This window comes from Puccinia triticina, chromosome 6A, assembly GCF_026914185.1.
Source record: "Puccinia triticina chromosome 6A, complete sequence".
NCBI classification, from domain to species: domain Eukaryota; kingdom Fungi; phylum Basidiomycota; class Pucciniomycetes; order Pucciniales; family Pucciniaceae; genus Puccinia; species Puccinia triticina.
In genome coordinates, this window is record NC_070563.1 from 7,602,852 (window position 1) to 7,706,577 (window position 103,726).

Below are 103,726 nucleotides of genomic sequence, written 5' to 3' on the forward strand. Positions count from 1 at the left end.
GTACACTTGGGGCAGACCTTGGAAGAGCCTAGAGGCTGGGGGAGGATCTACAAAAAATATAGAAAAACCTCCCAGCCAAATGAACTTTCTTCTCCCATGTAAAATTTGTGATAATATACAAGTCCTTCCAAGTCCTTCCCTGTGGGAGGGGCGGCTTTGCCGCCAGCAACAGCAGTCTCCCACCAGGGGGGACTTGTGCTAAGCTGGGAGTTTTTCTGGCAGGCAAATGTTTTTCCTCCCATTTTCCCCAACTTCCTGGAGGAAATCCGTTCAGCCAAAATTCCTGATTTTTCTCAATCTTTTGGTTCTACACACGTAATCTAATGCATCTCTAACAATCTTCAAAAAATATCAATGTTTTGATTTTTCCCTCATAATTTTGAAAGGATCCCAGGCTTGTTTCAAACCATTAACAATGATCACCTCTGTATAGCTCTAAATGCTCAACTTTTGTAAAGCATGATATGAGGAATGCAACACATTACAGATCTACATTTCCAGATGATCACTAACATCCAAGAAAAGTAATGTTGTTTGCACAAAAACGGCAAAAAAATGTTGTGGAACCAAAGCCAAGATTGTTTGCTATATGTGAAAGTTTACGGCATGTCAAATGGCCTGATTTCATGGGAGTTTCAAGCAGATGAGCTTCAAAAAGGCCTAAAAAGTCACAGCTCTCAGGCCACAGCTGGGGTTGACTTGGCTCACGCGCCCCTCTCTCAGAGGCTTCCTTTGCAAGGCGCCTTTGGTGCGCTGGGTTCCCCGGCCCCTGAAACAAGGGGATTGTGCTAAGCTAGCCTGTCACAAGGGTCGTAGGTATTTGTGCCTGTCAGGACAGGCCAGCCGGTTTGTCTCTATAGCCCCAGATGTATTGGGCAGATCTTATACCCGGAAGGGCTATTTGTGATGGTATTGATAGCTGGCCAGCATGATAGTTCAGTGCCAAAACCTGCCAATTTGCTAGAAAACTGGCCAGCTTGGCTGTGCAACGGCGGAAACTCATTTTTCCCGCAAGATGTATGTACAGCACAGACGGAGGAAGTCCAATTTGGATAACACAGAAGGAGGAAACATGCAGTTTCCGATTTTAGGATGTTGAAATGCATCTGTATTCTCCAGCCACGACTCCGGAGTCCTAACACCACCCTGTTTGCATTCGGCAGGCCTTCGACAAATTGAAGCCTTCCCGGGACGGCCAATTACTAAATAAGCCAAGCCTTATTGAGGTGCACATTCCGGACTTTAAATAAACCATCTGCAACAGCTGGAACTTGTGGTAAGTCTCATTCATATACATTTGCTTAAATATTTGGGTACTTGTGCATGCAGACTGTCTATTGCCTTTGCCTCCTTGTTGATTCATCTGCTTTGAATGCAACCCTTAATTTTGTACAAGCTGACATTGCTTCTTCAACATCCGCAATAGCACACTATGGACTCCCCACAAGAATTTTTTTTTTGATTCTGATCTGGAAGAATCTAACATATCCCTGGAACCCAATGAAATCGTTGCCGACACTCCTTCTAGCACCAAACTGGATGGTCAGATGAAACGGTGCCTTACTGCGCGTCATGTTTCCATGATAGCCATTGGTGGTTTGTTCTTGACCAATGTGAATTATGAAATTCACTAAGACCCAGCTGAAGAAAATATTGAGGCATATAGAGCCAGGCAATATACTCTCATGCGCCGTGCTGCGGAGTTAGGCTGACTAGGGGTGAACCTAGTTGATGAGACTTGGCATAACCTAATATAGATGTATTAGTTCAACCGTTTCTTGTCCAGTTTTTTCTCTTCATCTCATTCAACTTGTTTCATCAATTCATTCAACACCTCTTCTCACTCGGTTCTTTAGGTATGCCTTCGTTTCTCTCATCATTGTGATATCTTTCTCTCTCACTCATCCTCTTGTCTCAGGCACTGAAAGAAAAACTCTAGAAACTGCCAGCAGTTGACATGTGGCATACTCCAGGGTAACTGCCATTGTAACTCCACATAATTACATCATATCCTTTCATGCACAGTCACTGTGCACGTTGCACAGTGACTGTGCATTCACCCTTGGTTGAAATAAACTTTGAGAAAGGCTTGAGTATCACCTCAAGCTTCCTTTGAGCTTCTGCATCTCAACTGCTAGCAGTTTCCAGAGTTTTTCTTGCAGTGAGGTGTGCCTCCACCCTCTTCCGGTGTTCTTAGCGTGTTGTCTCACTCACAGCATCATGCTGCTATAGGTTGGTTATTGTCCAGTTGTTTCTCTTCATCTCATTCAACTTGTTTCATCAATTCATTCAACACCTCTTCTCACTCGGTTCTTTAGGTGTGCCTCCACCCTCTTCTGGTGTTCTTAGCGTGTCGTCTCACTCACAGCATCCTGCTTCTATAGACTCCCCTTTGTTATCCATTAGAAAAACCACTGCTCAATCCACCTGCAATAGGTACTATTGGCACTGGTTTGTTTGTTGGTTTGGGAAAAGCATTGCATAAAGGCGGCCCCGTTGCCCTTCTTCTCGGGTACGCAATTATGGGTGAGTCAAGTTGGCACTTTCAATCCCATCCCAATCCTTGTTTTTGACCAACTTCTGACAATCATTATTGATCATCAGGGGCAACTGACTATAGCATGATGGTGGCGTTGGTCTGTCCGGGTTTTCTGTGTCGCTGGATTTTGTCAAATGCTTGGCTAATTCACCTATTAATTTTTTTACACGCAATCAAAATTTCAGGGTGAAATGGTCACAATGTTCCCAGTGCGTGTTTTGGTGCATGGTTTTTGTACCGTTCCCCAAATTCAATTTTGCAACCATAACAATGCATGTTATCCTTATCCTGCCTTTTCTTGCAAACGCCAGGTTACCGGGGCTTTCATACACTACACCACTCGCTTTGTCGACCCGGCATTGGGTTTTGCAAGTCAGGTTTTTTCAATCTTGACTATTTTTGTGTCATGCCATGTTGGGTGCAACATGTTGAGCAACATTTTACACTCTATGCATGAATTTTGCGCAACTTTTTCTGGCGGCTCCATTTAAACAAAACAGTTGGTTGGAACTATTGGTAAGCATCTAGCTAGTGTTCGCAATGTAAGGCTCTTTTTTGGTGGCCTAATTCAAGTCCATTCCAGGTACTCATTCGCGGTCACTCTACCAACTGAGATCACTGTGGTGGGCATTGTGGTATGCAACTCCAGAGTCCATACCTTAAGCCCATAATATCCCCCTCAATTATAAACATGCAGTTATTGTATTTGATTTGCAGATCAGGTATTGGACTCAAGATGTTAATCTTGCCATGTCTATTACGATTGTGAGTTTCTGGATGTTAAATCCATTTATTAAACCCTGATTTGATTTTGAAAGGTTCTCAATTCCTTGCTTTAAATTTGCAACCTAACCTTTTCAGTTACTAGTTGCTACAATGACTGTCAACTTGTTTGGCGTGAAATGGTATGGCAAAGTGAGTTGCCTTCTTCCAAATCTGGAGCCAAAAAACCCGTTTTGCACTTTGTCAAGTTGCCATCTTGACAAAGATTTTTGCATCCTCTGCAAAGGCAGAATTTGTTTTCTGTGGATATTTTTTGATGTATCTCTATCAGATTGGTGGTTTGATATTGATTTGTGTGTGTTTAAAACAGCTGCTGTCAAAGTCATTTCTATAGTAGGATTGATTATCCTTGGTATCATTCTTGATTTGGGTAAGTCTCAAGCAATATCAACCGTCAATTGAAAATTTTTCCTAAGTCTCTGGTACATCTCATAGGCAGTGGTCCAAATTGTGATCTAATTGGATTTAGGTATATTGCGTTAAACGATTCTCCAAGCTACACACCAATTTCAGACAAACTGATTCTTCAACTTTCAATTCAATAAAAGATACTGGTGTTCACCGGGTCCATTCAACCAATTGAATGAGATCCCTGGATCCACTGGTAGATTTCTAGCCTTCTGGTCAGTCTTGGCTCAAGCGGTGTTTTCATATCAAGGTATGCAAGATTTTCCAAAAGTAAAAAGAGTAGACTGTTTACTTACACTAGCTAAATGAACATACACATTGAAGGTACCAAGATCGTAGCTTTGGTGGCGGGTGAAGCTGAAAATCCGCGGAAAAATGTCCCCAAGGCCATCAACAAAGTTTTCTCTTGTACATTGATATTTTATATTGGTAGCATGATAGTCATTTGATTTTTGGTCCCCTATAACTCCCCAGACCTACTGGGTGGTAGTGGTGATGCAACTTCATCACCATTCGTTATTGCAATTAAATCAGCAGGTATCTCGACATTACCAGATATTGTGAACGTAGTCATTCTAACGGCAATATTTTCAGCAGCAAATTCAGAGCTATGTAAGCTTTTCCCATAGTCAATCTGGTCCTTAAGGCATAAGAGAGGCTTCTTAATGGCACCAATGATCCATTTTCTGAATCAGGAGAAATTTTTGTTCTCATATCCTAACATGCTACTTAAATTATTATCCGCAGATGCTGGTTCCAGAATTTTGTTTGGTTTATCTTCTGATTGTATGGCTCCCTGGATATTTTCTCACTGCACAAGTAATGGTATTCCGCTTGCTGGTATAGCCCTAACAGCGGCATTTGGACTATTGGCCTACATGAATGTTGCTTCTTCTGGAGCAACTGTTTTTGCATGGTTTTCAAATATCTCATCCATCTCTGGGCTGGTGACTTGGTGGTCAATCCTACTTGTTAGTTTGCGTGTTTCCCTCAGTCACCTATGAGGCATACTAACCTTATGGTGTTTCACTTGCATAGGCTTATATCTGATTTTATCACTGATTGAAATGCAGGGGAGTTGATTGCAATACGCTTGCCTACCAGGCACCTTATCAGCCATGGCTATCTTATTTTGGATTTGCCATGTGCACTGCAATCATCATCTTCAATGGTTTTGAGTTATTCTCAAGTGGCAAGTGGTAAGGGTGCTAACTTTACTCATTGTGTTACTCCTCTCAGTAGCATTCTCCCTAATAATAAAAAATCACCATCTTTAACTTTTCATTTGCAGGTCGATATCCAAATTTGTATCAGTGTACATCTCCCTTCCAATATTTGGCGTGTTTTTTCTTGGATGGAAGACATTCCACAAAACAGCATTTGTCAGACTTGATCAAATGGATTTTGACACAGGCAGGCGTTGTAAGACTCAAAAGCAGTTGTGAAACCCTTTTGCTGAATGGAGAAGGGGATGATGGAGGTGCAAAATCTGCCCTTCTATACTATCAGATAACAAGACCCACCAAGCTAAGCTTGGCAAGTTTTAATCAAGTGATAGGTCTGGTCTAGTTCCAGATGAAGTTGTTTGATGACAGGTATGCAAGAGTTGAGAGGGTTTATGATGATGGAAAGGGTGAAAGTTGACTTGATGTTTCCGGTGGGGGTTGAACACAGGTCTTCAAGAGGGTGGTATAGAAAGTTGAGAAGAGTGTCTGGACTGAGAAGGGTATATGTCTTAGTCAGGAGTTGAACCAGGAACCAGGTAACTTGTGACAGGTGCGTGATATGCAACCAGTGATATGAGAGTATGAGAATACAGTCAAACCTGTGAAACCGCATACTTGTATAAGGGCATAACCTCCCAAACCACATACTGATTTGGGTCCACCAAAATTTAATTTTGGCCTGCAGCTAACCCTTGTAACCACATAACCTGCCAAACCACATAGCAAATTCTGTCCACCAAGGGGTATGCGGTTTCAAGGGTTTGACTGTATGAGAGTGAGCTCAGTGGTTATTGCAGATAAGAGGGATGATATGGTATGTTATAAAAGTGTAAGGGTGATGATAATGGCTAATGGGTGATATCTGTATAACTGGTGGGTACTGAACTGAGGGAAAAACAACTGGGGGGAGAGAGCTCCTTATATAGACAAATGTGAGGGATTTTAGCTACAAGGGGGACTCTGGATGAGGGATTTTAGCTGGTGGGCTGCGTACAAGTGGTGTCAGAAGATACTAAATACAGGCAAAAAGTGGGGTGAGAAATGAAAGATGATGTCATACTAATGCAAGGAGTGCATAAACAAAGCAGGGAAATGTCAAATACAGGGGTACCTCATGCAAGGGGTGCATGAGTGGTGTCAGACTAATGCAAGGAGTGCAGAAATGAAGTCAGAAGACTGCATGCAGCTGCAAAGGGTGCATAAATGAGGCGGGGACATGTCAAATACAGAAGAAATGGGGTTAGTCCCCTGCATAAGCAATGGAGATAAGAGGAATAGAAAAGAGTATGTGTTTGGTTGGGGCTGAGTATGCATATACTTGGGAAAGGTGACTTGAGGGGTGTGACAGGTTGATGACTGGGACTGGCCGTGTCCATGAGGGTCCAAGAGGGTGTAACTTCCATTCCAGCGGGGTTCCAGTGACACTTCCAGTGGTGACTAAGGGTAAAATTGACCGTAGAATCCATTTCTGAAGTCCATTTGGTGGTATCTTGAGGCCTAGTGTGAGTAAATATATGTATGAGAAAAAACTTTTGATTTTTCACTTTTCCGTCTACCACAGCGTGAACTAGACCTCATAGACGCCATGGAGAAAGAGAAGGAAGTTGAGCCAGTTGGCAAAGTCAACAAATTCCTGAATTGGGTTTGTTTGTGTTCCTGTATGATTTTTCCTCACATTTTTTTGATGAACACTGATATCTATTCCTTCCCATCTTTCTTTGAGAACAGTTGATGTGAAATTATGAGAAAAACTTACAATGGAGCAACAGTGGGTCAGCTACGCTAATCATAGCTGTTAGTGTAGCGTAGCGCAGCGCAAATGCACTGGTTTTTAGCTTAGTGTTAGCGCAATTGCGCACATCTGCGCTAACACTACGCGGACAGGGTGCAAAGCTATTTTAGCTTTTAGCGTAGCGTTAGCGCAGATTTGCGCAATGGCACTAACGCTAAGCACGCAGGGCGCAAAAGAGCGTTTGCTACGCTGCGCTACAGCGCTTTTTGAGGCAAAAAAGGCCTTTTTTCCGCTAAAAGCGCCTTAGCGCAACGTAGTGCAGCGTAGCGGCTGTAGTGTAGCGCTAACGCTAAACAAAAATTGGTGTGCTGTTAGCGTAGCGTAGCGGCGCTAAGAGCGCACTAACACTATTCAAAAAAGGCCAGCACTTTTTGCTGCTAGGCTAAACGTCAGGGCTAAAATAGCGTAGTTTAGCGTAGCGGCCCATTGTTGAATGGAGGGTGAAAATTGGGATAAATTTCATGAATTCATAAATTATCTTGCGGATCTTACTTGAAATTGAACTTTTCCTTTGGCATCAGGATTGAGGTTCCATCTTTTAGAAAGACACATGAAATTAACACATGGACCCCAAAAATGGGGTTCAAGAAGTCCTTTGGCCGCTAGAGCCATGAAGCCAAAGATGACTGCATAAAGTGTACAAAGTCTCAAGTGCCGCAGCCATCCAGCAGCGTTTTTTTTTCCTTTTTTCATTGCTGGAGGCGCGGTATGACGGATAAGTAGTAAGGTTGCAATCCGCACCCTGATGATCCGGCAGTAACCCATTGGATACTGGGTTGGTTTGGTGTGGTAACCCTGTTCCTGTTCATACTATCACCCTCATATCACCTAAGCCCTTCATAAATACTTCATATTCAGATTCTACACCCCATTTTACCCCTAGTCACCCACTCATTTCACCTAGGATTTCCAAATGGATCAGCAGTTATTGGCATGTATAGTTTTGGCAGGTATTTTCTTCATACATATCCTTAGCATTATTGCATAAATCATTCCTTAGTATCATAGCTACATATGAATGCAGATCTTACATAACTTCATTACTCATTTTCCCCTTCATATGAATCAGCAGTACATTCCTTCATAGCTCTTGTAGTTATTACCAAATGCTCATCATTATTTCATCTTCTACATAGTTACCTTTCATGTACACTCCTTGGTCATTGCACCTTCATCATCATTGCACATCTTCAGATATTGTTACTATGTGCTCATCATGTATCACCTCCCTGTAGTACTTCTCACATATATAAACACCTCTCTAGATGTTGTATCCCCATCATGCAATTTCTACTACATCCCCTCTGTAGCACCTTTTACACCCCCCTTATACGCACTTTCAGCTTCTACACTTTGTATGCACCTTCCCCCACATACACTCAGTAGTACCTTTACACACCTCACTTAGATAACATTTCACCCCTCAGAAATATATCCCCAGCATATATCTCATTACACATCTCAGAGTGACTCCCCAAGAGCTTCTGCTTTTCCCCTTCTCACTTCTACTCTCTCACTCAGTAGGATTTATACACCTCAAACTCATAGAGTGTTAAAGCCATCTAAGTCAAAGAGAATCATCAGCCACACCCTTTTCTTTTTCTTAGTGTAACCCTCTCTCCATCAGCATTAGTCAACAGGGCAGCCTCACCAGCACCTGTAGCCTCTTCTACATTATTAGTAGTGTAGTTTACTATTTCCCCTCACAGCTCTTTCCTGATCTTTTAGGAGTTCCACATTGGGTCACTGATGCGCTTTCCGCAACCTAGTATCCAATTCCTATTGGATACCTGGGTATGAAGCCGGAGGTATGAGATAGAGAAAAAAGAGAGAACAATAGTTTTTTCTTGCATTTGAAGTAGATATGATGGTGTAGCATACAAAGAAAAAAGGACTGGGTTATTCTGAGGAGATTTTGATGACATCTGAAGGAGCCAGCTTTTCAATCAAATTAATTCCTTGAAGGTGGTGGCATTGAGTTGATTCCGTGTATAGTATTGAATGTAGCTAGAGATGGCATCAGGTACCCGTTTCCGGGTACTTGGTACCTGTTTCCGGGTACTTGGTACCTGTTTCCGGGTACCTCCTTTGGGAGGCGGGTGCCGGGTGCGGGAGTGGGTGTCCAATATCAGTGAAATTTCAGGCAGGTACCCACACCCGCCACAGGTACCTGCGCAGAAAGTGCCGTCCTACAGGGTAGGGATGGCGCTGGTTACCATTTTGCAGGTACCTGTCGCCTGTAGGCGGGTACCTGTCTGGCGTGGCAGGTACCCGCCAGCGGGTGCCGGGTGCGGGTGCGGGTGTCCAAATTTTGTGAAAATTTGGACAGGTACCCGGGTGTGAAGTGCCATCTTTAAATGTAGCAACCTGAAGAGGAGGCTTGCTGGGTGGGAGTACTCAAAGCGGGTACTGAAAGGTAGGTCTTTGCCATGTTTGCAAGGGTCAGTAACTGTTCATGATTGGAGGACTTCCTGTCAATCTGGAAATCCAGATCTGAGCTGACAGATTTCAGATTTTGCAGTGAAATTTTGGTCCCCACAGATCCCCAAAGTGATCCAGAGTTCCAGATTCCAGATCCCCCTGCAAAATCTGGAATTCCAGATTTATTCAAAGTCAATGGTAAATCCTCCATTAGCTTCCCAATATTTGTAGGGATCACATGATTTGTCCTCACATTCCAAGTTGAGATAGAATTCAATCTCTTCATTGAGTGTTTCTTTTTGGTTCATGCTTTACGCACCACCAAAAAGTGGTGTACTCCAAGAAATCTTGGAGTGCACAGTGCTCCACTCCAAATCTGAGAAATCCAAAAACCAATATTCTTGGAGTGCACTACTTTTTGGTAGTGCCAACAGTGGGCCACTTAGCATTAGCGTAGCGGTGCTAACAGAGGCCTTGTTTTCCTGAAGTGTTAGCAGGATTTAACGCCACAGCTAACACCAAGCTGTTAGTGGATTAAAAAAATCTGATATGTTAACAGTCAGCAGAGTGCAATGGCCTGCAACCAGTTGTCCCAGACTATCACAGATCTTTCACAATGTTCCAAATAGTGGACTGTCCAAACCAAGCCGGGTTGATTTGGCCTGCCAGGTAGTGAAACCGGCAACAAGTGCTCATCTGCCAACCCAAAAAAGCAAATCTTCCATCAAAATGGATCCAATTGAGTACCTGGATTGGATCAAGGATGAAACCAAGAACTAGCTGCACTACAGACAACATTCCTATTCTTCATTCAACAAAAAAAGAGTTGGAGGAGTTGTGTTGTACATGTTGCAATGTGTAGAGGTGCTGTGTGGTGATGTCAGCCTTGAGCGCATGAAGAAGATGCTTCAATGCGCCAAAAGGCTACTTCACTAACCCCCGCGCAGAAGGTAACCACCTTACTGCGCCATAAAGAGCGCCACAAAGAGAGCAAACTAGAACAAGAGCGCGAACCAGAACGCGAAACAGAGCGCGAGCAAAGACGCGCTTGAAGAAAGTGAAACTAACCCTTAAAACGGGTTGAGAGACCAGAAAGTCCGCGATGATTCACGGATCCTCAACTCAAACCAGGACACTATTCCCTAAAAAGGGATTTATACCCGTAAAACCCATACCAACTAGTATCTACGGCCATTATTGTCAATGCGCGTAGTACGCAAAACTAAGAAGATAAAACCCAAGGGATCTCACTACGAAGAGATCCCCAGATTATTTGATAGATTAGATTTCTAAAAATCACTGATCCATTCGCCTACCAAGCCCAAGCAATTACGACTACAGGTCGTGATTGGGGCTTTTATATCCTTTCTCTCTATCTCATCGTCTCTTCATTCCTCTCAACAATTCCTATTCTTCAAGCAACTCTCCAATCATCCCTTTTCCCACCTTCTCCTTGTCTGTTGTTCGACCCTTCAGTAGTTAGATTCCTTTAGATATCTCCTATTATTGTGTTCAGTTCTATTCATTGGCGTGTCACTCTAGAGACGCCCGCTGACAGGTGAATTGCTGAAGAGGGGCGGAGGGGGATGTCTCAGGAGGGATATATTGGGGAAATTGAACCAATGGTGGGCTGCCCCAAGCTGCCAAAATAGGCGGCCTCTGGCGGGTTTCATCCACCCCAACAATCTTTGGCAGCCCTTTTGCCAGCCTGCTGGAGGCCAAAAATGCCTTGCGGCCTGCCAAAGTTGGACTCAGGTTGCGCAAAAGCGGCTCTGAGCCTCCGTTGGAGATTCTTGTAGTTTTGCAAGCACAAAACTGGGCTTTTTCTGCCCTGTTTTGTGCCCAGGAGGTGTTTGCATAGACAAAAGCTACGCTAACAGTTAGTCTAGCTTTATTCTACACTAATGCTACCCATAAAAATTGTAGAATTGTCAGCTGTTGTAAAACCAACTGCTAACACTAACCTAGCGCTGTTTTTCTTTTTGAGTAGTGTTAGTGGGCAATTCTGGCCGCTAACAATAGCGTGGGTGTAGCATAGCTTAAAAAAGCTAAAAATATGCTAAGCCAGCACTAAAGCTGTGTAGCTAGCCCACTGTTGATTATGTTGAAAGAGCATTCCTGAGAATCCCTCTTAATGAAAAACTCCAAGTGATTCCTCATGTTTGTGTTCCCAAGAAATATTAGGCCCCAATTATAAACAAATTTTTGAGTTTTAATTTGAAAGTATTTGAAAATATTTCAAAACAAAAATTAAATCAAAATGAAATAATTTTGATTTCAAAATTCTCTCGGAAAAGCTTCAAACAACAGGGTGCACATATAAAGATTTGTGCATCCCTGAGCAAGTAGCCTGCCGGAGTGGGCAGGCAAGGGGCAGGATGTCTGTGACACAGGAAAGCTGGATAGAATACAGCTTGCCTGAATGATGTGACATTTCCTGCGCGGCCGCCTCAATGGACATTTGGATCATCAGCGCTGAGATTGAAGCCGTATTGACAAGCTTTTTTTTCTTGTGCCTCCACTACCAAGGTCTGGATCATATTGCCCCTGGTGGTCCTGGGTTTTGTGCGGAATTTGGTTTTCCTGAAGTTGTTTGCAATGGTAGGCCATCGGGATTTTTGTAGTGACTGTGATCCAATCGTGGAATGTTGAGGCAATTGGGACCTCAATTTGTGTATATCGGCACTGCAGCAGTAATTTTTTTCATGTGCCAGCCAAACTCCGCCGACCAATACAGCCATTATTTGGGGGGGGGGGGGGGGTCTGAGGCACCAGTTGCCTGGCAACCATACAGGCATACTGCCTGTTCAAAATTTTGATTTCAGAAATTTGGCTTTCTGAAATCTCAAACCCCCCTCCTGGGTGTGTTTGAAGAGTTTTGAGATTATTTTGAAATGAAAAGAAGTCAAAACAAAGTTGGTTTTGATTTCAAAACAATTTCAAAATAATCTCAAAATAGTGTTTATAATTGGGGCCTTACTCAACTCAAGGCTGGCACACACAAGTTTAGTATTCATTACCTGGTGATGTATTCCAATTATTCTAAAAGTAACCAAAGCATGAATGGGTTTGGAAATTTAGTGAAAATAAATTCAAGTTTTTTGGACCAATCTCTTCAACCATCTCCATCAAGTCATGACCAACCCAGGATGAAGAAAAGGGTTACTGGCACAGATGTATCATCTGGGGGCATATGATGAAAACTCTGATATGATATAAAAAATACTTCATCCATTCATAAGTCTTCCTATAATCAAATCTGCACTTTAAAAAAAAAGTCTTCCTAGAATTGTTTCATTTATAGTGTCTAAACACTGATCTTTTTGTCAGATTGTGGTTCTGCTACTAGTTTTATCACACCTGCTTGGGTCACTCATTCATGACCTGTCAATTCAAGTTCTTACCCTCAATTAGGGTACTCCATGTGACACCAGTGGATTTTCATTGACCCACCTGCAGTCATTCATATTCAAGTGTCCTTAGTGCAACTACGTGACTGGTTAGTACACTTGACATGGGTACAGTGACCCCGCCATGTAAGCATAAGGATGGTGGACAAAAATCCTATGCTTACATCGCAGTATGCTTCTTATTGAGGTAAAATCCCAGCAAAACCAAGAGAATGGTCGCGGGAAATCTAGATTTATGCTATGCTTACATCGTGATTATGCTTAAATCGTGAATGCTTACATGGCGGGGTCACTGTATATTTAAGAGGGGGGTTCACGTAAGGCTGATTTCGAAAATCAGCCACCAAAACCAGCCAATGCAGCTTTTGAAAATCCTGAGAAAGCAAAAAGGTTTGGCTGGGCAGCTCCCCTTTGGAAGCAATCTGCTATGCATAAACCTTACTCACAGGTGCATGAGCAGACAAAACAGCACTGCTTTTTTTGCAATGTGAGCCCCCCTAAGAGATGTCCGTTACACTGCCACAGGACACATAATACTTTATGAAGTTTCACACTTTTTTATACACATTTCGATGATTCTCCCTTTTATGTATCTTCAGCTAACCATTGACTTTTGAGCATGATTTTTTACAGTACTAGCCTAACATCTCGCTAATTCGCGTAACTTGACTTGAAAATCACAATAGGTAACGTCTAAGGAAATCTACGGCTGTATTCTTTTCAAATAGCCCTGGTTCACATAATCTATTATATTCTGCGAAAATTTAAACTGAGTTCCCATACCAGGTTGTCCAAACCATGGAGCGATAGGTCCAGCTAGAACCGGAATTCTTTTTTTCACCTCATAAAGGTGGTAATTGAAAGGATGTTTTCCGGCTTTACCGTTCTGGTCTGCAGGCGTATTCAAGTTGGAAGGTGGTAAAGAACGTTCGGCGTAGGGGGCCCGAGCCGGGTGAGCGATTGTTCCGAATTCCGAACCAAATCGATCAATTTTCCTTCCAACTTCGAGCGAAACGTTTCCGAATATTGCCACGTTGTGGATGTTCGCGAGAAACCCATCATTTGGGGGAAACTCGTAAGAGCCATGTGCCGTCCACCTTTTTAGGAATGTCTCCGGACAGACACCACCAAAGCGATCGTAGGAGGCCGTGACTGAATTCAGAGGTGCGTGGGTAGGTAGTTGAGCCGGCCCCAAGCGTGGATCACCGCAGACGTAAGCAGCTGAATTCGGGTGGGATTGCGAAGTGCAAGGATTACGACATTGCCCTGCCTGAGGCCCCGGTGCTTGAACCTGATCAGAGCGCGTCACACCCTTGCCAGCCAGTCAAAAAATGAAGACTGACAAAATCAGCAGGTGCGTCGATTTTGATTTCAAAAATTCAGAGGTAAAGGAATATGTAACACTCACCGCTGCGCCACTTTTGCCGTGGATTCGCTGGAGTGGCGCGACATCGCTCAGCTGAGTGAGAACGATATCGAATAGCCAAGGGAGCAGTATGAAGTTTTTCATGTCTGCAATCAATATCTCAGGAGCGCTCTATCTAACTCAAGGCTTCGATTGAAGTGCTGAGGTTCAAATGAAAACCGTTAGTTGCCTGAGAAATCTGATCGGAATGGCAGATTAGCACTGCTTTTTAAATCCAAGGCCAGCCCAGACTATCTGGAACGAATATCAGCTTATTTGGGGACCGTGACCACATTACCCGCCTTGAGTCTCCTAAAGTTTCGTCTCCTCTTCAACTTGTTTTCATGGCGATCTGTGTGATTGCTTAGTTGTTTGTTAACCGATTCGACTGAGTGTATCAAAAGTTACCACTTGATCATGTTGGCGGAGAGTTTGTCTCGAACAGCAAGACAGCAGCGTGACGGAAGTAATTTTCTGTGCAGAGGACAGTGACACTGGGCAAGAATTGTGCGAGTTTGACATGATTATCTGTGTGAACAGAGAGCATTCCTGGCCGAGGGCCTCTCAACTTCAACAGGATCTCCACAGGGGTTCTTCCTGGAGCCGCGGGCCGGTGACGAACTGAACACCGAATCTCCGGGATCGAGGCTTGCTTTGTATGTATCAAGTTCACCCCTAAGATTGTTTGGCAATTGTGTCACACTGGAATGGCCCCCACTGCAGGGTGACGCAAACTTAACCAGATTCTCCGGGAGGCCTCTTCGCGCCTCTCCCCTCTTGACTTATTTGGCTAAGCTCGATGGTGACAGTGTTTCCAGAAGCTCGGGCTCGGAGGATCCTGCTCCGCCCTGGAATGATTGTGAGTCGAGTCGTCGACGGCTCAGGAAAGTTATCCTAACTTGATAGACACTTCAGACTTCTTTGGACTGGGCAGCAGGGGCTGGATCGAGTTAGAAAGTCGCCACTGCAAGGAGCTTAGCCAGGTTCGAAATCCAGGACCTCGGTCGAGAAGGACAATTGGAAGATACAAGACACACACCAGCACGGACAATCATATGTCATGTCATGGTAATGCTGCAAGATCATAACACCTTGTTGGGACCGAGGTCCCGACAAGGTGTTTGAGACTCGAATAGGGGTGTTCTTTCAGGATCACATCAAGGAACCGTGGTGTCACGGTGAGAAGCGACCACACAATGACATGTAAATATTTACGTGGTATTTTTCCGCCGAGATGATTTTCATTCTTACTTCGAAGGTTGTTTCAAGCCCGTATGGTGATGAAGTTCGGCACTAGGAGTGCTTGTAGGACAGCCGAAATATATTACAGCTCCATGTGTTTAGGAGTCCCTTTTGTAATGGTACTTCTCGTAGGCTCGTACATCCTACAGTTTGATTCACCTGCCCACTCGTTTCACCGGCACCGACATGGGCAGACTGCTGAGAAGGGTCTCATTCGTAGTCTCAGAGCAAGCTGGCAGGTGGCTCATGAGAGGCATGCTGGGGATTTACTGAGGGAATGGCTGTGAATCGGGTTTTCATGAGGAAACTAAACTTTAGGTTCTTGCTCTGTTAAAGGATGTAAGGTGGGAACATTGACGCTGGGTCTGACTTGAGATTAGATATGCCTGTGTCCGAGGAGATGAGGGATATTTCCAGCGAGCGATCCAAGTGCACGCACCTCCTGTCCGAGGATTTTATACAGCTTATCATTTCTCTTTTTGCGGGCTTCTCCCTCAATTTGGTAGCAGCATTAAAACCTCACAATTCTTCTCTGTCGCTCTTGTTTCTCGCACCACTTCGAATTCATATCTAGCGTGTTTTCATCACCGTGACACTCACCAAACCTTTGTGCCGGGTTTGTAATAGACTTCAAGAAGTTTGAGATGGTTGCTGTATTTCTTTCCCTCCTGCTCCTGTTAATAATCAGAGCGACATCAATCATTTCCAGTTCGGTGATCTCAGCTGCCCGCACAATCCGTAAAACAGAAGGGTTTCCATTCATCGAACCTTCTCATGCTCTCACAAAGAGAGCTTATCCCAAGCATCAATTAGAAGTTGAACCAGGCCTGAATTGGAAGGTTCCAAGCATAAATTTGGAGGTCGAGTCATATCGTGAAGGTGGCCCTCATGGTTTTCGTGACAAGAGACTGGTTAAAAAGATCCAAAAATACAAGATACGGATCCCTATACGAGATGAAGGACTGAAAGTTGAACAACATCAACATCTTCGGCTTATTCATGACACCTTTGCTATCCTAGAAAGCAAGGAGCGTTTTGCACCTTCAAACATTGAAATTCTAATTCGAAATCTCAAAGAATTAGGCACCGGGCCACAGCTTTCAGACCTTGTGCCTGAAGGTGTAAAAGGCGGTGCCTCAAGGTTTGAAATACGTTTATTTGATGTTCTAATAAGATGCTTTGACGAGGAGAAATTGCAGTGGTGGTGCCAACTATATGATTCTTGGCACTCACTGAATACAAGCTTTTTGGACGAGGTCAGCATAATCCTTCAAATGAAAGATCTCAGAAAAGCCTTGCACGAATTAAGGGTGAAAGCCCAGATGGCAAACTCGATTTCAAAAAACCGGCCAAATTCAAAGTCATCGCCCGTTGAATCCCAGACCGGGACGGTTGATCGTGATGATCGGTCATATTTGTACAGAAAAATTGACTTGATCTCCCCTGGAATCTGGAAATTTTGCCTACCGATGAAAAATAACAAGTTAGATTTAACATTCTTGCGAAGCAACCCGATCGCTCGCTTGAGTTGGTTTTTGGATGGCTTGGATCCGGCTGAAATGATTGCATACGCCCAAGCGCTTCATAACCCTCGGCTGCTCTCCCTGCCAGAACTGATGAGAAGACAGCTTGTACTCGAGCAGGCTTACAAGGCCGAACCAAGCCAAAAATTTGCAGAAGCCAGTTGGTTTGTACAACGCATAGGTTGGGATCAATTTCAAAGAATCATACTGGAATTCGAGAGATTACCACAACACAATCGCAAGCTTAAGGTAGGAGGGCCCTCAAGCCGCGGGACTAGAGACATATTCAGTACAGGAAAAAATTTGCCACATTGCTTGAGCGATCTATCGGAGAAAAAAAAAACTGATATTTCGAAGAAAGCGTTGAATCTTTCCCAGAAAGGGCTGAATGATCTTTCGAAGAAAGAGTTGAACGATATTTTGGAGAAGAACAAATTTCCTACGATTAGCCCGGAGGACAACCTCTCGTCGAACATGATGGATTGGCTGAGAAACTTGTGCGTGCGCCCTTCATATAATCAAACAAACCCAAGGTTACACATCTTGAACGCTTACTTTCTATTTTCCATCTTTGTTATGCTAGCTTGAGCTGGTTAAACGACTCCAAAGTTGGAGTGAGCCGGTTTCCAGATTGGGAAATGTCTTCATGAGCAAGCTGTTATTTTGCCGCCAGTGTTCAAAATTCTAGTCACTTTCAAGTTTTATTATACCATGTGTTTAATTTTCATGGATTTTCTTCAATAACTGGAGGACTTCCTGTAAATCTGGGAACTCAGATTTTTCCAGATTTTGCGGGGAAATCTGGGCTTGATTGTCCCAAATCCCAGATCTGCCTAGATTTACCTGCAAAATCTGGGAAAATCTGGGTTTCCAGATTGGCCGGAAGTCCTCCACTAACAGTCTAATAGGGGGGTTCATGTTGCAAAAAAAGCAATGCTGATTTTGTCTGCTCATGCACCTGTGAGTAAGGTTTATGCATGGCAGATTGCTTCCAAAGGGGAGCTGCCCAGCCAAACCTTTTTGCTTTCTCAGGATTTTCAAAAGCTGCATCTGCTGGTTTTGGTTGCTGATTTTTGAAATCAGCCTTATGTGAACCCCTTTGCAGAATGCTTGGATCATTCTCCAAAATTTCTGGTTTTGTTGACCGGGAGCAACTACATACTTCTTTTTATCTTTTCCGCATGGTGCACCTGACAGATGTCAGATGAGGCACAAGGCCAAATCCACCCCCGGAGTCAACATCCTCCGGTAGATTGTCTTGGAGTTGGGTTAGAGACAAACCGAGTTGGCGCTTTACATCACCACCAACCCCGCCATGTTCCCCAACAAACATTCCATGATCATGTTCTTGTCTGCTGTCCCGCCTCCGCTCAACACCACCATCCCATTGAGTTGGCGGATCTGGTCCTCCATTGTGGCAATTCTGGCCATTCCACATCTTTTTCCCTTCTTGGTTGGACACTTGCAAGAGATGTGGCCCTGGGCTCCACAGCGGAAGCAGAGGCGCTCCCACACATATGCACAGTAGCACACCCCATTCCTTGTTTTCAGGGATTCTATGTGCACTGTAAAACTTTGGGACCCTTTGGGGCACTGTGGCTAAGATTTTGGTGGTGCTCCTTAGTAGGACACCTGCCAAAATGGTAGCACAGTAGCACACCCCATTCCTGGGGTGAGATAATGCCATGCAGTTCACCATGTGCGCTTGAGAGGGGTTTCTGCCCTCTGTAAAATTTTGGTGGGCCTTGGGCGCCGCAGTAGGAGTGGCTGTTTTGCAAAAAATGAATTTCCGACTCCCAAACAGTATTTTATAAATTTGACTTCCAACTCCCAAAATGCGCCCGGGTCCTTTAATTATCATTGAAGTGATTTTTTTATCCTGCATGCATCAATTGTGTCTTGCCAAAAAGTTTGAAAGTCCATCCTGACACCAAAGGAAAAGCTCAAGATCCAGCAAAACCCAAAAGATTATGCGTCATGCAAATTATTCCGATCCGATTAGTCTCTCCTCCAGATTTGGACCTGTCGCTGCAAGCTTTTCAGATTAATTCACATCAACTATGCATAGAAAAAGGGGAAAATCTATAAGTATCAGTGTTTTTGAAACAAAATGTAACCATCACTCATAGAGGAAACCAAACGAACCCAATGCAAGAATTTCTTGACCTTGCCAACTGGCTCAACTTCCTTCTCTTTCTCCATGGAGTCCATGAGGTCTAGTTCACGCCTGCCTGGGTCAAAGTCCATTTGATCAAGTCTGACAAATGCTGTTTTGTGAAATGTCTTCCATCCGAGAAAAAACACGACAAATATCGGAAGGGAGATGTACGCTGATACGAATTTGGATATCGACCTACGAATGAGAAGTGAAAGATGACGATGTTTTGTATCAGAGAGAATGCTGCTGAGAAAGAGTAAAACTTGACTAAGGTGTGATCCGCTTACCACTTGCCGCTCAAGAAGACCCCGAAACCGTTGAAGATAATAATCAAAGTACACATGACAATTCCGAAATAGGATAACCATGGCTGATAAGGTGCCTGGTAGGCAAGGGTATTGCGATCAACTCCCCTGTATTTTAATCCGTGATAAAATCGGATATAAGCCTATGCAAGTGAAATGTCATAAGGTTAGTATGCCTCATAGGTGACTGAGGCAAACACGCAAACACACAAGCAGGATTGACCACCAGGTCACCATCCCGGAGATGGATGCTATATTCGAAAACCATCCAAAAACTGTTCCTCCAGAATTAGCAACATTCATGTAGGCCAATAGTCCGAATGCCGCCGTGAGTGCTATGCCAGCAACCGGAATGCCATGGCTTGTGCAGTGCGAAAATATTTTTGGAGCCATACGATCAGAAGATAAGCCAAACAAAATTCTGGAGCCAGCATCTGCGGACAAGAATTCAAGAAGCATGTTAGGATATGAGAACAGAAATTCTTCCCGATTCAGAAAATAAACCATTGGTGCCATTCTGAAGCCTCTCTTAAGCCTCAAGGAACACATTGATGGTGGTAAAGCTTACATAGATCTGAATTTGACGCTGAAAATACTGATGTGAGAATGACCACGTTCACAATGTCTGGTAATGTCGAGATACCTGCTGATTTGATTGCAATGACAAATGGCGATGAAGTAGCATCGCCACTACCACCCAGTAGGTCTGGGGAATTATAGGGCACTAACAATCCAACGACTGTCATGCCACCAATGTAAAATATCAAGATACGATAAAAAACTTTGTTGATGGCCTTGGGGACATTCCTTCGCGGGTTTTCGGCTTCCCCGGCCGCCAGAGCTACGATCTCGGTACCTTGAGTGGGTTTGTTTAATTAGCTAGTGCAAATAAAAATGTATCTCTTTCTTTGGGACAATCTCGCATACCTTGATATGAAAAAGCGGCTTGAACCAAGACAGACCAAAAGGCTAGAAATCTACCAGTGGACCCAGGGATCTCATTCAATTGGTTGAATGGACCTGGTGAAAGCCAGTATCTTTCATTGATTTAAAAGGAGAGGTATCAGTTGGCCTGAGCTTTGTGTTTTAGCTTAGAGAATCCTTTAATGTAATATACCTAAACCCAATTCGATCATGATTTGGACCGCCGCCTAATTAAGGAGATGTACAAGAGGCTTAGGAAAAAGGTTGACTTGACGCTTGATATGGACTCTTGAGACTTACCCAAATCAAGAATGATGCCGAGGAGAATCAATCCTACTATGGCTATAACTTTGACAGCAGCTGTTTTAAACACACACAAATCAGTATAAAACCCCCGAGCTGGTAGAGATACATCAGAAATTACCCACAGCAAAACAATTCTGCCTTCCCAGAGGATGCAAAAACCGTGTCAAGATCGCGATTGTGACGAAGCGTAAAATGTTTTTTCGACTTCATATTTGGAAGAAGGTAACTCACTTCACCATACCATTTGACGCCAAACAAGTTGACAGTCGTCGTCGCAACTAGGAACTAAAGAGGTTAGGTCGCCCGAAATTAAAAACAAATCGGAGTTGAGAAGCTTTCAAAATCAAATCAAGGTTTGGGTAAATTTATCAATAAGAAAATCACAATCGTAATCCACACGGCAACATTAACGTCTTTAGTCCAATACTTAATCTGGAAATTGAATACAAAAATACATGTTTACAATTATATGACGAGTTCATGAGTTCAAGGTATGGGGCCTCGAGTTGCGTACCACGATTCCCGCCGCAGTAATCTCGGTTGGTAGAGTGACCGCGAATGAGTACCTAGAATCAACGTGAATTAGGCCGTTGAAAAAGGCCTTATGTTGAGAACCCTAGTTAGATGCTTACCAATAGTTCCAGCCAACTGTTTTGTCCAAATAAAGCCACATTTGTGCAGAGGGTAAGAGTTTATCATAAAAATTCCGCGGTACTTTGTGTGCGACATAGCAGAGTAGAAAAAGATTGAAGAGAAAACAAAAAACTTACTTGCAAAGCCCAAAGCTGGGTCGACAAAGCGAGTGGTGTAGTGTATGAAAGCACCGGTAACCTGTGTTTTGCAAGAAAGGGCACCAAGATAAGCATAACTCGACATAGTAGATAGTTGGAAAGTTGAATTCGGGGAACCGGAACGGTACATAGAGCATGCACGGAAACACTCACTGGGAACATTGTAACCATTTCACCCTGAATTCCAATTGCGTGTAAGAAGAAATTGAATAGGTGAATCAGCGCCCAAGCATTTGATAGACTCCAGCCATGTAGCAAAACCGGACAGACCAACGCCACCATCATACTATAGACAGTCGACCCTGGTGAGCAATAATGAGTGTCAGAATTGAGTCAAAAGCAGGGATGTATTAAAAGCACCAACTTGACTAACCCATGATGGCGTACCCGAGAAGAAGGGCGACGGGGCCACCTTTATGCAACGCTTCTCCCGACCCAACAAACAAACCAGTTCCAATCGTACCTTTGGCAGGTGAATTAGGCAGTTTTTTTTTTCTCAGCTGGGTCTTAGGGAATATAACAATAAGTCACGGTGGTCATGAACTAACCGCCAATAGCTATCATGGAAACATGACGCGCTTTGAGACGCCGGTGCATCTGGCCACCCGGTTCATTGCTAGAAAGATCGAAGTTGGGTTCCAAAGATGTGTTCGACTTTTCCAGATCAGAATCACGCTTCTTGTCGGGTGGCGAGTTCATAGTGTGCTATTGCGGATGTCGAATACGGGGTATCGGCTTATACGAAATGAGCGGGGTAGGCAACGGCGTCAGTTTCTGCAAGTACAAGTGCCCAAACAATTGTAAACAACTCAATATCAGTGAGACCTACCCCAAGTTCCGGCTGTCCCAAAAGGAGTATCTCAAGTCCGGGCTGTGCACCTCAAGTGAAGAAGGCCTGGCCGCTTAATCTGTCGCTGGTCGTTCCGAGAAGGCTGGTCCCAATTTGAAGGTCTGCCGAAGGCAAAGAGGGAGAAACCAGACGTTCGGAGTCTTGGCCGGAGTCAGCTGGGGGTCCCACCGAGCGTCGCGACTCGCATGTTCTGATGTATTGAGGGCCAGATGACTGTTCGGCCATCATCACCCTCGTGGTTGTGAAACGAAAGCAGCTTGTATGCGTATGCTTGTTGTCTCCGGGTGCCACGAGATCGGGCGGAGCAAAATATCTAGCTTCCATCAAATGACCGGGTTTCAAAATTGACCCAGGAAGTCTTCCAGGTCCGAAAACCAGGGAAAAAAATTACCCCACTGACACTTTAACTCGTCCTCGATCATACCCGGACCACCGCCAACTTTTTCTCTTCCGGTCTCACACTCCCCTCACAGCTCGATGGCCGGCGGTCGGCACCTACCCGGTCATTGAGGGTGGCTCTCGAGTGAGTACATGCGCACACTCAATGACCGGTACAGGCCGACCATCTCTTTGCCGGTCATCAAGTGAGTACGCACACAACTTGATGGCCGGCACAGGATATTTTTTATTGGAGCGGTGGTGCATCGGCCACTTGGCAGATCACGGGGAGGGGGAAATTTTTGAAGATCACTTTCCAAAGGAGTTCAGGATGCAAGACTTGTTTTGGAATCAGGCTTGATCTTGATAGCTCAACTTGCAACTTGCTCTATTGCCTATTTGACAAAGATTGCAACAGGCAATCCCAATTGGTGGTGATACCAAAAATACACTCAATCGACACACTTAGAAGCATAGAAAACAGGCGATGCACTGACATGGGACCTCAGAGAGATGACTGACATGGCAAGGCATAGTGAGTATGTGTTAGGCATGATGCTACCAAGAATTGAAGGCAAAAGAAGGAACCAAAATGCTGGATATGATGGGAAAGAAATAAATAAAGTGAAAAGCAAGGAACGTTATACTGATAGAAAGGACCATGATCCAAGGAAGGGAAAAAAGCAACAAAACAATCAATATGGATTGCAAAGGTATGTAAGGCCAATCGGTTGAAGAACAAAGGACTGATGCAACGCGGTATCCCTGAATTCAGGAGTTGGGGCATCTACTTGGTGCTGCCATCCTTCGCGGCAACGTCCCCATTCTTCAGTTCCTCTTCGCCGGTTATATGATCCGCGCCCTTTCCCCAAATGGCGTCACGGTAATACCTTGCAAGGTCAGTCCAGGACCATGGCTCGCCATCAGACGCTGAGGCGGGCGATGAGTGGAGGTCAGAGTGTGGATCTTCAGCCATCATGAACGAATTTCTTTCGAGCGAATGGCTAAAGTAATCTACGTCCTGGGCGCCGAGCCGTATAGCAGGTCGGGCCGCCGAGGAATCCAGGCTAATTAGGATGACAACCAACTGGACAGAGAGAGATCCAGAGGATAATCAGTCAATTTGGGTTGCCTCCTCGAAGCACTTGGGACTATTTGACTCAACTAGACTCGTGAAGAAGATGCAATTCATGGCTGGCCGAAAAGACGAAAAAGGCCTGATGGGATTCGCTGAGCACGTTAGAATAGACTATGATCTCTAAAATTCTTTGTATTTAATGTGCTCAGGAAAGTCGACCAAGGCGTAGGATCTCGATTAGGTAAATCCCCGTTTCAATGCGAAAAGAGCGTGAAAAGAGCGTGAAAAAATGTGGCAAAGGTGTACGTAAAATGGGATGTTGCAAGCCAATGAGCCGGGCGGATAGGGATTATTTATAGTGTCCAGGAGACATGGGTGGTGCCATGGGTGGTGAGAGGAACCCCAGCTTGAGCTTGATCCAGCTCGCTCATTCATCCCACCACCAGAAGTATTGCGGGGCGCGAAACATAATTTGAGTGTGACTTCGCCTCCACTGCAGAATGAATCTGAAGCGTGAGCTTGCTGAGACAAAGAGATCCTTGCAAGGTTGAGAGCCATCCTCGGTCGATCATCCCGTCAGCTTAAGTTTAACGGCTTCAAAGATCTCTCGCTTATCAATGTCATCACATCCGTCGGCCAAACTCCAGAACAATTTTTCTTATGAATGAATTGTGGATCGCACTGAGGCGACGTGTTCTGCTTGGCTCTTCGATCCGGCAGCTGATGATCAAGACGAAGTGCATGCCATTACCCAGCGCTCCTCGAACATTGTTTGGTTTTAATTCTCGCTCGAACCCCAGAAACATGAAGCGAATGTCCCGGTTGACTGTAATCCAGGAAAAGGGCCCGAGGAGGCCAGGGGGGAGAATGATGAGACAGTTATGGCCGGAGGAGATGTCTTGGATAAAGTTCATGCTACAGTGGATGTGTTGGCTGACCCAACAACTTGAATGGTCCATCCGTTTCAAAGCAGAGGTGTGGCGGCAGGCCGGCAAAACGGTCTTCCACGGAATCTCGGCTTGACATTTAACCCAAACCTTGGTAGATCAATCCCTCTCCAGCATGATCGATTAGAAAGAAAGAAAGAAAAAAACCTGGCCCAGATTCGAAAGTCCAGAACTCCACGAGGTGGAAAAGTGGGGCAGTCTGAAGGAATCCCCAGGCCGCGAAATGGCAATCTCACACCCCCAACAAAGGGCCTTCTTCCACCGAGAAACATAAGTCGAGTGTTGAGCTGACTCATGATCTGCAAACAATGTATACGATGAACCAAAAGATCTTTTTTTACTCTTTGTTACTCGAACTCACACTCACTCAACGCCACAAACCAAATAATAAAACAAACCACTACACAAAGGAACGTCTATATAGATAAGAGAGGAAGAGAGAGAGAGGGAGAGAGAGAGAGAGGAACAGATAAATAGTGATAAATATTGTTTGTATACGTATGTGGGTCGGGGCACCCGTGAGATGCAAGTACTTGGAGAGAGATAGGCCGGCCCCCACTCGAGAGACGACAGTAATCAACCGTACAACCTTGGGTTCTGCAGAATATGTGATTGAGAAAGAGAGAAAGAGATGTGTACGGGGCGGCTGGGACGGAGCTAGAGAGAAGAGAATCGAGAAGAAAGAAGAAAGAGACGCGGGGGAGATGTGGGGAAGGGAGGAGCCTAAAATAACAACCAAGACACCGCACTTCAGACACACAAAGAGAGAGGAGGCAGAGAAAACTGGAGCCAGCAAAAAAGTGTAAGATGAGGAAGGTGGGAGGAGATCAGGGGCTCAGGGGCCGGCTCTGACGGGCAAAGATTGTCTCGCCATAGGGTTCGGATGGTGGCCCGTAGTATTGCGCGAAGAGTGGTTGGCGCCACTCGCGAGAGCATTGTTCCCGGGGACGGCGGCGGCAGAGGATGCGGAAGGAGAGCGGCGATGGGAGAGGGCCTGAGGGTCGTCGTGCGTCGAGGACGACGCCTGGTGATGATGGGCGGCGGGTTTGGCGGCTTTAGACAATGTGTTTGACGACGACGAGGAGGAGGAGGGGAGGACAGTCGACGAAGAAGGTTGGTGGTGGTGGACGGCTTTAAGCGACTGTCTGGCGGAAGACGACTGGGTTCTGTTCCGATACCCGACGCTATTCCTTCCCGGCCCAGTCGCACCACCACCAGCAGCAGTGGAGGTAGTAGTGGAGGTGGAGGTTGCCGGGTTGGAGGGGTTGCCGAGCGGGAGCTGGGAGATGTTGGGTGCGGAGACGCCGATGTGGGTGGACGAGGCGGAGGCGAGATGGACCTGTTTGCGGCGAGGGGACGAGATATGAAGAGAGCCTGATCCGGAGTTGAAGCGACCATGGACGAGTCTGGCGCTTGCTGCTGCGGAGGCGCCCTGCTGTTGTTGTTGCTGGAGGAGGGTGCTAGTGCTAGTGGCGAGCGGGGCGACGACGGGGCGGGCCCGGCCGGCGAGGATCCAGGGATGGCGCATGGCCGGGTCGGGCTTGAGCCGGCGCTCCGGGTCCCAGGCGAGACACTTCCCAATGAAGTCCACAAACAGCTCGTCCTCCGTCTTCAGCACCGACTGCAGCGTCTTCGAGCCCACCCGGCGCCGCCGGCCCTTCGAATTCACCACCGGCCGCGGCGCACCCGTCGAGTCGAAAAACAACTTCCGCCGCGAACTCCGGTCCACTAGATACTTGTCAGGCATCCCGAGCACTTCCATGATACATGCTAGCTGCTCCGACTCTGTCTCTCCCGGACTGTGTGTCATTTATCAGTTTACCGTGTTCTCTCTCTTTCTTCTCTCAATCGAAAGATGGGCACTTACAAGATCGGATAACCGGTATAGAGTTCTGCCAAAATACAACCTAAACTCCACATATCGATAGCCATATGATAATTCATACCCAAGATAACCCTACACAAGGAAAACCCAAATTCAGTACCATGCTGATTTATGAGGTAGAGACTTGGAGGGCATACTCAGGCGAGCGATAAAAGCGACTCTGGATGTACGTATACACCTTCTCGTTCTCGAAGCAAGAAGAGCCGAAGTCGATCGTTTTGATCGCTGATTTCTGGGGATGTTTGAGGAGGATATTCTCGGGTTTGAGGTCGCAGTGGACGACGCGATGGTGTCTGAGGAGGGAGAGGGAGGTGAGGATCTGGATGGTGAAGCGGCGGATGAGCGTCGTCGAGAATCCGTTGAAGGAGTTGTTCCGGATCAGCTCGTATAGGTTGATGCTCAGGAGCTCGTTCACGATACACAAGTGGCCGCGGAAGGTGAAATGATCCGTCATCTTCAACACACAATGTTTATCTTCTGGGTCCTACAAAGAAAAGAGAAAAAAAAAAACCCCTACTCAGCTTTGTGGGGTGATTTCCATTACACAGTTTCGCAACTTACCCAGCTTAGTAAGTTTTCAAGCACCCGGATTTCCACCAAGGCTTGATGATGAAACCTGCGTTTATTACGGATGATTTTGATGGCGACCATTTCGCCGGTGCGATGATCGCGACACTGCAAGACCTGACCGAAGGAGCCTTTGCCGAGGACGTCGACGATTTCGTACCGATAGATGAGGTGATCGTTCTTGATGATCTGGTAGTCGCCCCGCTCGTCGTCGTAGCCGTAGTTCTGCGCGGGCTTGTCCTCGCTCGCCATCTTTTTGGTGCTCTCCGAGCCCACGTAGTAGATCTTCTCGTAGCCCAAGATCTCGCCCTTCTCGTAATCCGAGAGGTAGTTCTTGTACAACCTTAGGGCCTCTTGGGTCGTCATCGGTTTCGTGGGCTCGATCGGCTTGGGGAACTCGAACAGTTTGGCCACTTCGGCAGGCGTCATCCCGCTCATCAATTTCTTGCTCCGCTGCCGAGCCACGTATTGGGCCATCTCTTCATCTCCCTTGACTTCCTCCTCCCCGACGGTCGGACTCATGTTCCCCTTCGAATCCGTCGCCCTTCCCCTGAGACTGTGTCCGGGTGAGGCGCGTGAGCTCTGTCCGACGGCTTCGGAGGCACTGAGCATCGATGGCGTCGTAGACGAGCGGGACATCCGCGATGGAATCGTGAGCTTACTGGCAATCGTTCTCGATGAGCGGGACGAGGTCAAGACCGTGCTGGAGGCTGATGCTCCAAACTCTGAGACCGTCGACTGATCTGCTGAGGCATGGGTGGTCGAGAGTCTTCTCGAGGCCACCCTGGCCGCCTGCACTTCTTGTGACTTGGCCACCGTTCTCCTTGCAGCGGCTAGCCTGGCCGCAGCCGAAGTATCCTGTTGAGCATTCGCCGACTCTTCATTTGCTGGCTCGTTAGTATTGGCTTGACTGGTTGTCGATGGTTTGGTCGAAGCACTGTTGGATTCAGCCTTGAGATCGTTGTTGGATACTCTGTCGAGTGTTTTACTCGCGTTGGATGCTCCAGAGCGCGATCTGGGTATTAAGGATCCTTGGATAGCCGAGGCTCGTTTGCTGTTGAGAGTGACCGGTGGGTGACCAGTCAGGATACCAAACTCGTTGGGATGGTCTTGGTTTTCTGAACCGCTAGATTCTGGGACACGCTTGGGGCTCCCTAGTGAATCAATGTTGTTCGAATATTCGTCGGATCGAATCTTCGGCAAGGGACTCATGGAGTTTTTCTGAGAGCGGAAGACGGCGCGGGGGATTTTAGTAGGGGTTAAAGAAACGGAAGCATTAGAAGATTGAGAGCGAGAAGGGTTGGGAGAAACGAGTGGTTTCTGAATTGGATGATCATGATGATGATGATGATCATTGATATTTTCTTTACTAACTTGCTGTCGGACTGGTACAGTCTGTTGGCGGACGGCCGCTTTCGATCCGTCCTCACTCAGCTCATCGTCTATCCGTAGTGGCGAGGCATCGATCGTCGGCAATCCTTTTCTGAGAGAGGTCGTAGATTCCTTGAGGGTGCGTACTCTCGGGGCTCGAGAGGACAAGGAGGAGGAGGAAGGATAATCAATACTGCGGCGTTTGGTGGCCATCGACGAGAAGCTGATGTTAGGGGAGGTGATCGAAGCGACTCGGTTGGAGGTAGCAGAATGGATTGCGGACATTTGTAGGGGTGGCAGAGGTGGTGGCAGATTGGGTTTCTCCTTGGATGAACCGGCAACAGATACAGTCTGTTCACCGAGGGAGGATGAGTAAAAAAATCAGTATATGCTCAGGTACTGAAACGATGCTGCACATTACTTACCTTGCCTCGTCTCCTACCAATCAGGTTGGAGGCCTTTGAGCCCAGGGTTGATTTCTTTGGGGATGAAGCCTCGTTGAGGCTGAGATGGGACTCGGGCGTCTCGCTACTAACCCCGTTGAGGATACTGATCGAAAGCTTCTTGGGTGCGGCTTGGGAGGCATGATGGGATTCCCTGATCGGTGAAGATTTGGCCGGCATGGATTTCAAGGAATGACGGACGGAGGCAGACTTGGGGGCCTCGATCGAAGAGCTTAGATGAGAAGCCGATGATGATGAAATCTTGGAGCTCGATAGGGTCGGCCGTCGTTGGACGCTATTCCTGATAAACACGTTCAATGACATCATCGATTTGCGGCCCGGAAGCTCGCCCTCGGCGTTGCTTGTCTTCTCGAGCGCGTTGTTGGTCGCCGCCTTGCTCTTGCCTCCGCCGGTCGAGCTATCGTGACTGACGGTAGACTCTGTTAGATTAGTGGTTGACCTGTCGGAGTGGTTGATAGACTGGTTTCCGGATGTCTTGCGTGAGAAGAAAGGGATGCCAGACGGTGTACGACGAGAGCTCAGGCCACCGCCGATAGATGGCTTGAGCGCTGGGGCAGCCAGCCCAGCGGCGGTGGTCGTGGTATCAGTAGTGAGGATACTACTACTACTCTCCTTCCGATTCCGACTCGAGTCATTCTGGTCGGAGTGGTAAAAGGATGGCTCAGGGCGGGTCTGAGGCGATTCGGGGACAAGATGATGAGTTGGGCCGAGCCATGAGGCGCGCTTGGTGTGAGTAGCTAGACCGCCCATGGCTTCTCTGGATTCAGAATATGAGGCTTGGTGATGAGAGGTGGCGGGAGAGATGATCGGGTGGGCGAGATGATCGTCATGGACAGCGCTGTCCTTGGACGAGTGGCCGGTCTTGTTCATGCCCAATGCGGCCGATAAGCTCCATTTCTTGGTCTGTTTGAGATGAGAGGTGTGATGGGTGGGGTCCTCTGAGCTCTTCTGAGAGGTCAAGGAGTGCAGGAATCTTGAGGTAGCTGAAGCGCTACTAGCAGGACTGTTGACTGGCAGGAGTGAGTCGATGGTAGCGGTCGAGGGACTGAATGGCTCGTGCTGGTCGTGCGAAGAAGATGCAGCACTTTCGGGGTGAGCGGATCTGATGGGAAGCTGGAGAGAGTCTGTTTGATGGGTTTTCGCGTTGTTGGGCGGCAGTTGGATGGACGAATGAGATGGGCGTCGGCTCTGTGGTTGGGCTTTGAAGGTTTCGTAGTCCTTGGGCAGAGGTGGGACGGGTGGGATGCTGCTCAGATTTTCGCCAGCCTCATTGGATGAACTTGACCGTTCCAGATGACGCCCGGCCTCGGTTCCAGGAGCGGTGTTGCTGAATACCGAGCTAGCTTCACTTCCAACACTGCTGCGACTCTTGGTCGGGGAGGAGCGACTGGGGGCAGTAGTATGAGATTGTGAGTGACGATGATGATGCTGCTGCTGCTGCTGCTGATGATGATGATGATGATGATGAGGGGGGAAGGATGGAGAGGAGACTGAGGTAGCCAGGGTGCTCTCTCTAGACTCGGCAGTGGTGGTGGTAGCGCCAGTGGTATAGCTAGTCGAAGATGATGAAGCGCGTTTGGAGTTGGTCTGGATGGCGGACGAGCATATGCCAATCTTTGGGGAGGAAGGGATCAGGTCGAATTCAGGATGAGTAGATTTGGTAGGAGGTGCTCTGCCGCCAGCCCCGGAACCGATGGGATGAAAGAGCTGACGAGGACTACTGGAGGCTGATGAGGGCCCGTCGATGGTCGATTTGGTGGTTTGGGGTGTAGGCTTGAAGGCGGTGCGTTGGATGGAGGGTGAGAGGGGATGGTCTGAGTGGAGGAGGAGGTTGTAGGAGTCGTCGGTGGATGTTGTTAGGGGCGAGTCCTTGTTGCTCGCGAGCGAGCGGGTGCGTGTCTTTTTGGCTGTTGTTGTCTCTTCGGATGGCTTGGATGCTGAACGCTCCTTGGTGGATCGATCCTTGACGCTCGCGGCTGACGGGGAGCTGGGCCGCGAGTTGGAGCGGTTGGTGAGTGAGCGGCGACGGGGTCCGGTTGAGGTGGGCCGACTGTTTGGCTGGTCTTTGAAGGACTGCCTGGTGGCCCGTGGGGAGGAGAGGCCGTCGAGCTTGCGCAGTGCTTCTGCGGTGTGGTCGTTCTGGGCAGCGACCTGTTGGATGTCCATCTCTTCCAGGTCTTTGGAGACCAGACCGGAGGAGGCTGTTCTGAGGATCGAGTGGGCGATGGTTGAGGGTGAGGAGTGGTGGTGTGAGAAGGATGAGAGTGGGTGGTGAGTGGGTTTGTTAGGGCTGGTGGGGTTATGGCGAGAGTGTTTGTCTGGTTGAGGGGGGTGGTTTAGGTGGTGGTTTAGGTGGTGGTGGTGGTGGTTCGGCTGGCTGGTGGATGATGACTCGCTGGGGAGTCGATCGTGGTGCTTTTTGGCGGCAGAGCCTTTGAAGATGTTCTGTAGAAGGGGGTGTTTAGTGTGTCAGTGGTTAGGATAGGATGGGCTGGGTGTGTGGTTGGGCTACTGACCATTGAGGATTTGAAGTCTTTGAATGATTCGATTGATTTCATGACCGAGAGCTTCCTGTTGTGTGGCTTGCTGGCTTGGTCATTATTGAGATGGGTGGATGCTGGTGAGGATGATGAGGATGATGAGTCTGGGTGTTGCTGTTGCTGTTGCTGCTGCTGCTGCTGTTGCTGTTCGTTCTGGACGCGTAGTCGCTGTTGGAAGTGGTTGAGTGGTGTTGTTGTTGTTGTTGTTGGGCTGGTGAGCTGGTCGGTGGTGTTGGCGTGTTCGTTCTGTTTTGTCCATCGGGGGGTTGCCAGTTCTGCCAGTCCGACGAGGATCGATCTGTCCTGAGCGTATGGGCTGCTCGTTATCTCGAGGTTGTTTGGTCGTCGCTGCTGCTGCTGCTGCTGCTGCTGTTGCTGTTGCTGGGTGCTTGTGCGTGAGTTTTTGATGATGTGGCTGTATTCTGCCATCGTTGGGGAGTCGATCGATGGCTTGTCTGGTGGCTGGCCGGAGGGGGACATCGTGGCTGGAGGGTGGGCGGAGGTCAACAAGGAGCGGAAGGAAGGATGCTGTCACTGGACACACCGACTGTCCAAACTTAACACTCGCCCCAACTTAACTTAACACTAAAATCACCAGCTGCCAAAGATCATTTGCAATTTAATTTCAAAAACTCATCAAATCTCGATCACAAACATTATTAATACAACTATCTACATAATACCCCACTTCAAGCCCCTCACAATCACCCTGCTTGCGTGCATCCAACTGTTCCCCTCCTTAATCCATCTACACACATCCTTCAACGTATTGTTGAATGGATCGCACCATCAAACCGCAAGATGTGGCATTGCTGGGAACGAGGATAAATGTTTTGGGCAGAAAACGATAAACATGCTCACCAAACATCCTGGGAGCTGCAGTCCTTGTTGCTGTTAATTTTTTTATGGAAAAAAGAAAAAAAAGGGAACAAGGAAACACACACATAGATCCAGACCATCCCTCACTCTTTCCTGCCCCCAACTTCCCGAGCATCACATGGGAGGGGAGGGGGAAGCCTTTGGAGGAACAACCAGAGCCAACATGAAAAAAAAGGAAAGAAACGGACATGAAAACTGGACGATCCACATCGCCGGATTAGACATATGCAGGGGAAATTCATCAGGGCCTCCTTCCTCATGCGCACCTCTCTCAGAGACTCACTCCGCCCAGAACGCCCATCTGTGGTGATAAACCAACGATCGTCACACACAAACTACCCAACAACAGATGAAGAGCTGACCCCAGCCTCAGCAGCCCGGAGCTCAAACACGAGCATCCTCCCTGCCGCACCCCCACACCACACCGCAACACAACCCCAATCAGCACTCCTTCTCCTCTCTTGCTTTACAAAAAAAAAAAAAAAAATCTTCCATCATCATCACTCACAAAACTTGAGCGTGAATTCCTCGGCCTCCTCGGCCAGCACCGGCTCGAGCTCCTCGACCAATCCCTGCGCGTCTTTCCTCGCCCGGATATGGTCGATGATCGCCACCACCAGCTCGTCCTCTTGGATGCCCAAGTACTCGACAATCTTCTTGTTCGCAAACGGCTTGAGCTTGTCATTGATCATCGGCTGCAGGACGCCGGCCGGCCGGCCAAACGATCATCAACAGCTGCATCGGCCCTAACAATCAAAGCCACTTACTTCGCTCAGCCACTCCCACTTCATCTCCACGCCCCATAGTCCGTCCTTATCGCTCGGCACCGACGCGACGATCTCCTTCATCTTCAGCTTCTTCTTCTCCTCAGACTGCCCAGCCCCTTCCTTGAGCTGGCCCTTCCCGAACCGGATATTGATCTTAGCCGCCGCCGCGTTCTCAGCCTTGCTGTCCTCGTCGTCGTACGTCAGCGGGATCAGGGCCCGTTTCTTCTTGAACCCGTCGTCGTCGTCGTCCCCGTTGCCCAACAAGCCTCCGGCCAGCTTACTCTCCTTCTTCAACGAGATCGGCTGCATATGAGTTCCTCCACCGCCACCGCCACCGCCACCACCACCACCTCCTCCTCCTCCTCCTGGATGCCCTGGTTTGCCTGCCCCACTCGGGTTGGCCCCAAAGCCGCCGAACGAGAGCTGGATCGGCTTCCCCCCCTCGTCCAGCTGTAACAAGCCGGCCTTGCGGTTCTCGTCCTGCATCTTCGCAATCATCTCCGCCTGTCTGTTCAGGAAGTCCTCGGATTCCTTGCGGATCGCCTCCAGCTGTTCCTTCTCAAGCTCCTCATCGATCCGGTCCGATTTTTCTTCGCGCTGTCTGAACGTCCGGCGCACGTTGCGCCACTTCAGTCGGTTCGAATAGAACAGCTCCTTGCCCCGATCCATCTCGATCTCATCATCCCAATTAGCCAGCCGGGTCTTCGTTTGGTGGCGCAGCCGAGATTCTTCCTCCTTGATGGCCTTCTCCCGCTGCTGTTCGCGTTGATTAGTTTGGGCACGGTTACGCTCTCGAGTTTCCCATCGTCGCTCACGATCTTTAAACTCCAGATGGTTCATTCGCTTCCGTCTATCCTCGCGCATCCTCTCTTCTTCCTCATCTGTCAGCGGCACCGCACCATCTGGCCCCGGATTGGCTGTGCCCAGGGCACTCTGTTTGGCAGCCGCCATCTGACCGGCACGGACGAATCCCATGGGCCGATTGGAGGAGGACTGTGGATCATGAGCGGCCATCGAGCCGCCACCGGATCCGCTCGGAGTCCCACGGGGACCCATGGGGGTATTATTCGAGGAGCCGTAACCAGCCTTGCCGTTGGTGGCGTTATATCCCCGGGGCCCAGCGGGTGAGCCAGACCCAGAATCACGGTGGCCCCGCTCGCGCTCCTTGGCAGCTTTCTCCGCTTCGCCTCGCTTACTGATCGCTCGTTCTCGGAAGAATTGGATCTCTCGGGTGATCGTCCCTCTGGATTCCTCGGGCAGGTCCTCAGGAGCCAAGTCTTGTAAGTGAGCTGCCGAGTTTCTCTTGGCATTGGCACTAGCACTGTTGGAAGCAGCGTTGGGATCCGATGCAGTGGCGGCCACAACATCGGGATCTTTCATCTGTGAGATAAGGCCTTCGAGACGTTCGATCGCCTGGGTGTCTAAATCAGCATCTTGCTTTTTTTAAAAATAAATAAAAAAGCGGCACGTCAGTCTCCAAAGGTTATCAGTGGCCAGCAGGCTGATCCGCTCACATCGGTCTTGATTCTGTTGGCCTCATAAGCTTCCAATCTAGCCTTAGTCTTATCGTCAGGCTTGACCAGTAATGCTTTTTCGCCGGCTCGGCCGCCGTCGATAGGAAGCTTGCGGCCATTGACCACTTTCAAGCACCTCAAAACGCTTTCGGCATCGCCATACTCCGCAAAGCCGAACGGTTTCGGTTTGCCGTTGGGGTCACGAATCCGGCGGAGGGAGACGAGATGGCCTGCGCAACCGAGCAGACGTTCGAGCCAGGCATCATCGACACCCTCGGCGATGGATCCGACAAAGAGGCTGTAGATTTCGGTTGGCACGGGTCTAGCCGGAAGGGCGGCGGGTGAGGAGGCCGGGGGTGGCTGGCTGAGGTTTGGGGGGGCGGAGGGAAGGTTGAGCGGGGGGGATAGGACGGCGTTGATGTTGAGTGGTTGGGCGTGAGAGCCAAGGCCGGCGTGTCGGGTGGGTGGTGGGAAGTAGCTACCGGGTGGAGGATGGTGAGGGAACTGATGGGGGTGTGGCTGGGGCATGATGGGGGGGGCGAGGTGAGGGGGCGGATGGAGATGGGGGAAGCCTGGTGGGGGTGGGAGATGCTGGAAGGGCATGTGGGGCGGGGGGATTCCGGGCTTGGGGGCTTGGGGCAGCTGGGTCTGGGCGCTTGGGGGTGAGGACTGTGGCAGTGGCAGGGCTTGCTGAGGGGGTGGGGCGAATCCGGCAGGGCGGCCGGGCTGTTGCGGGGCGGGATTGCCGGGGGGAGACACGTTGTGAGGGAAGGCCGGGGGCTGCTGAGGCGACTGGCTGGAGCTGGGTGGGATGAATGGGGGCGGGGTTGGGAAGCTGCTCGCTGGGGGCCCGTAGGGTGGTTTTCCGGCGGGAGGGTGGCCGTAGGGGGGGTAGGCTGGAATGGGGAGCAGTCAGCGTGCTTGGATCCGAGGCAGGCTCGCTTCACGATCACTCACGGCTACCGTACATCCTGGTGAGTAGTGGCTGGTCAAGTGGTCAATGTCGTCGGGATGGTTGCGGGCAGCCGATGGGGCTGGGAGCCTCGGCGGGGGGGCGGGGTTTTAAATATGTCAAGGCTTTTAAGTTTTGGCTCGGGCCAAGCGCAAGCCCTCCGTGGTTAGGGTTCGCATCTCCTTATCCCCACCAATGACAGCAACTGGATGGCTCCGCCAGAGCTTCCCACTTGTCCATCACCCAGCAAAACAACACCTTCCCTTCAAGAGATCCTGCAATTCTGCTGCCGCAAGTGGCCATCTGACAGATCCACAACCCTTGAGTTATCCTTTGTCCCTGGCGTAGACGAACGAGCGTTCAACTTTTTACGTGCATTTCCTCCAAGCTAGCCATGATCCAACCAGCTTCCATGAACTAGCAGTATCACTGCTCAAGGGGACATCATGGCTCAGTCAGGGCCTGCTCCTCCTCCACCTGAGAACGTTGATCGCACAGCAATGGCCGGGGGAGAAATTTTGCCAAGCCATCGTCCGTCAAGGCTGGCTGAGAGGATGCAATTGCAGCCCGCGAGGCGACTTGCTCGCCTGCCTTGCGCCATCCAAAATCTCGGGGCCCTCCAGGCGATCGCCGAGGGCGCTCTCTACACGCTGAGCATGGGGCTTGCCCGCCGCCAGTCTCACACAGGCCGCCAACTCCCAATCCATCGGGGGGAGGGGGAGGGACTTCTCTTAGAAGCTGACGCGCCAACTCCGGAGCGTGTTGGAGCATGTAGTCCCTCCTCGTCGTTGTTTCCATATAAAATGCTAAGCTCGATGCTCAACAATCAATCATGCGTGCAGTTAAAGCTTTGTGCTAAACGGGAGAAACACTCGGACAATCCCGAAGACCCGAAGGCAGACGATACGGTGCTCTTGATGGCTAGATAGTGTCCCTGTAGCTAAGTGGGGCTACCACATACTTATGCCCATGGAGGGTAGGGATTGCGAGAACCGAGGAGATGCCATTTGCCATTGGGGTACAGGTTAGCAGGTAGACTCCAAAATAAATATTAACTCAAGAGCCAGCTCGAGTTGTGGGATGGAGGAAGGACAGCTTCGATAGTGAATGAACAGTCCATGGATATGTTATGTAGCAGTATTGTGTGACATCCCATACATAAATAAGTTGGGCATGATCAAACAAGTTCTACACAAAACGGCACTTTTTCGGGCCGCAGGAAGCCTTTGCGGTTTTTTGACCTCGGATCCGGCTCCAGATGCTACATGGTAGGGTGGGGCAGGCCCCATGGACCTGCAGGCTCGCAGTGTGTTCGCTTCCAAGAGTGCAACTCAGTCCGACCGATTCAGCTTTCTTCATTTTAACAGGAATAATACTCTTCTAGTGCGAATTATGCATTCTTAGAAGACTACGAAGGAGCCAACAAAATACTCGAAGGGCTAAATCCCCTGTCATCAATTGATCACGATCCATAGGATGTTCGAACAACTATATTGTTGTAGTAATAAAAGATATGGATGGTAAAAACAGTGATGATAGACGACGCTTGGACTGTGTAAAGTCAGTGAATTACCCTGAATTGCCAGTTGTGCGGAGTATGCAACAAATTTACTTGCAGAAACTGTAGGGTTACTGTACATACATAGAAGTGGATTTTTCAATCATTTATACATAGTGAAATGGACACGCAGATGTGATATCTGTTCTTGAGTCTTCAGACAAACAAGGCCGGTGCTTCGGCCAAATAAAGAACAAGTCGATCTTATTGGGAGGGGGCGCCTTCCCGAAAAAACCAGCTTGAGGAGCATTTAGCATTTATGTACTTTGATTTGATTGAGATTCTTTGAGAAATTAGCATTTGAAAACAGACTTGGCGTTCTTTTTCACATCTCGTGGGTATCTGATTAGGAAGATGGAAAGGGGGGAAACATGGTGTTTTTGGAAGGAATTCTGCAAACTTAGATAATAGGAAAATACATTGTAACCGAGGGCTAGTATTGAACACATGAAGGGTAAGATGAACTTCATCTCCTTATTTCATCCCAGAACGGGACTTCGACCCCAAATGTTGAACCCACTGAAGGCGTTTCCAAACGCGGGACTCCCTTGAACAGAGGGGGATTTGAGGTATGGGCTTGCGGACCCAGCACCGCTGGATTTGAGAGGATTAGAGCGGGACACGAAGTTGGATATATTCCACCGGTTACTAAGCGCCTCTTCGTGGCCGTCTTCTACTTGCAGGTCTGTGGGTAATGGTGGTAGTTTGATGGCCGATAGGCCAGCTTGTGGCTGACTAGAAATGTAATTTCGTAAGGCGCATAACGCGTCTTGTGATGCCATCCGGGAATCCTCACTGTTTTTTGTAACAATCAAAATCAAAGTTCGAGTCAGCTCAGGTATAGACTGCATGTGTTTTTTTTCTTTAAAAAAAATAAATGAGAAAGATCTACCTTTCATTCAGTTCTAGCTCGAGTCGAGCACACATTTTCCTAAGTTTCTCAAGCTCTTCAGTTTCCCTAAGTTCAGATGTCTGAGTTCCGAAGTTCGCTCGGCTGGGTGCCGCGACAGATTTCGCAGATTGACCCCTTGGGATTTTGTTTGCTGCTGGAGAGGCTGGATTAGAGCGTGCGGCACTCTTGGGTGGTCTTGCTGGTTTGTTGGTTGGTTTGGAAGCCGGTGCTGAGAGATTCCTACCCATACTGTTAATTGAGAATGTCTTTGGTTCAGCCGATTTGAATGGGAACGTTAAGTTGGTAAGTCCGGGCGCCGTCAACGGTCCTCCATGCATCTTTTGAGGATTCTCGGAGCTGAGTAATAGGATGCTTGATGTATTCAGTACTCCAGCCGTCTGACTACCAAGAACGTAGGATGAGTTGCGCCGAGGTGAACTTAAGACTTCCGCAGCTTCGGCAGCGAGAGTAAAGGATGAGTTGCGCCGGGGTTCCAGATGATAGTTTTGAAGGCTTCGACGTTTGTCTTGATGAAGGACTTCAGCTTGTAACCTGCAGAAGGCTTTTTTGCTTTCGTGGACCATCTGTCCAAGACCCCGAAGCTTATCCTCGGATTCGCGTCTTGAGCGGTCGACTTCATTTTCCGCCTCTATCGCCCGAAGTTTCATTCTCAAAAACTCCAACTCATCCACATAGTCTGTGCAGGAGGATTGTAGGCTAGCATATGCAGCTCTCAAGGCGGCCAACTCGTGGAGCAATTTATCGTTGACTTCAAGCTGATTGGACATCTGATGTGCTAGTATCGAGATAACCTCGTTTCTCGCTTCCAGTTCGTCCTCCATTCGATCAGATTTGAGTCGGTTGAAATGCTTTTCGAGTTGAGCCTCAAGATCTTCCGCGGGAAGAGTCATTAATTGGCCAACCGTGGAGGAGATTTGGCCTGCATTGTGGGCCTTCCGCGTTGGTGCACCATGAGTTTCTCGCACTTGAACCATTGAAGTATGGACATCAACCTTATAAACAGAAGGAAAAAAAAAACTATTGAGCTCCGATATACATCATCAATAACAGAAGAGAAAGCGTATGCGTACCAAATCAGATTGCACTGCTCGCACCAAGGGAAGCTCGCAAGGCATTGCTTTCATTTGAGAATTTACAGCTGGGGGAAGGGTGCCACCCATCTCCACTGTCTTGGATGTGAGGTCACTAGCTTGTGATGCTGGCTCACCGTCCACTTTCTCGCGTTGCTTGAGTTTTAGCAGGTTGGTTGCGAATGCGGATTTGAAATCATCGGTACCAAGATAGCGGGATGTTTCACTACGGCGACGCTCAGAAAGCGGCGCGAGCGTTGAATTCGCTTTATCAATGCCCGGGGAGGTTTGTTCAGAGAGAGAATTAGACCTGCGCCTGCCGTGTGGACCAAAAGACGTTGGCTCTTTGTGCTCGGCTCTTTCGGACTTTTGCTGAAGAGTTGAGAGTGATGGTGAAGGTCTTATGGTTGGTGAGATGGCGCCGAAGGGCTTAGCGAGATTAAAAATGTTTGTTTCAGATTTGGAGAGCGAGATGGTGGTGGCATTCAGGAATGGTGCGGCTGAAAATGAGCGGGGAATCTCGTGCAAGGTTGGTGCTCGTGAGGTGGATTCTAAAGTTTCGTCTTTGCTGGTGACAGATAAACTAGGCGTGATTGGTAGAGCAGCGGAGTCTAGTGACCAAGCCGAGCTAGACGACTCGTAGTGGAGCATTGCCGCCATTTTTCGGAGGAATTAATCGTGTTTTCGGAGATAAGGAAGGTGGTCGAGAATGGCCCAGGTGGTTGTCAAGTTCACGGATGACAAGAGTTGAGAAAAGGGAGAGATAATCGATGGTGTAAGGGGAAAAGACAGATGAAAGATTTGGGCAAGTGATCCGAGTGCTTTTCCTATGAGGCGAAGTCAAAAGCCAATAGCAAAGTGAGCCTGGCTTGAAGAAAGAAGAACGGGTATGATCTGCGGAGATTCGAGCTTTGGTAGAGTCTTGAAGGTGGAGGAAAAGCTCTCACAGTGAGGATAGATTCTCTATCCAGAGTAAATGCTTGAGCAGGCTTTATACGATTTCAATGCTTGGACGAGCTGGCTCTAGCCGGTCCAGCAGAGAATCAGACCATCCCCCATCATGGATGATATCTCGCTAGCTTCGCAATCGGACCACTTTATCAGGTCTATGTATGCGCATGGATAGGCTCCTCCATAAAACCAACAGCGAAGCTTTTAGGTGCACCGAGACTGATACCAACGGCAACCTAGGCAAAAAACCGGCGGAGCCTGGGCTAGTAAATACACAGAATCTGACCCTCGGAAGGAAAAAATAGATTACAGAAATGCCTACCACATGACACCCTCTACACAACCCTTCTCGGGATAGGCAGCAACCGTGTCAAGCAGCTCGCTGAATACAACCCTTTAATTGAAGCCTGAAGGATATATGTATCTTTCGACCGAACACATGGCGGTACCGACTCGTTTCTGGTATTCCCCAGCCGGCGGCTACTTCAGCCACTGCTTCTTCCAGTCGAGCATGTCGAAATTCCAGAAGAAGATCCGATCAAGCTGACACCCAGGTTGAGGTTGTCTACAAGCCGCAGGGCAGCATGCTCCAGTGGAATCAGGATATGTAGGAGGAATTGCCTCGCATCGCCAGTTGACAGACCGGCATCGACTCGATCCATAAGTCGAGCGACTTCAGGATCTTTAGGCAGCTCCCGGGCTGAGGCGAAAGGATCAGACGCAGTAAGAAAACATTTGCATTTTATTGCCGTAGGATAAAAACAGCGCGATGGATAAGGAAAGGAGGGGCACAAAAGGGGAAGTCCAGAGACATCAGAAACGATCGGGTACAACACAGGTCGGAGAAGGTCAACCGATGAATCCATAAGATCCATGGGTATCAGTTTTCCGTGTCTGAGAAGCGAGCCGATGATCATCAGTTGACCCCGACACATCGACAGAAGGATACCAGGACAAGAAGAAGGTGAGTGGCAACCAAATAGGATGTGAGAGGAGAAAGGGAGCAATCATCGATCAAGCTGATCACCCAGACCACTCTCCGAGGAGGCTTTGCCAGGCCAAGAGTAGTCCGAATTGAGTTGAGCGAGCAGTAACTCGCTCACCGCGGATTGCACTAAATCGAAGGCTGTCGGCCAACAGACAGCCCCCGCTACCCCCACCCATCGTTCCCAATCTCGCCTCTCGGAGCTGACTGGAGGATCGTAGCCAGAACGGGCAGTCAACTAGCATGTTGCAACAAATCGACCGGGTAACTTGTAGGAGCGAAAGGTCCTCGTCGAGGCGGCTCGATGTCTTCGGACCGATCTGTTTGATCTACGAGTCCGGTCAAGAGTAGCATGACAATCCATTTGAAGCTGTCCCAACACGATCGATCCAGCCAGCCAAAGAGAGGAGAGCGATTTCTGATGATGAGCCCTGCTCGAATGTTTACAAGAGCAAACCCCTTGAGAGTTTAAGGAAGGCCAAGAAACACGTTCCTGAGGGGATTGAAAGACTCGGACCTTAACCCAGTCACGAAAGAAAGGACGACCACAGCGAGTGTGGGACCTGAAAGTATGAATGACGAGCCGCGGTCTTTGGTCTGGCAAGAGTGCGCCCGACTCGGAGGGTGGCCTGGGTGATCAGGATGGTCGAGGATGGCTGGCGAAGCGCGGCCCAGGGGAGGCAAGAGCAGAGTTTCATAGTCCACGAAATTCGGTTGGACTTGTGGGTTAGGGCTAGCCAGCTTCGCGCCAACTTTGGTTCCCCGGTTGCTCGGGGCTGCCGACATCGCCGACCAAGCCCGCCTAACACATTCCACTGTCAGCCACATCATTCCCTTTCTGCCCATGGAGCACTAAAAATTTGAGGACTACTCATGCAGCTCAATACAAGAAATGTGCACCAGCAAACCAGCAGGGAGGTTCAAACTTCACATTGCCTGGGCCTCCACCTGGGCAGGTGAGAACTTGTAAAGTTCTCAAGCAGTTACATAACTCATCCATTAAAATGGTTTGCTTTTGGCAACATGAACCCCCTCATATTACAAGAATTTTACATTTAGTTTTGCATGTTTATTTGGTTAAATTTGGGTTCCAGTCTGCAGGTTCTGTGGCAGGAGTGCTGATTTCCTGAATTGAAGGTTTGTGAAATGGAACCTGCACCATGTTTGAAACCCCCTATTACAACATAGAAACAGAAGGAGTTTGAGCGCTCACAAGTATTGTTGTAAGGTTGCTCAGGGCAACTTCTTGCTTGACTTCAGGCCAAATTGTAAGTGAGTATGTCACCTGCAGTGCAAGTAAGCAAATTTTGTGCTGCAGGAAGCAGTAATTCTCATTGTGAACCCCCCTAATTATTTATTTAAACCCACTATAAGCTGCAGATCAAGATGTGCAAAGTTGCTGATCAAGAATAAACCAAACAAAAAATTTCAAACAAGATAAAGTCTTGTTAATATCATAGTGCAGCATATTGAACCCTGCATACTATAAATAAGACAAAACAAGAAACCTCAATCAAGATGAAAGAAGGACTTGAGTTGGTTCATTGGATATCATTTTGAGGAAAGTCAATATATGTAATTACAATAAGTAAGAGTAAGATTCAATTTCTAATTTTGAGAGATCAGTTAAGGTTTTCAGCTTATGATCCAGTCATCTGGGAGGTTTGTAAGCTAAAAATAAATAAATAAGATCATAGAACTCAGAAGACTGTGTGGCATAAAAAGAAAACAAAAGACACCCCAATCAACACTGAAACCAATGCTACATATACATGGATTGTATGATGGGGGTGCCTGCCAAGGTACATGGCTAATTTTTCTTTTGTTAGTTTACATGAACCTTAAATTCACATAGGGAAGAAGAGAATTTTCCTTGTGATACATATACATGAAAATATACATGCCTATAAATTGCAGATACAGTATCTGTTTTGGTGTTACCACAATCTGGCTATGAATATTTCTTATTGAATGAAAATGTCTGAAATCAGTTCAATTATTCAATTTATAACGGGAAATGAGAGAACCGCTGGAGTATCAAAAGCTGAAATCTAAATTGTTAATGGTACTATAATAGTTATCGGCACAATAACACTTGAAATGGAGGCCAAAAGTTAAATAAAAGTGTCACATTCAAGGACCAATGCTGTATTACCTGAGCAGTTGAAATACATGCTTTTATATACTCCATACAAAGTGTTTAGACTGTGGTTGATTATTATGCATGAAATTATGCATGATGTCAGCCCCCAACAACCCTCACAGGTACACAAGGAGCTAACACTCAATATTGATAAACCCTCCTTAAGAGGTAACCACCAACACATGAAAGGATGCATTTTAAAGAAAACCTGATAATGAGGAAGATCTGTGACAGGCAATGAAGAAGAAATGAAATGAAAAGGAGATATTTCAACATCAATAAACACATTCAATATAGTGGTCTAACACATTCAAGTGCCAAAAATTCAAGCCACAATCTGTTTTGCTTTCTTTGGGCAATTAAATACATGAAAAAGCAACAAAAGTAAAACAAAAAGCTCAAATCTCTTTTTCACATCAATAGTGGTGGAAAAACTAATGGTTTAAATGTTTTTTTGTTGTTAGCTTTCCAATTTGACCATTCATTGTCATACTGTTTCCAACATCTCTCCAAACAGTATGAAGGTCCTGTTCAGACAAAGGTGAGACTATGGTTTGGGAGCAGATATAGGCCAATGGCATGTGTATCTTTGTGAAGCGCTTTGTGGACAGCAAGAGTGGGAGGGAGGCAGAGGATCTTTTTATTTCACTTGCTTTCTCTTTATATATATATATTATTATTATTTTTTTTGGGGGGGGGGCGGGAGGAGGATACTCCCCATGGCCTCACTTACTTTCCTTTCATTTTTTGGAAAGTTTTGCCTTATTTTTACTTGACTTACTTTGTGGAGTGGGGCTTTCTTTACGGTTTAACACCATGGGAGTCTCCTTGGCACTTGTGTGCAAGTGCCATCTCTGAACTCAGTCATAGATTTGGTTGGATCTCAGTTAGATTCTGGTTGGAAGGCAATTTCATGTCTGCCACAAAGTAGTTTATAAGAACTGGAATCATACCAAATTTGTTGTGCAATGTCTGTGTAAAATGTATGCCATACCTATGCTGAAAACCAGGCCAATTTAATGATAAGGTTTACTTGATCCTCAAGCTTGACCAAAGTTCCTCATATTTCAACAAGGGGAAGCCCCCAAGTTTGGGGTTCCAGGGGGTGTTAAAGTCATAGGGGTTTGTAAATTACAGCAAGGGCATAGCCCCCAAATTTGGGGTTACAGGGGGTGTGACAGTTACAGGATGTGAAAGGCCCAAAAGGGAATGGGACAGAGCAAAGGAAATGACATAAAATTTTCAAACCTTTGATGATGCAATAGGGGGGTTCACAATTGAATTTTACTAAACTTTGGAGCCAAATTTAAGGTCTTGATGAACAACATTTTAAAATTTTGGGAAAATGCGCAGCAGCAGGTGACACTGATAAATCAGTGCAATTTACCAATTTTTCAAAAAAAAATTCATAAACACCTTAAAATGTGTCCCAAAGTTTTGTAAATTTCAATCGTGAACCCCCCTAATTTCAGGGTGACTATGCATTCAGTCAAAGGAGAAACCAAATTTCAACTGAAAAATAGGTCAAAAAACAAAATTTCAAGTGAAAACTGGGTGAAATAAGGGCATTTTATTTTGGGAAAAGACACAAAATTTGTTACTGAAAAAGTAAATATTTGGAAAAATGGTGATGAGAGATACTCAAAAACTCTGAAAATGTGAGAGAAATTCCTTTTAAACAATTTTTGAAGTTTATTATGAAGGCTGGCCACTTTCAGGCTGTGGAATCACAACCTTAGTAGTTTGGCTTGACTTGCTTCTTGACAATGCAAAACACAGGTTCATGAAGTACAATACCAAAATTACCAATTTTTTGACCTTGAGATTTATTGATTGTGAGGGAGGAGGCCAGATTGACAGGAAATTTCTTGTGTATGAGCTTGAAAGGCAGTCCAGACAGCTCCAGACTTATCTGGGTCAGATTGAAAGGAATGTGACTCTGAGGGATGGGCACAGAATCATTAACTCTGTTATCTGATACAACTCTTGTGTAAATCACATTTGGGCCCAACCTGGTTCAATTACAACGTCCCATTGTCCAATCAAGGTTCCTGAGCATTATTATTAAGCAATTTGGTCACCTGTTGGGAGTTTGTAAACTCTTTGATCCACATTTGTAGCATTATCAGTAAGCCTTATTGAGTGATTTGGATTTATTTCAGATGGAACAAATTCAAAATTTTGCATGAGAGGATATTAATGGTGAAGGATTGTTTAAGTCCTGGAAGTAGATCTTGACCATGAACTCTGTGGTTTTCAAACTCATTTTCTGTGTCATATATGTCCAGCTGTAAGAATTTGGGGAATTCCTGTGAAAGTGGAAGCAAACTTCCAATGTTATGGTGAATTGTACCCTTCACCTTGAATGTATGGATACCTTCACCTTGATTGTTGAGTGCATCTCTGGTTGAGGCATTGACTCCAAGAGGTGTGGATGTGAAGTTGCTATTTATCAAACGGATGGATAGAATGAGTTGATTTCCCTCAGGTATATTGGGTTGATATGTAATTTTGAAGATCTGAAGCAATTCAGGGGGTGGAGGTGGTTTTTATAAAGTGATCCTGCCTTGGTGGCAGCAAAGTTAGGTTGCTTATCCTGTGAAGATTATGGCTTGACACTTCACACAACATCTCACTGCCCTCAAAGTTTCTGGCCTGAACCCAGGCGGCTCAGTCCAACACCATGCATTTGGTCTGTTTACATGATTCTTGGAATATTTCCAAAGGAATGGTTACCTGTGAAATCATGTTCAACCAAATTCCCAGCTGGAGGATCATTTAAAAATCCTGCTCTTGGGATAAACTTGAATCAATTTGTTCCTGAATTAGGCCCAGATCAATTTCAGGTGGGTCATTCCAGTTTGCGGGTATTTGCACAGGGGATAGATTTGAAGAATATTCATAAGTTTGAAATGGACACTGCATATTTCTTGGTGAAGCACTCTGGGAGTTGAGCAAGTTAAAAATAGAAAACCTGGAGGTGTGGTTGCCATGATTGTTATTTCCATGCTGGGATGGAGATTTGTGTGAGTTGTGTTCAGATTGGTTTTGTGGTTGGGGATTGAAATTGTAAGAAGATTCATGATTTAGATGATACTGTGTTTAGATTGGTTTTGTGTTCGAAAATTGAAATTGTCAGGAGATTCATGATTTTGATGATACTGTGTATGCGGGGGTCTGTTGTCAATGTTGATGGAAATTTGGGGATGAAGGCCACTCATGATTTGGATTATTTGATTGTTGAGTATGAGGAAAATCTTGAGGCTGATAAATAGAATGTTGGTGCTCCTGCCACAGAGAAAAAGAACATGGGAATGTGAATATTGCTGCTAATGATGGGAGGGCAAGAATTGATGATAATGGGATTGTTGAGAATGAAGAGAGTGTGAAAGTTGATGATGATGGGATTGTCAAGCATATATGATGAGGGGAATTATGTAGGTGTTATGATTACTGAATTCATGCAGATCAATTATCAGTTTAACATTGCTTGAATGGAAATGGTGTCTGTAAGATTCCGTTTGAGCAATCTGCTTGAACGGGCTGGATTATTGATGTGTGATAAGAGTCCATTCAAGCAATATGGTTGAGCGGACTCGGTGAAACTTGACCACCAAGTCCGCTTGATGAGTCTGCTTGAACAGACTTGACAACATGACTCTGGAGTCTGCTTCAATGGAGTTTCTGGTCTGTTCAAGCAGAAGAGCAAACTCTCTTACCAAATCCTTTCAGAGAGTTGCACCAGGATAAGGTTCCGATCCGGTGCCCCGGAGCCGGATATCACCCATCCCGCACCCTGACCCTGGTCTTATCCGGAATCCAGCCGGATTTTCCCGGATCTGAAACCAAGGGGCATATCCCAAAAAAAGTGCCAATTTGATTGGGTATGCCGGGGATTTCCCGGTAGACTTCCCGATTCATGTGGGTTTGACAGGTATTCCCCGAGAAAAGACCCTATTTTTGGGTGTTTTCTGAGGTTTACCCGCATAAATCTGGCTTTTGGAGCGCTTTTCACTATCCGGCCGGATTCCAGATCTCTCGAGCTCAATCCCAAACCCTGATCCAGCCTGCAGGGTTTCCGGATTTCTCCGGATCTGCGGGGTCCGGATTGGAACCTTACACCAGGAGTCCGTTCAAGCGGAGTCAATTCAGAGGGAACGGACTCTGCAAGACTCTGCATTGAACCTCATTGAACGGACGCGGTTAATACAAAAAAGTATCGACGCCGGCGTTACTTGCATACCGACGCCGGTGTTACTTGCATGACAGGTATTTGTACTGGTTTGTTTGGCCCCCAGAGGCCATTTCTTTAGTTATACTAGAGCACAAGGCGGCTGCGCCGCCGCACCCACAGGGCGCCAACCAAAGGGTCACCCCCCGCAGCGCCGCAAGCCCAAAGCCAATCCTCTCCATGACTTACCACGCATGCGCAAGCCAAAATTGAACCCCACCAGCCTACATTCCAACACACTGCTCTGCCAATGCAGCAACAGAAGCTTGCCTGATGCCCAAACCACCTCAAACCAGCCAAACACTGACCACTAGCAAAGTTTGATGTCCTGTGCTTTTAGACTAACCTAAAAAAATATAAGGCTTACCCAGAAACAATGAATATCTGAAAAAGCATTATGTTTAATTCATCTGGACACTTGCACCTGGAGCTAGATATTTAGATAAAAATGTATAAGCAGATTTTGGCGTAGAACATGATGTATGAGCAGATTGTTGTAAGGCATTGAATAACAGATTTGGCTGAAATTCAGGTGGAAAAAATGATGGAAAAAACATAGCCCCAGCACAAGTAAACCATCAGCCTCTCAATCAACCACCTTGCTTGGCACCTTTGAACTCCAATAATTTCCTATCAAATCAGTATCCGTCAGACTAAGCCTTGGATGTTGGAAATTTGGTCAGGACACTTAGAAAATGCCCAGCTAGGTCTATTTCCTTCTTGCTGGACGTCCTTGGGCTGAGCACCAAACACACCGCAACACCAGACCCGTCACCGCGCAGCCACGCACTCCAGAGAGGCGCAAGCCAGCCACAGCCAAGAACGCTCAAGCCGCTCAATTTTCAATCCATTTGCGCGACAGGGCGCCCCCTCCGCGGTGGAAACAGGACAGAAAGCCAAGAGTGCGAGGCTTTTGTGTGGCCCGGGCCCGTGAGCGGCCCATGCAGTGAACGGGTCTGGGCCGGACGGCGTGATTCCCGGGCCATGTGTGGCTGCACCACGGGTGCACCAAAAGTTTTTGGCATGGTTATCAAAACCAAATTGATTGGATAGTGGTTTTCAGAACCAAATTGGTCTGAATCTGGTTTGTGGACAAATTCTGTTGCCAAAAAGGTCCCAAAAACCGTACCGCGAGAGAAGGAGCATCCAAATGGTTTCCAAAACCATTTCAAATGGTTCTGGAAATATTTTTCAACCCAAATTGGTTTCCAAAATATTTTTAAAACCACCTCAGGTGGTTCCAGAAATATTTTAAAAATATCTGAAAATGGTTAGTCCGACTCGTTCTTCAGGACGTCCGGACTCAATTAAAAAAATATTCTGAAAACCAATCAAACTGGTTTTCCAAATATTTTGTTGCACCCGTGGTGTACGCTCCTGGGCTCTCTTGGGGGGGGGGGGGGGGGGGGGGGGCACGGGCACGCCGAGCGCGCCCGCCAGCCATCCTTCAAACCCCAGGAAGTGCCTTCAGGGTGAAAAAGCGGGCCACCCGACGGCCACCGGCCGCACCAGAGTGACTCTCTCCCGCTCTCTCTTGTTTTAAGTGATGTCTGAGGCAGTACTTGGAGCACATCAATCAACAAATACAGGCCGGAGCCCTCTACAGAGCCAGGGGCGCAAACAGGCAGGAACGCGCGCGACGCCGGCGCCGGTCACACGCTCCTAGGGAGCCCTGAAGCGCTTGGTCAGAGAGGGGGTCGTGCGGGGATGTAAGAGCAAGAAGAGCGGGGAGACGTACGTTCCCGCGAGGAGCGCGTGTTAGTCGGCCTGGGCCCGAAGCGCGCCGGCCGGTGCAGACTCCGTGTCAGGAGTTTCAGTTGCATTAGTGTGAGTAGTGGGAGGTGCAAGGGGCACCGGGTTGTTGGTGGGGCCATTCGTCCTGGGCGGCTCTTTGACGCGGCCGCCCCTACGAGAAGAGAAGGGATTTGCAACCATAGAAACTGTTCGAAACTATCCGCTTCCCTTCAAGTGTAAATTGAAAACACAAAATTCAACTGCCACTTCAAGGGGTCAGGCAGGACATGAAAACTCAGGAAAGCTGGGGACCCCCGCGGGTGAACCCTTCCAGTATGAAAACATAAGTGGCTTACCGTTCAACAGGAGGCACCTCGCTACAATTCTGCTTCGAGATGTTGACAAGGGTCCTCAACGTTTGAAGTTATCTTGATTTCAGGTTGAATGACGGCTCCCTCGAAACAATGAGGGAAGTTAGCGTGGCATTCGGTGTTGGGGTCCAGCTTTGCATCCGTATTGGTGGAATGGAAAGTGGGACAGGGGTGAAACGTGATGTTTAAAAATATGAGATGGGTGCCAGTTACGCGCAACGACCAATGAAAGGAAACCCCTTGGGTTAAACCGTTGCTCAAGGGGCAGCTCACGACGATAATCTATGTGTCATCTTCAAAGCGTCGAATGGAAAGGTCGGGGAGAGGCTGAAACCCCTTGGGCGGGCAGATGGTGCGGTTGCCGAACAAAAAGGTCGGAGGGAGGCTGAAACCAATGGAACGGGCGAATGGTGTTGTTTCATTGTGATCGTGTCTTGCACTAAGTAGGGACGTGGCGCAACTTGTTCCCAACGGGTCGAGTGGTTGTTTTGCAAAGGGGGGACCGAAGAGATTTGTTTCGTCATGTCCAAATCAGGATTTCGGTTGAGCACCTGGGGTTGTGAAGCCAGCAAAGGAAGATAAAGAGTCAGCATCTCGGCGCCATTCAACTTCCCCCAGGTCAAACTTACCATTCGCATTTGTGAAGCCTGAGTTTGACCTCCCCTCCCAACCTTGCACTTGCTTGGCGCAGAGGGTTTATAATTTAAAATGTTTACCCGTCGCACTTGCGCGGGTTGGACAACCCGTCTGCGCCACTGCGCTTGCAGTGGACCGGGGGTATTAACATCTTGAAAGTTCCCCCACACATTTGTGAAGGCTGAACAAAAATCTAAGTTTATTAAATAAAATGTTTACTGAAATTATTTGGTTCCCCTGTTGCATTTGCGCAGGTTGAGCTTTTTTTTGACCTTGCGCTGGCCGCCACACTTGCTGGGCGTGGCACACCGTTAAGCCCCTTTTACACCATTCGCCCCCCTCCGTCCCCTTGCACTTGCAACAGGCCGAGGGGGATGACCCCGGTCCCTTTTCATTCATGATTCATGAATTGGGGGATCAGTCCGAGGCATTTATGTTCGGGGACTGTAAATTTAATTTTCAGGCAGTCAAGTCAAACATACTCCTGTCTGAAAATGTGTGAAATGTGGGAAAACAGTGTATGGCAGAAATGCCTGCTCTGACAGGCCCCTTTTGGGGCCTTTTGTGAAAGGGTTAGGGGAAACCCATGATCCAAATTTCCACGAAAGTGTGGATTTAATAAACTTAGATGTAGATTATCATGATTTTTGACCTCTTTTGGAAACCCATAGCCAGTAGGTTTCTCTGAAACGGTTTTTGTATTTATTTTCAGGGCACACACCAAAAAGCTGCCAGTTTTTTTTTTTCTATTACACATGGTTAAAACTTTGGATGGAGTGTAGTGATACTGTGGGAGGTAGAGCTGGTCCCTAGTACCCGTTGGCGGGTACACGGGCGGGTACCTGTGGAAGTGCGCAGGTATCTGCAGGGTGAGGGTTCGGGTGTCCAGTCTGGGTCCAAATTCAGGCAGGTACCCGCGCACAAATTGTCATTCTGCACAGCTCTGCTTGCCCCTAGTGCCCATTGGCGGGTACTAGGTATCTGTGGGCGGGTACCCATGGAAGTACGCAGGTAACTGCCAGCGGGTGGGGGTTTCCATTCTGGGTCAAAATTCAGGCAGGTAGCCACACCCACCGCGGGTACCCGGGTGCAAAGTGTCAGCTCTAGTGGGAGGTCTGATTTTGCTCTGGTACTGCGGTTTGACTTTGGCGCTTTGGGGCCAACTGTCACAAAACCACGTAACCTGTGCGGGTTTCTGTGACAAATTGTGTCATACAAACGTACGCGCGCGTTTGTGTGACATGTAGACCATCACCAAGCCATATCATGCCAAGATGAGTGCCCCGCGATCCCAGGGGCAAATTGGCTGAATCCTTTTATAATTGTATCTGATTTTCATCCATCAGTACAGAAATCCTGTTGAGGATATTTTCTGGATTCATTCAAAAACCCTGGGTAATCTGAGGCTTCCCTGGACTTGTCCCAGAATTCTAACTCCCTTCGGACAAAATTTAGCAGCTGAAGAATGTGTCACACAAATTTACACATGTGTGCTGGTGTGTCACATTTTTCAACACTGAGCCAAGTGATGCCAACCTGAGTGATCATGCAGAGCCAGGGGCTTAGGTGGACCCTTCAAAAATTGTTTATAACGTTCAGCCATATGTACACAAATGATTTTGGGGATATTTTCTGAAGTCATACACAACTCCTGATTAATGTCAGCCACAGAGTACATGTCACAGTACCTTACACGTACCAAGTACCTGCAATTGTTCACATTACATACAGTACATTCCTTTTACACCTTTATTACATATGTATATCATTAGATACAAGCTTATGAATGTACTCCTGTTATACATTACATTACAGATAACCATAGTTAAATACAGTTACCATAATGTACTGTTGTTATGAGAGTTAAGTTACGTGCAACAGTAAGATTACAATACATTGTAATATTACTGTACACGTGAAATACCCAAGACAGGTATCACTCATTTATCCCTGTTACACCTCAGTCCCCATTTACATAATATATTGGTTATGATATAAATACATAAACAATACATGATGTAATCCAATTCAAAGAGCACTGAATGGAATCACTGATTGGTTATGATCAGCTAGTGTGCACAGCTACTGATCTAGGATCAGTACTGATCATTACACTGCCCTGATCATTTCCAATGTTGATCCTCATGAAGATCTGCTTCCCTTGAGCGCTTCCAGTTCCCCCCTGGTCCTGAAGCGCCTCCAAGCGCCTCATGTTCCCTCCTGCTCTTTTCCCCTCTATATAAACACACCCCCCAGGACTGTTTATTCCTCAGAATATTATTATAGCAAGGTTTAACACATACATAGTTAAACAGTGACTTCATTCTCAACCATCTTTCAATTCAGGAATAAAATCAACTCTTGATTACCCTTACCTTTCTGTAGGTATAACCACGAACCCAAGTTGAGTTATTCCTTGGATGCCTATTAACACTCTGTGTTGATCTGGATGCGCCTCAATTGAGAAAGCCTCTCAGTCAAGATTACTGATAGAGTGAAACCTTTTACAGGTCTTACCACAAACCCATTAGCCCATCCTTGGCATCTTACACTATCATCTTGCTAGTAACAACCCTCTCAGACATGGTTAGTTACCTACAGGCTGACAATTAATATGAGGTTTTTTCCACTGGACTTTTCCCGGAAATTCAAATATTTTGTGAAAAAATTCAGCAGCTAAAGAATGTGTCACACAAACTTACACATGTATCTTTTTGTGTACCACTAACATATCTTGAGATTTTTGGGATTTATGATAAACACATGATATAATGAAATATATAGAGCTGGCACTTTGCACCCGGGTACCCGCAGAAAGGGCAGGTAACTTCTTGAATTTTGACCCAGAATGGACACCTGCACCTGCTGGCTGTTACCTGCATACTTCCACAGGCACCTAGTACCCGCCAATGGGCACTAGGGGCAAGCATAGCTGTGCAGAATGGTGATTTGTGCGCAGGTACCTGCCTGAATTTGGACCCGGACTGAACACCTGCACCTGCACCCGGCGGATACCTGCGCACTTTCACAGGTACCTGCCCATGGGTGCCAAGTACCCGCCAACAGATGATAGGGTCCAGCTCTATAAATATATGATTCCCGTGGTAAATACCTTGTTTCTGCCAAGTATTTGATATTGCTTTGCAAGGTAGTTGAAAATGTGTCCTAAAATAGTCCGAGTAATACCTAGAGTCAAGTTGGAGCTGGTTTTCAATTGAATTCAACTCCTTTCCAAAAGTGCCTTCAGCTCAATTGAGCATAAGTTAAACATAAATTCATCATGAATTCAGCATACATTGAGGCTCAAGTTCCAGGATACATCTAACAGTGTTCTTAAACAATATTGTGTGATTGCACTTGCACGCAAGTGCCAAACAAACTCCCATGGTGTAATTTAATTAGCTTATGATTTTAGCAGATTTATTTACTTCATCCACCCTGTTCAGAGCGGCAGAGCGGGGTTCTCTGGACCACCCAGCTTTCTGCCGGAGATTCCTTGTGGATTATTGGTCTGGAGAACCCCGCTCTGAAAAGACTGTAGGGATTTGTCCCACACAATTTTTGAAGGTACCACTTTCTCCTACCAGTAACCACAGTGCTGGGCCAATAAAAATGGCAAAAACATGTTTTATTTTGTGAAATGCTGCTGAATCCACAACAAAATGGTCAAATGGACTGACAAAGCTGCCATCACTATTCTCTCAAATTGAGATTCTAGCTATTTTTGATGGTGCATGTGGGCAGCCAAAATAGCCATCATGGCTCTGAGCCATTCCCAGCCAACCATGGCTCTGGAACAAAAAAATTGGATGCCAATTTTTGTGTTTCTACTCTAGCCATATTCTATTGCTTCTCCTTTGAGCCACCACCAATCATTTGGGATCATTATCATCCCAGATTCCAATTTGATGCACAGTATATACACAGATTAGGTACTGTGCATATACTCAAATGCACTCCAGGATAGATGTACATACATCCTGTGATCATATTTGTAAAGGCTGTAGGAGAGCTCAATCCATCTTAAACATGTCTTCTGCCTTCACATTATCCTGTGATTTTCATCAAATTTCAGACCAGCATGGTGGAATATGTGATACAAGGAATAGGAACTCTGGGGATTGAGAATATTCCTGTTGAGATGTGCGGTGGGCAAACTCCACATTTGGAGTGCGCGGGGTTCAAGAGGCGGTGGAGGAGGAGCAATAGAGATCAAGGTTTCAGAGTCACAACAGATTAAGAGTTGAACGATCTACCAACGGCCTAGTTTTTTCGATCAATTTTCGGCATTTCGACCCGGTTTATGGTCAGCACCCGCTGGGAAAAACAGGATCTATTGGGACCACTACCTCCACCGACCCGGGCAAAAAGTCTGAAGCAAACAAAAGCATACAAGGCCCTTCTCAAACTACCGCCATTACCTCCATCTCCTGTAGAGCTGGCACTTCGCACCCGGGTACCTGTGGCGGGTGCGGGTACCAGCCTGAATTTTCCCTCAAACTGGACACCCGCACCCGCACCTGCACCCGCACAGGCAGGTACCCGGGTGCAGGTGGCAGGTACCCGCGGGTGTGAGGCACTTTTATTGATTTTTCTCTGCAAAAATCGTGCTTGGATGCATTTCATATATAAATAGGAACAAAATCTAGTTCCTTTTACCCTTTTTGTTGGCGCTGTTCTGCTTTATCTTCCACTTCCGCAGAATTCCACTTGGAATTTTTCCGTTCTTCGAGTAAAAAGCAACTGTCATCCCTTGACTGACAGATGAAGCGCTGAGACTGTGTCTCTTGGATGACACATAGTCCCTCCCAAAGTTGAAAGATCGCTCGACGTCAACGGTTGTTGCTGTTGCAGAAAAATTTGGTTAGGGTTCATAAAAAACTAAAAAAATAAGATTGAAAGAAAACACACCCGGACAACTTAGCACATCAAGTGCCATCTGGAGCAGACCGCCGTGGTCATTACCTGCCCGCCCTTGTTGAGTCCACCACTTGAGAGGGTTGACTGGCTGGCCATCATCATCCAAAGCCAATCCTCCTGCAAGCCATGCATTGAGCGGATCATTTGTGCTACCTCCCGAACGAGCTTGAGAAGCGCTGCTGAGTCGAGCAAGCACACCAATCTGTGCCTAGTTGGCAGAGTTTCAGCCTCAACGAAGGTAGACAGAAAAAGAAAAGAGTTCGCGATTCCACTTACCTTTGGACGCGAAGTTGTCTGTTAATTTTGTTATGGTTGGCTGAGAATCGGGCTTGTAGTGGTTCTCCCACATCTCACGGGTTAGTCTGATGGATTCTTCAATCCATTCAGTTTTCCACTTTGCTAGTTTGAAATATTCGTCTTTAAATGAAGGATGTAGCACTACGGAAAAGGAGTAAGCATCTATTTAAATTAATCGATATGAATTTATGAAGGAAGCTCACCCATAGCAACTCAATATAATGGTGAGCAGTCTGTTAGAGTGTAGTATTTATTTGTTAGTTGAAGCCCAGCGCGGCATGCGTTTCTCAAGGCCGGGGGGTAGACATCTTGTCGATCAGAAATGGCAGTTGACAAATGACTGGTGATCTGATCGATGAAGACAACCACCTGGGCTACTTGAGCACCTCCGCGAGTTGATACTTGGAGGGTTATGTCGTGAAAAGGTTGTAGTATGTCGATCATGTGGCCAGCTAGGTCGAGATCAGCCTTGTTGATGTGATATGATCGACGAGTTCCGTGGCGCTTATCTTTCTGCCATTCAAGACTGAAAAGAGATTGTTAACCACCGGTTTGATTTCTGGAAGGGGGTAAATATTGACTCACATCGCTTTTGAACATCGTTGGATGCTCAAAAGTTGTACCAGTGTGGAATTCCATCTTGTCCTGACATCACGCTCGATCGAATGCGGCCTAGAACAATCATTCTCCCAACAGAGTTCAACAAAAAGAGTCTTTGAAGTCGGCGACTTGTTGAGCTTCCGAGCAATGGCCCTGAACTAATTGCTTAGATTTTCAGCAATTGTTTGATTATTCAAGAGTGGGGGATGATTGCTTACCTTGGCCAATGTCTCTTTGCAGGATTTGGTAGTATATATATCATCATCCTCTTCATCGCTCAGATCGTTGATATCATCAGTCTCCAGTTCCAGCTCTTTGTCATCGATCAGTTCGCCTGCGATGTTTTGATCTTCGCCTGTATCACAATCTGTCTCTTCATCTTCAGAATATTGTGTATCTTCGTTAAACCTAGGTCGAATCATGTAATTATCAGCAGATTTCAATATTGCAACAGAGATAAAAATTTATACCTTTGGATCTGATTCTGTGGGTCCTCTGGATCTGAGTCCTCGTCGGAGTCAGAGTTGCATTCTGCATCTTGGCAGTTGATGTTTTTCTGCGTGTTGTGGCTTCCAAAAGTTCGTAGAATTACTTGAACAATCAGGTTCAAGATATGGGCAAAGCATCGAACCCATTGCGCCTCGCCTGTGAATCGAGGCCATCTGAAAGTCGCAATCTGCTGGATCATTTTCTGGTTGTTTGTGGCGTTGTCTGTTACAATGCCACAAATCTGAGAGAGCAATAATTAAAAAAGATCCAAAAATGGTCCCGAGCAAAAGTGAAACTGAAATTTTTACCTTATTCTGCACTCGGAATTTCTCGACAATCACTCGGACTGTTTCCGCCAAATACACACCGGTGTGTCTTTCCTTCAACCTGAAGAAGTCAAGGGGCATTGCCTCTAACTCAAAAACGTTACCTTCGTGCTGAATCAATCGGTATATAACCGTTCCTAAAATATTGTAGCCGTTGGGCGACTGCCAGGCATCAAGTCCCAAATACATCGCTCCCTTATGATCCTAGCTCAAAAATAACCTCAGAAAACGAAATGGTTAATTTGAAATCAAGAGCGAAAAAAAACAAACCTCAAGTGATTTGATGTACGAGTCCTGAACGGCGGTATATAGGATGTTTATGTCACGTGAAACTGCCTTGCGTGTGGGCAGATTTTTCAAGACTGTCGGGTGCAGAATGCCGCAATGCGCCTGTTCACCAAGAGCCGAAAAAGGGCGAGCTGCTTCGGCGCACCAGATTGCACATAGCTGGGCCACCTTTTTACATTAAAATTTCAGTAGACTGAATTGAAAAATTAAGCAAATCACACTTACCTCAGGTGGATCAATATCGCCGGTTCCGGATACCCCAAGCGCGGCAAGATTCTTAGTTTGGTTGACCTGTTGTTGTTTCTTGAGGCAATTTGCAACGTGCTTTGAGAGATTTGTTGGAGAAGTGTCATACGTAGGGCGGTGAATCCTGGTGCCACAGCTTGAAATTTAAAAACAAGAAATGATTGGTAGTCGATCAAAAAAAAAAAAGAAAAAAAGTGACAGGAAAATGACTCACGCTTTGCATGGAAATGCAATCATCTTCCGCCCATTTTTGTCTAGTTGGTCGGAAAGCTGGGGGCTGTCGTAATACGAATAGCTGGAGCTGAGTTGATTCTGATGCAATTTCCGCGCCTTTGCTAAAAGGTGCCAATTTTTTTCAGTAATTGCATGTAGGAAGACAGAATTTCAGAAACACTTACCCAGCTCTTGTTCATCAGAAACATCTCCAGAAGACAATGTTGCTTGAGTGCTTCCAGGATTGGTGCTGCAAAGTTCAGTGGGGGCTGCTTGTTTGTTGCTTTCGTCGGATTCGGAATCGTCCACTAAATCGTCAACTGTTTTAGTTTTCTTTTTTTGATGGCAAGGATGTGTGCTGAGGACGCGAGATTCACTCGATTCCGGGGATCGAGGTGAGGGGTGAGATCGCTTCTTGCTTCTCGCCATGATGAGGTGAGGTGTTTCAATCGGGCGAGGCTGTGAGCAGAGGTCCCAATGGATTGGGGTGGTGGCGGGCTTGCTTTTCCCCCGTGCTGAGACCAGAAAATTTCCGTAGGAGGCAAGACGCGCAGCTAGCTGTATTCCCCAGTGAGCTGGGCGGGTATCTGGCGGGTACCTGGACGGGTACCTGCCCATTTTTTGGGGGTAAAACCAGACACCCGCACCCGCACCTGGCACCCGCTGGCGGGTACCTGTGCACCTCGACAGGTACCTGCCCACGGGTGCCTAGTACCCGTCAATGGGTACTAGGGGCCAGCTCTAATCTCCTGTTGAGGAGAAACTGGACCCAATCAAAAACGATCGTCCCCCTTCCCCGTTCATTTCAGCTCTTTCATACGTTTTCTCAAAAGCAATAACTCGGCACATCGACAAAGAAAAATCTCGCCTTGACGACGAGGACAAACCAAACTCAGCTCCATTCCTACCCGGCCACCGAACTGTTCCGAATCCTTTCGGTCTACCTTTTATGGCTATCATCCCAAATCCTGCATACCGTCCACCATCCAATAAACCAAGAGGATCATCACCAATCAACTCCCCAACCGAATCAGATTCCTCTGTCTCGTCGAGAGCAGTGAGCTATTTTTCCATGTCACAGGCGGCGGCTACTGAGATCTCCCCAAGGAACAAGTTCCTACAACAACCCAGTCTATACAAATCGGAAATTGAACAGCTAGCGGCCGACAGATCAAACTTCAACAAGTGGAAAAGAGACTTATTGAGGGTCATCTTGCTGACACTTAGCCATGCAAATTTCTTTGACAACTCCAATAATTACAAGAAGATATCGGCTCAGGAGGAAAACTGTCTCTTCTACCTCATTCAGATTACCGTTCACAATGAATTATCATCTCTTTTCGACCGATATACAAAGGGAACTGAGGCTTTTGACGCGGTTCAGGCGAATTTTCAAGGGACAATCCGCTTCAGACAAATGGAGCTCGTCGACCGACTCCTTGAGTTTCAAATTACCGGGCCTACGACTGATCCAGCGCAGGTTCAGGGATTATTTAACAAAATCTTCGACCTTTTTGCGGACCTCAAGAACGTACAGGCAGGTCTTCCGCCCTTGGTTGAGAGCCTCATTTTACAGGCCGTCGCACCACCACCTGCAACAATGTCTCGCTCGCAATTATTTCAAAACATTTCCCTCCAGCTCGGCGACAGGAAAAACGTCACGGCTCGAGACATACAAACGATTATCACGTCGGTTTATGGTGAAAGCAATTGATTCGACTCCGGTCCAGCTCCGTCTGTGTTTTGTTCATATCAACCTCACAACAACTTTGGTTTTTCTCAAGGTCCGAGGCCATCTGTTTGGCAACCCAACAATTCTTTGGCGAGTCGCGCACCTCTGCGCAATACATTTCAACCGCAACCAAGGCAACAACACACAAATGGTCAACCTCCGGCTAGGAGCAGGAACGTTGGGAAGCCTGGGAATCCTACGGTTGAAGACATATCGGCCGCCATTAACAACATCCAGAGGGGTAATCAAGGCCCCAGCGACCCGAATGTATTTGAAGGCAAACCATGCTCTTATTGTAGGGTACTGGGTCATTGGAGGTCGTCGTGTCCGACCCTCCGCAGCGATGCCAAGTTGCCGCCACCAAACACCCCATTATCTGGTCGCCCTGCTTCCGGTTTTGCCCGTCAAGCAGCACCTCCGAACGACCCGACCACTCAACCTGATCAGAATGTGGCGGTTCGATCGGCAGTGGGAGCGGATGCGACAGGTGCTGCTGGCGCAGGCACGGTTTTGGATTCTGGGGCGACCCACCACGTGAGCAGATCTCTCCATGACTTTTCTTTTCTCACAGCGTTACGGCCACCAGTTAGACTGAATCTGGCCTCCTCCACGGGATTTATGACCGCGACACACAGTGGACACCTGCGGATAATCAGTGGGGATGGTACCCTAGCGGTCCCGAGGGTTCTCTACAGCCCGGACATGACGGGAACTCTTCTTAGTCTGGGACAGCTCATCGACTCTGGTTTCCGCCCGCAATTCCTCCAAAATAACGATATTCTCTTAGTCTCTCCTTTTCTCACTCTTACGGCGTTTTATCGGAACCGATCGTGGATTGTTTCTCCCACTTCCTTTCGGCCACATTTCCATTCTATCAATTCAGTCTCCTCTACTCTACCTTCTTCAATTTCGGCTTCATACGAATGGCATTGTCGGCTAGGACATGTATCGGACAATGTGGTTAAGACATACCTCAAAAGATTTGTTCCATCTTTCAACCTAAAATCCTGGACGCCTTTCATTTGTGAGTCTTGCAAACAATTCAAAAGCGAACGTCGGCGACACTCTCTCCCTGAAGTTGTACCCAAGGATAATCGACTCGATCTTCTTGTCACGTACGTTTTGGGCCCGCTTGACGCGGACATCAACGGTCACCGTTTTCTACTCACTCTGAGGGACCACGCCACTACCTACTCATTCGTCTTTCCCATGAAGAGTCGGTTGGAAGTTCCAAATATCATCATTTCTCTGGTTAAAAGATTGCACTCTCACTTTGGAGTTGCACCAAAATATATTCAATGTGACAACGCAAAAGAGTATACCGTCAAGCCGCTTGAAGACTACTTGTTGTCGATTGGGTCAAACATCATTTTCACTTCTCCATATACGCCTGAGCAGAACGGTGAGGCGGAGCGGCTAAACCAAACATTGGGCGACATCGCTAGGACAACTCTGGCACACTCTCAGCTCCCTGCAACACTTTGGTCTTACGCTTACAAATGTGCTTGCTTTCTCATCAACCAACTCCCCAACACCCGGTGCACGACGAGCCCCCTGGAAATGTGGTCTGACAGGAAACCCACGGCTGAATCTCTATTTTCATTTGGTACTAAAGCATGTGTTCACATACCCAAGGAGCGTCGCCGCAAATTGGACGCACGGGGTTGGACTGGTTATCTTGTCGGCTATCAAGACGACAAGCGCGGATGGTACTTTTGGAATCCTGCCACCAGGAAGATCATCAATTCCGAGTGTGCTGAGTTCCTTGACTTCCGAGGGAAACCACTCATCCCTTCCCCAGGCTCAGAATCTAACAATGCTTCCATTCGTAGAACTTTGACACTCGGCAAAGAGCCAACAAAAGAAGTTTGTGACACGCAAGATTCTCAAATAGACAAAATCCAAGCAATCACCGACGCGGACATCCCGACAAGTCTTCGTGCAGCACTAAAAGGACCGGCTAGAGATAAATGGAGGAGCGCCTGTATGACCGAGTGGAACCAGCTGGTAGATATTGACACATTCGACATTGAAGATAAAGGCTCCAGGCATTCGATTGGCACACGTTTTGTTTTCGACCTTAAAAGGAAATAGGATGGTACCGTGGATCGGCTCAAGGCTTGATTCGTCGTGCGAGGATTCAAGCAACGGATTGGGAGAGACGTGAAATCAACATTTGCGCCAACGGCATTGCTCACAACGCTTTGATTGCTACTTACGCTGGCTGTATCAAACAATTGGAAAATTAATTCATTTGATATCACGGGCGCTTTTGTGCACAGTCCCATCGACAAGACCATTTACGTCAACCTTCCAGTGGAATTGTTTCCCCACTTGGCAGGTAAAGTCCTGAAACTTAAGAAGGCTCTCTATGGTACTAGGCAGGCGAGCAGGTGCTGGTGGAAACACTTTAGGGGTTTACTACAGCGCTGGGGTTTCGAATGTGATGAAGTGGAGGAATGTTTGTACAGGTACAAAAAGGAAAATTCAATCATCATCATTTGGATCCACGTCGATGACAGGATTGTCTTCAGCAATGACCATTCGGGCCTTCAGCATTTGCGAGAAAATTTGGAAAAGAATTTACGAGTTAAGTGGGATGAACAACCGGATAAGTTGGTGGGAATTTGGATGGATTACGAGGACGATGCAATTTTTTTCAGCCAGCCGCTTCTGATCGATCAAACCATCAAGAAATTTCAAGAAAACGTACAATCAACAATCATTCCAACATATACACCGTTACTCGGAGACACGCTAGTGACATCGAATGGGGAACTGGTAAATGCAACTCTGTTTCAATCGCTCATTGGGTCGCTGAACTACATTGCCCTTGGTTCAAGACCGGACCTCAGCTTTGCTGTAAACTATCTTGCTCAATTCAGTGCTAACCCGGACAATTCGCATTGGGGGGGACTCAAGCACTTGGTACAATATCTAGCAACAACAAAGGATAAGCGGCTTCAATTGAAACACACAAACAACCAATTGATAACTTGGTCTGACGCGAATTGGGGCGGGGAATTCCAAAGATCAACGTCTGATTTCATCCTCACGTTTCTCGGGAGCCCAATTGCGTGGGGTTCACGGCGGCAGAAAGTTGTGGCGACATCGACATGCGCAGCGGAATTCATCTCAATTGGATCATCCATTGACTTCTTATTATTTCTAATCCCCATAATCAAATCTCTCGACATCAATCTTGATCTCATCCTCAAATGTGACAACCGGGCCGCAGTACTAGTATCCGACGATAACGCATCAAAAGGTCGGATGAAGAGTCTGGAGCGCAACTTCTTCTTTGTCAATGACGCAGTGCGGGAACATAACATCAAACTCGACTGGGTATCAACATCCGACAACATTGCCGATTTTTTCACCAAACCTCTTCGGGCCAATCTTCACAACACATCTATGGCTAAGATATTTCAATGAATCAATCCTTTTTCTATTGTTTGTTATATTCCTTCTCTAATTATGTCATGTTTATCCCCCTCTCTATTTGTTCATGTTTTTCTAGTTTTTTCCATTTCCTTTTCTTTTTCTCCTATTGTATTTAGTGGTGTGGAGTTTGAGGGGGGGTGTTGAGATGTGCGGTGGGCAAATTCCACATTTGGAGTGCGCGGGGTTCAAGAGGCGGTGGAGGAGGAGCAATAGAGATCAAGGTTTCAGAGTCACAACAAGAATATTCCAACTGCTTCAACTTCTGAGAGTCAATTGGACTCTGTGGGGGATACTGGTCCATGTGTATAGCGGCCCTTGGCAAGCCTCTGTTTTCTGCTGGCTTACTGAGGAGCATGAGACATGTATGTACACACACACCATCCCGTGGCAAGCTTTTGTGGTTGTCAACTGGCTCACCAAGGCCTCCCAGTAAAGCAAACCCTGGCCAATAATGTGATTTGATGTTTTGACCAACCACACACTTGGTCTTGGTAACCAATGTGGGTCCTCCACAACCATGAAATTCCCGGGGCATGGTCAGTCAAATGTTGGCACAAATGAGACCTTCACCATATCCCAATTATGGCATGGCAGCTGACCTATGCAGCCTGCTGCTGTGAGAAGGGAAAAAAAGGGTGATTTGAACCCACAACTGCAAGGCCAGCGCTTCTTGCTGTGCACTATAGCCACTGCAGCAATCAGCTTGGATCCTGGTGGGGCACAGTGTATAAGTATTGCACAAGTCTTCAGCCAATTGTCTGAATTTTTGAGGTTCTGTGGGAAGTTGGGGTCAACCATTGGTGCCCAATCATGCAGATTGTGGATTTGCTGGGCAAACCAATCCCAATCATGTAATTGGTCAGACCAATGTTCTCTGATCATGTAATGTTGGACCAACCAACATCAATCCCAGGAAGTGACCCAGTGGTGTACCTTGGCTCCCCCAGGGCTCCTGATGAGCTGTTCCAAAATCAGTGCTTGTCTATCAAGTCCACTCAACAAGCTGTCAAACTCTTTGAGGATTTCCAGCAAGCTGTCAAGCTCTTTGAAGATTTCCAGCAAGCTGTCAAGCCTTGCGGGATTCCTTGCACTGCCAGCATAATTAGCTGGGTTAAGGTTATCCAAGTTAAACTGGGATGAACACAACCAATTTAAACTTGGTTGATCTCAACTGATGAAATATAAATACAAGGTACCCCCCTTGGATTTATATTTCATTGGCCAAGATGAACCCATTTTGAATTGGTTGAGTGCATCCCAGTTAAACTGGGATTACTTCATCCCAGCCAAATATGCTGGCAGTGTTGGAAAGCAAACTGTTTGGGTGGTCCGCACTGGCAGTTTACTGTGGGGTTGCTGCAATGGCGCTTATGGACATATTTATAATTTATGTACATATTGGTCTGCATATGTGGTGATACACACAGTGGAAACCCGTAATACGGCAGCTTCTGGCCATGTTGGCAAATAAATTTGTTTTTAAAAATTTGCCAACACAAAAAAATCCAAGGCACCAAAAGAAAAACTGGATGACTTCCCGTCGTGATCTGGGAGAGTGCCAGAAGTGATTGAGAGCACCAAAAGCTAGATTTCCCTGCGAAAATCTAGATTTTTGAGGCTATATCCACAACTGCGAGGAACCCAGATGTGACGGGAAGTCATCCACCGTCCGACATGTCGGGCCAGCGCCTCCAAGCACATGTAACCCGAGACTTATACAATTCTTTAAGAATCCTTGTCAAGATCTATAAATTATACTTCTAACATTTTTTGTACTTTCTATTTTGTCGGGTCTATATGTATCAATAAATATTTCAATCTCTAATCTGATGGCTAGTTGTCTTTCATCATTCGCAATTGGACGCCGAGGGTGGGCAAGGGTAAGGTACAAGTATCATCGGAATCGAGCCATCTGGATAACTCCTGTTCGAGATCGGGGGGGGGGGGGGGGGGGGGGGGGCGAAGGATGCAGAACACGTTGGGGGTTAGTATGATGATCAGCTGATCTTTTAGATTGTATCTAAAAGCATGCCTACCGAAGGCCCCAATCGGTCCCTGTTGAGGATCGCCCGGCGCACGTCGGCTTCAGCCAGTCTTTGGCGATTCATCAGTTGATTCCATCTCTCCCGTACCCATTCAGCATCATCATCATCATCGTTTTCGTCGTCGTCGTCGTCGTCGTCGTACTCAATTCCTTCATCTCTGCTTGGGGGCACAGTGTGTGTAGTGCTCCTTCTTCGAGGTTTGGGGACTCCCTTTAATCTTAAAGCCCTCTGTGTACGAAGAAATATAGAAAGCGTTAAGAACTTGTACGAACACGATTGCGCTTGTTGGGATCTGAGTGGGGTACTTACTCTGACCGGGCGGAGGGTGGAAAAGGGGGGTTTGGATGTCTTGGTCCTCGAAGAGCTTTTATCGGCAAGATCATTAAAATATGAATTGAGATCGAGTGGCTTGGTGTTCTGTCGGTTCTTGTTCTCCTTCTTGGAGCCTTCTTGATGATTAGAGTCAGCGGGACTTCTGGAGCCTGGATGGAGTTCATGTTGAGATTCTAAGGGCGAAGAAGAAGAGGAAGAGGATTGCATCTTTTCGGTAGGGGTCGGGGCACTTCAACTCCAAATGAAGATAACGATGTCTTTATATGTATGTGTGTATCGAGCTCGGAGCCTCGGGTTGGGTAAGCGAGGCTGCGAGAGGAGTGCAAGCGAATATCTGGTGAGATACATACAAGCACAATTTATGGTGAACCACGATTCTATCTCTATGGATTTACATGAATATATGTACTTCTGTATCTATTTAACGGATGCCAGAGAACCACAAAGTCCGCGAAGAGGAGCATCCTTGCCTCTTCTGTCGGTGAAGCGGCGAGCCTTGCCCCAGCGAGTCCCTAGTCAGAAGAGATGGTGTTTGCATCTCGGCAGTACATAGATAGCTACTTAGAGATAAGATGCTTGGAGATACATGGTTAAGAAACAAGTGCAAGTTGTCCAAGTCAGCTCGAACATTCTAGATCCCTTCATATTTACTCTTCCAGAAAACCAAACCTTGACTATTTATCCTGGCCAAGCGACCCATGTTTTTTAGAGGTTTATCTCGGAATCAGATATCAGGATTAACCTTCCTCCTAGGTCCGCCCACCAGTGTGATCGACCCTTGAACCGGTTGGAGAGACTTGCCATGGCGTGCACAGCACATTATTGATGCCGTTGATGACGTGTCCTCCCGCTGGGGATTCGCGCCTATTTGCGCTGCTGACCAGAACTGGGACTTGATCAAACTTCCCCGTGGCGAGGCCAAGCTGCTAATGTACCCAGGAACCCACAGCCAACTCAGCGTTCAGCTCAACAAACCAAAGATTGTGTCTGAGGGCAGGTTCAACAAAACAAAAGTGGAATTCAAAGTTGGCCAGTCCACATCCTCCTACCCGGAGAGTGGTAAAACATTGACGGCGTCCCAGAGAGGAAAATAGTTAAGTAAGGGTATAAGCTGCAATCAGCAGAAAGTTAAGTCCTGTCATCCGAGCAGCTTGTGGAAAGGCTCCGGCCTCGTTGCTGGTTGGACCGCTCTGGCTCGACCTCAAAAGCTGATGCCAGCCTCCTCTGCCCTTGAGAGGTGAGATCGCGTTCAGGACCATCGATTGCACTGAGCTTTCAATTGATCATGACGGCCCATTGCCCTCGGCCTGGCCGTTTGGCAGCCACAGGTGTCCTAGATGTGCTTTATCTGGATGGAGACGCATACACAAATTAAGCAAAACATGGATGGGGCAACAAGAATAGGGGGGTTCATGATTGAAATTTACAAAACTTTGGGACACATTTTAAGGTGTTTATGAACATTTTTTTAAGGGGGTTGAGAAATCGACTCCCAAGAATTAAAAAATCGACTCCCAAATCGAGTTTACGTCGCGCGGACCGCCGCGCGACGTCTGTCCCGGGCCCCCATGACCCAATTTTGACCCGGGGGCATTTTGGGAGTCGATTTTGTAATTCCGCAATCTCAAACGGGAGTCGGAATTTTAATTTTGCAAAAAATGCCGGAAAATAAAGAAAAATTTATACCTCCGCACTGGGGCACCCAAAGCCCCCCAAAATTTTACAGCACTCTAAATACACTCTCTAGAGCACATGTTAAGCTTCACGGCATTAGCACAACTCAGGGAGACCCTGTGTAGCTGGGGGCGGATTTGGCGGATTTCCTACTAACGCAATGCGCCATGTCCTGAGATACGGTGATCCAAATGCCCCCAAAATTTTACAGCACTCTAAATAAACTCCCTAGAGAAAATTTTAAACTTCACGGCATTAGCACACCTCAGGGAGACCCTGTGTAGCCAGGGGCGGATTTGGCGGATTTCCTACTAATTACGCAATGCGCCATGTCCTGAGATACGGTGATCCAAATGCCCCCAAAGTTTTTCTGCCACATAAATACACTCTCTAGAGCATATGTTAAGCTTCACGGCATTTGAAAACCTCAGGGAGACCCTGTGTAGCCGGGGGGTGGATTTGGCAGATTTCCTACTGCTTATCCTCACTTGAACCCTCTATATCTTCTGATCAAGAAGAGATAAAAAAGAGGAGGCAGCTCGAAGGATTCCCCGCCCTCCTATCTACAATTACTGATACAGACCGCAAAAATATTATCTCAGGACATGGCGCATTGCGTTAGTAGGAAATCCGCCAAATCCGCCCCCGGCTACACAGGGTCTCCCTGAGGTGTGCTAATGCCGTGAAGCTTAAAATATGCTCTAGGGAGTTTATTTAGAGTGCTGTAGAATTTTGGGGGCATTTGGATCACCATATCTCAGGACATGGCGCATTGCATTAGTAGGAAATCCGCCAAATCCGCCCCCGGCTACACAGGGTCTCCCTGAAGTGTGCTAATGCCGTGAAGCTTAACATGTGCTCTAGAGAGTGTATTTAGAGTGCTGTAAAATTTTGGGGGGCTTTGGGTGCCCCAGTGCGGAGGTATAAATTTTTCTTTATTTTCCGGCATTTTTTGCGAAATTAAAATTCCGACTCCTGTTTGGGATTGCGGAATTACAAAATCGACTCCCAAAATGCCCCCGGGTCAAAATTGGGTCATGGGGACCCGAGACAGACGTCGCGCGGACCGCCGCGCGACGTTAACCTCGATTTGGGAGTCAATTTTTTAATTTTTGGGAGTTGATTTCTGATCAACCCCCTTTTTTAAAAAATCAATAAATTGCACTGATTGATCAGTATCACCTGCTGCTGTGCATTCTCCCAAAAGTTTAAAAATTTGTTCATAAAGGCCTTAAATTTGGCTCCAAAGTTTAGTAAAATTCAATTGTGAACCCCACTAATATGTAGCTGGTAACAGAAATCCATTTTGCATATTGGTACTAACTTCTAGTACTTGTTGTTGGAATTCAACTCACCCTCATAAGAGGAGTACCCCTGGTGAGTAGTACTCTAGTACACTCACCAAAGAGTTCATAATGAATATTGATATTCATTATCCTCTGCAAATCTGTGACAGATCCCCTGCACAACCCAGATCGCAAGAAGCCTCGCGCTATTGCACCAACCAGTGACAACAGCAACGTCACCGCTCAAAACTCAGTCGATTTGCTATCAATAAGCTCTTCGTGAGTTGCAGACTTCACAAACCCAGTCGAATGAAAAGCTAATCATCTTTTCATTCTTCTACAGATCAATCAATCCCGAAGTCCAAACCAAAACAAAAGATCAAAGCAGTCAAACGTTCACAAAGATATTGTGAGTCGTCTGACGCTTTCTTTCTTCTAAATCTCAATTCAATGAAGAAGTCTCTGACTCTTCAATTGCCTTAAAACAGACACACGAGTCTCGCAGACCGTATTAGCTCCTTGATGGTCGACAAAGATTAAACAAAAGACTAGATCTTTACAAATATGTAAAGTTCTTTTCATCTTCTTAATAAGAAGTTATCCAGCTAGATTAAAGTACTAACAATCAATGTAACCGTAATGTTTTAGTGCTTTTAACTAGATACATCTCAGCCTTGTTTAGTCACTAGTCACTCAACTAAGTTACGAACACAGACAAGCATCTTCGAGCAGATTAAGCATCTGCCTTCAGGTAAAAACCTTTGTTATTTTAATAGAACACTACTATTATTATACCTTTGTATTTCTTTATTCAGCCATACTTATAAAGAAATACATTCTTCAGCTTTTACAATTCTCTCACTTGTGTCAAGAGTGGACAAAACTGAATCAAATTGGTTTTGAATTAGTTTTATCCCCCTCTAGGGTGCATAGGAGAATTCAAAGAGAAGTCTCTCAGTCCACCCAAGCCTAGGGATAAAATTGAGTTCCGCTCAATTTAGGCTAGAAGCGTAGCAAGTGCAGATTGTTCTTTTATGAACCATTCTTTGTATCTACAATCAAGGAGGGTATGCGCGGTGTGGTGGACGGAAAAGTGGAAAAATAAAAAGTTTTTCTATGCCACATAATTACTCAACTAGGCCTCAAGATACCACCAATTGGATCCCAGAAATGGATTCTACGGCCAATTTCACCACTAGTCACCACTGGAAGCACCCCTGGGCCCCCTCTAGTGTGGAAGTTACACCTCATGGACACCTATCACATGGCCAGCCCCAGTAACCCAGCTGTCACCTGCCCCAACCCAAGTTTCAGAGTAGTACACTTATACACATCACAGGATACAAACATACATCTCCCTGTCAGGCTACACTCATTACATGTTAACTACATACACTTCTTTATATACATAGTATGACATCATTTACACTGTTTCTGCAGCCTCAGAATTTGTGTATACACTAATTCCCCCTGTATGACAGCTCATGCAGTCTACTGTCACCTCATGCATGCATTAGAATGTTCTTTTGTATATTCTGACATCATGTATGCACCCCTGGCATATTTAGAATGTTCTGTGGTATATTCTGACACCATTCATGGGCCCTTGGGGGGTTATGACATCATTTGTATCTACTCTCACCAGCTAAAAGCCCTCACCCTGTTTTCTAGATTAGCTGAAAACCCTAACCCACAAGCCCCTTTGGGGCTCCACTTTTGTCTATAAAAGGAGCTCTCTCCACCCCCAGTGGCCTGCTCCCCAGTTCCTCACACAGAACTCACAAGTCACCCAACACTCATCCACACTCAAATCCTAAAACCCTTATAACAATAACTCAACCCTTATAACAAAGTAATTAAGACACTTACATGTTGCCAGTCAAAAAGATTTTATCTGTAACAGACCAGACCTATCAACAGTGGGTAGGTATGGTATGGTTATTGGTAACGTACCAATATTGTAACGGTTTTTCCCTTTTTACCGTTACTGTTAACTGTAACGGAAGTGCGTTACAATATTGCACACCCAGGATGTTCGATCTTTGACATCCGTTACAATATCTGCCCACACAGTATGGCTCTTTGTCCGGTGCTAGGCCGGTGACAGCGCTGGGAGGGGATGGATGCCTGGCGGCTGCCCTCTCGGATGGCCCGTGGATGAGTCGTAGGGAGATCGGGTGATAGCTTTGGGGGAAGTGGTTTTGAGTGTTGTTTCGCCGGGGGTTGGATCCTTGGCGGCGGTTTTTGTTGGGGATTCTGGGATGTTTCGAGTGATTTGTTGAAGGGAAAGGATTCGTAGGACTCGGATTCTTGACTCTGGGATCAATAAGATTTGATGGCGGATCAGAATGCCATGCTGCTCCCCTCCTCCAAGTTCTGCGAACTTGGACTCGGGGAGACAACATGTCACATACATTTCATCATCTCCTTGCGCGCTGTGCGCGCGCACACGAAACAACACAAAAAAAAAAAAAACAACAAGTCAAACAAAAGAAACTAGAAAACAGAATCAAAACAAAACAGAACAAAAGAACTCAGCAGGATGGAAATAGAGTAGAAAGAAAAGAAAACCACAGCCTAAGGGATGAGAAAGAAATAACACAACACAGAGAGGAGGAGCAGAGAAATAGGTCAGAAACAAAAACATGGAATAAACCCCCAGCACAAGCTGTGTTAGGACCAAGAAAGAAAAAGGGAGAGGAAATAGAGAGGGAAGTGAAAAATAGGGGAAAGGGAAAGGAGTCATAAACTGAGAGTCTTGAGTCTTGAGAGGATTGATCTTGAAGGGAGCGCCGGTGAAATTTGAGAACTGAAAAATGATTTGACTACCAGTTTGACCACCACAACGGAGGGGCAGATATTGGACCACATATGATCCAGAGGGGCCATTTGCCCCTCTTCATCCCGTTAACCGGTGGTTAACGTGTTACACTACTAGTAACGCGAGTAACGCACCAAAAAAATCAGGCACGTTACAATACAGGCCTGGGGTTAAAACTGGTTGTTACTAGTACGCTAACGCCTGAGCGCAGTAACGGCAATTGTTACGCTACACAGATAACGGTGGTTATTGTAGCGTATCGTAACTACCCACCGCTGGACCTATCACTTAATAAAACTTGCCAAGCTGAGCTTGGTGGGTCTTGTTGACTGATAACAGAAGGGCAGAGCTTGCGACTCCATCATACCCTTCAAAATTCAGCAAAAGGGTTTCATTACCACTTTTGAGTCTTACAGCAGCAAGCACCTCCTTCCTTTAGAAACAGTGGGGTGGGATGGAATTTAAAATTCAGAATATTTCCTGTGAGTCAGAGAAATCTCAAATATGGAGCGCAGAACACAAGAAACTGTTGGAGTGGGAAGTGAGGATGGAGGTCTGTCCAAGACAATGTACCTCTATATATCACATGTCTGCTCCTAGCAACACTGCAAGAGCTACGCTTCGCTACGAAAAGCGGCGCTTTTGGGTAGCAAAGCAGAAACACGCTACTCTGGATCCAGAATAGCGTTAGCGCTAGCGGAAAATCGCTACTTTGAGCGGTAGCGAAGCGCCAGAACCGCTACTGCAGTTTTGGCCTGCGCGTAGCGAAGCACTTTTTTTTGCCGCTTCGCTACAGTATAGCGCAGCGGAAAAATTGACGCTTTTTGGCGCTTTTTGGCGCTAATAGCGCTTTTTAGCGCCAAAAGCGTAGCGAACCGGGTCGCTTTTGTGTCAAAAGCGTAGCGGGCATCTCTGCCTTTTGGTGGAAAATGCCAGAAATAGTACACAAACATCAATCCTCCATCATTTTATGATGTGCAGTATTGATGTTTGAATGGTGCTATGGTAGCGCAGCAAAATTGCTACAGTAGCGTTTTTTCCGCTACTATAGCGAGAAGCATAGCGAATTGCCGCTACTCTGCGCTAAAAAAAGCGCGCTATTTTCTTTAATTTTTTCCCCTTAAAAAATGTAGCAAATAGCGAAGCGCCAAGTCCACTACAAAAAGCTTAGCGAAGCGAGGCTAAAACCGCTACGCTGCCGCTTTTTGTAGCGTAGCTCTTGCACTGTTGCTCCTAGTCTAAAACTGCCACTTGGACCTTTCTTCTACAGCTGCCTTCCCAGTCTGTTTTAGAACAGTTTTGGTTTTGCCTATGCTCATGGACCCTGGTACTCTCTCGGCATTCTTAGCTTTGGGTACCTTCAATGAGAAGGGAGTTGATTGCTGAAAAAGGAATTTTGGGGAAAATAAAAACAAAATTTGGTGACAACGGATCTTGCAACAAAAGGTTGTACATTAATGTTTTATATTGAATGGGCAAAAAGGAGAGCCCAAAAACATTTAAAGGGAACACTTCCCCTGATTTGAATGGCACTGCTTGGCTCTTTTTTGGCGCCAAGCTTGCGGGCACAATACCAACGTGTTGGGGGCCACCCAATTTTTCTCCAAGCTTTTCAGAGACGCTTACCTCTAATTTCACATCTTTGGCCCAACAGACTCGAGTTTTTCTTGTAAAAAACAATTTTTTTTTTGAAAATATAAGGGCCTGAAGTTGAACCATACAAATTCTGTTTTTCTTGTGCAGGGAAAACATTTTTTTTGCACTTTTCTGTATTTTCAAAAAACTCTCATTCAGAAAAACAGATTTCAATAATGTGTACCACAACCATCACTTCAGATTCCACATCCACACTGCTCCTCCACCATCCATCTCAATCATCATAACACCGAAAGACAATCTTTGGTACGCTCACAAATCTTCATGAGTAGGGAAGGGGTCATTGTGGTGCTTTCCCTACTCATGAACACCTTGGACGATCATTGGTACTCTGGCAAATCTTCAGACCGGTCCAAGAGGGAGGAGGCCTGCAATCAATCATCCAGTCCAAGAGGAACTCCCTCCTCCTGTCGTTGGAGGCAATGGGAGGATCAAAATATAATCCCCTCGTCTTTCCTGTTGGATTGATTTAGCTCTATACATATGTCCAAGGGGAGGGAAGGATGAGGGATCTGAGGTTTCCTCCTCCTTCCTATGGCAAAGATATTTCTTGTTCCTCTAGGAACAATTCAGTTCCTTTTTTTCTCTCGGAACAATCAACTTCTGTTTGGAGAGAAAGGAGAATTCCTCTCCAAGCAATAGTACAGAGCGGTCTGAGTGGGAAGAGGGAGAAGACCGGTCCAAGGGAAAAGAGGAGAGATGAAGGACTCTCTTTTTTCCTTGGTCCAATTCAATTGTAGCAAACTCCGCTCGTTTTCCTTGGACCAATCCAGTTGTATGCTATATAGATTATCCTAAGGGGAGGGAGGAGTTCTCTGAGACAACAAGATGATTGATTGCTGGACTGCTCCGGTCTTGGAGTAATGAGGTGATGGAGGGTGATGGGGCAGGAAAAACAGTCTTGAAAAACAGGGTCAGACCTGTTTTTGAAAATCGACCATATTTGGGGAAAACTGTTTTCTGGTTGTCCCAAAAAACAGGCGCTGTGGTACGTGTTTTTTGGGGAAAACTGTTTTTTGCACAAAAAATTGATTTCTGCGGGAAAAACAGTTTTTTAACCCGCTATGGTACAGGCCCTAAATATTTTCAAAAGGTATAGTTTGTGGTTTGAAAAAAATTGAGTAGACAGACTTGTAGCCTGCTATCTCAGCTTTCATCCCTTGTTTTTTTAGCTTACTACCCCTCATAGTTAAAAGCCCAATTCACATACTGTGGACTGATTCTCAAGGGGTCTTCCAGGCATTTTTGAGCTCAAAATTTGAAATCCCCTGAGCTCACCTAGGCTCAAAGGGGGGATTGGTTACAGAAATTCACCATGCAACAACATTTACAGGATGTTTCTTGCCAGGGGGGATGGATATTGAGGAGTTTGAAATGGGTGAAAATAAGCTAAGAGCCTGGAAATTTTAATGGTGCAAAAGGCACGGTGAGAAATAGAATTCTATGAAAGGTATTGGGGAAAATAAACTTCCTGTAGGGCGAAACATGCCACTAGGCTCTAGTGCTGACAGCTCTGCAACAGCCTTGTGACAAGTCCTCTGGTCCAGCTAAGAGCTCTCGAGCGGCTGGCTGCTGATCCATGCTGATCCATGGCATGGCACATGACTGTCATGCTTTGTGACAGCACTGTGCGACCTGAAGCGAACTCCGTCCAGCTACACTGGGCCTTGCACCATCAGACACACCTCGGAACTGCCATCCAGGACCAGCCGACATCCAGAAGCCCTCCAGCTCACTCGATATCCAACCACTTCAACATGGAGACACGTCCACCCCCAGCAGCCCCACCGCCTTATATTCAAGCAGTCAACCGGTAAGGCCCAATACGTTTTCCTTCTTTTCGATCCAACCATGCCAGCACTCAAGGCACTAGTTTCAGCGACAGCACCTGCTGGCTATCTTCCACTCTATATGATCAATGGAAGTGCTCAAGCTGTGTAGCCGTTTTTGCTCCATGGCCCCATTGCAACTATGCACTCCACAAGCACATTGCTCTCTTCCACCCAGAGAATCCGAGCAGGTTTGTTTGGCCGAGTGATCTGAAACTATCTGAAATCCCTTCGTCGAAGCTGGGACTTGGTTCTTCTTGGTATCAATTAAATCTCCCTATGCTCGATTGACCAAAGCTCCGCAGACGGGACACACACCTGCAGTTGGTATCTCCTCAGATTCATATTGATTTCCAACGTTTGACCCCACAACCCCTCGGCACCGTCTATAACCTTCAATTTTCTTTCGATGGCATGGTCTGTATCCTGCGCAACCTGCCTTCTAACCAATCAGGGGCCGTTCATATGAGCTGTTTGGTTGCACTCTGGTTGGCTCGTTGGTTGACTGTTTGACATGGTGCTAAAACCTTTGTCTCATCCGTCTGGGGTCGGCTGTGACCAAGCTCTATGAAACGCCTCATTCATTGCTGTACCAAACTGGTACAAATTTTGATACCTCACTCATCCGTCCCCTAATGTTTTCCTTATCCGAATAACATTGGAAAAGCGTGAGACGTGAGTGATACTGTCAGGAGTGTCATGACGATGACACTGCTACCCTCGGTGGAATTTCGGTGGCCCTGTCTGGTTGCAACAGGTCGGTGCGATTGTCTGATGGGCGTCTCTAACTGATGGGAACCGAGCTCACCAAACAACTTATGGTTGCCGAGCTTCCTCTCCACTTCGGAATCTTGACTTCTCCTGCTTTTTATCACGCCTGCAAATATCAGGCCCCAAGCGCTACCTTTCCATGCTCTGAATCCCTCCAGATAATTTACCGCAAAGATACCCGATTCGCATAAATGTCGCTAATTATCGCAGCAAAACTTTTCATATTTTGAGTTTGCAGTTTCGTTTCGCTTCTTCTTAGTACTCGTCGATCTCTGATTTCGATGGCTAGGGTAGACGAACGTGGGTTTGTGACATGTTTAGGATACTAATCCAAACTGAAAGTGATTACTGCCTCAGCCTGTATTCGAATTGAAACCTGCCCGGGATCAGCTGAAGAAGAGAGCCGGCTGCACGGAGCGGTTGACTCCATTGCGCGGCCACGTATGTACATAGAACGCCGGTCTTATGCCACCCCAAATGTTGAATACGGCCACAACCTGGGGTGTTGTCTCTTCGGAGTAGCTCTGACGTGCCGATCTACCTGTTTGAAGTTGGGGATCATAATTCATGTGATACTCCACCATCTGGCCCCTTACGTATCGGAAAACAGCTGTGTTGATGAAATCAGTCTCGCCATGGATGACTGATGAGGCTGTCCCATCGAACTCCCTGCGCATATTTTGTTTAGTCACTCTGGACCGATCTGATGTTGTAATTCCGGAAAGGGCATGTCGTCCTTTCCCTTCAAAAATACCCAGATCCAGTTCTGCTCATCCTATCCTTGGGCCATTTCTATCCCCGAAGGGTTTCTGCCTGCAATTACCAACGCCTGAATCTATTAGCATCTAGCAATCATTTACTGGATTTAACTCAGTATTGACTGCTGGCAGCTTTGGGTTCTATCCCTATCCAGCTGTATATTTCCTCAACTCAATCCCAGCCCCCAAGTAAAGTGTTCACTGGGAATATCTTCACTTTGTCTCGCTGCTTGTTTTCGAGTCCCGCAGCTTTCAATTCTCGCACGCCCTGTTGCTTGTTTACTGAAATTATTGCATATCACTTATCATGCTGAACGCACCTACCACGTGGTCTTCGATGCTACCCAGCGCTTATCCTAAACCGCTACGACCGGTCGTTCTACTTACTACCATGGTCTCTCTTAGTTGAGTTCCAAACAACATCCCTGTTGCTTCAGTTGATCTGAATGTCCCGAAACTCAAAACTTACTTTGCTATGACTCGATTTGCGTTGCCTAATGTGACAGTATGGTCACTCGTATTGGCAGTCAAATTTGTTGAAGATCGAACAGACGACTCGGAGACCAAACGGATGAAAATATTTGATGCCAGTTGAGTGTCTGACCCCCTGTTCCACCTAGGAGTTTACGTCTTCACGTGTAACACACATCCTTCTCAAATGGAGAATAAATTGCTAATTTTCTTCTTGGTATTTCAGTATTGTCAGTCTTCTTTTTCGTCGTTGCTGCGTTGGAAGTATTTGGAATTGTAGCTGTTTTATCACACAAGGTACGAGTGCTGTCTTTTGGTCTGACGTAGGGCTTCGTTCAGGCTATTAGAACTTATTTGGTCTCATTTTCTCCTTCCTTTTAAACCCACACAGATTCTCCTTGCGAGGCTATACTTTTTTGTGTCCGGATTGGCAGCTTTTCTGATATTTTCAGCCGAATTGACTCGTTTAATCGCGCACTTCGTCGTCAAGAGTGATTTGATCAATGATTGTCGATCCGCACTGACCGGAGCCAAGGCAGAAACGTTGAATGGAGCCGTCGCTAGTATCGATGCCACCGAAGCTTCGCGATTATGTGAAGGTGATTGGCAAAGGGGGATCTGGTGGGACCTGGGTTGGCTGGTCTTGACCAGTTGTTTAGCTCTATTGTTCACTGGAATAGTCGGTGCATATTGTGAGTGATCTACTTGTGTGATTTAATTCTGGGCCCGGTCAACGGGAAGAAGACTGCCAGACAATAACTGAAGTCTCATCTCGTGTCTTCAGATCACCAATTACTAGATCCATCAAGTAGTAGGACAGCCGATAATCGTGAAGAGACAGTAGATCCTCGATTTAACGGCAGAGTTCAAGATGGACCTAATGCCTACCCAATGGAACCCTATCAAAATATGGCCTATCAAACACCCCAGCATCAAGATGTGCCATTTGTACCACCACAGTATACCATGCCTCCAGAATACCGACCAGCTCCTGGATTTCCTGGTGAACAGCATAAAAATGACAACAAGGAAGCACTCGAAAGAGTCAGCCTGTCTGATCCACCCCCGAGATAATTTCACGATTATTTCACTCTTCAATAGACTGTTCATATCACCTCAACGAACATCTTTGCTATTATTCTCCTCGCTTTCAGCTTCTTCTTGGCCTTGTGATTCTGTCATTCTTTCAATCTCGTCGTTAATGTACCTTTTCTCTTCCAGTCTGGATCCTATGTTTGATGAGAGGCTTAACTAGGAAGTGAAACGTCAGCAAACAACTGCTTCCCCCAACTGTCTAGTCCAGTTCTTGCATCTGTCTCTCGATTGTTTATTCGAAATTTGTACTTTATCTTTATCACCCTTGCTTTAGTTTGTTGTGAAGAATAAGGATGTCACATTCCAGGTCATCGAGAAAAGTGTTCGGGGAATCGGTTTGAATTACGGAGGAAGCATGAGATTGCCTCTTTCGCCCGTCGGTTTTTGAGGACCAAGTCAAGCCTCTCGGATTTGAATCGAATCTTGAGCCTCGGCAGGTTCCTTCTGAGAGTCCTTCTATGAACTTTTGCTTGTTGGGGGCAAAAATTCATAAAGTGGAAAACTGTTTCTCTTGCCCCGCAAGACGGGCAGAGAGGGTCGAGAGTCCTACAAATTCGAAAGAGGTGGTTTTTCAGTGCACAATGACCTGATGCCAGTTGATTAATCAACGAGCTAGACGCAATGTGAAGACCCGAGGGAGTCTGGTGTTTGATAGAGGTCGTGAGATCCGCCAGCGCAGTCCGTTGGACCTTTTGGAAGTTCCCTTAATTAGCCATCAGAGTTGGTGCTGAAGATGACTCCAACGCCTCTTTGGTTCCCAGTATAGCTCTGCGGCCTGGACACCACACAAAAGACACCTCCAAGTAACTCGGGAGGTCCGCCAGAGCCTTGTCAATTTCTTTAAACAACCACTGCCCAGGTTTGGGAGCGCCAGGGTCCATGGTACGTCTGATGACGCCCTTATTATCCACAACGATCCTGACATGCCTCGTAGCATTCCCCACACAGGATTCCTTGACCAACCCAATAGCCGCCAGGACTCCTGCGGCTTCGCTTTCATGGTTCGACACATGAAGATTATCCCCCAACCAATAAGAAATGAACATATTCTTGTCCGGGCAAATGGTCGCACCCGCACCTCCTTTCTCCGGGTGATATGACCCATCACTGACACCAGGAAAAAAAGAAGTCACTTGATGGCAAGTGACATGACACAGCTTTGGTTTCAGCTCCAATGCTGCTCCTCTCCACCAGCACATCTAGGGCTCACATGACAGGTGTCAGGATCAAAGCACTCCATTTGACAAAACCAGATGATGCTCAGCTTTGGCCCTGGCCCAGCTGATGCTCAGCTTTTATCCTGGCTCAGCTGATGCTCAGCTTTTGCCCTGGCCCAGCTGATGCTCAGCTTTGGCACTGGCTACCTGATTATCATCTTTGTACCTGGCACAGCTGATGCTCAGCCTTGGCCGTGGCTCAGCTAATCCTCAGCTTTGGCCCTAGCCTAGCTGATTTTCAGCTCTGGTCCTGTCCAAGCTGATTCCCATCTTTTTACCTGGCCTGGCTCAGCTGATACTCAGCAAGCTGAGCATCAGCTGGCCAGCTGGCCCAGGACTGGGTCAAAGCTGAGCATCAGCTGGCCAGCTGGCCCAGGACTGGGTCAAAGCTGAGCATCAGCTGGGACAGGACTAGGAAAAGGCTGAGCAAGGACTGGTAAAAAGCTGAGCATCAGCTGTGCCAGGACTAGTACAAAGCTGAGCATCACCTGGGCAAGGTCTGTTCAAAAGGCTTTATTCCAATTCTGAGAGTGAGCTGTGTGAAAAAGCTGAGTATGAGCTGAGCAAAAAAGCTGAGTATGATCTGAGCATGAGCTGGGTACCAAAGCTGAGTATCACCTGGACAGGCCTGAGGATCAGTTGGGCTCTTCAAAAACTGAACAGGGCCTCCTTGGTAAATTTTGGAAGTTGAGGAGATGGTTGGGAGATTGGGGTAGATAGTGGATAGATATTGGATAGATGGTGGGTAGCTGGCTGGAGCTGGTGTGATGTCACTTGTCATTTACTGACTATTTTGTTTTCCTGGTGTGAAAACCAAGAATTCCCCCGGATCTGAACCATGAGATGAAAGAATGGACTTAACAGATAAAACGGCTTCCTCCTTTGATGCTTCAAGGTTGACATATTCCAAATCCTGTGAGACTGCCATCCCAAAATCAAATGAGAGACACAGATTTTTGGGGTCCATGTCCAAAGCCTGATTGACTTTACTCAATGCTATTGCTAGCCCTGACCTAGCCAAGTCTGCAGCCCGGGATGCCGGATTTGCTCTGCTCTGTAGAATGAATGTACGGACCATGGTGTTAGGCTTCAAAAAAACAATTTTCCTATAAAAGAAAGAAAAAACTTGTCCTGATAGCCTCATTGAAGAAGCTAGGTGCAGTCTTCCTGGCCTTGATGAAGGCTCCCAATGTTGACGTGAATACCCCAAGGATGCCAGCTAAAAGCGACTGCCCCTTGTTACAGTACCTCTGGTAGTCAAGGTTTCCATGATTACATAAACTATAAAACATAGCATAGTCACGTACTTAGACGCTAAACCTAACCGGTGCTTAGTCATCATCAACTGGTTAGGTTTAGACTATATAAGCTGGTCGGACCTGCGCCCGGCTTCAATCTCTTTTCCTCACCAAGATTGGAGCCGGATTTGTCAGTGCCAAGACTGACCGCAACGGGACTGTTCCGCCCAGGTTAGTCCATGTTTCTACCATGCAATCTTACTGAGATTGGAGCTGGATTTGTCAGTTCCAAGACTGACCACAACGGGACTGTTCTGCCCGGATCCCATTTGCCTTTCTCTATTGAGGCATCTTATAGGTTAAAAGCCTGCTTGCTGCGCTGCTTGTCTCCCCGCTCCTACCTTTGGGTCCACAATGAATTGGATTGGTAAAAGTAAGGAAAGACAGAAGAAAATCAACAAAGAACTGAAGAAGAAGAATTGAGAATCTGAAATTGAAAAACAAAGATCAGCACTGCTGAACCAACCATCCACTTCCCAAAACACACTCACCAACTCCTTCACCTTTCCTTCATCTCCGACATCAAGCAACGACATGGAGCCTGACCTCACCCCCCAACAGGCAAGGCGAGTGTTCCAAGAGCTTCACAAAGAGATCACTCAACTTTGCATGAACCAAGGAAAAGTGCCACAGGCCCAAGCCTCAGTCGTCAACTGCATCCAAACACACCAGGAAATGATCATGGATAACTTCCTGAACAAACCCATGCAGGTTCACCACCAGCTTAAACCTCAGAAACCCATTCTCTCCTGTGAGGGGACAAATTTCCCGTCCTGGGAAGCCGCTATTGACCGGACCCTTTTGCATGTGCTTGTCCAACAGGAGCCATTCACCAACAAGATGGAAAACTTTGTGATTCTGTCCGTTGAAGAGGCATTTTTGGTTGTGAGTCTTGTGCACAAATATTGTTGATACCCTTTGACCTGACCAAAAGAAATCTTTGAACTGTTGCACCAAGAAAAAACAATGTTCCCTTGGCAGCAGGTGACATTTGAACAGCTCTGGCCATCTATCCAGCATCTATCCACAGCTGGTACATCATAGCACAATTGCAATAACTGAGTATACATTTGTTTGCCTTGCACAGCCAGCAGCGGCTAGTGTAGCTCATTCTGCCATGTGCACACACAGCTTGTGATGTTCATCTGCTCAGGACTAATCTGCTCAATCAACACCTCTCTCTCTACATTGGCACTAGGACAAGGGTGTTGATAAACACATGCCCGTCCCCCTGGTACACGCCCACACCCACACCCTTCAAAAAGGGCGTGTGGGGCCGCACACCCTTCAAAAAGGGCATGTGGGGCCACACAACCTGTATTTGCGTAGGGCATGCACACCCCTGTATGGGGGTGAAAGGGCATGCATGCCCCTGTATGGGCGTGCAAGGGCTTACACGCCCCTACATGGGCGTGCAGGGGTGTGGCCCGTGCCTGCTCACCAAGAGAGATACCTCTTGGCAAGCAGGCATACACATCCTTGCTCGCCAAGAGCCCCTCGGCGGGCAGGTGCAAGTATACCTGCTCGCTGAGAGCCCCTCGGCGGGCATGTGCAAGTATACCTGCTGGCCAAGAGCCCCTGGGCGGGCAGGTGCATGCGTGCCTGCTCGCCGGTATCCCTCTTGGCGAGCAGGCATCCATACACCTGCCCGCCGAGAGCCTCTTGGCGAGCAGGCACACATGCACCAGCCCCAAGCAAGTATACCTGCTTGCCGAGGGGCTTACCTCCCCAAGAGCCCCTTGGCGAGCAGGCACACATGCACCTGCCCCCCGAGCAAGTATACCTGCTCGCCAAAGGGGTTACCTTGCCGAGAGCCCCTCGGCAAGCAGGCACACATGCACCTGCCCGCCAAGCAAGTATACCTGCTCGCCAAGGGGCTTACCTCTTGGTGAGCAGGTATACATATACCTTTATGCCGAGGGGCTTACCTCTTGGCGAGCAGGTATACATACACCTGCCTGCCAAGCCTGCTCCACAAGAGCCCCTCGGCGGGCAGGTGAAATTATAACTGCTCGCCACGTACAGCTGCTCGCCAAGGGGCTCTAGGCGAGCTATGCCTGCTGTCCAAGGGGCTCTCGGCGAGCAGAGATGTGTATGCCTGCTCGCCGAGGGGCTCTTGGCGAGCAGAGATGTGTATGCCTGCTCGCCGAGGGGCTCTTGGCGAGCAGAGATGTGTATGCCTGCTCGCCGAGGGGCTCTCGGCAAGCAGAGATGTGTATGCCTGCTCGCCAAGGGGCTCTCGGCGAGCAGAGATGCATATGCCTTCTTGCCGAGGAGCTCTCGGCAAGCAGGGATGTGTATGCCTGCTCGCCGAGGGGCTCTCAGCGAGCAGGGATGTGTATGCCTGCTGTCCAAGGGGCTCTCGGCGAGCAGGCAAGGTGCACGCCCATACAGGGACATGCACGCCCTTGGCAAATACAGGGCATGCGGCCCCACACACCCTTTTCAAAGGGTGTGGGCGTGAGTGTGCCCCCGGAGGACGGGCATGCGTTGATCAACGCCCGTTTTGCGGATCAGGGGAAGTATTTACATACATATGTGTGTAACAGCACAAACTTCCCTGCCTTTGCTGTATGTAAATAGCAAGGCAGGCCTAGCAGGCTTGTTGAACTTGCACAACAGTCATAGGATCTTAGCTCAGTGGCTCACTGTTAGTGCAGAACTGCCAGAATTAACATTGCTGGGTGGTACTGGGGATCCTTGAGCTGGGCCAGTGAGCACTGAGCCATGAGGATATGTATGTACATAAACCACTAAAACATACTGAGCACCAAGGAAACAGGTGGCACAGGATCAGAGCCACTTTGGAGCTGCAACCAAAGCTTTCAAATGTCACTTGTCCCCAAGGGACTATTGTTTTTTCCTGGTGTTGGGAGCTAAGTGCTCCCAGTCCGACTGTAGAAGGAAGATCATACTCCTCAATCAGCTGGTCCAACTTGTTAACAATCCCTCACCGGTATTGGATGTGACATTGTTGGTTTGGGCAAAACTTAAGTCCAAACTGGCTGAGCTTAAGATCATCTGGGACAAGGCCCTTGGTATTTTCCTCCAATTGCACTTCAAACCACCCATTGGTGTAGAACTGATGAAATTTGAATTCACTGTCAGTCAGCAACTCAACAAGAAGGAAACCCCTCCATTTGAAAACTTCATGACAATCATCCAGTTTGCTGCCAACAAGCTGCAAAACAAGAACAGAGTCTTGATGCCAGCGTCTTTGCCAAGTGCCCCCGACCCACCCACAACGCAGATCAGGGACGCAACCACCCGTCAGAAGCCAAGCCTCTCACTTGACAAGGCGGCCCACTTCAAAGGAAAAGGCCAATCCAAATCCCTTGTCAAGAAATACAGGGACCATTGCATCTATTGCGGCAAAAATGGTCACTGGTATGCTGACTGTAGTCACTTCTGGAAGGATGTGGCAACCAGAAAAATCAGTCCTCCGGACGCTGATTAAAAAGAGAAGAACTCTCAATACTTTCTGCTGTGGTGGCCAATACGGTCGTCAGATCAGTTTCTTAGTGCTCAATCTCACCGGTGCCCTCATCAAGATCCAACGAGAACGTCAAGAAAACCTCAAGCCAGCAGGACTTTTCCCCCCTTCTACCAATATATCCCCTTCCTCCCCTTCCTTCTCTGGATCCTGTTTCCCTCTCCTCTTCTCCTTTCTTGGTCCTAACACAGAGTTGTCTGTGGGTTTATTCCTGTTGTTGTTTCTGATCTCTCTTCTTTGGTTTTTGTTTCTCTCCTTTTCTCTTATCTATCAGATTGTGGCTCTCTTTTCTTGTCTCAGATCTTCTTCAGTTTCATTCCTGTTTCTCTTTTCCTGAGTTTCTGTTTTTTTCTGTTTCTTCTCTGTCTCTTTGTGGTTGGTTTTGTTGTGCGCGCGCGTGGCGCACAAGGGATATGATGAAATGCATGTGACATGTGGTCTCCCCAAGTCCAAGTTCTGCGAAATTGGAGGAGGGGAGCGGCATGGCATTCTGACCCATCAAAAATTTGAGATCATCAAGAGTCCAGAGTCCGTTGAGTCAAGAGAATCAAGATCCGCCCTTCCCGCAAGAATCCCTTCATTTCAAACAAAACCGCCGCCAAGGATCCAAACCCCGGCAAACTCTCAAAACCATCCCACCACAAAGCTATCACCTCAAAACCCACGACTCATTTCTTTGGACCATCCACAAGGGCAGCCACCGGCATCTTTTCTCCTCCCAGCGCTGTTGCCGGCCCAGCACCGGAAGAAGCTCCATATTTGGTCCCCCGAGCCGGGATCAAACCAGCGACCTCAAGATTTACAGTATCAGCTGTGGTTTTGAGGCGCTTGGCGGTTATAAATTTGTTTCTTCCTTTGTTTTCCCCTCTTCTACCTGAATCCCAAGATTCCCAGCTGAAATTATTTTGGTTCTTTTTGATTTTGCAACTGTCATCTGTCTATCTACTCACCCCCGCTGTGGAACTCCTACTGTGCCAGGCGGTAGGCAGAGCGTTGAGGGGATAGGTGCTGTTGAGCTGCCCTTGTGGTGGTCCGGATGAAGAGTAATAAGGATCAGAAAAGGTGATAGCGTTGGGGGAAGGATTTTGTTGAGACGACAGGGATGGAATACCGTCAGCGGTGGTTGGTTTGTTGAGTATCAGATGATAATGATAAGGGGATCAGGGATAAAGGATCAGGAATAGTGCTGGGGATACTGCCAGCGGATCAAAAATTGATGGAAAATCTCATGGATCAGAGCAAGTCCCATGCCGTCCCATCCTCCAAGTTCAAACTCAAACTTGGACTCTGGGGAGTGACATGTCACAGGACATGTCATCACATCCCCAACTACAAAACAACACCACAAGGAGAGAAAAGAAAACACAACACAACAACAACCAACAGAAGAGAAGAAATAAAACAAACAAGATGAAAGAAACCCACATGACTCATGGACCAAGAAACATGAAAAAGAGCATAAAGAAAAAGAAGGGGGAAGGGATCTTGAAGAATATTTAGAATGAGGGGCTTGATGAGAATCTTGAGGTTGAAGATTCTTGCTGTCAAGATGCCTGATCTTGATGAATTCTGGATTTTGATGATCTTGAGGCCCTGTACCGATCTGGCCACCACACCACTCATCTCCTGGTTTTGACTTGTCTCAATCCTTGATCTGGTCCTTGTTTGATTTGGAGCAAGAATTCTCAGGACTTTTGTTTGAAAATCAAGATTGTAGCGGTTTTCCTTTCTTTTCAGGTGTTCAGTTGCGGGGCATAGGAGGGATATAAGTAAGTCCCCTCTGGGCTCTTCTACACATTGTCAAAAGCAACTTTGCCACACTGTGAGCCACACCCCATCGTCCGCCAAATTTGTTTTCCCAGAATCCGCCACAATGGTTAAGATCAAGTCGCCAAACAACCGGCTATGCTTCGATGGGACCAAGGTCAAGCGGTTCATCAAAACTTATGAGATGGTGGCGGGCTTTGACAAGGCTACTGAGCTCGATATGGCCAAGCAGATCCAGCTTTTCCTTGCCACCAATGAGCTGTTGGACATCCTTGAGACGCTGGAAGGGTTCAGTCCCACCGACTGGCCAAAGCTCAGGTCCGCAATGATTGCCTACTGGGGCCAGGTGGACACCGCTGTGGTAGATAAAAAGGTTCCACTACATCAAAAAAAAAATCCTCTGTTTTCTTTTCTTTACATAACACTCATCAGAAATCATGGACTATGGCGCAAGGACAGGACTCTACAGGACTAGAAGTTACATTCCAAGCTACATATACACCTCACCTCCTATTACAACCTCACGTTTACACACACAATCCAGCTGCTGGACAGCTACACATATAACTCATTTACACTGCATAGTATTTACATACATTCTAAATTAGTGGATTTTCACAACTGACAGCTGCAGGTGACATCATAGAAGTACCACATTAAATCCCTCATGTTCTGACCAATCATAGTCACTCATTCAGATGTTTGTACCTTCTACATGTCATGTACATTTCCAACCAACCACATTCACTCATTCAGTTCCCCTGCAGCTAAAATCCATCATACAGGGCTTCCTTGTAGCTAAATTCCCTCACATTTGTCTATATAAGGAGCTCTCTCCCCCCCTCAGTTGTCTTTCCCTCAGTTCATTACTCACCAATTACAGTCACCCCAACATTTACATAAACAACCTTACATATACTTAACAACCTACATACATAACAACCCTTAAAATAACAATATCAACAAATTATTCAGTGTCATCAACAAGCTCATCTTGAACCAACCAACCCTATCACTTCATTAAAACTTGTCAAGCTTACCTTGGTGGGTCTTGTTTTCTGATAGTATAGAAGGGCAGAGTTTGCACCTCCATCACCCCCTTCTCCATTCAGCAAAAGGTTCCCAAGAACACTTTTGAGTCTTACACCGCGAGGTTTACTACACCAGACCTGACAGCCCTGGTTGAAGATTGAGTTTTGAAGGGAGGTGTGGCGACTGCGGTGGACTATCAGACGTTTCACCAGTCTTGGGAGCCAATACATGTAGAGACTGTGAAATGGAAAATGGAGATGTATCTGGTGAGAGTCGAACTCACGACCTCAGCTATGCTGAGACACATACTAGAGTGCTGCCTTTACCAACTAGGCTACAGACGCTTGTGGCTGCCAGCTGGGTGGTTGGTTGGTAGTGCTCATGGGTTGATCCAACAGCCCTCTATACTGTGGTGATACATCATGGTAGCAGACTAACAGACAACTCAACAATACATTCCTATCTGTTATCCAAAGGGCATATTGACTCGGTAGAGGAGATTCAGAACTCCTATTATCAGGTTTTCTCACCCCCGGTTCAAGATGAGATCAGGAAGAAATTGATTTGCAATGGAACAATGGTTACCACACTGGATAACCGCTTTAAATTTCCTACCTTCAAGATTCTCAAGGAAGCCATTGACACTGTGATGAGGGAGCAAACTGCGCTCACCTTTGAAGAGTCAAAGTCTGGACAGCGGGTCTCTGTTTCTGCCTTTCAAGAGGGGAATTCAATGATGAAGAAGATGGGGGAAGATCGACGCTCTAAAGACGCGGCTGCATTGTCAAAACCTGCCCCAAACATCTAGCCTAACTAAGCCTCTCAAACGGAGGGGGGGACACCTGCGTCCTGAAGGGACTCTCTGTAGGAGAGGCTTATGACTAATGTTGTAATTTTGGCTTGAGGGACACAACAAAAACCGTTCCAACCCGGGTGAACCTATGAAGGGGTGGAACAGCCAAGCTTCTTGGCTTCCAGTTCCTGTCCTCAAAGTGAAAATCTGTCGCACAAGCTGGATTGGGCAAGACATCTAAAACAGAGCTTGGTTCCTGGGGATCGAATTGAATACTGTACTGTTTTTCAATAAATTCACGTGATACAGCTCAGAATGACCTTGAAAACCAAAAGTTTGAAGGAGCATGGAAAGAGAAGGGTTGGGTTCTCAGGGGTGAGTGTAGCATCAAAAGATGGGGAAGAACCAGAGGATTCTCATGGTCCAAAGAGCGTGTGTGGGGCTGTTTGGGAACAAGGTCAAAATTGGAATGGCACAAATTCCCCACCAAAAGGCCTCAAACCCTCAGGCCAAAATGTGGACATTAATCCTAAGTCCCTCCTTTGGAGGTTGCGCTTTGCGCGAGGGCGCTTCGCGCCAGCCCAGGCTTTACCAGGGCCCTCCAATGTGGGGGACTTGTTTTAAGTTAGCCCAAACATAGACAAGCTGTCAAGAATGCTAGAGGCTTTTGAACACAAGATTGACCAGAAGATAGCAGCAATACCCACTAAAGCTTTGACGTCAACAGATTGTCCACCGTTGGTTTGTTATTACTGCCATTGCAAGAATCATGGGACATCTTGTTGTCAGGAGCTTGTAAAAGACAAGGAAGCGGGGCTCGTCAAACAAAGAGGGACCAATTTTTTCCTTCCAAACGATACTGTTTGACCATAGTAGGCTGATTCAACACGTGGTCGCTTCTTATCATCCAAATTCAGCGCCTGGAGCGCTTAGACCCCCAACGCCAACTCAAAAGTCATCCACAGCGGCTACCCCTGAGTACAAGGCGAGCTGTGGGTCTTTGCAGCCCTGGTATCCTCTGGCTGTTTCCTCTCAGTCCTTTGCGGGAGTTTACGAGTCTGATCCCGTGGCAAGAAAGCATCACAAAGAGGGCCGGCTGTTCAAGACGCCTCTAGTTCTGCCCAATCAATCAAAGAGGCCGCTGAGGAAGACACCTGGCGCTACCATGGACCCTGCGCGACCTCAAGAAGAGAATGAGCCGGAACTTTTTGATAGGATCATGAATGAGCCAGATCCAGAGCTCTCTCCAACAAAGGAGTCAGCAGCACGTCCAGCTACCCCCTCTAAGGTCCCTGGATCTCAGTCTAAGGTCAGGTTCAAGCGCGAGGTTTCTTGCAATCACCCTGACGCAGTTGTTGGGCTGGTCAAGAAGATTTTCGATCTCCCCGTGACTACAACTGTTGGGGAGATCTGTTCTGTTTCCCTGGCCGTCTCGGAGGAACTTTTTGATAGGATCATGAATGAGCCAGATCCAGAGCTCTCTCCAACAAAGGAGTCAGCAGCACGTCCAGCTACCCCCTCTAAGGTCCCTGGATCTCAGTCTAAGGTCAGGTTCAAGCGCGAGGTTTCTTGCAATCACCCTGACGCAGTTGTTGGGCTGGTCAAGAAGATTTTCGATCTCCCCGTGACTACAACTGTTGGGGAGATCTGTTCTGTTTCCCTGGCCGTCTCGGACAGTGTAAAGAAATGGGTTTCTCGACAGGTGGGAGCCGAGGATTTGAGGGTTAATTTGGGCACTCTGTCCAAAGGAATTGACCTGGAGGAAGGATTTGACCCAAGTCTCTACTTGTGTCCTCTCGGATACCTCAACTGCAGTGTTGGAGAAGGCAAAACAATCTTGTTGCCATTAGTCAATTTGGGTTCACAGTTAAATCTCATCTCGGATTCTCTAGCGGTGAAATTAAATCTCACTCCACAGGTGAACTTTAGTTCGGCAGTCTATGGGATCAATAATCAGGCGTGTGAGCTTATTGGCATTGCCGAAGACGTGCCAATCTGTGCCAATCCGCGTGGGACGCTCTATCGTGGGATACTGCCATTTCTGGATTACCCGGGCTGATGGGCCGTTCATTCTAGGCCGCCCGTTCTTGATGGATTTTAGGGCCACTTTGATGGTCTCACCTACTGCAGGCGAGCGGATTATTTTGCCTGACTCAAGTGGCAGGAACATTGAAGTAACTCTCTGCCCAATCGATAAAGGGAGATGGGAGCAGGAATTTTCAGCTAACGGTCAGAAGGGCGTCTTGGTTCATTGTGGACGCTTGGAAGAAGTCCTTAGAGACAATCAGCATTTTTTATGAATGAAGTCAATCCACTTGCCCACAGTCTTAATTTAGGGTCTTGACTTCTCACTGGCAGATTGACTTCTGATCAAGAGGCCTATCATCTCATTTCTCATTCAGTTTCATCGGTTCCACTTTCCTCAAAAGACTCAAATAAGAATCATCAAAATCAAAAACATCAAGAAAATTGTGAAAACCCTAAAAACATTGGTTCCGCTTCTTTCAGCTCTCTGGTCCCTCATTTCGACCAGTTTTTTTCTCTCAATTCTTCAAAAGGCGGGCGACTAGTTTGCGGCAAGCAGCATGGATGTTCCGCAGGGGCACAAAGCGTCAAAGTAAGTTCCCCTCCATGTATGCATCTCTGGGTAGATACTACTACATCGTCAAAAACACTATCTCGTGCCACGCTCGTGAGAAACTCTTGGGACCCCAATCTTTCTCCCACTTTAGGAGACCCCTCTTCTCAGCAACATTGTCTCCGCAATGAGAATAAACTACCTTCCAACTCTTGTCTCCGCAATGAGAATAAACTACCCTCACTTTGCAATAAGGTGGTTTGGTTTCAGAAACACTGGGCCGCTACGCTAACCATAGCGGTTAGCGTAGCGTAGCGCAGCGCAAATGTGCTATTTTTTAGCATAGCGTTGGCGCAATTGCACGCATATGCGCTAACGCTACGCGCACGCAGTGCGCAGCTATTTTAGCTGATAGCGTAGCGTTAGCGCAGATGCGCGCAATTGCGCTAACGCTACACATGCAGGGCGCAAAAGAGCGCGCGCTACGCTGCGCTACAGCGCCTTTAGCGGGAAAAAAGGGCTTTTTTCCGCTAAAAGCGCTGTAGCGTAGCGCAGCGTAGCGTAGCGACTGTAGCGGCGTGCTAACGCTAACAAAGAATTGGCGCGCTGTTAGCGCTGCTGAAAATTAGCGCAGCGTAGCGGCGCTAACAGCGCGCCAACACTATGCAAAATAGATGGGCGCTTTTTGCCGCTACGCTAACGTGTAGCGTAGCGTAGCGACCCAGTGTTGGTTTCAGGATGGCCAGCTTGACGATCCCAGTAAGACCGGTCCTCAAGACGTGCCACAGGCTGGAGGGTTGTCTGAATTCCCGGTGCTGGAGGATTCAGGTATTCCGTGGAGGGGGGAGAACTAGAAGTAAATTCTCTCCATGTGTGCACCTCCAGGCTAGATGCTGCCTTGTTGAAAACTCTACCGCACACCACTGTTGTGAGCCTCAAGCGATCCCCCTTCCTTTCTTTCGTCTCAGGTGGTCAACCATCCCACCAAACCTTGACCACAAAGGCCTTAGCCCCGAGTAGGGAACCCTTTGATGTTTTCTCAGTTCCTTCCGGTCATTTGACCGCCCCTCAGCAAAATTGGGATCACTTGTTTCAGGACCGTCTCCAAAACAAGGATAAAATACAGCAGCATTGGATGGAGGTATTTTGGTGTTCCGCGGAGGTGGGAGGAACTAGAAGTAAGTTCTCTCCATGCGTGCACCTCCGGGCTAGATGCCGCCTTGCCAAAAACCCTACAAATCGCCACACTTGTGAGCCGCCCTCTACTTTTTGGTTTGTCTTTTGCAGATAAGGCACCATTTGATAACCTGTCGGAGTTTCCAACTTGGCGTTTGCTTCATCACGGGCTGGATCATTGGTCGCAGTCCGCTCTTCTGGGGGCGTGGAAGGCGGGCAAGTGTGTGGCGTTTGCAGCCAAATACAAGCCGGTAAACTAGCCAATGCCGCAAGGGCTAAACCCCCCCCTTCAACAACCCCCTCTGTCTCAAGATCCTTACCGCCCTCTGCCTCTCTCTTTGGCAGGCCCCTTTGTTGAGGGACACCAGGGACTGAAACTGAAGGGCTACCGGTGCTCATGGACGGGGGCTTGACAGTGAAGATATATATATTAGATTCAGTAAGTAAAAGAGCCAGATAGTGAGAGCCGGTAGACTGTAGTAATGGGCTGCTTGGTAGAAGCATATCTATGTACAAGAATACAACAACTACATACGGGCTACACCATCTCAACATCCCCCCTTGCTGATAACCAAGCTATATCAGTACTGCTAAGAAAATTGAAAAGATGGAAATTGTACTACTAGAAGCTAAGAAAAACCAGTGGTAGTAGAATAACCATGAAGTAGGCTAAAGTGTGGCTGTAGCGTACTGAGAAATAAAAAAAAAATTGATAGCTATTGAGGATCAGTTACTTGTAGATCACGTTGACTTTGTTGTTGTCGTCGTAAGAACCTGATTCATAGTCGCCCAGCTTGACAGCGGTGGCGGCGCCAGCTTTGGTTTTTCCGAAGTTCTTTGGTTTAGGACAATCATTGGATCAATGCCCGCTTTTTCCGCAGTTTGAACAGGCAATACGTTTGTTATAGGCGAAGGAAGCAGAGGCCAGATTGGTAGCTTTGTTGCCGTTCAAGCTGACTTCGTGGGCTTCCATTGCACCAAGGACGTCGTCAAGCGACATTTCCGTCGCAGTGTAGACAATAGCATCCCAAACGTTAGACCAAGACGAGTCGAGTCCTCCAACAAGACGGTCGGCAATTTGACAATTGGTCAGGGGTTCTTTGACCGTCAAGAGATCGTCGGCTGCTACGCGCACGTGGCTGATCCACAGAGCAATTGGCTCGTTTGGGTCATGACAAGCGGTCCAAAATGCCTTGTGGAGGCACATACAACAAGCCCTAGTATTTTTCTCATAGGCATTGACGATGGTTGAGAAAAGACAAGAAGCCGGTTTAACTTTGTGATAACGCTGGGAAAGCGGATCGGAGAGGGTCAGCCAAATAGTATGACAAGCTAGATCCAAGAGTGAGTCCCAATTGGAGGCTATTTCTTTTGGGTTGTAGCCTTTGGTGAAATTGGCCGAGCGAACCGCCGAGGTGTCCAGTTTAGTGTCTTCTTTCGGAAGAGTGAGTGTGCCTTTGACTATGTCCAGGCCTGGTGTTCTGCATTCCAAGGACGCCTTCAAGTCGATTGCACCATTGAGGTAAAACAGCCTTGGTGCCGTCCAAGGTTGCAATCAATGAGAGTATGGAGGATACGTTTTGAACTTGACAGAAGTTAGACATGCTGGTCAATACAATGGAAGATGCAATCAAGTGATTGGAAATTTTATCAAAGGCCAGCGGCAAGTTTTGATTTGGATTCCGGGAGGATGAAGATGAGGGGTTGAAGCAATGTTACTTAAAGAACCCTGATGATTTTATTACTGAGAAACAAAAAAGCCAAATCTAGACGACAACAAGGAGTTAGATGAGATGAGATTAAGAACTAGAGCAGTGATAGACAGAAATAGCATACCCGATGATTGAGATGTATAGATAGCAAACAACTAGAAAAGGTAGACAAAGGACAGGACACAGAAGGAGGGAAGGACTGAGAGTGATATGAGACAGGTTTAGTGATTGATAGAGAAGGGATGAAGAGATAAAGAAAGGGGCCAAAAGATGGTCGAGTTTTCTTCTCACCAAGATGGAGCAAGGACGAGACGTCCAAGAGAAGAAGAGATTGGCTTTGAGTTGCCAAATAGCGATTCAATGAATCAAAGAAGACCAATGTTGTCTTTAGGCGAGGAGTATTGCAGAGATTGAGTCAAGGGTTTTTTTTTGAAGGGAAAAGAAAAAAAGGAATAGGGGGATGGATTTTTGTCGGCGGGTTGAGAAGGAAGGGATGACTGAAGAAGCGGCAGAGACTGACTTCGAGTGAGCTTTTTGATCCTGATCGTCTAGGTTTGAGTAAGTGATATTCAGATCTCAAGTGTTCCGCAGCTATAGGTTTTGCGGGCAGATACGCGCAGTTGCCAGGGATGGTTTTTGAGTTTCAACATTACTGAGCAAGACTAAGAGGGTCTCATAACCTGTTGAGGGACACCAGGGACTGAAACTGAAGGGCTACCGGTGCTCACGGACGGGGGCTTGACAGTGAAGATATATATATTAGATTCAGTAAGTAAAAGAGCCAGATAGTGAGAGCCGGTAGACTTTAGTAATGGGCTGCTTGGTAGAAGCATATCTATGTACAAGAATACAACAACTACATACGGGCTACACCATCTCAACACCCTTTGTCCCAAAAGGGCGCGTCACTGAAGAGCGCCTTACCGTGGTATGGAGACACAAATTCCCCGGGATGAGCCCATCAATTTTTGCGTCTCAGATGTGATTGGCCTGCTGAACCTGGACATCAACGGCTGCAGATACCTAGTTACCCTACATATAAATTTTGCGCGCCAATGCAGCACAGAAGAAATGTTCCAGAGAAGCTCATGGGTTGGATTTGACACCTCAAAACAGCTCTTGGGAAGGTTCCAACTTACCTGCGCTGTGACCATGCACTGGAGTATACTAAAAGCCTAAAACCCCAACTCAAGGTGATTGGTACAACTCTAGCACTAGTGACACCTTACTCGCCGGAGCAGAACAGGGAAGGTGAACATGTAAACAGGACCCTTGGAGACATGGCTAGAAAATTGCTTTACGCCAGTGAGTTGTCTAGCAAATGGTGGGTGACAGCTGTGCACCTCCACAATCATCTGCCTAATAGCCAGACTGGAGACAAGACCCCTCTTGAGCTCCTGTACAAGACAAAACCAATTGCGGCCACCCTCTTCCTGTTTGGGGCTAGAGCCATTATCCATATCCCAAAGGAACAGAGAAAAAAGCTTGAAAAGACAGTGTGTGAAGGCCAACTCCTTGGTTATCCCGCCTTGGGTGCTGGGTGGATTTTTTGGGTCCCAAGTGAAAGGCTCATGGTTCACTTGATCTCAGTAAACTTTCTGGATTTCCAGAAGCTTCCTGTCAATTGACTGTCAACAAAACCAGCCTCGGATCTTGTAGCTGCGCCTGAACCAGTAGCTGAAGGTCAAGCTGATCTTATTCTAAAGCAAATTATGCTTTGACTGGGAGAAGAAAAGACAACGGAGATAGCGGAAGAGGAACACCGGCAAATGTCCTTATTATCGACTGATGAAGAACACAACTTCCCAAAAACCATCAAACAAGCTCTAGCCGTTTCTGATGCCCATCTTTGGTGTGAAGCTGCGGAGTATGAGATGATGAAGTTTGGTCAGCTGGAGGTGTGGATTCCAACAAATCCTCCAAAAGCCTGCAAAGCGCTGGGAGCGCGCTGGGTGTTTTCAATCAAAAGAAAACCTGATGGTTCCGTCAACAAATAAAGAGCTTGGTATGTCACTAAAGGCTTCAACCAGCAACTGGGTCTTGACTACAATGAGACCTGCACTCTGACTGCTTTGATCAACACCCTCAGGCTGCTCATATCCTTGGTGATTTCCAACAATCTCCATGCAGCAATGTTTGACATGAGTTCCGTGTACCTGCATAGCCCAATTGAGGAAGAGGAGTATATACAACCTCCGGTTGAGATCACTCCCTCACTCAAGGGAAATTTTATGCGGCTCAAGAAGGTGTTATACGGAACCAAGCAGGCGGCACGCTGCTGGTGGAAATTTTTCCAACAAACAGTGGTGGAGGCGAGCTTGGTTTTGAGGCCAGTGAAATGGAACCGTCCCTTTATCTTTTTCGCCGACAGAGCCAATTCATCATTATATGGCTTCACGTTAATGATGTATTTGTGGTATCTTCTGACAGAAGCTTGCTGAATGAACTTTGCAGTGGAATGGAGCGGCAACTTGAGATAAAATGGTCCAATAACATTCAGCATCTAGTTGGAATTGAATTCACCCTAAGTTGGCCCACAGCTCATGTTGAGCTACTTGTTCCTGTTTCTCATGTTTCATCTGCTTCCCACATTTCATTCACCTTTCACATCTATTTCACAGATTTTATGTAGACTACCTGAGGCAGCAGTCGTGGAAGGACCTTTCATCATCCTTCCATGAACCTCAACAACCATCCACATCCTGTGCCTGCTGTCCTCAGGTAGGTAGTTTGTCTTCTTGTTTTCCTTTCTCTTTTCTTTTCCTCTCATCATGTTCTCAGTCTGACTGCAATTCACATCATCCTTCCACGAACCTTGACCACCATCCACATCCTGTGCCTGCTGTCCTCAGCTCTTTGCCCGCTCTTGCTCATCAGCTCAGGCTAACTCAATCGGTCATGGCAAAGCAAATAGTTGAATCCTATGACCGGAAGACCTTTGCGCATCACTGCCCGCTACCAGAGACGGATCTGGAAAGTTTCTCAGGTGATCCAGTTGATCAAACTGGGTACAGATTGGTCATAGGATTGCTAATGTACCTAGCATGTGGAAATCGGCCGGATCTATCTTGCGCGGTGAACTTGTTGGCAAGATTCTTGGCGGCACCTTTGGAGGATCATTGGATGGCACTCAACTGGTTGATTGGCTACTTGAGACGGATGGCGGATAGGGCCCTTGTGTCCTTGTGTACAGAGCAGGGAACAGCGACGTGGATCTCTGGACGGTGTGGAACTCTCACGCAGGGCGTAAGCAGAGCTTGGAGGGGATATGCAAAATGTCACAGGAAAAGACAAAATACACGGGTGCTTGAAGGGCTGCCCTCCTGTAATTAAGCTCTAGGAGATACACTATTATTTTAGTGTGACGCAATCTTCCTGAATTTTAAGCTATTTAAATCTTGTTACTATTTTAAACCTTGTAATATGTAATTTTGATGTAATGTTATAGTTGAGAAGAGTTTGGCGTGATGAGCACTGCAAAAATAACTTGGTCAGCTGCTTGCAATTGACACGCAGGATACTTGAGTCAAGCTGCCATTGTAACTCCACCTGGATGCACAAGTGCCTTTGTTGGCACAGTCACTGTGCAAGGTGCCCAGTGACTGTGCATTGAAGCTTGGGTTGAGTCAAACCTTAAGTAAGGCTGGTGTAACACCACACGCTTCCTCAGAGTTAACACATGTCAACTGCTCACAGTTGACACAGTTTTTTTTGCAGTGTGAGTACTCTGGGAGATTCCTGAACTTAAATTAACAGATTTTCGAGTCAAGTGAGAAGTTGAGGCAATACTTTGATAAGGGGGCAATTTTATAAGACAATGCTTGATGGGGGCAATTTTGAAGTGATGTTGCTGAATAATATCAATTATCATTCACTAGTGCAAGCATGAGGGGGAAAGAAAACAAGAAGGGGCAAAAGTGGCCTACTTTTATGGGAAAAATAACGTCTGAGAGTGATTTATAATGTAGTGAAATAAACGTACTAATAGGGAATGCTGTTCAATGTAATGTGAAATAAATTTATCAGTTGGGAAAGATTTACATATGTAATGAAAACAATTACCCCTTTTGGGTTGTGATCACTTGGCTTGGACTATTTGGGAAGGAAAATTATGTCTAAGAAATGATTTGCTACATGTGATTAAAAATCTGTGTGGGGAAATTTCCTATTGGGGAAAACATGGCCATTTAGAGGTGATTGCCAAGGCTTGAGTGATTTCTAAGTGTATTTGTGATAAATGAAACACTGAGTGAAAACAAAATTGTATGCATGTGATTTCAAGGGTGTTCAGCGCTTTTGAGCGCATTGAGATGAACAGTTCTCATGTAATTTGCATGTAATTGTCTTAAATCTTGTGAACTAATTTCTTCCACACTTTTTGACAGTGAGTACCTAAATATAATATATATAAATGATTTTTAAATGTAATTTTAAGGAGCCTGGTCTTGATTAGTCTCACCACAACGGATGCAAACTTGGGGGGTGAACATGAAAGGTTGACAACGGGGTATCTTCTCACACACGGAGGGAACAGTGTGGTGTGGGGATCAAAATGGTTTGTTGTGGCAATGTCAACTTGCGCTGCAGAATACCTATCAATTTCTGAGGGAGCTCAATAAATGGTACATTTACTCAATATCTTTGAGGAAATTGGTACCAGCCCTCAACTGTCAATTCACTGTGATAATGAATCAGCAAGACTCATTGCGACAGACAACACCTCCAGGAAGAAGACTAAATACCTGCGGAGGGCACTCTATTTTGTGAATTACTTGATTAGGGAAAACAACATCAAGGTATTGTGGACCAGAACTCATAATCAACTTGCAGATGTCCTGAAAAAGCGACTGGGGCCGATGAAAATGACAGGCGCACTTGAACAATTGGGAGTCAGCCGGTAGTTTTTGCAATCTTGGGGGGGGGTGTTAGAGTACCTCCGGTAGATTCAAGGTTTCCAAGATTACATAAACTAAAACATAGCATAGTCATGAACTTAGATGCAAAACCTAACCAGTGCTTAGTCATAATCAACCAATTAGGTTTAGACTATATAACCTGTTTGGACCCACGCCTGGCTTCAATCTCTTTTCCTCACCAAGATTGGAGCCGGATTTGTCAGTGCCAAGACTGACCCCAATGGGACTGTTCCGCCCAGGTTAGTCCATGTTTCTACTATGCAATCTTACTGAGATTGGAGCCGGATTTGTCAGTCCTGAGGCTGGCCGTGACGGTGTGGTATGCTTTATGGTATCCCATATACCAAAATCAAAATTTTCTGCTTTTCTTTCTTATTTCTATTAGTTTTACTCTTAATCTCCCTTTTCCTCTTATCAATCACTTAATATTCCTCAAGATTCAGTTTCTAGGGACAAATTCACCCCTAGTCTTGCCTGACAGAACACTCATAAGGGCACTCACTCAGAAGTTACATACTCTTACACACCCACAATACCCCTTACAACCTCAAACAGTTACACAATCCACATTTACAACACTTAGTTACACACCCGGTTACATACATAGCTACATACATATTTACACATAGCTGCATCATCACTTACCTACATACAGTGTACACATGCAGGCACTCATGCAGGTGCTAGCTGCATGTGATAGCTGCATGCACTAGCTGCATGCGCTAGTGGATTTTTATTGCATAACGACAGCAGGTGACCTGGTTACAGCATGACTACACTAACATCCTGTCCTGACCAATCACACCCCCTGATTCAGCCTGCAGGTCATAACCCATAATCACATGTACAGTCCTGACCAATCACATTCACCCATTCAGTATATGTACTAGCCAAAAACCCTCATGTACCAAGCTAAAATATCTCATGTGGAGCTCCTGAGGAGCTAAAATCCCTCACTGTTGTCTGTAAAAGGAGGCTCTCCTCCCCTGTTGTAACTTTCCCCCAGCAGACTACCTGCACTCAGTTTCCCCTATAACAAAGTACACAACTGCTCACTCCACAATATGTCAGTCACCCTATATTTTGGTTTTACACACATTACAAAACACTTACACACAAAATATCAACTCTACACAACACTCACATTACATAACACAAACCTCTGAGGGGTCCTCTTTGACCAACTATCACCTGGTTGAAGTCCAGACTCCTCACTCATAACACATTTTAGCAACTTCATCGCACCTACTTTATAACAACAGTTATCTTTTGATAACACTCCACTATCACTACTTTAAAAAACTGCCAATCTGAGATTGGTGGGCTTGTTTTAGTTTCTAGTGAACCAGGAAAGGCAGAGGTTTCCTCATACATCCCTTTCCGCACTCAGCAAAAGGTTCTCAGGAACACTTTTGAGCTTTACAACGGGACTGTTCCGCCCAGATCCCATTTGCCTTTCTCTATTGAGGCATCTTATGCCCCAACCTTAGTGAAGTCAGCCTAACAAATGGGGCCTTGGTGCATTCCTCACGGCATCCATGCTTAACCAAACCTCACAGTGAGAGCCCCCTAGGGACAGCCTTGGGCCTCTCTCACAGGTATTGCATCGTGCGGCTACTTGTACTGAGTTTGTACATCATCACCCCCAAACCTAACTAAGTCCCTCCTGGGTGCGAAGCGCCAGCCTCTGAAGGAGGGACTTAGGAAAGAATGGAGTTTTTTGGTGCGACAAGTTTTTCAGATTTGGCAGAGAAAATCTAAATTCTGCAATAACTGTTCATCTATACCAGCTATGCTGGCATGGAAAGGTTTTGAGAAAGGCCTTGGTCTTGCCTTTCTCCTCATACATAGGCCTTGGTCTTGCCTTTCTCCTCATACATTTTGGGGATCATCCTTCACCACCTTCCCCAAAAAATTGGCATTCAAAGACCAGCATTTGGCCAGTTCCATGGCCGCGCGGGGCTGCAAAAAGCATGCCTCCGCGTGGGAAAAGGCTGAAACCCCCATTTCCTTGTTTTTTTCTTTGACATTTCGTTGCTCAAAAAATACAAAAAAATATGAGAGTGGAACTGGGCTTCTTGGCTACACAATGCATATTATATGAAGATTTTTGAATGATTTTTGGCAAAGATACAGCCCGACAAAGAAGGTGTGTTTGTGCATACCTGTCACGCAAAAAAACTCCGTTCTTTCCTAAGTCCCTCCTTTGGAGGCGGGCGCTTCGCGCCCAGGAGGGACTTAGTTAAGTTCGCATTGTGATGGTTTGAGACGGTGTTGATTGCAGAGGAACAAACCAACACGCGCGAGAGCTAAGTACTCGTGTCTAGTGAGACAGAGGATAGACCCCAAAAGGGGCTCCAACCCCCCCCCCCCCCTCACCTAGACACAAGACTCCTCTTTATGCTAGGTACAAGTCATCAAAGCCACAAAACAAACACTAATATAGAGAAAAAAAAAAAAAAAAAAACAATCCAGTCACTGTCCCAATATTTGTCGCCGCAATCTCTCAAAAGGCTCCCTTGTCAGTGACTTAGTAAGAATATCCGCCAACTGATCACCTGTTGGCACCCACGTGATCGCTGTTTTCTTAAGATAAAGAGCTTGGTTAGTGATGTGAAATTCGCGGTTGGTGTGCCTAGCTCTTTTGTTGGATGAGTCTTTGGTGCTGATCTTCACCGCAGACTGATTGTCACAAAAAAGATGACCCATGAAATCTTTACCTATAATATCCTTCAACAAGTGTCAAATCCATAGGACCTGTTGCGTCGCAATCCCAAGCGCCATATACTCAGCCTCACATGTTGAGGCTGCCACTGTAGCTAGTCTGCGGGACGCCCATATGATGGGACACCCCAGGAAAGTTAGAAAAATGCCATATGTCGACTTCGAATGTTCCCCACCCCACAACGCATCACAGAAACAACGCAATGCTGCCCCCTGATTCGTCAGTCGCAGCGTCAAAACTTGATCTCTTGAATGAGCCAGGTAGTTCACGAGGTGCCGCACTCCTTTCCAATGTGTTGGGCCCGGAGAAGCCAAAAATCTAGCTAAAAAATTAACAGCAAAGGAGATGTCTGGTTGAGCACCCACCGCCACGTAACTGAGTGACATTACTACAGAAAGAAACTTTCTCGAAGATGTGGGATCTCCATCCTGTTCAGAAGTAATGTCTACATTAGCCGGCAGCGGGGTTTTTGCCGTCATTACCCCATCCCAGTGCTCATCCAGGATTTCATTTACCAGTTTTTGTTGACTCAAGATAAAAGCATCATTTGTACGTACTATCTCGACCCCAACAATAGAAGTAAGACACTTTTCCAGCTTACCAGCCAGTGCCCTCTCCAGTGCCTTCAGAGAGTCAGCAGAATCGCCAGTCACAATTCGACCATTGTCCACGTGAACCTAAATGACTCCTGTCCTACTTGGATCTTGGAGGACATAGAGACTGGTGTCGCACTGGCTCGCCGCGTACCCAAGATCCTTGAGAACATCCCGCAAGTGTAACCACCAGCATCGGGCAGCTTGCCGCGTCCCGTACAACGCTTTCTTGAGACAAAGTCCTTCACCCGGTTTGATCTTCATACCCTCCGGTGGCTTGATCCAAATTTCCTCATTGATGTCGGAATTCAGATACGCGGCTACAAAATCAAACGAGTGAACAGGCCACTTGTTGGCAATTGCCAAAGTCAACACAATCCTCATTGACGCGAAAGTCTCAGTTGGTGCAAAGGTCTTCTTGAAGTCCTTTCCTTCAACCTGTGCAAAACCACGCGCCACATAGCGTGCCTTGTATAGAGTGATGGTACCATCTGCCGCCTTTTTGATTGCAAAAACCCATTGGCCATCGAGCTCATGTTTTGGGGACTCCATGAGACAGACTTCCCAGACTTGCTTCCGATCAAGATTGCTGAGTTCCTCTTCAACAACCTTCTTCCAATGTTCCCAATCATCGGATTTCTGAGCTTGTTTGAAGGTGCGCGGAATGCCCACCATGTAGAAACCGCAAGTCTCAATGACCTCGTCAACCATCCGCTCTTCCTGTTCAAAAGCTATCTCGTGCGAAAAATCACCCAGAGAAACAGTGTTAGTAGTGGGGTGTACTGTCAATACAACTTTCAATTTAGGATCAAATTGCTCTGGTTGCACCATCCGTGGACCAAAGGAGTCTTCAAATGTAGCCCAGGCCGACGAGACCAATTTGTCAGTCTCCGGGACCCAGAACATCCACCCCTTGCTGTCGCCAAGGTGTGCAATGACATGAGCACAAAAAGCCCGGTCTGCCAACTTGTTCCGTGTCTCCAGAGTGGTAAGAACATAAGCAACACTACCAAAAATCCTCGCCCAATCCAGTTGGGGCTTCACCCCAAAGAGAACTTCATAAGGTGTCCGTAATCCGCTTGTCTTGTTAGGCAATCTGTTCAGAATCCAAGATGCCCATTCAAACGCAAATCCCCAAAAACGTTGAGGAAGTTTTCTGTCCCCCAAGACGCTCCGGTGTGGTAGACAGAAAAGTGAAAAATCAAAAGTTTTTTCTCATACAGATATTTACTCACAATACGCCTCAAGATAACATCAAACAGACCTCATAAATGGATTTTACGGCCAATTTTACCCCTAGTCACCACTGGAAGCATCACCTGAACCCCGCTGGATTGGAACCTACACTTCTTTGGACACTGGACACCCATCACACGTTCAACATACCCAGTCACCAGCCTGTCACCAGCCTCAAGTCAAGGATCACAGTATTATGCTTATACACATCACCGGATACAAACATACATCTCCCCATCAGACTACAGTCATTACATATTATCAAGTACTCTTCTATTTCCATATTATGATGTCATCACACACTGACTCTGCAGCCTCATGATTCATTTATGCACCCCCTGCATCCACCTGTCAACTCATGCAGTCTACTGTCACTTTACGCAGCCTTCATGCGGCCCTACTGCATTCTTATGACATCATTTATGTACCCCTGACACATTATGACATCATTTGTATCTACTCTCACCAGCTAAAATCCCTCACCCTGTTGTCTAGATTATCTGAAACCCTAACCCACAAGCCCTCTGGGGCTCCACTTCTGTCTATATAAGGAGCTCTCTCCTCCCCAGTTGTCAGCTCCTCAGTTCATTACTCACCAATCACAGTCACCCCAACATTTACAGTTACAGCCTTATATATACTTAACAACCTACATACATAACAACCCTTACATTAACAATAAACAACAAATTATTCAGTGTCATCAACAAGCTCATCTTGGACCAACCAACCCTATCACTTCATTAAAACTTGCCAAGCTTACCTTGGTGGGTCTTGTTATCTGATAGTATAGAAGGGCAGAGTTTGCACCTCCATCATCCCCTTCTCCATTCAGCAAAAGGTTCTCAGGAACACTTTTGAGTCTTACAAGGGAGTCCCCAACGTGATAGGATAACTTTGTTCGATCGACAACGGATAATTGATTTCAACCATATAACCTAAAGAACCATCGTCTACGGATCTCAACTTCGAGCGGCGAGAGGAATCAAATTCATCAACAAAACCATATACTCAACGGCATATTCAGTTATTCTGTTGAACAACTAGTCAAGTTTTAAAACCATCCAACAAAACAATTACAAACCTCTGAAAAAGGAACGAACTTACTACCATTCTGAGCCAAGACTCTTGAAGAAGCAGGCCAACTTATTTTCGAGAAGACGGGACGAGACCCTAAGTAGCTGGATAAGTTAGGACACTGTTAAAAAGACCTTTGGAACTACTCGAGGAGCAGACCGATTTATTTTCGAGAAGACGGGAAAGAGACCCTAAGTAGCTGGATAAATCAGTGGACTGTTCTACAGTACTTCCCAGATTGATAAGTAATTTCTTTTAGAAAGATCACCCCCAAATTGCCCTGGTAAAGAAACCAGAGAACAGAGATTATTGTTTCTTTTTCAGAGCACAGTAACAGTTAGCAGAGGATCGTCACATCACGAAACTAGGAATCAAGAAGAATCAACATGAGTTTACCATTTAGTACATTGTAATTGGACGGCGGATTTGCTCCCTCCACCCCTTTTAGAAACAGGCCTGCAGACGGTACTACGGGTTTACTGTGGACAAACGATACACCACACAATCCCCCTCCGCCGCCTAGGAAAGATAAAGGAAAAGGACCAGAAAATCAGTTCAGAGAACATATGGACAAAGAATTATCAGACTCCGAAGAGACTCCACAACACCAACATATCCCACCTCGTCATAACACCCCGCGTCAACAGCAGCCATCGGGGTACGGGATCCACAACACAGAAAATGTTCAAGAAAATATGTACCAGCCTCAAAGACAACAAACACAAGCCGGAATACCAGTCCAACAGCCTTACCCGGTTTACCCACAGCAGATGTATCGCCAACCTCAGCCATCGATTCCAGC

General features: G+C 46.8%; 12 protein-coding genes across 12 annotated transcripts; 4 read left to right on the plus strand and 8 right to left on the minus strand.

The window, feature by feature from the left end:
- Nucleotides 1-13,282: 13,282 nt before the first annotated feature.
- On the minus strand, nt 13,283-14,089 carry PtA15_6A872 (uncharacterized protein; the record flags this gene model as incomplete). The annotated part of the gene is made up of 2 exons (XM_053170622.1): nt 13,283-13,891; nt 13,988-14,089. 2 exons carry the CDS (start codon nt 14,087-14,089, stop codon nt 13,283-13,285), a joined length of 711 nt encoding a protein of 236 aa, XP_053021795.1.
- A 1,323-nt stretch (nt 14,090-15,412) lies between these two features.
- On the plus strand, nt 15,413-17,437 carry PtA15_6A873 (uncharacterized protein; the record flags this gene model as incomplete). Its single annotated transcript, XM_053170623.1, has 3 exons — nt 15,413-15,465; nt 15,915-17,250; nt 17,333-17,437. 3 exons carry the CDS (start codon nt 15,413-15,415, stop codon nt 17,435-17,437), a joined length of 1,494 nt encoding a protein of 497 aa, XP_053021796.1.
- A 5,811-nt stretch (nt 17,438-23,248) lies between these two features.
- PtA15_6A874 (uncharacterized protein) lies at nt 23,249-23,653 on the minus strand (the record flags this gene model as incomplete). The annotated part of the gene is made up of 2 exons (XM_053170624.1): nt 23,249-23,548; nt 23,627-23,653. 2 exons carry the CDS (start codon nt 23,651-23,653, stop codon nt 23,249-23,251), a joined length of 327 nt encoding a protein of 108 aa, XP_053021797.1.
- Nucleotides 23,654-25,321: 1,668 nt separating this feature from the next.
- On the minus strand, nt 25,322-31,331 carry PtA15_6A875 (uncharacterized protein; the record flags this gene model as incomplete). The annotated part of the gene is made up of 7 exons (XM_053170625.1): nt 25,322-26,285; nt 26,354-26,443; nt 26,509-26,855; nt 26,933-28,159; nt 28,313-28,660; nt 28,735-31,218; nt 31,290-31,331. The coding sequence occupies 7 exons, from the start codon at nt 31,329-31,331 to the stop codon at nt 25,322-25,324; spliced, it is 5,502 nt and encodes a 1,833-aa protein (XP_053021798.1).
- Nucleotides 31,332-32,527: 1,196 nt separating this feature from the next.
- On the minus strand, nt 32,528-35,443 carry PtA15_6A876 (uncharacterized protein; the record flags this gene model as incomplete). The annotated part of the gene is made up of 5 exons (XM_053170626.1): nt 32,528-32,595; nt 32,701-32,887; nt 32,960-34,396; nt 34,474-35,369; nt 35,431-35,443. 5 exons carry the CDS (start codon nt 35,441-35,443, stop codon nt 32,528-32,530), a joined length of 2,601 nt encoding a protein of 866 aa, XP_053021799.1.
- A 428-nt stretch (nt 35,444-35,871) lies between these two features.
- On the plus strand, nt 35,872-36,354 carry PtA15_6A877 (uncharacterized protein; the record flags this gene model as incomplete). The annotated part of the gene is made up of 1 exon (XM_053170627.1): nt 35,872-36,354. One exon carries the CDS (start codon nt 35,872-35,874, stop codon nt 36,352-36,354), a length of 483 nt encoding a protein of 160 aa, XP_053021800.1.
- Nucleotides 36,355-37,462: 1,108 nt separating this feature from the next.
- PtA15_6A878 (uncharacterized protein) lies at nt 37,463-39,626 on the minus strand (the record flags this gene model as incomplete). The annotated part of the gene is made up of 3 exons (XM_053170628.1): nt 37,463-37,778; nt 37,876-38,888; nt 38,967-39,626. The coding sequence occupies 3 exons, from the start codon at nt 39,624-39,626 to the stop codon at nt 37,463-37,465; spliced, it is 1,989 nt and encodes a 662-aa protein (XP_053021801.1).
- A 1,510-nt stretch (nt 39,627-41,136) lies between these two features.
- On the minus strand, nt 41,137-41,688 carry PtA15_6A879 (uncharacterized protein; the record flags this gene model as incomplete). The annotated part of the gene is made up of 2 exons (XM_053170629.1): nt 41,137-41,272; nt 41,420-41,688. 2 exons carry the CDS (start codon nt 41,686-41,688, stop codon nt 41,137-41,139), a joined length of 405 nt encoding a protein of 134 aa, XP_053021802.1.
- A 7,346-nt stretch (nt 41,689-49,034) lies between these two features.
- On the minus strand, nt 49,035-49,211 carry PtA15_6A880 (uncharacterized protein; the record flags this gene model as incomplete). Its single annotated transcript, XM_053170631.1, has 1 exon — nt 49,035-49,211. The coding sequence occupies one exon, from the start codon at nt 49,209-49,211 to the stop codon at nt 49,035-49,037; it is 177 nt and encodes a 58-aa protein (XP_053021803.1).
- Nucleotides 49,212-63,914: 14,703 nt separating this feature from the next.
- On the minus strand, nt 63,915-65,157 carry PtA15_6A881 (uncharacterized protein; the record flags this gene model as incomplete). Its single annotated transcript, XM_053170632.1, has 2 exons — nt 63,915-63,917; nt 64,927-65,157. The coding sequence occupies 2 exons, from the start codon at nt 65,155-65,157 to the stop codon at nt 63,915-63,917; spliced, it is 234 nt and encodes a 77-aa protein (XP_053021804.1).
- Nucleotides 65,158-73,872: 8,715 nt separating this feature from the next.
- PtA15_6A882 (uncharacterized protein) lies at nt 73,873-74,204 on the plus strand (the record flags this gene model as incomplete). Its single annotated transcript, XM_053170633.1, has 2 exons — nt 73,873-73,913; nt 74,012-74,204. The coding sequence occupies 2 exons, from the start codon at nt 73,873-73,875 to the stop codon at nt 74,202-74,204; spliced, it is 234 nt and encodes a 77-aa protein (XP_053021805.1).
- Nucleotides 74,205-76,052: 1,848 nt separating this feature from the next.
- Nucleotides 76,053-77,290, plus strand: PtA15_6A883 (uncharacterized protein; the record flags this gene model as incomplete). Its single annotated transcript, XM_053170634.1, has 5 exons — nt 76,053-76,149; nt 76,252-76,335; nt 76,443-76,513; nt 76,608-76,908; nt 77,001-77,290. The coding sequence occupies 5 exons, from the start codon at nt 76,053-76,055 to the stop codon at nt 77,288-77,290; spliced, it is 843 nt and encodes a 280-aa protein (XP_053021806.1).
- Between the last annotated feature and the right edge of the window lie 26,436 nt (nt 77,291-103,726).